Source organism: Camponotus vicinus, unplaced genomic scaffold, assembly GCF_025532165.1.
Source record: "Camponotus vicinus isolate PSW18456_S1 unplaced genomic scaffold, iyCamVici1.0 SCAF_4, whole genome shotgun sequence".
Classification (NCBI taxonomy): Eukaryota; Metazoa; Arthropoda; class Insecta; order Hymenoptera; family Formicidae; genus Camponotus; species Camponotus vicinus.
The window spans coordinates 17,755,800-17,873,923 of NW_028141976.1; the positions used below are offsets into that span (position 1 = coordinate 17,755,800).

A 118,124-nucleotide genomic window follows, 5' to 3' on the forward strand; every position below is an offset into this window, starting at 1 on the left:
ACGCAAAGGTAAGTGAGTGATAGCGATGAGCATATGAATGAGAGAGAACGATAATATCGCGAAGAGAACGCATACGAAAGAGAACTATAATATCGCGAGAACAACGTATGCGAGAGAGAACGATAATAGCTAAGATAACGCGTGCGAGCGAGAACGAAGATATCGCGAGACTTACAACTAACGCGAGACTTATTGTTAGAACGATAGCGCGTACGAAAGAGAGAGAGAGAACGATAAATTCTTACAATTAGCGCAAGAGAGACGCAAAGGATGGGAGCGCAAGGAGAGGCGCGTAAATAAATACATTTCTTTTTTTTTTTAAATTAAAATATAAAATTTATTTAAATGTGTGCGTGTACTATACAATTTTGTGTGTGTGTGTGTGTGTGTGTGTGTGCGCGCTTAATATATAATAATATATAATAATATATAATAATATATGATATAAAATTTAAAAATAATAATAATAATAATATAAGAAATAAAATTAAAAAAAAAATATATATATATATATATATACAGGGCGATCCTGAAAAACGATCCGTCTATAAAATGACATATTCCTGACACCATTCTAAGACAATTTTTCCTTTACCAAAATTTGATTTGAAGCGTAGTTTTTGAATTATGAGCAAAAATAGTTAGTAAATCACGCGTGGGGTACAGAAGGCAGGCAGGAGCGGCGCGGCGTGCCGCGAGCGCGGGCGCAGCTGACCGCCCGACGGGTGATTATCACCGCATGAGTCGCTAACTATTTTATCTTATAACATAAAATTATGCTTTAAATAAAATTTTGGTAAAGAAGAAAATGTCTTAGAATTACGTCAGAAATACGTGTTGCTTAAAATAACGTTATTTTAATAATGAAAAGTTGTTCCGGATCGCCGGCCGTCCGACGTTGCAATCAGCTGATTGCTACACGCGATGTGTGTATGGCGGAGTGTGTGCGTAAGAGAGAGAGAGAAAGAGAGAGAAAGAGGGAGAGAGGGAGGGTAGGAGGGACAGACATTCATACACACGCACGCACTTTTTTTCTCGCTCTCTTTCTCTCTTTTACGCAACACTCATACACTCTCTCATTCAGTCTCTCACTCACACTCTCTCGATCACTCACTCACTCACTCACCTGCTTACTCACTTGCTCATTCACCTTGTAGCAGCGTAGCGAATCTTCATGCTATGTATTGTTGTATCTGCTGCACGGTTATGATTGCTAGAGATGCGCGACACATTGAAATTTTTTCGATTATTAGTCTCACACTCGATTGACACAATACAGATTACGCGATAACGAGTTTACTGTTTATTCACTCACTATTGATTTATCGATACCAAAAATTACTTTCAAAGAAACGCGAATGCAAACAGCACATGACTCGACGCGAAGCGACGGACCGCGGAGACTGCGCGACCACAAGAGTTATGTTGCCAGAAACGCGACACGCGACATCTAACAAACGACTTGCGCGTGGCGCGTGATTGACGCGAGATAAGACGAACGATCGGCTAAAACCTTCGCATTGCGAATGCGGTAGAAAACATGAAACGTATAATGACATACTTAAAAAATTAATTATTTATTATAATAATTATTTATTATAAATAATTAATTTTTTAAGTATGTCATTATACGTTTCATGTTTTCTACCGCATTCGCAATGCGAAGGTTTTAGCCGATCGTTCGTCTTATCTCGCGTCAATCACGCGCCACGCGCAAGTCGTTTGTTAGATGTCGCGTGTCGCGTTTCTGGCAACATAACTCTTGTGGTCGCGCAGTCTCCGCGGTCCGTCGCTTCGCGTCGAGTCATGTGCTGTTTGCATTCGCGTTTCTTTGAAAGTAATTTTTGGTATCGATAAATCAATAGTGAGTGAATAAACAGTAAACTCGTTATCGCGTAATCTGTATTGTGTCAATCGAGTGTGAGACTAATAATCGAAAAAATTTCAATGTGTCGCGCATCTCTAGCAATCATAACCGTGCAGCAGATACAACAATACATAGCATGAAGATTCGCTACGCTGCTACAAGGTGAATGAGCAAGTGAGTAAGCAGGTGAGTGAGTGAGTGAGTGATCGAGAGAGTGTGAGTGAGAGACTGAATGAGAGAGTGTATGAGTGTTGCGTAAAAGAGAGAAAGAGAGCGAGAAAAAAAGTGCGTGCGTGTGTATGAATGTCTGTCCCTCCTACCCTCCCTCTCTCCCTCTTTCTCTCTCTTTCTCTCTCTCTCTTACGCACACACTCCGCCATACACACATCGCGTGTAGCAATCAGCTGATTGCAACGTCGGACGGCCGGCGATCCGGAACAACTTTTCATTATTAAAATAACGTTATTTTAAGCAACACGTATTTCTGACGTAATTCTAAGACATTTTCTTCTTTACCAAAATTTTATTTAAAGCATAATTTTATGTTATAAGATAAAATAGTTAGCGACTCATGCGGTGATAATCACCCGTCGGGCGGTCAGCTGCGCCCGCGCTCGCGGCACGCCGCGCCGCTCCTGCCTGCCTTCTGTACCCGACGCGTGATTTACTAACTATTTTTGCTCATAATTCAAAAACTACGCTTCAAATCAAATTTTGGTAAAGGAAAAATTGTCTTAGAATGCTGTCAGGAATATGTCATTTTATAGACGGATCGTTTTTCAGGATCGCCCTGTATATATATATACAGGGTGTTTCATTTTAATCCGACCAGTCGAATATCTCGAAAACCAAGCCCGGGAGAGAAAAATATTTCAGACAAAAGTTGTTTGGTTTCGAGGGGGCCATAAGATGGTGACAATGATTTGACCTTGAACAGTCATTTGAAGGTCACATAAAGGTCACCTTAAATTTCTTAAATGGAATACCCTATATATTTTTGCACATTCTTGTAGCTGACATCGAGAGCTTTCCAAAACACTATAATTAAGTACCTTTTCGTTAAGTACTTTTTGAGTTATGAGGCTTGAAATAATTTCTTAATTCTACATAAACCGTAAAATATCTAGTAAAATATTCATTTTTCGATTATCTTACCTTAATACTTTTACGTACAAAATAATGAGAGGAATCAATTGGTGTAAAGAAAACACATAGTTGTTTTGAAGAAAAAATATGTAATTTGCAATTAACAATTCCATATTTTTTCTTAAAAACAACTATGTGTTTTTTTTACACCAATTGATTCCTCTCATTATTTTGTACATAAAAGTATTAAGGTAAGATAATCGAAAAGTGAATATTTTACAAGATATTTTACGGTTTATGTAAAATTAAGAAATTATTTCAACCCTCATAACTCAAAAAGTACTTAACGAAAAGGTACTTAATGATAGTGTTTTGGAAAGCTCTCGAGATAAGCTACAAGAGTGTGCAAAAATATATAGGGTGTTCCATTTAAAAAAATTGAAGTGACCTTCACGTGATCTTCAAATGACTCTTCAAGGTCAAACCAATGATACCATCTTATGGCCCCCTCGAAACCAAACAACTTTTGTCTGAAATATTTTTCTCTCCCGGGCTTGGTTTTCGAGATATTCGACTGGTCGGATTAAAATGAAACACCCTGTATATATAAGGGGGAGGGGGCGATGCGCCGGACTAAGGGGAGACCGCACCTGGAATGCTAAGGGGTCGATGTGCCGGGCTGAGTGGAGCCGCTCCTGGAACAGAAAAAGACATTTGAATAGTTTTTAATAATTTATTTTAGAACTTTTGATATATTATAAATTGAAAGTTACTTACAAATTATGTTTCTTGAAAGAAGAGTTCGTTACGCGTCGCCGAATTTTCGCTCTGAGTAGGCAGCATGTAATAAGGTTCCAGCAACTCCTCTCGTTGCTCTTCTATACTAGGAGGTTCAGATGGTAAAAAATGTATCTTCCATATTTCCATTCGGTCAGTATTATATACTATGATGGACATATTATCTACATCATATCCTTGTCTCTTGAGGGTACGGAACGTATGACAATATTCCTGGTAACAATCCTTGCAGTCTAGGACAGATCTTATCACCGTTACCTCCGTGCCGCAGTGACAGCACCTAAACGGTGTAAACGGTCCCTCGAAGAACCCGTGGAAATAATTATGTTTTAATGCATAATTTCGATAAAATCCATACCGACAATCCTTGCAGTAGTGTCGGTTTCGACGTTGGTAGGATTCGGTCCAGAAACATTTTGCAATGTGTATTCTCGGGAGATCAGAGTAAAAGCGAGGATCGGACCTCGGTTTGTATGGTTTAGGAATACACATAATTTTGTTCACTTTTCTTCCTCACACACTCTCCACAACTTTGTGACAAGCACAGAACAACGAAAGAAATAATATTCTAATGTCGCAGGCTCCTCTTCATTATATATCTTTTAATATCTTTTGTCTCATTCCAACTAGAGCATCACGTCTCATCTACCTCAGCATTTCTCTACATCTTTAGCGGAGCGTGTTGAGAAAAGTATAACTATTCTTATTCGTATGGAAGGAAAGAATTAAAATCATAGATGGAATAAAAATAATTATTTATTGCACGCATCGTAAAGAATATCATTTACAGCACATGTTAATAATTCGCAATCGATTATTGATTCGCTGTTAAAGACGTCACTATCACGTATCGTTTTTACAGCATCGCATACAGTAGTAATATTGTTACGTCGTAAAACAGTTTCAAATTGTTTAAATTTTTCATTTACGAGATACGTATTTTCACATAACCAATTGTGCATATGATCGATACAATTTTCAAAATTAAATAAATGTAATAATGTCAGTGGTTTCATGTACAAAGAATTGTCACATAATGTGAGTTTTACAATTTTCGATTGATACATTTCAATCGATAAATCTCCAATCCTTAATGGGAGAGCAGTCGATTGTAGAAATTGTTCAATGTCTGCTTGCTTCTGCATCAACAAATTCCATGTTGAAAAAGGCAACACTATTTGATTGCCTCGATTATCACCGAGAATCAGTTCCACGTACGACACAGCTCCAACGCTTATTCCAATGTCCAAATACTTGTACGACGTTGGGGTTAGAGCGTATCTTCTTCCAAGTATGCGAGTCGCACGACGAGGCTGAATGCTATAAAAATATATATAAATTAGATCAATATTTAAAAAATTAAATAATTAAATAATAAATAAAATTTTTAAACAATCGAAACTTACGTGTCACATTTTTGCTTTTTACACGGTGGAGTTTCACCGTTTCGAATCGGAACGTAAAAATTCATGTTGATTTCTTCAGTGAACCTTTCACACGCGCGATTGATGCAATACTGATCGTATTAGAATTAATATCAATTCAAATAGTATCGCAAATTGCGATGTAGAGGGGATTATTGCTGACACGACATTTTAATTTCCTCTAAAATTTTGTCGCGCCGATGTACGGCTGCGATGACATCATCATCCCCAGAACAAAGATTTAGCTGAATTCGCTAAAATCGTGCCGATGTACGGCTGCTCCTGATGCAATCACGTCAGATTTTTCAAATGTACGTGACAAAACGTAAAATTTTCAAGGTTAAATTGCGCATCAGAACAAAGATTTAGCTGAATGCGCTAAAATCGAGCGCCGATGTACGGCTGCTCCTGATGCAATCACGTCAGATTTTTCAAATGTACGTGACAAAACGCGAAATTTTCAAGGTTAAGATGTGCATCGGAACAAAGATTAACCGCCAAGGTTAAAACGCACATCACCCCTAGACAAAGATTTAGCTGAATGTGCTAAAATCAAGCGCCGATGTACGGCTGCTCCCGGTGCAACCACATCAGATTTTTCAAATGTACGTGACAAAACGTGAAATTATCAAGGTTAAATTGCACACGCTATTCCGGGGAATTTTTTAAGATGAAATCATTCTAGAATGTTCGATGATATGCATGAGACAGTATATAAATCATGATCAAGAAGCACACCCCACCAGTATTTTTGCTAAAGTACATCCAGAACTATCATTGGGAAGCGCATTTCGCAAGTCTGATACAATATGGAGGAACAAAATTTGCGAGAGCAATCCACTTTGGTGAATTCATTGGAAGACTACATTGTGTGGGAGCAACGATGTGATACGTATATCGAGTCGTTGGAAGAGCAAAGTCGCATCAAGCGACCGCGATTATCGATCGGATATCGACAATCGCTGATTGCTCGGATCGCGCGCCTCGAAGGGTTGAAAAATTCGGTACGTGGACGTTTCATACACGCGGGTGCCGGATGTAGCACGCGTCAAAATAGACTTGCGTGGCGCGAGATTGATGCGGCGTTCGAGAGTCGTATATTGACTGGTGCAGTGATAAATTATAATCACATTGAACCGCGCCAATTTCTCGATGACGCCAAAGACATTGTGTTGGAACATGTGCAGGACGTTATGAAAAAACATTATAATGTGAAAGTGAACACTATATTTAACGGTGAATTCGTGGCTGGGGATAAACATGCCAACAAAAGTATCAATACGCGAAACTATGAACTCTTTCGCACATCCGATTTACGCGAGTGGTACGAACGGCGCGTTATCGAACCCACCCTAGCGTCTCTGGAAGAGTTTCAGGAACGCGACAGCGGGTGGGCTTTGTCGCGAATATTAAATTTAACTGTAAATATAAATAAGTATAATCCTTTGCGTGCGGGATGTCACATCAAATTACTGCGGAACATTATGATGAAAAGAGCGGTGATTAATGTACAATCAAAGGACAATGCATGTTTCGCGTGGGCAGTGGTCGCCGCACTATACCCCGCCGAAAGAAAGGCGGAACGGGAATCATCGTACCCGCATTACACGACAGTGCTGAATCTTCAGAACATTGAGTTTCCAGTGACTGTGAACCAAATAAAAAATTTTGAACTTGCCAATGACATTTCTATAAATGTGTACAGCATCGAAGACAAGAACAGCATTGTCCCGATGCGTCTTACGGAGCAGAAGCGGGATAAGCATATCAACTTGCTGTACATTGAAGACGACAACAGCGTCGGACATTTCACTTGGATTAAGAATTTATCCCGGCTTGTGAGCTCACAATTGAGCAAACACAAGAATCCAAAATATATCTGCGATCGGTAAGTTTAATTTGAATAATTATAAGTTATGTAGCAAATTGTATATAAATCTAAAAAATTTTTCTTTTACAGATGCCTGCATTATTTTAATTCGGACACCAAGTTGCAGTCGCATACGGTCGACTGTGGAAAGATGAATGATTGCGCTGTCCGATTGCCGAGCGATAAGGACAAGTGGTTATCGTTCAACAACTTTAATCGGAAGGAGCGGCTTCCATTTGTGGTCTACGCCGACCTGGAATGCGTTCTGACCAAGACGGAAGAAGAGAAAAACGCATATCAACATCACCAAGTATTTAGTTTAGCTTATTATGTACATTGTTCATACGACGAATCTTTATCGGCGTACCATTCGCGTCGTAGCGCCGATTGTATAGCTTGGTTCGCCGAAGACCTCAAAAATTTAGCGTTACGTGTAAAAAATATTTTAAAGACAAATGTCCCCATGGTAAATTTAACACCCGAAGAGTGGGAGAAATTCCATAGCGCCACTCAATGTCATATATGCGAAAAACCGTTCGTGCAAGACGATACACACGTTCGCGATCATTGCCATCTGACCGGGCGGTACAGAGGTCCGGCACACTCAAATTGCAATTCAAATTATAAAGAATCTTTTTGTATTCCAATAGTTTTTCATAATTTATCAGGTTATGATTCACACTTTATTATCGAGGAAATAGCCACATCGTTCGAAGGGAGAATCGAGTTACTTCCGATAACAAAAGAGAAATATATTTCATTCACAAAAGATGTTTGTATGGATGAAGAATCAAAAAATCATGTAAAATTACGTTTCATCGATTCTTACAAATTTCTCGCATCGAGTCTCGACAAATTGGCATCGTTTTTGGATAAAGACAAACTCAAAATTTTAAAATCAGAATATCAAAATTTATCTATCGAACATTTCAATTTGTTAACGCGGAAAGGTGTATTTCCGTATGAATACATCGACTCGGTAGATAGGTTGCAAGATACGTGTTTACCACCGCGCGAATCGTTTTACAGTTCTTTGACCGGTGACACTGTATCCGAGAGCGATTACGCGCACGCCGAGAACATCTGGACGCGATTCTCCATTCGGACGCTAGGCGAATATAGCGACTTGTACCTTAAAATTGATGTCTTGTTATTAGCCGACATTTTCGAAAACTTTCGAGATAAATGTATCGAAAGTTACGGACTCGACCCCGCGTATTACTATACTCTCCCCGGATACACGTGGGACGCCATGTTGAAGCATACGAAAATTACGTTCGAGTTGCTTACTGACATCGACATGGTTATGTTCATCGAACGTGGTATACGAGGCGGTCTGAGTCAATGTTCGGGTAGATATGCTCGCGCTAATAACAAGTACATGGAGTCGTACGATCCATCGAAACCAGCATCGTACTTGATGTACTTTGATGTAAATAATTTGTACGGATGGGCAATGTGTCAACCGTTACCTTACGCCGATTTTCAATGGGTCGACGACGTGACCAATTTTGACGTATCATCCATCACGCAAGATTCGCCTACAGGCTATGTCCTCGAAGTGGACCTCGAGTATCCGCAACATCTTCACGATGCGCACACTGACCTACCGTTTTGCCCGACACGCGACAAACCACCTGGCAAGCGGGAATTCAAACTGCTTGCAACGTTATATGATAAGAAGCGTTACGTGATACACTACCGCAACCTGCAGCAGTGTACGCGTCACGGTCTTCGCGTTACAAAAATACATCGAATTTTACAGTTTTCACAATCTCCCTGGCTTCGAAATTACATAGAATTAAATACACATTTTAGAACATTGGCTAAAAATGATTTCGAAAAAAATTTATATAAATTAATGAACAATGCGGTGTTTGGTAAAACGATGGAAAATGTACGCAATCGTGTCGATGTTAAATTATTAACAAAGTGGGATGGTCGGTATGGCGCAGAGGCAATGATCGCGAAACCAAATTTCCACAGCAGAAGCGTTTTTTCAGAAAACTTAATCGCTGTGGAATTGCGCAAACTCGAGGTGAAATTCTACAAACCGATTTACGTGGGTATGTGCATACTCGACATATCCAAGACATGTTTGTACGAGTTTCATCACGAGTATATGACGCCAATGTATCGCGACAAATGCCAGGTAATGTACACCGATACGGATAGTCTCATATATCACATTGAGTGCGCGGATGTGTATGAGAATATGAAGCGCGATATCATCAGATTTGACACGAGCGATTATGCGGTGGATAATGCGTACGGTATACCGCTTGTAAATAAAAAGGTACCGGGCCTGATGAAGGACGAAAACAACGGTACCATAATGACCGAATTCGTCGGGCTCAGAGCAAAGCTGTACGCGTTACGAGTGAATGGAAAAAAGGACACGAAGAAAGTTAAAGGTGTCAAGAGTAACGTTGTTGCGAGAACGATAACGTTTGACGACTACACGCGGTGTTTGAAAGAAGAAATTGAAATGACGCGTCAGCAGTCGTGTATACGATCTAAACTGCACCAAGTATACACGATCTGCGAGACGAAAATTGCTCTGAGTCCGTATGACGATAAGCGGTATATCGTACCCGAAACCACCGATACGTTACCGTGGGGACATTATAGAATACCATTGTAAATAAATGTATATTTTATTTATTATTAATTGTATATTTTGTACATAACCATGTATATATTTTTATATTTAATACACTTTATATATTTTTATATTATTATTAAATATTTATATATTAAATTATTTATATAGTTTATATGTATATTATTTTAATAAATATTTATAATACACTATTTTTATGTATCCAAGAGTTGTATGATTTATCCATTCCCAACCATTTCACGTATACGTCATCACCCTTTTCCCGCAAAATTTTTTCCACGAGATATACGTCGGGATTAGCGACGCGTTGTAATTCGTATTCGTAGAATCCTCCAGCGGGATCTCCACGCGAATCTTGGAGTATGAATGTCGCGGGATTAGTTTTCTGCACCTCGACAATCTTAAAAACTTCGGTCGTCCAATTAGGTGTGAAACCTTTTTCAAAGATGGTCTTGTATTTGCTTACGCGTACCGAATCGCCTACTTTAAATTTTGTCGGAGCCGCAATTTTTACGTTGCTATACACCGTATTTAAAAGTTTTTCGGCGATCGCTGGAGTGACGTCGGCAGGTCTCATACCGATGGTGCGATGTTTTCGCGTATTGTACTCTGCAACGAGTCGAGATAGCTCGTCGATCCATTTGTAATTTCCGTTGAGCGTAAACATTTTCCACATATTGTTTTTCAAAGTACGGTTGAATCGTTCCACGACCGAGGCTTTCATAATGGAATACGTCGAGTAATGATTAATGTTGTGTTTCTTCATGAGTTTCTGCACACTCGCGTTGTAAAATTCTTTTCCTCTGTCGGTTTGAAAATTTTTCGGACACCTTTTATCGTCTCCAATAATCTTTGCGATCGTTTCGGACATTTCGTTTCCGCTCTTGCTCTTGAGCGGTACGGCCCACGCATACTTGCTCAACACATCGATAACTGTGAGTATGTATTTATGACCCTTGTTGAGTCGAGAATACGAACGCATGTCGACCACGTCCGCCTGCCACAGATCGTCGTATCCGCGTACAATGACGCGTCTTCGTGGAAAATTTCTTCTCGCCGGAGCATGTAGTTCCTCGACAAGTTGTCGCTTTTCGGAGGTGTTTATCTTCTTTCGCACGTTTGATCGAGGCATAATTAATATTGCGATATTAGTATGTCTCGTTTACTGTGTCGAGTCAGATGTTGCATATCTCAGCACATTCTTTATCTCGTCCATCATTATTCGTAGCGCCTGCACGTGTGTTTCAAGCGTGATAATTTTTTGCTCAATTTCTCCCTGTCGATCTCTCAAAAGTTTATCCACGTATCGTTTGTTGACGGCGTCAGTATCAGTTTCCGGTTGCGCTACACGTTGAATCTTGCGCGACCTTGCGTCAAAGCCGGTAGTAGTCTGGCAGAGAGCGTTATCGCGAACGTAATTTCTCAATAATCCATTCCATTGATAGTACAAATTATTCGACGTTCCGAGCGATAATCCAAATTTATTAATCGACATTTCGGTACCGAGAACTTTGACCGAATGACATGTATCGTTGACGCATAGTTTAATTTATAATAATGCCAGCCTCGCGAAGTTCTTCGATAATTGACAAGATTTCATTGTCGTGAGCATTGTTGCCGGCTCGACGCGAGGCGTCCAGCAATCGCAAACGATCTACCAATTCGTTGGGATCGTTCCAATGCACGTAATCGATCATGTTGTCGCTTAGCGTCATGGTATGCGGCGCGTCTATACCTCTTCCCACCTTTCTATCGGGGAATAATGGTGCAATTATATATTTGTACTTGTATCCTTTGTTACTTTTAATAGGATTATTAACTTTGTTGTCACGTTTATGCGCATTTGTTGCTTTTAATATACTTTGATATTTATACAAATCGTCTTGAGTGTATTTTTTATGATTGGGAAATTTTCTAAAAATCAAATCGTAGATACCTTCGGATCCCGTATATTTTATTCCATCGATAATTATATTATCTTCCATGTCCACATCGAAACGTTTATCACCGAGCATCATTCCTTCGCTGGTAAATTTAACACCGTAGACGTAATCCATACTCTTATTTTTATCAACACTCATGATAGCTCCTATATATTTTTGCGCTAGTGGACCAAAATGATCTCGGAACGTTTTCTGACCTTCGGACGTTTCTAATTCATGTCGGACCGATGTTACAAACGAATCGGGCGTAGTCTCATAAATTTCTTCGACGGACGGGGATGGTATTGTTTGACGCGGTTGTACTTTTATCGGAGTAGAAACAGTAGCCATATTAGAAAATTGTTTCCTTCGTTTCGATCGATTCGGTGTCGAATATATCGGCGAATCGTTTATCGGCATATTTATCCGTGCTCGCTTTATTCCTTGCTTCGACTCTTTTATTTTTTCCTCGTGCTTCTCTCCAAACGTTAAACTCAATGGTTCAATTTTCGGCGCATCAGATTCCACAGTATTTTCGATAAGCTGTTTTAAAGGTTCGGTAATTGGCTTAAATTGTCTTTCCAATGCAACGTCTTCCTCCAATTTACCAGTTTTCAAAGCGCGATATTTTTTGCGAATTGATTCGCTCATTTTTGCAATCTCTATCGCAATCTTTTCACGATCGTCGTTCATGATGCTTGATCGATGTGTCGATGACGACTGATCGCTTTACGGTATCGCGAAATCATTAAATCCTCTTCTATATCGTCCATTGATCAACGTGCTGTCTTTATCAATGACTACGAAGCCATATTTGCATTGCCAACATTTCTGACACAATGCGCGGAAATCGTCGTAAGACATGTCGGTATTTACATGATCGTTGTATACATGTTTCAAGTTTGTGCCGTCTTGTTTAAATAAAATCAAAAGATTCGCATTGTCGCGTATAAGATGCTTAGGTATCTTGGCATACGTTTGACAAAGATAGAAACAGTCGACGCTCGAGTGTCGACCCATTGCAAAGTATTCTCTTATCGTATCTTGCTTGTCACATGCTACGTCATCAAAGATAAAGATGGAATTCGGAAGCGCCTCGCTCGGTGGAATGACATCGCTGTTATTAGAGAATGTGAAATAACCAATTTCGTCTATAGGTGCTAATAAATTTTCCAAGTATCTATATTTCGGTTGTTGAAGCGATTTCGAGTATACGTACGCGTTCTCGAAACGTACACCGTACGGACTTTCTATCAAACTAATCAACACGTTTGTCTTACCGCAGTTTGAAGGGCCGCAAACGATACCGCGTATAGTAGTCGGTAGCATGTTTCCATGCTTGCGTACTTTTTTCTCCGATATTAGTCTATCGTCGAAATTTGATACTTTGATTATCCGCGCTTGTCGCACGAACCGCATGTTTTCTCTTTCGAATCAATTTTGCGAATGATCACGAGGGGGAGACCTATTTATAGAGGTGTCTCAACTCGAAACCGTTCAGTATCAAAATGTTTCTCCTTCTGTCGGATGAAAGAGACATTTTCCGGCTTACCGCCGAACAACTGCAGTATATCCCAAAGATTGTTTTACTACAAAATTTTGGTGATTACGTGGAACGATTGTGGGACAAGCTTCCAGAATATATAAAGGCTGATTCGGAGGTTCGACAATATCGTTCGTGCATGCGACATTACAATCAGCCGTGGATGCGAACACACATCGACGGTCCACCACCGTTAATAAAAAATTGCTACGAATGTCAGCGAGAATCGTAAGAGGTAGCGGTCTCTTAAATCGTGCGATAAACGCTCTTCCCATCGAATTACATATTCCCGGTTATCAGTTTTGCGGCCCGGGAACTCGATTAGAGAAACGATTGGCTAGAGGCGATCGAGGCATCAATCCATTGGACACCGCTTGTCGCGAGCACGACATTGCTTACTCGCGAAGCAACGACCTCGGTCAACGACACGTCGCGGATCGCATACTAGCTGCAAGAGCGCGAGAACGCATTACCGCGAGGGATTCGACTCTTGGTGAAAGAGCAGCCGCTACGACTGTTTGGGCGGCAATGAAGGTAAAGACAAAACTCGGCATGGGGATGAAAAAGCCATCGACGACAAAGAGGAGGAAAAAACGAATACTTCCAGTAGCGAAACGCGGTGGTATTTTACCACTTTTACCGTTGTTGGGAGTTGTCGGTTCTTTGGCCGGCGGTGCGGCGGGAATCGCAAAGGCGGTAAACGATAGCAAGGCGGCGCAACGTCAGCTGGAAGAGTTGCAGCGTCACAATCACGCTATGGAAGGTCGCGGACTTTATCTCGCTCCGTACAAGCGTGGACAGGGATTCTCAACAAAGTCTAAGAGAAAAAAAAAAACGTCGAAAAAACATTAAAAATGCCTACGGGTGCGACAACTAACGTGCAATTGGAACAATTGGCGAAACGTATGCACATACCGTTCTTTAGAGGTGTTTTCATGCGCAATAATTTACCAATAAGCGGTGTACGACGAAACGAGAGCGGTATCGTCAATTTGGATGACGTTGATGGTCCCGGTACTCATTGGGTAGCATACGCAAAGAGGGGAGATCGTGTCGTATATTTCGACAGTTTTGGAAACCTTCGACCACCCAAGGAACTTGTGCGATATTTCGGACGAGTGAAAATTGAATACAATTATGCATCTTATCAAAGTTACAATCAGAGCATCTGTGGACAGTTGTGTTTAAAATTTCTTCAAACAGTCGACGATCAATTTAAAGCCTGACAATCCATCGTCACGACTCAGTATTCGTTCGACATGTCACTGACACTTACGTTGACTGGCAGAAGCAGCGTTCTCGCTGTAAGCTATTTTCCCGCTATAGATTTGACTGATGCCGATTACGAGCTTGGATTAACGGATTTTGAAACTTATCATACGATTCCAAACGTAAATTTTTTGAATAATAAATTTTACTTTGGCAACGACGACAAAGAAATTACGATTCCCGAAGGATCGTACGAATTGCACGCTATAAATGATTATCTCAAACGTGCAATTTTGCAAGATGAACACCTTTCCAGAGATGTTGAAAACGATTATGATGAGGAATATCCAATAGCGCTTCGCGCCAATCATAGCACGCTAAAGAGCGAAATCAAATGTGCCTACAGAATAAACTTTACCAAACCCGACAATGTAGGATCCTTGCTTGGATTCTCATCGAATCGTATATTGCAACCTCGCGAGTGGTACGAATCGGACGAACCAGTTAATATTATAAACGTAAATATTATTCGTATAGAATGTAACGTGACTACTGGTGCGTACAGCAATGGCATGCGCGTACACACAATACATGAATTTTCACCGAGCGTACCACCAGGATATAAGATATCGGAAACGCCGGCACAGATCATTTACCTGCCGATCATCGTACGGAGCATTACGGATTTAACGATACGTATTGTGGATCAAAGAGGTCGATTGCTCGATTTTCGAGGAGAGGAAATTACCGTAAGATTGCATATACGGCGGCGACAAACATAGTATGCTCGTGCTGAACGAAACGGAGCACGCGAGAGACAATACTTTTACGAGGGACAATACTATTGCGGTATCGGGTGACAATAATAAGATAGCCATTAAGAAGAAGCTGAGCGCGTTGAATCGTGAATTTTTAAAATCATTGGGATTCATCGTACGAAAAGAATGATTGATATTTTGAATATCGGAGGTGAGCCAGTCTTTGACGATCGCATCGTCAAGATTGAGACTCATACATACAATCCGTACGCCAATACGACGCTTGGATACAGCGACGAGATACGAATACCTATACAACATCAGGATTTGTACACGTTACCGTGTGAAAGCTTTCTTTACATCGAGGGAAGGTTTAATGTGCGTAAAGCGAATGACGAAATGAAGGTTGTATTGGGAAACAATTGCGTCGCATTCATGTTTGATGAGCTTCGATACGAACTCGACGGAGTAGAGATTGATCGCAACAGAAATGTTGGAATAACTTCGACGCTCAAAAATTATGTCTCTCTAACGCACCAGAAAAGTATAAACTTGAAGAACGCTGCGTGGGATTTGACGTACAATGGTGATAAAAATTATTTCAACTATTGCGTACCGCTCAACATGCTGCTGGGATTTTGCGAAGATTATAAACGCGTTGTGATTAACGCTCGTCACGAATTGATTTTGATACGTTCGCGCAACGATAATAATTGTCTATTCGGACACCCATCGTCGGAAGCAGAGATTGAATTACTCAAGATACAGTGGCGTATGCCTCATGTAATATTGAACGAGATTAATAAATTGTCGATGTTGCGAATGTTGGAAAGCGGACGATACTTGAACATGAGTTTCAGATCTTGGGATCTATACGAATTTCCTCTGCTGCATAGCACGACTAAGCATTCATGGACCGTGAAAGCCGCCTCCCAGCTAGAGAAACCACGGTACGTGATCTTTGCATTGCAAACTGGTAAAAAGAATTCAGTGCCACAAGATGTTACATTGTTCGATGACTGCAAATTGACCAACGTTAAACTCTATTTAAACTCGGAATTTTATCCCTATGATGATTTAAATTTAGATTTTGAAAAAAATAGATTCGCCGTTCTATTCAACATGTACTCTCGTTTTCGCAAATCTTATTACGGATGCGATAACAGCACCACGCTATTAACCATTTCAAAGTTTCTACATTGCGGTCCTCTCGCGGTCATTGATTGCTCACGACAAAACGAGTCTGTCAAAACTGCTACCGTGGACGTGAGAATAGAGTTTGAATGCAGGGAAAATATACCGGCGAATACTACCGCCTACTGTCTGATCTTGCACGATCGGGTTGTCGAATATAATCCATTGACCAATGTAGTCCGCAAAATTACATAAGTCAGCAAATACCCCCTCCATTGCATATGAAAAATATAAAAGATTGAGATGTTTGACGATCGACATCAGTCTGCGATCAGATCTTGTCATCATGGCTGTGCCAACGTTTGTGGATCTACAAGGATTTATCGTTGACAAAAATTTTGTCGTGAAGGAAGCTGCTGTTCTGAGAATGGGATCCGTACTTTCTCATTACATTTTTACATGTCCCGAACCATGGCACATGCTCACAAAATCTGAGAGATGTCAGATTTTATGGTTGATGAAAAATCATCATGGATTATCGTGGAATGATGGACACGTTTCATATTGGAAATCGAAACGTTTAATTACGACGGCGGTGATGGGTGCAACGGGGGAGGATGATGATGCGTCACCTCCCGTGTACGTTAAAGGGCACGAAAAACGACAATGGTTAGCTGATGTACTGGACAATGATGCGAGAAACGATGTGATTATCGAAACTTTGGATGCAGACTATGAGGATGTAGCTTCTTTAAATAAGTTAGATATTAAGAATACTGTACGTTGTGAAAATCATGTAAAAAATTGCGCTTTACAAAATGTATTTAAGATTTATAATTGGTGGTTGAAACATCATGATAATGATTCATCGAATCCATATTTATAATAAAATGATGATGCAATATATTTTTATCGTCTTTCTTATTCTCTCCTTTCTTTCCTCATCTCTATCTATGTATGTGTGCAGTATCGTGTTTCCGTACGTGACACAGCTGCCGATGATATTGTATTTCGATACTACATTGTGGTATATGATAAAACATTTAAATATTTGATAATATAGTTTTTACATTTGACAAGCGTCCGTTTCCGTTCGATGACCGTTTGATAGCCGTTGATTTCTGTTCGACGAGCGTTCGTTTCCGTTCGATGATCGTTCGTTTCCGTTCAACGGGCGTTTGATAGCCGTTCGTTTCCGTTCGATGAGCGTTCATTTCCGTTCGATGACCGTTCGATAGCCGTTCGACGGGCGTTTGATAGCCGTTCGTTTCCGTTCGATGAGCGTTCATTTCCGTTCGATGACCGTTCGATAGCCGTTCAATTGTCATTCGACGGGCGTTCGTTTCCGTTCGATGAGCGTTCATTTCCGTTCGACAGCCGTTCATTTCCGTTCGACGAGCGTTCGTTTCCGTTCGATGACCGTTCATTTCCGTTCAACGGGCGTTCGATGACCGTTCAATTACCGTTCGACGGGCGTTCGTTCCCGTTCAATGACCGTTCAATTACCGTTCGATAGCCGTTCGATGAGCGTTCGTTTGCGTTCGACGGGTGTTCGTTTGCGTTCGACAATCATTCGTTTCCGTTCGATGACCGTTCGAGCAGGGTTGACGCATTATAGCGTTATATCATGCTAATTTGCGTGGGAACATGCATACTTTTGTCTTACGACGCATTTTTGGTAAAGCGATAATGATACGTTCCTATTCTAAAGTTTCGTACCGAGACGTTTGTCTCCTCGCAAAGTCGCAATATGATAATATTATATTATATTATACCATGCTGAGTTGTATGGGACCACGTGTACTTTTGTCTTACGACGCGTTTATGATATGGTGATAATGCCACATCTCTACTATAAAATCCCGTGCCGGGAACTCGTTGCCTCATCATAAAGTTTCCGAGAGCAGTTGAGTCGAGAAGTTGAGTCGAGAAGAGTTAAAAAAAAAAAAAAAATGGATAGCATTTTGGAAAATTGCCCAGGGTGGAAGCAGTACTTCTTCGACCTGCTCTGTATCTTACTTGTTAAGCTGGCCTTCCATTGGGAGGTAAGTATTACATTTGCGAATATTTAAAAAAAAAAAAAAAAAACAATGTGTGTGTGTATTTATACTAATTATATTTTTTAATGTAGTCCCAGGTTGATATAGAAATCCCCGGGTTTATGAATATCCGGCGCCGGCAGTGGGTGCGGGCGGAGCGTCGGGCAAGGAGACATGAACTCTCCTATATGTGGGGCGACACCCCGGAGAGTCCCCAGGACGAGGAGGATATTTTTGACTTGTGGCGGCTCTTTGGGGAGGAGTCCTACGCGGAAGAGGAGATTTGGGTGTCCGGGGAGATTCGGGCGCCCAATGGCATATACATATAATGGATACAGATGTAAGTACATATTTTTCCTTCTATAAGTTTTATTGTGACTAGGTTTTTTATTAATACATCTTTCCTCTTTTTCTGTTCCAGGTGCGGTCTCCCCTTAGTCCGGCGCATCGCCCCCTCCCCCTTATATATATATATATATATATTTTTTTTTTAATTTTATTTCTTATATTATTATTATTATTATTTTTAAATTTTATATCATATATTATTATATATTATTATATATTATTATATATTAAGCGCACACACACACACACACACACACACACACACACACACACACACACACACAAAATTGTATAGTACACGCACACATTTAAATAAATTTTATATTTTAATTTAAAAAAAAAAAGAAATGTATTTATTTACGCGCCTCTCCTTGCGCTCCCATCCTTTGCGTCTCTCTTGCGCTAATTGTAAGAATTTATCGTTTTCTCTCTCTCTTTCGTACGCGCTATCGTTCTAACAATAAGTCTCGCGTTAGTTGTAAGTCTCGCGATATCTTCGTTCTCGCTCGCACGCGTTATCTTAGCTATTATCGTTCTCTCTCGCATACGTTGTTCTCGCGATATTATAGTTCTCTTTCGTATGCGTTCTCTTCGCGATATTATCGTTCTCTCTCATTCATATGCTCATCGCTATCACTCACTTACCTTTGCGTCGTCCTTCTCCCACCTATGCAGCATCTTACAATGCGTCGTCCTTGTCTAACGTTGACGCCATCCTTGTCACACGTTGATGATGTCACGTGTCATCCTTGTCGCACTGTCCTCTTCACACACTTTACGCTATCCTTTTCAAACCAGTGCACCGTCCTTCTCACACGTGGACACATCGCGGGCCCGCCGCGGATCCCCCCTTCTCCTCGCGGACCCCCTCGTCCATCGGTCGCACCGCGGATCCCCCCTACCCGCGCGGACCCCCTCGTCCATCGCTCGCGCCGCGGATCCCCCTACCCGCGCGGACCCCCTCGTCCATCGGTCGCGCCGCGGATCCCCCCTACCCGCGCGGACCCCCTCGTCCATCGCTCACACCGCGGATCCCCCCTACCCGCGCGGCCCCCATCGTCCACCGGTCGCGCCGCGGATCCCCCCTACCCGCGCGTGACGTCACTCCCGGCACGTGACGTCATCATCCCTCGCACGTGACGTCATCATCCCTCGCACGTGACGTCATCATCCCCCGCGTGACGTCATCCCCGCGTGACGTCACACCCCGCGTGACGTCATCCCCCCCGCGTGACGTCACCCCCCGCGTGACGTCACCCCCCGCGTGACGCCCCCCCCCCCGCGTGACGTCACCCCCCGCGTGACGTCACCCCCCGATTCCCCTCGCCCCTCACCCCCCCTCGGAGCCCCTGGGTTAGAAACCTCATAGTATTACTACTAATAATTTATTTTAATGTGGAATATACTTTATTTTTTCAAAGTATTTATTATTTTTAATATATATATATATTAAAGTATATTCCACATTAAAATAAATTATTAATTAATTTTTACTTTTAAAGGAGTGACTGAAGGGTCAAAAAACTTTTCAAAAACCGATCTACGAATAAAAGAAATAGGACTACCTGAGTCAACCGACGCAAATATTTTACAAGGAATTCCATTAAGTTCATTCACATTAAGAACTTGTTTGTCGCGAACAATAATCCGACGGTCTTGCGACACCGAAGCTACAGTTGAAGAGAGATTTTCCTCGGCCTCCTCAGCAGCTTCCTCCACAGCAGCAACCGTTGGGAAAGAAGGTTGAACCTTAGAAGACGCTTCTTTTTTCTTCAATTTGAAGCAGTCGGACTTGATATGCCCCTTATTGTGGCAATAAGCGCAAAAGACTTCTTTCTTCTGAGAACTGGGGCTTCCTGAAGGCTCCTTGTTGTCATTGGATTTGTCGTACTTGGATGAAGCAGCATCCTTAGATTTGATAATCTTCGTAGAGGTAGAGAATTTTTTGAGATGCGAAGCACACGTAGAGGTCATACGTTGCATTCTCTCCAAGAAGACATCCAGAGATTCAGTATCGATTGAGAAAGCGGCGGCTTGAATGGAAATATGAGTGATTCCATCAATAAGAGTGTGGATAGTGTCGAAATCCGAGTAATTCAGCTTCTGAGTTAAAGCCATTTTGTCCGTGGCATAATCCTGGAAGGACTCGGATAAATAATTCCATTTTCGAGCTTCTAATTTTTTGACAAGAACACTATGAGGGATTCTTGTTCTAAAACGGCTAGTAATTGATTCTTTGAAAGTTGACCAAGATCTAGTGGACTCACCAGAGCCCAAGTCGAACCAACGACGAGCATTACCAGATAATCTGCTCGTAGCCGCTGTAAGCCTCACAGACGTAGCCAGGTTATGAAGGTCTGCTACGTTTTCGATTTTCTTCAGCCAAATATTTACATCATCCTCTTCAGATCCGGAGAATTGAGGAATTTGAGTAGAAAGAAATTTGACAGCATGTCCTGGAGGCAAAGAAGAAAATTCACCGGAGGGATGTATTCTTGAATCTGGAAGTACATCATCCTGAGAGGACCGTTTTGGGAGAGGATCAGCATGAGAGAGCCGTCCTGGATCCGAGTTAATGCTCATAAATGAAGAAAACATTTGCTGCAACATGTTCATCTGCTCATTCTGCTTAGAAATTTGTTGGACAAGGAGAGAGCAGAGTTGCGGTAAACAATCTGGAGAAGTTTCCTTACTAGAGCAGTCAGAAAGTGGAATTTTGTCTGAGGTTTTAGGTATCGTACCTGAAGCAGATTTGGGAAAATCAGGCTCTCCATGAGCGTCCAAAAAGGTAGCTTGCGCTTCTTCAAGAGGACCGTGAATTTCAAGGTGCGAGAGCAGAGCATCGATGCAGCCTTCACGGCTTTTAGGAATATTCGAAATTCCATATCTGGATACTTCTTTTCTTAAATCCTGGTAAGACATTCCTTCGAGGCGGTTACGGAACATCTTGAAGAACTAAAAGAACTGGAGAAAAATCTTGAACGGGGAACAAAGTACGTGCACTACAAATTCACCGAAACGAGTAAAGTCAAACTGTCTTTACGACGGCACTGATGAGAGCACACACTAGAAAAAGTTTAAACCGGGAAGAGACAAAAAAAAGTCGACCGGACGAACCCGAAGAACTTTCTTGACTCGACGAACCCGAAGAACTTTCTCGACTGATCGCGAACGATGCACCCGAACAAAAACACACCGAAAACAAAAGTGCACCAAAAAGTCAGCGTTCAATTAATAAATTCAATGTACTTTTGTTCACTACAAGCGGGACCAATATGGCGGAAAAACCACCCGAAATGGCCCGACATAGAACCAATATGGCGGCCTGGTCCTTTGTTCTCCACGCGAGGGACCAATATGGCGGGAAAGCCGCTTTTTATTTACAGCTTGTAAAGCGCAATAAAGCGCGGAGATCACCACACATAGATGATCGGAAAAAGAAAAAACCGCACAAAACCACGAAAAACCAGTCACTATCCCACTTCTGAGGCTGTAAGAGTGTTAGATTTAGATCGCGGTTATCGGCACGATCACGTGATCAGGAGCTGAACGAGCCGGAGAGGGTTTTTGGTTTGACTCGCGGAAGCGGAATGAGAAAAGACTAGGAGTTGCAAGGGCAAAAGAAATATATTCTTGTAACGAATATACAGAGAGCGAACACAAATGCCGCGGAACCGAGGCCGTTAATATTAAGCACGAACGCCCGAAGATAACGTTGAAACGCGCAGCGGATTAATCACTGCCCGAGGGAAACGATCACGACGAAAAGGCGTTAACGAAACGCGCCGATACTGAAAACGGTCTCACCGCACAAAAGCTGTTACTCTGTTCGGCGCCGGTTTGCAACTGTTACTCTCGCCGGTCGTGATCGTCAACCTTGAAACGCGCGCAGCGCCGCAGCCAATCACAATGCGCGAACATAGCGCACTAGCGCCAAACGCTAGCGCCAAAACATGGCGACGGACATGCACTAGCGCCAAGACTTGGCGACGGACGCGCCATGACATGGCGACGGTCTTACAGTAGAAAAACATATTTCAATTATCTACGCACCACGATCCATGATATATTATGCGATTATGCGGAATTAATAATAAATTAGTCATGGATTAAAAGTTACAAAAGAGATAAATTTTCTCGTTTTGCTTACACTTAAAGTCAATACACATGAGAAAATTTTAGTATTTACCATAAGCAAATCGAAAAATCACAGGACGGCGTCCATTTTATATAGCTTCCGGCTAACTTCACAATATAAAAAAATTTAATTAAAATTAAACGAATGACTCACAAACCTTTTTAATTATACTTCAAAACTCTTCATACGATATACAAAGGATTCATAAGGAGAATTTTTAATATTTAGTTATGTTGGCTAACTACATACTGTAAAAATGATTAATTTTTTATAATTATTCTAATTACTCACAAACGTTTTTAATCACACTTCAAACATCTTCATACGAAATACAAACGATTCCATAAGGAGATTTTTGGTTGGCTGAAAAATTTCCGGCTAACTTAATACGAATCTAAATATCAGAGAGACGCCAAACTACCCCCACCATGCCGCCGCGCCGCCATCTTAGATCCTACACGCACGTGATGTTATAGTGGTAGTGACGGTGTTTCAGCATTAGTCCATGTAAATAGCAGGTTAGTTTACCTTAGTATTCCCTAGGTTTACTCCCACTTTGTTACCGTAGCCGCCATCTTAAGAAAGGATAGCTCACCACCAATCAGAAGGAGGCACGAGTTGGCGCCTCTCTGATATTTAGACCTCTAGTAAACTGGCAGCAATTTCGGAACACTGCCGAGCACATTTCGGACCGCAGCCCTAGTGACTTTAACGGTGAGTGACGTGCGCAAAACGATTGGCTGTGAGAGTTTTTGGCGCGACCCGAGGTGAGCGACCACGACTACCGGCGAGAGCGGTAGTCGTGGTCGCTCACCTCTTTTTCCGGCCGTCGTACAGTGAGCGCGAGGTCGTTACTTTGCACGAAGGTGGCTATTGCGCATTTTGCCCGGTCTATGTTCTCGTCGTGAGTTTGTCCTGTAGCCATCGGTAAACTGGCCGAGCGTTCTTGGCCTTTATTCCGCGGTGCTATCGTGGAACTGGCAAATACACAATCTTTATCTCGGTACTCTCCGGGTCATTTATTGTACATTATTCAACCCGAAATCTCTATCATCAGGCATTCTCCTCCCGACTCGCCCATTACCTGACGGCGCGGTTTCTATCTCGGAAACCGCAGCCATCTTTCATCCCCTTACAATATGCTTATTATATGTATTAATCCAATAAAATTCGCTATAGTGCCATTAATGTTTATTAATTTATTTATTCATTGGTAATATTTCTATTGTAGACAATTTATGGATGAACCAGACAAAAAGGACGAAGAATGAATACGGCGGATGGATCTGTCAACAGGAATGATGACAAACCTGAAACTAACGATGCCAAAATTGGAAGTGTTACTGTATCTGAATTCTCTATCAATTGTGGTGTCGATCATACAAAATACGGAACAAAGAATAAGCCAGGGAACTTCGACGAGGTAAGAATTAGTTAAATTTATTAACCGACATATGCTAAAGGAACTTGTTTTTCACCTTCTTTGCATGATTTCTGGTATGGCTGCATCTGTACTCGCTTGCGCTTTCGCACGTTCTGTTGGTATTGCGACCTTCTTCTCTTTACTGCTGGTATATATTTCATGCGTATCTTGAGTGTGATTAGCAAAATTAATGGGGCCTATCTGATTTTGTTTACAGTTACCGAAGGAATCAGATATAGTTGATCTCTCTACAATGGATTTTAAGATCGTCAAAACAAAACTTACATTTGTGGATAAGAGCAAGTATATAAAAAGTTTCTTTAAATGTGGAGCATCTGTGATTCGGATAACAGCCCCGAGCCGTTTCGGAAAATCTACATTTATGGATATGCTCGAGAACTTTTTGAAGATAACAGTAAATGAAGATGCAAAGCCAATTTCAAATCCAGAAGATGGTGATAATTACAAGCTGTTTATGAATTTGCAGCTAGGTTTTGAGCATCCAGAGTTCGTTAAGGAACATTGTGGTCAGTACCCTGTGATATTTATGAGTCTTAAAGATGTAGGAGGTAGAACAGAGGGAGACATTTTAGAATCGCTGAAGAAAGCTCTTTGTCGGGCATTCCAGCAGCATTCTTACCTTCTTGATATAGTTGCTGATGGTTCTTGCAGTTTTAAAGATAAGAAAATACAAGCTATCGAAATATTTCTGAACTATTATAACCTTAATAGGCTGAAAAAACTATCCCAATCTGATGTAGAGGACGGATTGCAATTCTTGTCTGAAATCTTGTATTCTCACTTCAACAAAAAAGTTGTTATTCTGATAGATGAGACCGACGCGCCCATTATGAAAGCTATTATGAAGAACATGGATGATAAACTCCTGCGATACCTGATGAATTGTATTAGCAATCTGATGTCGGCAAGCTTAAAGGATCAAAAAATTGTGGCGCGTGCATTACTTAATTCCTGTGTTCGTTTATCTGGAGTATTTTCCTGGGAATTACGCAATCATTGTAATGTTCTATTCTTGCAAAAACATAATTTTTCTGGAGTATATGGATTTACAGCACAGGAAGTAGATAGTCTATTTGAGAAAAGTGAATTTCAAGCAGTGAAAGATTCTGATGGTGTCAAAGAGTGGTATGATGGATACCAAATATTAAATAGTGAAGAAACAAGAATTTACAGTAGCTGGTCTGTCATAAATTATTTGCAAAATAGTGTTAACGAAAAGAAAAGAATGTTCGATAGCTATTGGGCCAGGTCAGGCTTTGTGGATATTTTGGGAAACTTGTTTGTGAAATCTGAGATACAAAAGCCAATCGAGAAACTTCTTGAAGATGAGAACATTGAAATAGAACTAGCTGAGCAAACAGTTGATAATATTTTGGAACTGAAAAAGACAATCTCTGATTCACAGAATAAATTAGATACCTCGCAAGTGAATTTCTTCTTACAGCTTCTGTGGGATGATGGTTTGTTGAATGCAGTTGAAAAGAATGCGAACATTGTAAGTCTGAAGATACCAAATTGGGAGATAAAGAGCGTAATCGAACGTAAATGTTACAGTCAAAGGATGTTTTGTAAGAAGTATAAACTCGAGCCTGAAAATATAGAAAAATACATACAATCACTGAGGAATTTGCTATTAATGGCAAATGATGAAGAGAAAACTGAAAAAAGTAAAGAAAAACCATTTCGTGAACTCGTTAATGCAGTTTCAGGCCTCTTTTCAGACAGTGCAACAATTCCATATAATGAGTCAGAGTTACATCACATTCTTTTTTATTTGGCATATAATAGTACAATTTTCACTGCACAAGCTAACAGAGCGGTCTGTCAAAAAATCTCCAAGGAAAAGCGAGGAAGAAAACACGAATTTGACATGCTTGTTATTCTTGGAACAGTTGGAGCCATATTTGAATGGAAATATTGCAAGGCAAATGAAACAGAAAGATCACAAGATGCTCTTAAACAAATTATTGATAAACAGTATTTCAAGGTTTTTGACAAGGAGGAGTATAAACATGTTAAAACAAAAATTTATGTTGGTTTGTGTTTTAAAATAAAGTCAAATGTGACTATGCGATACTTAGTGAACACTACTGATGTAAAGAAAGCAAAATTTCTGGAAAATACTTCTACAGAGGCTACTAAAGCTGATACCGCTACTGTTGTCAAATGATATCGTGCATTGGCTTTGTTCGTGTTTAATAAGTAACAAATAAGTATTGTCGCATTCTTCTCTGACAGAGTCACGTGTAAACAAATAAGTTTTTATTTTTTTCTTGTAATTTCTTAGTTATATTTCATTACAGTTAGTTGATAAAATAAAGAGGACTTTGTATATTTTTATTGATAATAAAATATTTTGCTAGAAAATTGGAAATAAGGTCTTGTAAGAAGTAATTGCTGCGGCATTAAAAGAAAATAAATCGTTGTAAATAATACATATGTATAATCGTAATAATATATATTAGACAACCAATGAAATGTGCTGTACTGAGGAGGTCAAATGAGGGTGCAGTTTACAGCTTTTCATTGAGTTGCCTAGCTTTCAAATAAATTTTTTTAAAGTTATATAATAATATATAAAAGTAAAAAGAAAATAATGTTATCAAAGATGATGATGCAGAGAATTATGAATTTAATATACATTTAATACACATTAAATTTAATATACATTAAAAGCCTCTCCTGTTAAATGCTACGTCCCGATCTACAACAGGTAATTTAAGCCTTAAGAAATTGACCAATCACAGTCGAGTATTCTCTTAATACTTGACTGTGATTGGTCAATTTCTTAAGTCTTACGCCTTAAATCTCCTTAAAATCTCATTGTAGACGATGCTTGAGATTTTAAGGCGTAAGACTTAAGAAATTGACCAATCACAGTCAAGTATGAAGAGAATACTCTACTGTGATTGGTCAATTTCTTAAGGCTTAGGGATTAAATTACCTGTTGTAGATCGGGACGTAGCATTTAACAGGAGAGGCTTTTAATGTATATTAAATTTAATGTGTATTAAATGTATATTAAATTCATAATTCTCTGCACCATCATCCTTGATAACATTATTTTCTTTTTACTTTTATATATTATTATATAACTTTAGAAAAATTTATTTGAAAGCTAGGCAACTCAATGAAAAGCTGTAAACTGCACCCTCATTTGACCTCATCAATACAGCACATTTCATTGGTTGTCTAATATATATTATTACAACGATTATACATATACATTATTTACAACGATTTATTTTGTTTTAATGCCGCAGCAATTACTTCTTAGGAGACTTTATTTTCAATTTTCTAGCAAAATATTTTATTATTAATAAAAATATACAAAGACCTCTTTATATTATCAACTAACTGTAATGAAATATAACTAAGAAATTACAAGAAAAAAATAAAAACTTATTTGTTTACACGTGACTCTGTCAGAGAAGAATGCGATAATACTTATTTGTTACTTATTAAACACAAACAAAGCCAATGCACGATATCATTTGACAACAGTAGCGGTATCAGCTTTAGTAGCCTCTGTAGAAGTACTTTCGAGAAATTTTGCTTTATTTACATCAGTAGTGTTCACTAAGTATCGTATAGTCACATTTGACTTTATTTTATAACACAAACCAACATAAATTTTTGTTTTAACATGTTTATACTCCTCCTTGTCAAAAACTTTGAAATACTGTTTATCAATAATTTGTTTAAGAGCATCTTGTGATCTTTCTGTTTCATTTTCTTTGCAATATTTCCATTCAAATATGGCTCCAACTGTTCTAAGAATTACAAGCATGTCAAATTCATGTTTTCTTCCTCGCTTTTCCTTGGAGATCTTTTGACAGACCGCTCTGTTAGCTTGTGCACTGAAAATTGTACTATTATATGCCAAATAATAGTAATAACGTACAACACATGCTTTTTAAAATAATAATTATTTATTATAATTAAAAATAGTTATTATTTATAATAAATAATTAATTTTTTAAGTATGTCATTATACGTTTCATGTTTTCTACCGCATTCGCAATGCGAAGGTTTTAGCCGATCGTTCGTCTTATCTCGCGTCAATCACGCGCCACGCGCAAGTCGTTTGTTAGATGTCGCGTGTCGCGTTTCTGGCAACATAACTCTTGTGGTCGCGCAGTTTCCGCGGTCCGTCGCTTCGCGTCGAGTCATGTGCTGTTTGCATTCGCGTTTCTTTGAAAGTAATTTTTGGTATCGATAAATCAATAGTGAGTGAATAAACAGTAAACTCGTTATCGTGTAATCTGTATTGTGTCAATCGAGTGTGAGACTAATAATCGAAAAAATTTCGATGTGTCGCGCATCTCTAGCAATCATAACCGTGCAGCAGATAACAACAATACATAGCATGAAGATTCGCTACGCTGCTACAAGGTGAGTGAGCAAGTGAGTAAGCAGGTGAGTGAGTGAGTGAGTGACCGAGAGAGTGTGAGTGAGAGACTGAATGAGAGAGTGTATGAGTGTTGCGTAAAAGAGAGAAAGAGAGCGAGAAAAAAAGTGCGTGCGTGTGTATGAATGTCTGTCCCTCCTACCCTCCCTCTCTCTCTCTTACGCACACACTCCGCCATACACACATCGCGTGTAGCAATCAGCTGATTGCAACGTCGGACGGCCGGCGATCCGGAACAACTTTTCATTATTAAAATAACGTTATTTTAAGGAACACGTATTTCTGACGTAATTCTAAGACATTTTCTTCTTTACCAAAATTTTATTTAAAGCATAATTTTATGTTATAAGATAAAATAGTTAGCGACTCATGCGGTGATAATCACCCGTCGGGCGGTCAGCTGCGCCCGCGCTCGCGGCACGCCGCGCCGCTCCTGCCTGCCTTCTGTACCCGACGCGTGATTTACTAACTATTTTTGCTCATAATTCAAAAACTACGCTTCAAATCAAATTTTGGTAAAGGAAAAATTGTCTTAGAATGGTGTCAGGAATATGTCATTTTATAGACGGATCGTTTTTCAGGATCGCCCTGTATATATATATATATATATATATATATATATATATATAAAATATATATTATATATTTATATATTTATTATATAATATATATTAATATTTTTATTTCATGTACATGTTAGTATTTATTTCATATACGTGTTAAACATATGTTATTAAAAAAAAATTTATACAATAAAAAAAAGTTCGTGCAATAAAAAAAGTTTGTATAATAAAATACCTAAGTATTGTACTTATATTAATGTTATATTTATTTCATGTACGTGTTAAACATGTTATTAAAAAAAAATTCATACAAAAAAAAATTCGTACAATAAAAAAAAATTGTATAATAAAATACCTAAGTATTGCACTTATATTAATATTTCATAATACTCTATTATAATAATGTTATAATAAATACTAATGTTATAATAATAATTATTATAGTAACAGTGTTATATATACAGGGTGTTGAAAAAGAAGGGTCACATATTTTGATAGCAGGTAGTATTGATCAAAACAAGAAGAAAAGGTCTAATTAACATGGGTCCTAAGACTAATATCTTCAAAGATACAAGCTATTTTGTTATTTGAGCTCTTTGTCATTTTCTTATTAGTCGTCTTTAGAATGTCATCTTTAGAATGTAATGAACAAAGGAATAGGGGAGAGTGGGGTACAATGGGGATATCTTTTTTCTAGGTGCCTTAAAAAATAAAAAATAAACAAAGAGAGATAAAGAAACAATTTTTATTTTAATATGAAATGTAATCATTTATCTTCCATAAAAAAACTGAAGTAAAGAAACTGAATGTATGATAACAAAATAAAAACTCTTTTTTTACAAAAAACAAAAAATTTTAATGCTGACTCAGCATTAGAGGAGGTGCTCTATGTGATTGCCATTCACTCTCACGCATCTTTCAGCCCTACGTCTTAGAGAATCACGCACTCTTTCAAATCACGCACTCTAACTTCATCCCCTACTCCTTTGTTCATTACATTCTAAAGATGACACGACTAATAAGAAAATGACAAAGAGCTCAAATAACAAAATAGCTTGTATCTTTGAAGATATTAGTCTTAGGACCCATGTTAATTAGACCTTTTCTTCTTGTTTTGATCAATACTACCTGCTATCAAAATATGTGACTCTTTTTTTTCAACACCCTGTATATAATACTGTTATAACAAAATTCTATATTGCACTTAATATATAGCGCTTACCCATTATACAAAGAAATATATCAGATAGTTTTCGGAAACATTACTTTGTAACATGAAATGTTTCGGAGATGCATGCAGAAACGTTTTAGAAACATTGCATAAACAGTTAATGTCCGCATTCAGACACCTTGATATAAAATGTTTACGACACTATCCTAAAAAATGTTACAAAAACATTTTTCAAGATAGTGTCGTAAACATACTTGAGAAATGATATTTAAATGTTGCTATGTTATATTTCTGTAATAATTTATATATAGCGGTATCATGCCCGGGAAAAAAAAGTCCATATAAAATTGACCATATATGGATTTTGTCAATATCTAATTATGTTTTGCCAAATATAGTCATATATGATACCATATATGAATAAATATTATCAGATCTGAAAATTAAGTACCACTAAGAGTACACCGAAAAAATTGTATTCTTAACTTAAGAATATGCCACTTATCTTTAGAATATATACCATTAAAATAGGCGCCAAGAGGATCCTCTTAAGTTAAGAGGAAAATCTTCTAAAGAGATATTCTTAATATACAGAGAAAAATATTTCTTTGGATTTAATAAATTTTGTTGAAGTCAAATAAATTTAATTATTGGTCTAAAAGTTTTTTTCCGCCTAACTTCAAATAATCTGTTTAATATTCTGAATCCCAACAAGGAATCCAGATTATTAAATAAATTATTTTAAATTCAGTTTGAAATTAAACTGATAAACAGTGATGTCAGAAAGAGGATGCGGCTCACGTGACACAGAGAACCTGTGTGTGAGCCGCGTCCTCTCTTTCGCACCACTGCTAAGGGAAAAAAATATACTTTAGATCTTACGTTAATACAAGTCCTTTATATACATTTCATGATAAATATTGAATACGAGAAAAATCAAGAGTGGTGTCGCCGCGTAGCGGCAAATGAAGAAACATGTCGCGCACACGAAAATCGAGTTGCGGCGTAGAAGTCGCAAATTAATAATATATTCTTATTCATTAAGAATATATTCTTATATATTAAGAATATTTATTAAGAGGACTTATAAAGAGGACTTTTAATTAATTAAATATATAATGCAAGATATAATTTTTAGGAAAAATTATATTTGTCTACAAAAAAAGGTAAAATCATATATAATATTAAATGATTATATATAATATCATATATGATTTATATCAAAGCATACATGAAACTAACCTTTGCTTTGGTTTTGTAGATGCTTAGATATGATATCAATATCTGACTATGTCTGATTGTACAAAATGACGTGAGTTATCTAATATCATTTCTTATGATCAGAAATGGTCAGAGATGGACATCATATCTAAGCATATACAAAAACGTATGCTCTGATAAAATCATGTGTGATATTATATTTAATTATATAAGACTGTATATAATTTTACTTTTTTTTATATAAATAGACATGGACTTTTTTTTCCCGGGATAAGCAATAATAAAATGTTTCAATTGTAGCACTCATGAGATATATCATTTGTAAAGATACATGAAACATAATTTTGGAATATTTCCGAAACGTATCAATTGAAATATCTTATTTGAAATATTTCTGAAATAAGCAAAAATAAAATGTTTCAATTGTAACACTTATGAATTACATCATTTGTAAATATACATGAAATATAATTTTGGAATATTTCAGATACATATCAACTGCGATATTTCATTTGAAATATTTCTGACTATGAAACATTTTAGTTGTGACACTTATGAATTATACTATAAACATAGACATGAAACGTCTCATTTGAAATCTATATGAAGCATTTTGAAACATTGCATATATATTTCATGTTTAGTGGGTATTGTTTTCTTGCCTGTTTAGCATTTCTAAATTTTGCTTTTACAAGCCATGCCTTCATAACTGTTTCAATATCGCTTAATGTTATTGTATTGTGTGTTTTTTGCACTGCTTCTGTAAATTAAATTTTATGATATTATAGTATTACATATATGTATACAGGGTGATCCAGAACAAACGTTTGTCTTTAAAAAAATAAATTGTCGAGTCTATTCTAAGACGATTTTCCCTTTACCAAAATTGTCTACGAGGCTTAGTTTTTAAATTATTAAATAAAATAGTTTGCGAATTACGGAACGAGTACAAGAGGTAGACAGGGACGGCGCAACTCACCGTCCGATACAGGCGATCATGTGGGGCGCTCGACGCGATCAGCTGATTGTTGCACACGATGAGTGTAACAATCAGTGTGTGTGTGTGTGTATGTGTGTGGTGTATTTATGCACGCGTATCCACACATGCACCGTACTCTCTCTCTTTCTCTCTCTCTCTCTCTCCCTCTTTCTCTCTCACTCTCTCACTCTCTCATTCACTCACTCACTCGCTTATTCTTACCTTAATTATGAGATTCTTCATACTGCTGATAAATAGCAGTGCCCAGTGTTGTACGATAATAATCGTCGTCGACGAGACGTTGTTTCTTTAACACGCAGTCTGACACATCGTCAAATAAGCGAAGTTTTTTCTTTCATCACTTTCGACACTTTTACAAATTTACTCGCCCACTTAATCACTTACGATTGATAAAAGGAGAAATTTACCAACGGTTACGGTACGAATTTAATAAACGGTTAACGCATTTAATTATTAATTACACACTCGATTAAAGAAACGCGTTAACAGAACGCGATACTTGATGCAAAGCGCGCGACGCGACGACCGACGACAAGCAGGTCAGATTAGTACTAGCGCCTCTAGCGCTGCCAAACATAAACGTGTAGCATTACGCGCTAGTATTAACCTGACCTGCTTGTCGTCGGTCGTCGCGTCGCGCGCTTTGCATCGAGTATCGCGTTCTGTTAACGCGTTTCTTTAATCGAGTGTGTAATTAATAATTAAATGCGTTAACCGTTTATTAAATTCGTACCGTAACCGTTGGTAAATTCCTCCTTTTATCAATCGTGAGTGATTAAGTGCGCGAGTAAATTTGTAAAAGTGTCGAAAGTGATGAAAGAAAAAACTTCGCTTATTTGACGATGTGTCAGACTACGTGTTGAAAAAACGACGTCTCGTCGACGACGATTAATTATCGTGCAACACACTGGGCACTGCTATTTATCAGCAGTATGAAGAATCTCATTATTAAGGTAAGAATAAGTGAGTGAGTGAGTGAGTGAGTGAGTGAGTGAGTGAGTGAGTGAGAGAGTGAGAGAGAGAGAGAGAGAGAAAGAGAGAGAGTACGGTGCATGTGTGGATACGCGTGCATAAATACACCACACACACACACACTGATCGTTACACTCATCGTGTGCAACAATCAGCTGATCGCGTCGAGCGCCCCACATGATCGCCTGTATCGGACGGTGAGTTGCGCCGTCCCTGTCTACCTCTTGTACTCGTTCCGTAATTCGCAAACTATTTTATTTAATAATTTAAAAACTAAGCCTCGTAGACAATTTTGGTAAAGGGAAAATCGTCTTAGAATAGACTCGACAATTTATTTTTTTAAAGACAAACGTTTGTTCTGGATCACCCTGTATATGCATGTGTATATTAAAATAATATGTATAAATTAATACTCACTTATTATAGCAGCAGAAATACGTAGTAAGTAAAATTTATTTTTTCCTTTAAATCCTATCCAACTATATTGTTCTGCCACTTCATTAGAAAATAATTGAATCATTATTCTTGTAATAGTATGTTTATACGTAGCTCCACCAATTTTTGATAATTCAATCACCTATTAATGTAAAATAATATATTTATAAAAATATTTGTAAAAATGTTATCTTTTTTTATATAAATTCTATTTACAAGCATATTAGTATTATTTTCGTCCATCAAATACTCTTCTATAGCATTTAATTCGCTAATGTTTTTCAAAGAAAAATCAAATTTTAAAAAAATACTATTTTCATCATCTCTTATTAATATTCTATCCTCTTTCGTTCCAATCTTTCTTAAAGTTATTTGCAGATCTTCACATATTTGCGATTGTTTTAAATTAATAATATTTAATTGACGTAAGACTTGTCGTTTGAATGCAATATCTAAAAGAATATTAAAAAATTTAAAGTACATATTATAGAAAATGTTGAATTAATAATAGCATTTCAGTTAATGTATTTTGTGTGTGTGTGTGTATGTGTGTGTGTGTGTGTAAGTACAACAAAAGTTACTACAAATACTTTATCATTATCAGGTTCATCAATATAACGAATGTTTTCCTTAATTGTATCATCCTTAGAATACTGAGTTATATTTTTTTGCATGTTACTTGTAATGTTTATAGATTTTATTGCATTTTTTTTATTGCTATCGCGAATAATTTTTTTTGCATTTGTTCCAAGTGGTTTTGCAGATATGCACATATTCGCATCTATTTTTAAAATAATATTTAAAAATTTTTATTCTTAAAGATTATATATATTTATTTTTAAAATTATATTTACTTATTTTTAAAGATTATATATATATTAATTTATTTATTTATAAAATGTTTTTTTAAATTCAGAATTGAAAAAGTATACCTGTACGATCAGATATAACAGGAAAGTGTGTAGAACATCCATCTTCATTGTTCAATGAAATTTCAGTAAATGATACATTTCGTGCTTCACTTGTACTGATAAAAGATTTTTTTTGTGTCTTATTTATTTGTTCCTCGCGATTACTATCAAAATCCTTTTCTTGTACTTTATTTATAATTTTACATGAAGGTCCTGGATACATGCGTTTATTGACGTCCTTTTCTAAAACAAAATTATTTTTTTATTTTATTTTTTAAAAATATTTGAGTGTCTCATAATTCACGCATTACACCTTTCATGAGCAGATAGAAAGGACTAAATTTAATCAAAAAGTTATGTAACATTTTGTAATGTTTGTAATAATTAATGTATGCATTCATTCGCAGATCTGTACGTAAATTAATCTTGTTAATTATTGCAAAAATTGCAAATATTTTTCTAGTCAATTTAATCCATGTTTTTTACTGCATAAATGGTGTGTTAGGTTTCCTTTATCAAACACTCTGTGTGTATGCGTGTGTACATTGCATTGTTGTGCCCGCGCCGTGGGGGACGGGACTTCAGGGTTATTCGCCCAAAGGATTAGGACCCAGGCAACAAATGTGGACACTCCGTACTTGATAGTAAAGGAATATATTTCGGTCGTTCTTCTTACACTGGCCTTACACTACTCTTGTGTTTGTCTTATACGCTAGGGTTAAACGTAACGAGCCTACTTTAATCAACGCGGCGGCTTATATTGTGGATGACTTCAGATTTCTTTCTGCCACCCCGTCGGTTTATATATCGTTGGGTACAGGAAGGATGAGGTGTCCCTGGGCCGGAGCGCGGTTCGTGCTCCGTTTTGTTATGCTTATTCAGCTTTGGCCGTGACTTGCTTTTCTTTTCGTCACGTTTTATTTTTATTTCTTAATATCTTAATATCTTATTTCCTAATCTCTTTCTTTTAATTTAATTAAATTATTATTTCGTCGGGTTACGACATCCTTCCCTCCTTGGGGAAAGAAAATTTACTGGCGGTAAATTTTCTTTACCTGTTTTCAATTATATCTATTTTGTTTAGTATAATATTGCTGTGTTGTTTGTCGGTGAGTCTGGTTGGTAGGGTCTGTCGTAGATATGTTCTCTTGATATTCGCGGTATGCTTGTTGGGTTTAATATTGCGTTGACTGGTGCTTTCTTTTTCGCTTGGTTCTTTTTTATCGCATAAGTTATCGCTACAAGGCTGACTATTATTACCGTCCCTGTGATACTTGAGATCGCCGGGTATAGTATGTGTTCTCGAATCTGTATGTTGTCTTCGTTTATTTGTTCGTCTATGTCGGTCAGTGTTTTGCTGAGTTCCATTAATTCTGATGGGTTTTTTATTATTTTTCGTAACTTAATTGTCTCGATTCTATTTAATAGTCTGTCTGTTTGTTTTTTGGGCGTTAGTGTTAAATTATAATCTGGTATGTGTGTTTTGATGTACGTTACTAGTGTAGATTTTTTCGTTCTTATTATTACGTCGGGTGTTACGATTTTACATTTCCCTCTAATCGTTAACTGTCCCGTTCTATCGATCTCGACTTTCCGTGTCGTCTCGTTCTCGCACGTTATCTCTACCAGCTGTTTCGCTCGCGTGGAATATATCCATGTGTTCGCGTTACTTAACGTTGTCCATATCGTTGTGTTCGTGTGTACGTATTTTATGTTACAGTTGTCTGTGTGTTTTTCTAGTTGTACATATGTCTGTATTTCACACAACGCTTGGTCATCTACATGATGTATCGGATAGTTTTGTTCGCATACATATTCGTTGTTATTTCGCATACATTTTTCTAATTCGTTTTCCGTGGTTGTAAAATATGTTCGGCTGTCCATGTCTACCGCTATTATGGGTTGGTTTACCTCTATGCATATAAAGGTGTTGTTTTGTTTGTGGGTGGGTAGGGGTGTTGCCTTTATTATATCATATGTGGGGTACATAATTAGTGGGAGTTTTATTACCGTAATTATGCCTTCGTTATCGTAGTATGCGCTAATCGCTATAAATTTTTCGATTGTTCCCCAATTTTCCTGTGTTATTTGAAAGGGGAAGTGCGTTCCTTGTGGTACTTGTGTCGCGATTTCCTTAAGGTTATCAACAATTGTTTCGATCGGTATTAATCTTATGTTTATTATTCCACTTTTTGTGCTGGTTAGGTGGTCAATAATGTCTGTAGTATCGATTATTAGATCTCTAATGATTGCATTTAATACGATGAAGTGTTCGTCCATCTCTTCTCTATCTCCAAAACTTACTGTCGTTCGTAGCCAACTTTGTCGCATTTTTTCTGTTATATTTAGAAATCTTTCTTCGTTTTCTTGTATAATTTTTTCTGATTCGTCCACATGTGCGATAGTTGCGTTTAATACTCTTACTTGATTTTTTAATGCGTGCTGCAGCGTTTGTTGTTTTCCCTTTATTAATTTTAATTGTTCAGTGATGATCTTTTCATCGTCGGCGTCCATTGTGCCGAATAGCGTTTTTGCTATTGTTCCGAGACCGTTTATTAGTCCTCTTCGTGTTTTCTTCGTTAATTGGTAAGTTTTCCTTAATCGTGTCAATAAGGTTTCTGCTTTTTTATATTCCTTCTCTGTTACTTGTAGTAATATGCTGCATGTTTCTTTCATTTTTTGTTCTAATGGCTTGTCGTAGCATAATGCTCTTGTTTGTGCCATATATCCTGTTACTTGTTCTTGTCGGTGGTCCATTGTTGTGATGTCTGTTCTGATCACCATTTTCCATGTGGACTCGACTTGATTAATTTTTCCTATTTTTTCAAAATATATGCCTGGTTCGTGCCGGAATTTTTTTATTTGCCAGGTCTTATAGGTGTCAGGTTCTTCTGTCCTGCCTCCGCTCAGGGCAGTGAGACTCCTGCAATACATGGGTATCATATTACGTCGTTGCGTTTTCCTAAAGAGTTTTATGCTCTCGCTGTCTTTTATCTAATTCTTAGGTTTGTTAACGTTTTCCTTTTTGTGTGTTTAATGTTCGATAAAGGCTTTTAATCGGTTCACGTGTACGCGTGTTGTTCTTCTTCCCATTTTTATCGTGTAGTTCACGTCGGAATTTTTCCCGGTGATTACGTAAGGCCCTATCCATAGAGAATCTAGTTTTTTCGATCGTCCTCGGCGAACTGTTTCGTCGTGTAATAGGACTTTTTCTCCTACTTCGAATTTCGTTTCACGTGTCTTCCTGTCGTAGTTTCCTTTAGCCTTCATCTTTTCGTTGCGTATATGCTCTTTCGCAACTTGTTGCGTCGCGCGCAATTTTTCTTTGAGTTCGTTCGCGTAGTCTTCGTACGTATATGTGGGTCTTGGAGGTTGTGATAGCGTTGTCGGTAGAATCGCAGTATGCCCGTAAATCAGTTCGAATGGGGTGAATCCTGTTGCTGTGTGTGGGGTTGTATTATATGTAAACATTGCGTATGGAATCCACTCGTCCCAGTCGGTCTGATCTGCATTTATATAATGTCGTAGGTATTCAGCTAGTGTCCGGTGTGATCGTTCCAGTGCTCCGTTGCTTTCCGGATGATACGCTGTCGTCTGTATTTTCTCGATTTTCAATAGTTTGCAAGTATTCTTGAATATCTCGCTTAGGAAATTTGTTCCTTGGTTGGTTAGAATTTTTTCTGGTATACCGTGCTCGAATATGATTTTAGTTGTGAATTCCCTCGCGATTGTCGCGGCTTCTTGGTTCGCTATCGGTATCGCCTTGCTAAATTTCGTCAGATTGTCTTGGAAGGTTAATATATATTTGTTTCCCTTATTTGTAATTGTTAATGGTCCTACTATATCTAATGCGCATTTCTCAAATGGTTTGTCGGCGGTATCTGTTAATATTAATGGCGCTTTGTTTTTTCTTGACAGTTTATTTTTCTGACAGAGTTCGCATTTCGTTATATAGTTTTCGACGTCCTTCGTCAGCCCTTTCCAATTGTGGGTCCTTCGAATCCGGTTTATCGTGCGTTCAATTCCCTGATGTCCTCCTAAGGGTGCGTCGTGATATTCATATAGTATTCTTTGCTTTTCGTCCTCTATATATTCTTTCTTTGTCGTAACGTCGTCTGTCTCTTTCTCTTCGACCGCGTTGATGTCCGCCACATGCCGACTTAACGCGTCAGCATTTCTGTTTGCTGTCCCGGGCTTGTGTATTATTACATAATCGTATTCTTCTAGTTTAAGCCTCCATCTGATTAATCGGGATCCGGGGTCGGTGACATTGAATAGCCATACAAGCGATTTGTGATCCGTGACAATGGTGAACTTTGTTCCATATAAATACGGTCGGAAATGCTTAACGGCCCATACTATAGCGAGTAATTCTTTCTCGGTTGTGTTATAGTTTAATTCGGCCTTTGACAGTACACGGCTTGCATATGCTATTGGCCGGTCTTGCCCTATCTGGCCTTGTGATAATATGGCTCCGATTGCATAGTCGGAGGCATCCGTTGTTACTATAAATTCTTCCGTAAACTCTGGATACTTTAATACCGGCGCTGTCGTCAGCTTTTCTTTTAATGTCTCGAAAGCGTTTTGTTGTTCCTGCGTCCACTCGAAATTTTTTCCTTTCTTCGTTAGTTTCGTGAGCGGTTTCGCTATCTTGGAAAATCCTTCGATAAATTTTCGATAATATCCGGCTAGTCCTATAAATGCTTGTATGTCCTTAACCTTCTTTGGTATAGGAAAATGTTTTACAGCTTCTAATTTAGCTGGATCCGGTGATATTCCGTTTTCCGTTATTTTATGTCCAAGGTACGTAACTTCTTTCCTCAGAAATTCGCATTTGTCAGGTTGCAATTTTAGTCGATTTTCCCGCAATCTTCTCAATACTTCTCTCAATCTTTTGTTATGTTCCGCTAGGCTGACTCCAAAAATTACGATATCATCTAAATATACTAGACATTTTATTCCTTGTAGTCCGCTTAGCACCGCGTTCATTAAACGTTGGAATGTGGCGGGCGCGTTTTTTAATCCAAACGGCATTCTATTAAATTCGTAATGCCCGTATGGCGTGGAAAACGCTGTCTTGCATTTGTCGCTCTCTTCCATTTCAATTTGATGGTACCCTGATGCCAAATCGAGGGTTGTGAAGTATTTTGCATTTCCTAGTTGGTCTAGTATGTCGGTGATATTCGGTAGAGGGAATGAATCGCCTACCGTTAGGTCGTTCAATTTTCGAAAGTCTACTACCACTCTCAATTTTTGTTTTCCAGACGCATCTGGTTTTTTCGGGACAACCAATAAGGGTGCGTTCCATTGGCTTACGCTTTTTCGAATTATTCCATTTCTTAGCATCTCTTGCACTTGTTTATTCACTTCGGTTTTTTGTTTCTCTGGTAGCCGGTACGGTCGTATGTTGACCGCTGCGCTATCCGCTTGCGTTGCAATTCGATGTGTCACTGTGTCTGTACATGTGAGCGACTCTCCCTCTGTGTGGAATACGTCGCTATATTCTCCGCAGATTTCCTTTACTGACCTTTCCTCTTCTTTGTTTAGATGTCCAGTGCGGAGATCCTGCAATATTTTCTCAGTGCGCCGGGGGATTTTCCCCTCCGCTTTTGTGCAAGTTTTATTTACTTCTGCTGTTTCTTCGGTTTTAATTTCCTCTAGTGATATTTGAGGCATTAGTATTTCGACCTCGTTTTCATTCGTGTTTATTACGCTCGCGGGGCATAAAAAATTTTCGGGCTCTACTAGGCAGTTTCCTATAAATACTCCTGGTATTATTTCTTCTGCTCTGGTTATCCCCATCATGTTGATTGTAGTTGCTACTTGCATTATCGTCTCGCTCCGTGGTTGTAACGTGATCTTCCGATAAGGATACAGTCTTAGTATATTCCGTCCGATTCTTAGCTGTTTTGTGGCGTAATTACATATCGCCTTTTGTTCTTTAAGGAAGTCTATTCCCAATATTCCTTCATATTCCGAAGGGAAATCGTCTTTCACGACATACAGTCTGTGTTTTATTTTCCCATCTCGTAGGTTTATGGTGGCGTTTATCCGCCCAATTGGGTGGATCTTGTGTCCGGTCACACCTGTGAGGACTATTTTCCTACTTTAATAAGTGAAATGGCCGCTCCTGTATCGCATAATAGGTTTGTTTTTCCTCCTTTTGCCTCCTGCATGGGTAATGCAACTAAATCCAGGCCTGTGTGTGTGTGAGGTGTTCGTCTTATGTTCGATACATGATACTCGCTGGCGGGCCTCTGTTTTTCCTCTACCTTGTTTTCTTCGTCACTCTCTTGAGCGTAGTAGGTCTTCTTTTCCTTTCTGTCGCGATTATATCGATGTTTGTTGTCTCGTGCCGTTTGATTCGGCTTTTGGCGGTTAGGTCGATCTCTGTTAGGTCGTCCGTGTAGCAGCCAACATTCTTCGCGATTGTGACCAGTTTTCTTGCAATGGTTGCAGTATCTGTCAACGGTATTTACGCGCGAGTGTCGCTCTGGTTTCGGTAATGAAAACCGTGTAGCGTAACGGCTCGTACGGCATTCTCGCCCATGATGCCCTACTTTTCCGCATTTTTGGCATTGTATGACATTTCTAGTGTCACGGTAATATGTCGGCGTCGCAGCGCTCTTTGGTCGTGTGCTGACTATCGCCGGTCCCTTGATCTTCTCTTCTGCGCTCGCAGCCGATATTGCTTCTTGCAGTGTCGTATAACCTCGGGATCGCACTACTGTTTTTATATCATCGTTTAATCCGATCTGGAAATTCTCTAAGGCTTGTTGTTGGATAATATTGAGTATTACGCGTTTTTGATCGGTCGTATACTGTTGTCCGTCTAGCATTGATTCGTATAGTTCCATCGCTAACTTGTCTGTTCGAAGTCCGTATGTTCTCGCGTTTTCGCCGGTTTTCTGTTTTAACGTATTGAAATCTATTTGTAGATGTGTCGTATTCCTTTTACTGGCGTAACAGGCTTCTAATTCTTGTTTCAATTGTGCAAAATTTTGAATCTTTCGCGTTTGAAAATCTAGCATCGCTCTGCCTTTTAGTTTCGTGCATAATACTGCGCCTAATAATGTGACTTCATCTAACGGGTTAATATTTTCAACCGCGTACGTGGTTGCACTCACGAATTCCTGTAGTTTGTTTGCTGATCCGTCGAATTCTGGTATTAAACCGCGTGCTTCTTTCAACGATAGATGTCCGCGTCCCCGATGATGTCGTACATCGTCGAACGAAAGATCGTATGTTGGTTCGCGTCTATCTTCTAATGGCGTGAGGCGCCCAGTACTCTGTCTTCCTTGCCTCTCTCTGACATCATTTATTTCGACGTGCAGGTTTCTAATCTCCTGCATCATTGCTTGCATCATATCTCTGAATTCGTCGGGTGGATTATTTATTTCTTGTTGCGATCGAGCATTCGTGGTATTGTTATCCAATTCTTCTCGTAACCGATTGATTTCTCTATTTACTTCTACGGAAGTGATGTCTCGCGATGTACCCTGTGGTGCGTGTGTCATGTCTCCACGTTCGCGATATATTATTTCGGGGTTGAAAATACTCGAATCGTATGATGTTAATGAAAATTCGCGCCTATGTGTTATTCTACTGGGCGAGCTAACCGCTGACTCCGCGTCGTCGGTGTTCGCGATTAAACTCGGATCTATTTCGCCGAATGAATATTCGCGTTCAATTATTACGTTCGCTCCGTATTCGTTTTCGGACGAGCTGTCGCTTGAGTAGTATGCTTCTAAATTTTTACGCACATTACTACTGATATCTTGAAGCGCGGTCTCTGCTATTCTTTGCGAGCTTAATAGACTACGTGTTATCGCTCTTTCCGCAGAATCGCTATGTAGCCAGGATGCGTTCGTTCTATTGTTTGATCGTTTGTTTTGTCCTTCCGACATTCACGCGTTATAATAATTGCTTCGTTCGACTTACATTAGTGCGATGAGCAGCATTCTCCTTTGGTCGCAGTTCTCGCGTTGTCCTCCGTGGTTGAGGTAGGTCATCTCCTCCTTGGGTTGCAGTCCGGTCGTTACCTCGTTAAATCGGGTGTCCGGGAAGTTCCTAGTTGACTTCTCTGCTTTTCGTTGTAGTAGCGGGTGTGTGCAGTCACGACGTTTTTTATTTCCTTTGTCTCACTTGATGCAGGCGAATCCCACCGCTGCCACCAATTTATGTTGTGCCCGCGCCGTGGGGGACGGGACTTCAGGGTTATTCGCCCAAAGGATTAGGACCCAGGCAACAAATGTGGACACTCCGTACTTGATAGTAAAGGAATATATTTCGGTCGTTCTTCTTACACTGGCCTTACACTACTCTTGTGTTTGTCTTATACGCTAGGGTTAAACGTAACGAGCCTACTTTAATCAACGCGGCGGCTTATATTGTGGATGACTTCAGATTTCTTTCTGCCACCCCGTCGTGGTGATCGGTTTATATATCGTTGGGTACAGGAAGGATGAGGTGTCCCTGGGCCGGAGCGCGGTTCGTGCTCCGTTTTGTTATGCTTATTCAGCTTTGGCCGTGACTTGCTTTTCTTTTCGTCACGTTTTATTTTTATTTCTTAATATCTTAATATCTTATTTCCTAATCTCTTTCTTTTAATTTAATTAAATTATTATTTCGTCGGGTTACGACAGCATGCACACAGGATGTCTAATGAGATGTGTGTGTAAAATATTTTTTACATGGATTTTGAAAACTTACTTGTGTTATCAAAATCAGGTAGAGTAGGAAAATCTGCTGAATTTGAGATTTCATCATCCGATGAACTTTCATTAGTTAACGAACTTTGTGATTCGTCTGTATCATAAAGATATTTTTTCTTTCTCCGAATTCTTTTTCCTTCAGGATCTGATGTCTTTGATGTGTCTTCTGCTGTACACGTCTTTGCTCTTGCTTTTACTAAATCAGCTATAACGAAAGAATGCAATATATAATATGTAATAATTACTTACAAAACAAAAATAAATATGACAAAAACTAAATGTTTTATAACAAATTAATTCTTTAAATATAACTTACTGTAGATACGTCCATTCCCCACTTTTCGAATTTTAAATAATGGCCATACACCTAATACTGGTTTTTCACATACTGCGACAGAATGAATTAATTTTTTGTCAGTGTATGGTGGCCAATAACACCAATATCATCATTCACCCATGCGACCGGTACAGCTTCGACTAAATTTTCTTTTATAAAATGTACTACTATCCACTCCATTGGGCAACTATATATCTTATATTCTTATTGTTAGTCTGAAGTCGAAATAATTACAAAACTCTTTTCATTCTCATTTGGTTAACAAAGGTAAACATGCAACACACTTAATAATACTAAATATACTATAACTATATATAATATTTAATATAGGTTTCTTCTCAATATCGTATTTATATAAGATATATACATATATATATATATATATATATATATATATATATATATATATATACATTTATACATTTATATTATTAACACAATGTATGAAGGAGAGGAAACACAACATAAGTATTATTATATGGGAAAATTATCATGTTTTTTGTTGGAAATATCTTCCACTAGTGACATAGATAATTCTCCGAGTTCATGTACTGAAAATATATCAAAATTTGAAAATTGAAATGGTTCAGAAATAAAACTTGTTATATTAATAAATTTTTTTCCAATTAAGTAGTACTTATTATCTTTTATAGCAAAATTTTCTATCAACATAATACTCTTATCTTTTAAATAACAGCAATTATCTCCTAAACGTGTACTAAACGACATATTATTTACAATCAATTTTTTAAATTGAGCAGAAAAATGTGTCATAGGTAAAGGACCTTCATGATGTTCTTGTACCATTTGCAATTTTATTTTTTTTGACGGTTTAGTTATCATATTTTATGACTCATGAATACGCTTTACAAGTTGTGCTAATGGATAATGAGATTTTCTAACTAATCGTTTTAGATATTGCATATAATTTTCAAAAGGAAATGCACTGTAAAGATCTAAAGGTCCAAAAACTCTGCAATCATCAACAACATGAATTAATCCATGCACATTGTGTGAAATGTATTCTGCTCCATAAATGACTTTAAATTGTTTCACAAAAAATATTAATAATGAGCATGCGTATTCTAAATACTTTTTATATGAATTAGCATTAATTAAAATTCTAACAGCAATATGTAAAGATATAAAATGTAAGTATTTGTCAGATGAAAGGATATTTTTTAAAACAACTGGACCACAATACAATAAAAAAAATCTAAATTCAGTTGCTTTCCAGCGTGCAACTTCATTTAAAGACCGGGTTTTTCTTACAAAATCAGGAGGAATACAAGATTTTATTTCAATGAGATAACTTGAAATAGATTGTATGTTGATTTTTGATAATCTGTGAAATAGGTCCAAAAAGCCATATATTTATTAGTTTTTTCACTACGCCAAGGCATACTAAATGCATGTATTCAAGAGGAAAACTTTTTACCATGTTAATCGAAGGTATTGTTTCTAAAATTGATGTTCCTGTATGATGTTCAGGTTGAACTCTATTACGGAAATTTTCATCCGTTCTTTCAACATAATTTATTTCAGGATAACATACTCTGGCTTTTATATATTTTCCTCTTTGCATACATTTAGTACATGCAAAAAATCCAGTGTGACCTTTGCAAGAAGTAATGAGTGATTTTGCTGGAGCATCACATATAAATGCTTTAATTGCAAATGGTATAGCATGATTATTATAAATAAAACCATCTTCCGATAACTTTATAGCTTCATCTGTAAAATCTTGTAAAAACAAATTAACATTATTAGGTTTTTCATAACCATGATAGATACCTATTACAGATACATATTGCGGATATTCAGATATTGAGCATAATATTGGATATATCTGACTACTGGAACTTTTGCTTAAAGGCAAACCATCAATATTAATAAATAAATTAATTTTTTCTGGCTGTTTCTCTAACAAATTAATTAAATTTTGAACTGCAAATTGAATTCCCATGTGTACATAAGTGCCTGAACCTACAGATTTGTAGGGTACATGTCGAGGAATACAAAGTAAAGTTCTGGGATCTTGAGGCAAAGAAATATTTGTTTCTAATTTTAATAAACTTAATAAACTTCGTAAGGCGTTATGTGAAATATTATATGATATTGCCCATGATCGTAATTCATTAATAAAATTATTACTTTAATTATATAAATTTTGATTTTCTATATTTTGTTGTGATATTGGAGTATCACTTTCAATAACATTATCAGAGTTATCAGAAGATTGGCTATATAAGTCATGTGAAACATTAAAGCAATCTGTATTAAAACAGTCCTCTGTTTTATTAGAAGTACTATTACATTGGAAATCTGTATTATTTTTTGTAATTAAAACATTATCATTTATACAATCATATTTAGAATTATTACAATTCTCCTGTGATAATGTAAAACATGTTGCGCTTTCTCTTTTAACATTTCTATAAAAAGTCGCTTTACTACGACGTTTCATTATATTATTGTTCTTGGAAAAATTGATGTGGGGTTCTTAATGATAAATTAATTGTTGAAAGAGCTTGTAAGAATAAATGAAAGGTTAGAAAATCTATCACTGTAAAAATAATACAATATGATAATAATATTTATTGTATTTGATAATAATATATATTTACCTTCTCAATAAGAGCTTCTTTTTCTGTACAAGCTTACACACTTTTTATTTATCGTACACTATTTAATAAAAAAGGAAAAGAGATTGAATTATGGATAATAAATGATTGCTTCATCCTTCTGTGCTTTCTGAACGCCATCTATGTACATCTTCAATACATTTGAATATTCTGTGAACATTTATGGAATATATAAACAATATATTCCTATAGTTCATTTTAACATGTTCTAGGTAGATTTATAGATTATTCTTTATAAACAAGGATATTCTATAAAGATGTATAGATGATTTCTTTGATAATATTCTCAAAAAATATTTTTGATGCTACATAGAATATTCATGCAATATTGTGTGTTATCTGGGAACATATATAACACATATATAACACTATTATTCAAATAAATGCATACATTTTGATCATTTAAATATATTTCCCTTTTGTTTCTTATTTCGAAGAATTTCCTTATAAATTCTTTTTGCAAAGTTTTTTTCTCATAATTATTAATATAACTCACAATATGTGTATTATAATGTAACTTAAAAAAAATAATATATAATGATAACACAAATTTAGAATTTATTGAAATATAAAAATACCTTTACAATATTTTTATGAATACTATATGCTCCTAATAAATAATTTGATTTTTTAAATTATCTTATATGATATAGACAGAAAATTACAAGAGAATTATGCATTAAATAAAATACGAATTTAAATGAAGTATAAAGAATAATAAAGAATATGAATGTAAATACATCGTAATAAAGAAACACATTAAAATATACTTTAATTTCTAATAGAAATAAACTACTTTAATATTTTTCAAAATGTTTCTTGTGATAAATAAAAAATGATTTTTGTTCTATTCATTTATAATACCTTATTACTTACCACGATAGTCTACTTGATATAATGGATTTAAAATAGCTCTGCATGTAGATCTTGTACATAAAACTGGATCATATTGAATTGGCGGAAGATCTTGTTCCTTAATTGGTTGATACAAAGTTTTCAATAGTACAACTAGTCTAGTAGTATCAATACGCGATGATGGCCAAGCATTCCATTTATGGAACGCACACCGTCACAATCTTGTTGAATAAAATCTTCATATGTTGTCATAATGCTGCAAAAAAAATATACAAAAGATAATTAATATATTTTTTTACAATATAGAGTTTAATTTTTTTACACATACATACATATACATATATACAGGGCGATCCTGAAAAACGTTATGTCTTTAAAATGACGTATTCCTGACACCATTCTAAGACAATTTTTCCTTTACCAAAATTTGATTTGAAGCGTAGTTTTTGAATTATGAGCAAAAATAGTTAGTAAATCACGCGTCGGGTACAGAAGGCAGGCAGGAGCGGCGCGGCGTGCCGCGAGCGCGGGCGCAGCTGACCGCCCGACGGGTGATTATCACCGCATGAGTCGCTAACTATTTTATCTTATAACATAAAATTATGCTTTAAATAAAATTTTGGTAAAGAAGAAAATGTCTTAGAATTACGTCAGAAATACGTGTTCCTTAAAATAACGTTATTATAATAATGAAAAGTTGTTCCGGATCGCCGGCCGTCCGACGTTGCAATCAGCTGATTGCTACACGCGATGTGTGTATGGCGGAGTGTGTGCGTAAGAGAGAGAGAGAGAGAGAGAGAGAGAGAGAGAGAGAGAAAGACAGAGAGAGGGAGGGTAGGAGGGACAGACATTCATACACACGCACGCACTTTTTTTCTCGCTCTCTTTCTCTCTTTTACGCAACACTCATACACTCTCTTATTCAGTCCCTCACTCACACTCTCTCGGTCACTCACTCACTCACTCACCTGCTTACTCACTTGCTCACTCACCTTGTAGCAGCGTAGCGAATCTTCATGCTATGTATTGTTATCTGCTGCACGGTTATGATTGCTAGAGATGCGCGACACATCGAAATTTTTTCGATTATTAGTCTCACACTCGATTGACACAATACAGATTACACGATAACGAGTTTACTGTTTATTCACTCACTATTGATTTATCGATACCAAAAATTACTTTCAAAGAAACGCGAATGCAAACAGCACATGACTCAACGCGAAGCGACGGACCGCGGAGACTGCGCGTCCACAAGAATTATGTTGCCAGAAACGCGACATCTAACAAACGACTTGCGCGTGGCGCGTGATTGACGCGAGATAAGACGAATGTAATTAAAATTACATTATTCTTGCGATTGACTTAAATCTTCGCATCGTGAATGCAATAATTTCGAAAACGTAATAACGTACAACACATGCTTTTTAAAATAATAATTATTTATTATAATTAGAAATAGTTATTATTTATAATAAATAATTAATTTTTTAAGTATGTTATTATACGTTTCATGTTTTCTACCGCATTCGCAATGCGAAGGTTTTAGCCGATCGTTCGTCTTATCTCGCGTCAATCACGCGCCACGCGCAAGTCGTTTGTTAGATGTCGCGTGTCGCGTTTCTCATCAACGCAACATAACTCTTGTGGTCGCGCAGTCTCCGCGGTCCGTCGCTTCGCGTCGAGTCATGTGTTGTTTGCATTCGCGTTTCTTTGAAAGTAATTTTTGGTATCGATAAATCAATAGTGAGTGAATAAACAGTAAACTCGTTATCGTGTAATCTGTATTGTGTCAATCGAGTGTGAGACTAATAATCGAAAAAATTTCGATGTGTCGCGCATCTCTAGCAATCATAATCGTGCAGCAGATAACAACAATACATAGCATGAAGATTCGCTACGCTGCTACAAGGTGAGTAAGCAAGTGAGTAAGCAGGTGAGTGAGTGAGTGAGTGACCGAGAGAGTGTGAGTGAGAGCCTGAATGAGAGAGTGTATGAGTGTTGCGTAAAAGAGAGAAAGAGAGCGAGAAAAAAAGTGCGTGCGTGTGTATGAATGGCTGTCCCTCCTACCCTCCCTCTCTCTCTCTCTTTCTTTCTCTCTCTCTCTCTCTCTCTCTTACGCACACACTCCGCCATACACACATCGCGTGTAGCAATCAGCTGATTGCAACGTCGGACGGCCGGCGATCCGGAACAACTTTTCATTATTATAATAACGTTATTTTAAGGAACACGTATTTCTGACGTAATTCTAAGACATTTTCTTCTTTACCAAAATTTTATTTAAAGCATAATTTTATGTTATAAGATAAAATAGTTAGCGACTCATGCGGTGATAATCACCCGTCGGGCGGTCAGCTGCGCCCGCGCTCGCGGCACGCCGCGCCGCTCCTGCCTGCCTTCTGTACCCGACGCGTGATTTACTAACTATTTTTGCTCATAATTCAAAAACTACGCTTCAAATCAAATTTTGGTAAAGGAAAAATTGTCTTAGAATGGTGTCAGGAATACGTCATTTTAAAGACATAACGTTTTTCAGGATCGCCCTGTATATGTATATAACGTAGCATAAAGTTGTAAGCGAAATGAACCAAATCCATTTCCTACTATGGCCATGTTCCAAAATTCACTGCCAGCGCTGAAAATATATAATATACGTAACGTGAACTAAAGATTTTCAGCGCTGGCAGTGAATTTTGGAACACGCCCTAAGCCCATTCTACAATGGCAATAACAAGGCTGTAGGAGTAAAGAATAAACTGTTTCTAATGAAGTAAAGACAAGAAGTAACGAAATAGAAATTCTCATTAGTACTCTAAGGTAATAGTAGTACAAAATGAGAATTGTCTATTTCATTACTTCTTCTTCTTTACTTCACTAAAAACGATTTAATCTCTACTCCTACAGTCTTGTTACTGCCATTGTAGAATGGGCTCTATGTATGTTCTACGGCGGACGCGCAATAAGAATTAAGAACGCAGAATTCTTCCGTGACTGCGTATGCGAGACCACCGTAGAACGCACGAAATCCATAGGAAATGGATTTGGTTATTTCGCTTACATCTTACAACCTTATGCTATGGCCATTGCAGACCCGGCTTTCTTCTTCTTCTTCTTCTTCTTCTACAATTTGGTTGGCCTCGTCCCTTTAAGGGTGTAATCCGGCCATCAACTGGTAAATTGGATGGAGGTTGAGAACTTATTTGGTTTATGATTGAATGATTATTGTCCTTGAAGTGATCTGGTCGTAGCTGTCTGAGAAAGTTGTTGAGTTAAGTTAAGCTAGGATGTAGATGTCGGGCAAGAGAGTGATGATGTTTCAAATTTTATATGAAAGGGAAGTGTGCGAAAAGAAAGGAAAGTGTACATTTATCAGTGTGGAAACTATTGTGATTAGATATAGAGTTCATTTTTCTTGATAAATGAGAATACGGTATTGACAACTCCGAGGGTAGGTTTCCTCAAGATTTCCTGCATTTGGAACGGAGGGTGTACTTTATTCTTGAGAAGTTGCTTTATGAAGACCTCTCTAGTGGCGGTGAGTAAAGGGCATTGCCAGAATATGTGGTCAGCGTCTTGAAATGGATGGCCACAGTGACACGATAGATCCTGTACGATATTACATCTGAATAAACTTGCGTTGAGAGAATAATGGTTACTTCTAATCCTATTGCAGGTGACTATAGCTTCACGATCCGCTTCGATGTAGTAGAACCATGGCTTGGATTGTAGTTCGGCGAAGTGTTGGAAATACTTCTTGCCCTTGTGCTGAGCTTGATTTTTCAAGATTCTGGTGGAGTTATCCTGATAAGTAATTCTAGCAACTGAATAGAAGTCCGAGTAAGGAACCGGATCGTTAATAATCGTGCCATTCGTGATCGCGTTTTTTGCCAGGCAGTCTACTGTCTCGTTGCCGAGAATGCCACTATGAGAAGGTATCCAAATAAGGGATACAGTGTAATCGAGTCTCTTCATTTCTAACAATTATTTTCTGATAATGTATATGATGTAGTTGCATGAGTGTCCAAAGTTGTAAGAAGTAAGGGTGTCTAAAACACTTTTAGAATCTGAAAAGATCACCGCCTTAAGGATATGATTATCGAGGATATAGTTTAGGGTATATAGGATGGCTAGGGCCTCGGCAGAGTAAATTGAAAATTGAGAAAGAGCTCTAAACATGAGCTGGATGTTTCTTGAAGGAGAGTAAACAGCAAAACCAGCCAGAGAACCCGTATCCAGCTTAGAGGCATCAGTGTAAAAGACAATTTTATCGACTGTGAGACAATGATATATGTATGTTCAAAAAAGTGAGGGTAGGAAACGCAGAGTTTTTTATATCCTCAGTTTGTTTAGAGGAAGTAAAGAGTATATCCGGAATATACGTAAGCGCTTCAAATGAGACTGAATAGGGAGAGGGATAATCAAAGTCTGCTATATTTCTTTTATGTTTTAGCATTTGTATGAATGAGTGAAATAGGAGGAAGGATTGCTCGGGATCTTTTTTCCTTTTTCTCCTAGTGGAGTACCAGTGCAGTTCAGAAAGCTTGTTGAGAGCGGTGTGAGAATAAAGAGAGAAGATTTTGAGAATGTATCTAGTCGTCAGAAATTTAAATCTTTCTGTCAAGGGGCCCTCTGCGGCTTCAGCCAAGATTACATTGGTAGGAGTGGTTCTGCGGAGACCCAGGCAGAATCTTAAAGCTTTAAATTGAATACTGTTGAGTTTAGACATAAGGGAAGAATTATTATATGGAAAGAAGACGCATCCATATTCGATGGATCCCCTGATTAAGCCTTTGTATATGCATAATAGAGTGCGGGGTTCACCTCCCCACCAGGTGCCTCTCAGAGATGAGATAGCGTTAAGAAGATTGGAGCAGCGTTTGTGAATATATGACACATGTTCTTTACCAGAGAGTTTATAATCGAGGATGATCCCCAAAAATCGACAGTAGACAGAGGAATGAATGATCGAATTATTAATTAAGATAGAATAAGCAGACGGATTTATGTGCTTCCTCGTAAAGAGGATGAGGGAGGATTTGGAGGGAGAAACAGAGAGTCCCTTAGACGAAAGATACTTAAACACTTTGTTAGCTGAAAGTTCAAGATTAGATAGAGACTTGGCTATGTTGACAGAACTAGAAAAAATTGCTATATCATCAGCAAATTGAATAATCTCGCAGTCTTCACCTATATAGTTTTTAAGTTTAGCAACATAAATGTTGAATAAAGTGGGACTAAGGATAGAACCTTGTGGAACTCCTTTACAGGTATAGTGGTCCTTTGAAAGTTCTCCGTTAATTGAGAATTGTATAGTCCTTAGGTGAATAAGGTTATATATAAATTTGCTTAGATTAATAGGAAGACCCATTTGGATGAGATCTTCGAAAAGAATATTAGGTATGACATCATCAAAGGCGTTAGTCAAGTCAAGAAATAGGCAAGCCGTGGCACCTCCTCTCAAAAAACTGATATGAATTTCAGAGGTAAGTATAGAAAGGTTATCCAGGCATGACCGCGATTTTCTGAAACCGTACTGAGAGTTTGGAAGTTTATTATATCTTTCTAGCCACCAATCCAGTCTCATGAGTATGAGTCTTTCCAGAGTTTTAAGTACACAGGATGTAAGAGAAATTGGTCTGTATTTGCCAGGAACCGGTTTGGGGATTAAGAAAACTAAAGAGCGTTTCCATGAGTCTGGAAAATTTCCAGTGGAGAAGATCTCGTTTAATATATCAAGGAACGCAGGGAGATAAATTGCAGGAGTGTGACAGATTATAGAGTACGTAATTTGGTCCAGGCCTGGAGAGGTCTTCTTTTTTTCCATTAAATTAAGTACATAGCGAAGCTCTGTGATAGAAAACGGAGCTTCAAAGACAGAGGCTTGCGGGCGGAGATTGTAGTAAAGCGAAAATTCTGGAGGAGGAGCAACACAAGAGGACGGACATAAGGCAGAAATGGAGTTGTGCATGCCATTAGGCATCTCATAATTAGTGGAAGGAGGGGGAGAGGAGGTAGAACTGAGATATCTATTCTTATAAGATTTGATTAGTCTCCAAAGTGTATTTAAGTTGGTAAAAGAGGAAATATCTTTGCAAAAGGATCTCCAACTCTTACGTTTTTCTGTACGTAGAATTTTTCTAGTAGAGGCTTCCTGCCTCTTGAGATTAAAGTAATTATCTTGGGAAGGAAACTTTTTAAAAAGACGAAAAGCTTGTTTCCTAAGAAGAACTGCCTCTGAGCAAGTGTCGTTCCACCAGGGAGCAGGAGGGGGCGAACATTTCTGTGAAGAGAGGTTTTGATTCGAGCAGAAATTTTTTTGAGTTTGATTCAATTGTTTCGGAGGAATAAGGGATAATACAGTGTTTTTAAAAGAGTTGATAAGGGTTTCATATTTGTCTAGGTGAGAAATATTAGGGTCTTGTAGTTGAGGTAGGAGATCAGGAGCTAAGGAGATCAATGTGGATTGATATGTTTTCCAGTCAAGCCCGGATAGGCTCAGTTTGTGGGAGTAGGTGGAAACCTTTTTTACTGATAGATTAATACGGATAATGGAAGGAATGTGGTCACTGCCCAGGGCGTCCTCAAATGATTCCCAAGTTGCAAAAAGAGTTGTCATTGAGGAAACAAAAGTAAGATCGATAATAGATGGGAGGTTGCGAGGATGAGCGAGACGAGTAGGGGTGCCATCGTTTATAGGAAAGAAGTGGTGTTCTTGTGTGGACTCAAGTAAAAGTTTACCTGTGCTATCCGAGTGATGACTACCCCACGCCGTGTGATGGGCATTAAAGTTTCCAGTAATAGTAATGTGAGCCGAGGAAAAACAATTTAAAGAAGAGAAAAAGTTCTCCCAAAGAAGTGGGTCCGTATGACCTGGATGTTTATAGACAGATACGATGATGAGAGGTTTAGGAACGGCTAGAACTTCAACGCCGATTGTTTCTAGGATGCCTGGAAAAGAGGGGATGGATTCAACTTTACGAAATGCTATATTTCTGCTGACAGCTAATAAAACCCCACCAGAATGGTTAGAGGTACCGTCTCGTCTAATAATGTGGTGATTTTTAAAGAACAATTTACGTTCTGGGGTGAGCCTTAAGCAATTGAGGATTCATCAACTTGAAGAGATGGAGTAGAAGAGTCTAGTGATTTTAGAAAGCCTTCAATAATCAAGGTTGCTTTTTCTATGAATTCAACCGGTATGTCTGGAGTCATGATAGACTTAGAAAACTTTTTAATGAGATTATAAAAATTGGCGTCGAAAGAAGTTCTGACGGAGTTCGCGTTATTTAGAGGAGATTGAGAGAGGTTTTCCATATTATTATTATTATTGTTATTGGAGTTAGTTGACTTGATATGACTAGTACCGCTATGGGATTTGTGTAACGGTAAGGAGAAGGAGACAGAGGGAGAAGATGAGGAGGTTCCTGAACCAGGTCGTGAGAAAGATGATTGGGAGGTTAGGTTATTGTGACAGAACTTTTGATGCTTGTAGGTAAGTATCGGTAGGGAGTTAGATTTAATTAGCACAGGGGCGAAGTGATTGTCTGAGGAAGCGCGAGAAGCTGCTTGAGCATATGTACGAGTAGAAAGTCGTGAGGAGGGCAAGTTATCTGCAATCTTATTGTAGGAAAAGGAATGTGAAGAACGAGAGGGAAGAGATGGGAACTCATCTGAGGAGGAAGAGAAGGGGGGCGGTGATCTTTTACCTCTAACAATATAGTTGGCGTCTGCGATGGAAATGTTCCTGTATGCGGCGTATTCCCTGATGTCTTTCTGTATTTGGAGTTCCGGGCAGTTAGGGTCAGTGACACGATGATCTCCTTTGCAGTTAGCACATATAGGAGGTTTTTGCCAATGAGGGCAGTCGTCTTTGTTGGCTGCATGGCCTTTCTCACCACAGTGAAAACATCTTGAGGATCCTTTGCAGGATGCCTTGATGTGTCCGAATCTATAACAAGCGTGGCACATTGATACTCTGGAAACGTATGGTGTAATAGGATGATTTACATAGTATAGAGTAGCGTATATGGGTAATTTCTGGCCTTCAAATGTGATTTCTACGGAATAAGAAGGAGTAAGAATATCCTCAAAGGAAGAATGAGCGTTGGTTGTTTGCTGATCCGTGGCAGGTCTGGGGTGGTTGATGATTCTACGGTTCAGCCTTCTAATTGCGAGGATTTTGATAGGGCTCTTGATGCCTTCCATAATTTGTTCTTCAGTTAATTCTAAAGGGACGTTCCTGATGATGCCCTTTCTGGAAATTCGAAATGGAGGAATGAAGGCGACTAAGTCATTCTCATTGAGACGTGAATCCTCAGTAAGAGAATTCGCAAATTTTCCTGTTTGTAAGAATACGGAGACTTTAGAATAACCAGCTTTTTTAATCTCTATAATTCCTTCAATTTTAAGTTTGTTGAAAAGTCTGCCAATCATGATGGGATGCAAAGGCGCAGAAGGGTTGCTGATCCGTTGAACATGGATGTCAAACGGGCCATGGTTATTATCAGAGTATCTATTTTTCAGGATAGAATCGTTGATAGTAATTAATGAGCCTGATATAGATGGAGAATGTGTCGTGGGAGTAGAATTAGCTTCCTTAATATGAATTTTGTTAGAGGTTAGAGAATCATTTAGATTCGCCTTTCCTATATCTAAGAATCGTTTGCGTTGATTTATTGTGGGCGAGTCATTGCTCGAAACAGAGTTTTTTGCATTAGAATTCTTGAGACTTACTTGGTCGTTCAATCCGGATTCTTTAATGAGTGAGCTGAGAGATTGAGTAAGGAGTGAGTCTTCCTCGTAATCCATCTGTGTATCCTTAGATGGGTGATTGCTACCCTCGGAGGTCATGATGAGTGAGGTGAATTACTAGGGTGGAAGATATCAAGGAGAGATGCTGCGGAGAACAAAGGATAAGGGGGAGAACAAAGGCCCAAGATGGCCGTTCTCGAAAGAACCGTACTAACGGTCGTGTATCCGATGTACTTTAGCGGATTTCTGACTAAGGATCGGTTGGCGCCCAAAACCCACAGTAACCGCGATAGCACTCAAAAAAAGGATAACTTTCTGCCGAAAATCACAATTGATTAGCCCAGAGATGGGCTGTTTGATACGAAATACGCGAGGCTCGCACAAAATCACGTGTAGTTAACTTTGATGCAAAGATGGCGCTCCACCCGGCTTTAAATATCATTAATTCTTACCTGTGCAAAGCACTGCTCAACTTTGGTAAATGGAATAATTTATTTTCCAACTCGATATGCCTGGCTGGCCTGGCACCGCGGCCATCTTAAAAATGGCGTCTTAAATTGAATGTCTAAGGGCCTGAGCAGAATGGCTGCCTTAAGATTTTAAGACTATGTTTTATGCCTTAGGTCTTTGTCTTAGGTAACGCACAATACTGTGTGCTATGTCTCGAGTCTTATGTATACGCGAACGTTTATTTCTTACAAACGTTCGCGTATACATAAGACTCGAGACATAACACACAATATTGTGCGTTACCCACGGAGGTAAAGGAGTGAACATTAGGGCCAGCTTGATTGCGCGGGGGTGAAGCACTGGTGGGGAGGGGGATTAGGTCGTCGGCCATGTTTTTATGGGCCATCTATCGATACTTAGCTGTATTATCTGCGTAATATTGGTAATGAAGACATTTACAAATAAATAGAGAATAATATGTACACATAATTTACTGTCTTCTAAATAATATTAATTTATTGAATATATATATATATATATATATATATATATATATATATATATATATATATATATATATCTTTGAGTAACTTACTGTCCTCTAAATAATATTAATTTATTGAATATATGTCTCTGAGTAACAACAGTATTTGTCTGTTTTGCAATGTAAAAATAACGAATGTTAATATATTTTATAATTATGTTTTTTGTTAAATGCGTTTTATGACACGTTAAAAAACCTTGATCATTACAATGATTTCTTAAATCTTCAAATATGTTTTGTGTGCGTAAATTTAAAAGCACACTTTGGGTAACATTGTGCAAAGTATACTTTGAGTTAAGTATGACATCAGGTTTTTCTTTCATGGTAAATTTTATAATTTTTTCTGTTTCGAGACATATTTTTATAACGCTTGGAGATGGATATATTAAACTGCCACGATCTTTAATTTGTATGAGTCTTCCTATTTTTGAATTACTAATCAAGGCATTTGAATATAGTTCACACATAATACTTTTACTTAAACGTCGAACAATAAATCCAGCGATATAAGTTACAACTTCCGTAGCATATTCAGTTAAATAAGTAGTATGTGACAAAGCAATAACATATGGGTGATCATGATCAAAAGCAAAATTATTTATATAGTTTTCATTATTAATTTCATAATCATCTATCATACGCACAATTGTGGAAGTTCTATTTATTACTTCGTCTGGTTTAAAGGCAGAAGTTGCACTTAATATCAGTATATAATCAAGGGCTATACAATTTCCCGTTGTGACACCTTTAATTTCTACTCTAATTAATAATCTTTTAAAAGTTGCTTTGAATTGGGTAACAGTGGGATTATTATTTTGACGTCCAAAAGCTCGAATACATCCAAAGAATATTTCCAGATGGTCTTGACTAATTTGATATAATGGTATATATGGTACAGTTTGTTCCTTTTGGCATATATCTTGGTACATTTTCAAACTTTCGATATTAATTAAGAAACCGAGAAATCCCGTTTTACGCTTAGAATGAATTAATAATTGCTCATTTTCAAGTCTTAAGTTCAACAAATATTCTTTGCATTCCTCGAGTTTGCATAAAATCAATTCGTAATTATCCGGATTTATTAGACGTTTATAAAACTTTTGTCGTAAATTTCGAGAATTGAAGATATCAAATAAATCGTTGATCATCTGCAAAAATTCTTCTATTGCTTCAGATTGCGCAAATTTATCTATATGCAACACACTTCTGCATGTTTTAAGTGCACTCGCAACAGATAAACTAAATATTTGGGCTGCTAAGCGAACATTCATCTTTTTTTTGTGGTATGCTATATGCCCGGTTCGCACTTTGTTAGCCATATGTAAACCTTCGTTTTCTTGAATTTCATGCAGAGATACGATATATTTCCATGATATATTCCCGTTATTCTTATTTATAATATTTTTATAATCTCCAAAAGTGTTCCGTATCAATTTTAACATGTGACACGGATCGAGGAATACATATATTTTCGTCTTGGAGATAGAATGTTCAAACCATGTCTGTAAATTGTTAGGATTTAAGTTACATTGTAAGATACGTATCATACTTAAATTACATGCTGCACCATCACATGTTAAAGTCTTTATATGTATTCCGCAATCATGCAACATTGATAAGCATTGATTAACTAAATTAGCTTTTTGTTCACCGTTCATGCCATTAATCAAAAAATAACCAACTGGTATTTTCCATAACTCATTAATGCCGACAACTAAAAATACTAGCGCTTCTTTTGCAATACTACACTCCTCACTCGCAATGTTATTGCCTACATCACAATAACCGGAAAACTTTTTTCCATCATATTCAATATGCTGTCTTATTGCCATTTCGTCTAACATAAGAGCTCCAAATAACATATGATTCGAATTTTTTACACGTTCTTTAATATATGCTAAGGCTTCCTTATTAAAACCGGGTTCACCATCTACACAACAATACCATTTGCTTAAAGTTCTTGGATGCGGAAGGCATGAATCGAAAGTTTCTCTAACATACGAATATGCTCGTGGTGAGTAGTAATGCAACGTTATCGCAAAAGTTCGTAATGCAGGTGAAAACTTGCGAGTGAGTGGCATTCCTTTTGATTTATAAATTATTCGTTTAAGTAAATTTGCATTTCCTGCTGCAATACCTTTTAAATTATAAAATTGTTCTTTTTGGAGAAAATTTTTTTCCTTTAAATGTGCAAATACTTTTGTCATATTTGCTATCTTTTTTTCCATACGTCTTGTTCTCTATTTTAGAACTTTTATTTTCGATTGATAGTGTTTCTTCGTTCTGTTTAAGTCTTCTCTTAATTTCACCTTTTCCGGTGAATTATGAATCCTGCGAGGAGATACTGCAGTACCTTTACAAACTTTGAAATATGATGGTGCTACAAAAGGTAGAAAGAAAAATTTATTGTGTGTATTGTATAACGCATGTAACAAAAAATATTCTTTTCTATTGCATGTCATATCTAGAAAATACTTACATGTTTGGGTACCTTTTTCTTCCATATTTGTGGTAGCTATTTTGTTATGTATAGGTAATTTAGACTGTAAATAATACATTTTAAAGCTTTAAAAGCCGTTTATCTTACAAGCAAGCAAAGTTTATATATGTTTCATATGTTTACCTGTGTAACACCAATGTCCTGTTCTATGTTTATCTGATCAACATCCATAAGTACAGGTGTCATAGAACTTTTACTTTTCTTAAGTGGTCTATTATCATCGTCTCTAATTTTCTGGTGTATTGTTTCTTGCACGATGTTGATGTTGATGTTGATGGTTCAGCTAACTAAAAATATTAACATGCAACGTTTTTATAATACATTTTCTGCACATTTAATAATTAGTTGATATAATTTTTAAAAGCCTTACAAAAGGAATTGCATCTTCTTTTAAACATATGCGTGTTTCAAAAGATCCATAGAAATCTTCATTTGGAAATGTAAAGAACATAATGTTGAATTTTGTGTTATGCAAGTTATATTCATAGCTGTGCACCACGCTTTTCTTTTTATTTCATTTTTGGGAAAACTACAACATAATGTAATATGATATAATATAATATAATATTATGTCTTTATATACACATACGTAAAAAATGATATTTTTTGTATCTTTTCTATTTCCTCCTGCTTCTTCGATTTTCTCGATGACCTATTGTTGCATCCATTCGCTATACAATGCACCATTTTTACAATATCTTTTGTGAGATCTGGAATTGTGTCACACGTGCTATAACGGACTTTCCGTGACTGCTTACACGGACTTTCCGTTACCTTAAAGGTACCTTTTCATGCGTCGCTCATCGCTCGTTTTCAGCGATAAAAAAGTCTGCATTACCAAATTACGCAGATAATACAGCTAAGTATCGATAGATGGCATTACGAGTGGCCCATAAAAACATGGCCGACGACCTGAGCCCCCTCCCCACCAGTGCTTCACCCCCGCAACCTTATGTTCACTCCTTTACCTCCGTGTGCGTTACCTAAGACAAAGACCTAAGGCATAAAACATAGTCTTAAAATTATAAGGCAGCCATTCTGCTCAGGCCCTTACAGACGTTAGAAAGACGTCTATTGGTCAGGTCTTAAAGGCGTCATAAGAAAGGGCCTGAGCAGAATGGCTGCCTTAAGATTTTAAGACTATGTTTTATGCCTTAGGTTTTTGTCTTAGGTAACGCACAATACTGTGTGTTATGTCCCGAGTCTTATGTATACGCGAACGTTTGTAAGAAATAAACGTTCGCGTATACATAATACTCAAGACATAACACACAGTATTGTGCGTTAGGGCCTGAGCAGAATGGCTGCCTTATAATTTTAAGACTATGTTTTATGCCTTAAGTCTTTGTCTTAGGTAACGCACAATACTGTGCGTTATGTCTCGAGTCTTATGTATACGCAAACGTTTATTTCTTACAAATGTTCGCGTATACATAAGACTCGAGACATAACACACAGTATTGTGCGTTACCTAAGACAAAGACCTAAGGCATAAAACATAGTCTTAAAATTATAAGGCAGCCATTCTGCTCAGGCCTTTACCTAAGACAAAGACTTAAGGCATAAAACATAGTCTTAAAATTATAAGGCAGCCATTCTGCTCAGGCCCAAAGGCATATTTAAGACGTTTAAAAAAATACGTCTTAAATTGAATGTCTTACAGACGTTAGAAAGACGTCTATTGGTCAGGTCTTAAAGGCGTCATAAGAAAGGCATGTTTAAGACGTTTAAAAAAATATGTCTTAAATTGAATGTCTTAAAAACATAAGAAAGGCATCTTTAAGACGTTTAAAAAAATACGTCTTAAATTGAATGTCTTACAGACGTTAGAAAGACGTCTATTGGTCAGGTCTTAAAGGCGTCATAAGAAAGACATGTTTAAAGCCTACGGCACACGGTACAATTTTTCGTACTGGATTTGATAAGATTTAGTAAAATATTAGAAATGCTGCATTCTGATTGGTGCATTTTTAGTATTTTACTAAATCTTATCAAATCCAGTACGAAAAATCGTACCGTGTGCCGTCGGCTTAAGACGTCTTCAAGACATGCATGTTGTGTGGGGTGTGCCGTAGGCTTAAGACGTTTAAAAAAATACGTCTTAAATTGAATGTCTTACAGACGTTAGAAAGACGTCTATCGGTCAAGTCTTAAAGGCGTCATAAGAAAGGCATCTTTAAGACGTTTAAAAAAATACGTCTTAAATTGAATGTCTTAAAAACATCAGAAAGACGTCAATTGGTCAAGTCTTAAAGGCGTCATAATAAAGACATGTTTAAGGCCCATATTCTGAATCCTCTTTTATCGATAAAAGTGCCTCTAAAAGTGGCATATAAGCCTTCTGATTGGCTACAGGTCGCTTTTAGGAGCACTTTTATCGATAAAAGAGGATTCAGAATATGGGCCTATGACGTCTTCAAGACATGCATGTTGTGTGGGAACCCACACAACATTATGTCGTCTTAAAGATGTCTTAAAGACGTCATGAAATTTCTAAAGACGTCTTAAGAAGTTATCAGAATTACATCTTTATGACGTCTTTAAGACGTCTTATGTCCCGATTTAAGATATCTATCGGGCATTGTTTTAAGACGTCTCACTCAAGACGTCCCAATCAAGATATAATTAAATGTCTCACTCAGGATGTCATAAAGACGTCTCAGACATTTCAATTAAGACGACTTTTAGACGTGCGTAATTCGGTCGGTAAAATAGCTATTGATTTATTCTATAATAAATAAGACAACTCATCATTTTAAGTTCATTTCTTTATTATATTTTGGTTGATACAAAGTTTTCAATGGTACAACTAGTCTAGTAGCATCAATACGCGATGATGACCAAGCATTCCATTGCGCACATCGTCACAATCTTCATTTTGTTGAATAAAATCTTCATATGTTGTCATAGTGCTGTAAAAAAATATACAAAAGATAATTAATATATTTTTTTTTACAATATAGAATTTAATTTTTTACACACACACACACACACAAAATTAAATATATAAGTGAAATATGATATAAGATGATATACATTTACATATATTAAAAAACATATTAATTTCAATGTTTTCTCATTTTCAACACTAAAAATGTTATGCAGCAACATTATACAGCCCTATTGTTTTTTAAATAATATCGTATGGAATTTTCAATAATTTACCAACCTTTTTCTCCTTATTTCTTAAATAGTTGAGGCGATCTCCCGCATGTCGTAACCATTCTTGGATGGTCTTTTTAATATCGTGCATATTACTTTTTTCGTCGTCCGAAACGTATGCTGAAAAACGATTTGTTTCATAATTATTAAAATATTTTGTGCTTTAATTCCAATAGTTAGAATAGGGTAGTCATGAAGTAAAGTATAGCTATAAACGTTTGTAACTTTTGGAAAGAATATAAAAATTTTGATCCGTAAAAAATTGGAAAGAGTATAAAGTGTAGAAGAATATTTGAACGAAATTTGAAGTAAGATCTTATTAATAATTCTGAAGAAAAATTTAAAGTTAAAAGTGCACGTTACATCTAAGCATATGTTAGATACTATCTCGAATACTGATGTTCGAATACATTAAAGGTGCAACTATTTTTAAGCAATATTACATAAAAAGGAGAAATAAAAATATATCTTAAAGAAATAATAATTACCCATAATAACTGTGACAAAACTTGTGTCCTTAATTGCCGTTGATCCTTTTTGGCCTGTCCATGATAATTTGCGGCACAATTCATCCGATAATGTGTATTTTATAATATTCCTTGTCTTGTGAACGAAAGTGTTTCCTCCAATTTTCGCAATTTTCCTTTTCTATAACAGAATGTTACAAAAATGTTTAATAATATTTTCAATTTAAGCCGCTTGAATTGAAGAAAAAGGAAACATGAATTTAATATATTTTAAGAGCTTCTTTCAAAATTACTAAGCGACAAAAGGCAGCAAAAATTGTAATAAAATTTAAAAGAATGTTATATATTACCCAGATAGCACGAATGTCAAAAAGACCTCAATTAGAAATCTTATCAGAGATTGCTCTCCGAGCTCTCAATATGATATCTAATGGATTTCAATTTTAAGAAGTCTATTATAAGATTTCTTTAAGATATCTTGTTTAAGAAATTAATTTTACGAGATCAATAAGAAATCTTTTTTCAACTGGTCAAATAGATTTCTTAATTAAGACAACAGAACGTGTTCTTGTATCTGATGTCTTTTAGATTTGTTCGCGCGCTTGCGCATTATAAAATATACATGTGCTCCAGACAGTGGCTGCGGTCGGGAAGACGCTCTGAATGCTTTGAAATATCATTCTATCTTTGTTCTGAAACCGGCCCCGCATATCAACACTGACTCCGCGGTGTACTTTATTCTTTGTGCAGCTATAGAAGAATGCATCGTGTTGTCATGTGTGATTGATTTATGATTTATAGGTAAGAGGTTTATGATATAAATATTAATTAAACAATAAATGCTATCAAAGATAAGTACAAAAAATGCACGATGTAATTAAAGTAATGAATATAAATGTTAAACATAATCAAATCCAAAATAATCTATAACCTAACCAAATTTATAATTTTTAATATATTTTTATTATATTTATAGTATCGACAAATGAAACAAAATACCTATAATAATATATATGTAATGTATTTATGCACATATGTAGGACATATATAGGACTGGATATTTTCTCAAGAAGAGACTGTTTCACTGGGAATCTTCAACTGTATAGGGAACATATATCTCTTTTATTATAATATAAACTTGAAGAAAATCTATTGATCTAATTAAAACTTTCGAGACTAACGTCACCACATCTTCTGATAATACACATATACAGATGAGAATTTGATAATTTAATTTTTTCTGCAGATTAATTTTAATATTACTTTGCAATAAATTTTTTAAGTAAAATTGCTGTAATGTAAAAATAAGCAACACAAAAAGTAACAGTAACATATATAACATCAATATTATATAATTTCCTACTTATAACAATGTAACTGTTACGTACAAGGCATTTTTATTATTGCATGTTACATTGTTAAATGAGAAATAATATTATATACTGTTATGTTTTGTTTATTGGGAATAATCATTCTCTTCATTTTTTCGTTCCATTATAATCTTTTTAATAATTTTTTAATAATAAAGGATAAAGTAATAATTAAATATTCTTACATATAAAAAAATATATACAAAAAGTTGAATATTCTTATTGGAACGTTAAAATTTATAGTAATTTGTGTACGTCGCTAATTCTAACTAAAAATCCTAAATAACATTCATTTTATAAAATTTTAAAAGGAGAAACTTTATTTAACATTATATTTAAAAGAATCAAAACCATATCAATTCCAAAACCTTTTTTAAAAATTAAATATAAAAGTATGACAATTGGGTTTACAGTTAAAAAAACATGTACTCGTTAAAGATTGAATTTATTTAACAAAAGTTTTAAATAACAAAAATATAAAGAGGAACTAAATAATTTTATTAAATTTTTTTGTTACCATTTTTTAAAAATATTAATTATGTTTTTCAGAATGTTGTTTTAAGAACATTAGAAATTGATTCTAATTTTGATTAATAGGACTTATGGTCAGTTTCTTCAACGTTGGATAACTTCCAGATAAATTATATCTTTGTCTCTTTTCAGATAGACGTTCTTAAAAAGAAACAAAGATATAGTTTAACCGGAGGATAAAATTATCCGATGGTTAAAAAACTGACTGTATTAGATTAATTAAATTAATAAGTCTCATTTATTAGGTTAATTATAAAAATAAAATATTTAGACGTCAAAACCCAGTAAGCAAAAAATCATTAACCTAACGTTATTACAATGATATTTTCTAATGTCTAACGTTTTCAAATATGTAGTTTTTAATGTTGTATACAACGTCACTCTGAACAAACTTTGACCCAGATTTCGAAATATCGACAATGTTTCTATAATATGTTTTTGTAACATTCTAATAATACTAAATAAATGCTGATTTAAATTTAATTTGTAACTATATTTTATCATTATATTAACATTAAATAATATTAATTCTAATATTTATGTGAAAGTGTTAATTACATTTTTCTATAACAATATTAATATTAACAAAATGTTTTCTATGATATATATACATATATATTCTAACATTTATTTAAAATTGTCATTAATATTTTACTTCTATTATAATTAACATTTCATTAACTTTTCATTTTTAGGAAGAAAATGAAAACATCAACATTATTATTATTAATACATTTTATTTCTATTATAAGTAATATATTTCTTCCACCAATTTACAATTTTTGTACACTTTTTTATTTTTCAAGAAGAAAATGTAAACGTTACAATTTTAGAAATTTCAAATATAAAAAATTGTTTATATTTGAAACTTCTAAAATTATAACGTTTCTATTTTCTTATTGGAAAATAAAAAAATGTGAAATTGTAAATTATTGGAAGAAATATATTACTTACAATAGAAATAAAATATATTAATAATAATAATGTTGATGTTTCCATTTCCTTCCTAAAAATGGTAAGTATATATATTACATACTTCATATATTATTGTTTATTTATTTTTTATATATAATACAATATATTTATATTATGTATATGTATGTAGGGAGAGAGAAAAATATGAATGATGATAAGAAAATATCTGTAGAAAAACCTGTATTTATTTATTTCTATATATTTATCTATTTTCATATATAAATATAAAATTAAATTATATAAAAATATAAAAAGAAACAAACATCATTTTATGATATCACATAAATATTACACATTTATGTACCTAAGAATAATGAAAATAAAAACATCTTAAAGAACAGATATTATATTCATTTGAAATATTTTACACCATGACAAAATTGTTGCATATAATGTCGCATATAATATCACAATCAGCAGAGAGAATAAAGTAAAAAAAATTTGGTTTGAAACAATGGAATGACACTTTCTGCGTTTTTTTCGAAAATATATATATGTATAACCCTCTGTTATATACTATATAACATTTCTAATAATATAAAATAAAATTCTCTACTTTCTAAAATTCTAATAAAATAAAATGCTCTACTTTGTATTTAATATCAAAGTTCTACCTTGTTTTTACACATTCAAGTAATCTCTCATTTTCTTTTAAAACATATATTATTGAAAAAGGGAAATTGCCTATGTTTCCGGCGAACGAGCCTGAATTCAAGAGCTGTGCGAAAAAGAATGGAAGAGACAAACTATCATCCGCAATGCACGTATTGATATCATCGTTGCCATGGGATGGTATGCTTTCCTTGAATTAAAAAAAAAAACAAAAGCAAACAAACAAATTCAAACAAACCAATTCCCTATCCATTGATATATGTTCTAAGCGTTTTCTCGGGAACAAAAGAAAAAAAGAAAAAAGAAAAGATCAATATATCTAACAGATTTTAAATCACAATGTCTAGCGATCTTTATAACGCGAGATCTATTTGCTCACTTTTAAGTCATACTGTCTTTGGTTTCAATAATTAAAAAAATACATATATCTCTAGTTATATATCATAAGCTAATAACTATATCACAGAGCTTGGTCATGGGTGCAAGCATGTATTTTTTTGTCTCAACTTCCCTCGACAGTAGTATATACCACCTGAAACATTTTAACACAAGTTGATATGAGCGAAGCAAAATCTAAAAGAATATTACAAAATAGTTGGTATGTATGTATATATGTAAATATGTATGCATATTATTTTCTCTGTATGCATAATATTTTTTACTCACTTACATAACTAAAGGCATGTTCCGATAAATACTACCAGTGTACTAAAAATCTATAATTCATTTAACGCATAATATATAATTATTCATCTACACTGGTAGTGTATATCGGAACATATCCCAAATATTGACATGATCTAATAATTACCTTTTTCACACACAATGATAAAGATGATGGAAGCTTTTCTCCCTTGTTCCTTTCTTGCGTTATATCTGAAACATTTTGTCACAGAGATTAGTAGAGCACAATCTGTAATTGTAATTTGCTTCATACATTGGCCGTGTTTCGAATTTACTGCCAGTACTAAAAATCTATAGTTTACATCACGTGGATTGCGTTACGAAAAATGGACGGAACACGACTATGCGTTATAAAAAATGGACGGAACAATGGACTACAATTACACGTTACTTTGAACTAACGTTAACTAATTTTATTTTTGGACTGCGATCTAATTAATACTCTAGAATTATTAGAAAAGATCGTACCTTACGACTTAGCAGTCCTTTGTCCGTGTAATCCGGAAGATAAAACTTTTTCTTTGTTGACACTGGACGGCCTCAAACGAGAGAGATGTACGGAAGATAAAGCTCGACTAATGTCGATGTGTACCGGTGCCGGCAGTCCCACTTCCCAGCATGCCCTGAGCCAATCAGGACATGATATTGCAGTGTATTCGCTTACGTAAGCGCAAGTATCACTCGCTAACCAATTATCGACGTAGTAGCCGCTGCGCGCGCAACTACAAATGTTGTACATCGGCTAGCGGCCGATTCACAAAAAATTTTTATCAAACATGTATTATAAAACATATATTATTTAAATAATTTTATTGTTGAAGAATTTGGCATTGTTTATGCATTTGTTGGATTTTTTATCACACTAATAAAAACATTATTTTACTCTCACTTTATGTATAATAAAACTCACGTTATAAAATGTATATTTATATATATATTTCTTTTTTGTAAGTTATAAATACATTAGAATAATATTAAAAAAGAAACATTTATAACAACACAAAATTCTTTATTGCAATTACGTTATTCTTAATATAAAATTTGTAATAAATTAAAATTATTGCAACTATATTGAATTTAATATTAATAAATATATTACAATAATACTGATAAATATTTAAAATAATCTTTTTGGGATGTTTCTTTAATATTCAAAAATACTATATTATAAAATAATATGTTTAAAATATTTATAAAACATCATGTCAAAACGTTACAAAAATTTACATAAAATTAATGTTTCAAAAGATTGATTTAATGTTTCTTGCTTACTGGGAATGCCCAAATTGAAAAAATTGCGGGACCTTTCGCGAAGTCAACAAAATCGCCGTCTCAAAAATTTTTTAATTTTGAATAAAGATTGCGGAGATTTGAAAATATCAACTCGATTAAAAAATGATGTAAATTTATCTACAATTATGAATCGGAAAGAAGTTTTACATCAAGTTGTAGATATAAATGAAGATTATGAAGAAATTTTACATGATGAAAAGAGTGAGTCTATAAAAAATGAATCATTACAAAATGTTTTAGAACAATATAATTCAACAAATAATTATAGAAAATTTATCAATAATAACGTTTATGATGATTGTGAAAAATGTAACAAAATGTGGCACGCAATGAATATTTTACGTGAAAAAATTTCCATATGGGCAATCACATATAATTTGCCACATAATTCAGTCAATGCCTTATTACATTTATTCAGAGAAGCAGGTGTAAATGGATTTCCATTAGATGCACGTACACTTTTACGTACACCAAAAATAACTGAATTAACAAAAACACATTCAGGAGAATATTTGCACTATGGTCTTGAGCATGCATTAAAACAACAGCTTCAACTTCTATCTAATACTGATATTGAACAAAATTTACAATTAAATCTTCATGTGGATGGTCTACCAATCTCAAAAAGTTCTCAAAGCGTATTATGGACGCTTTTAGGACAGATTGCTCATTCAAATTGTCTACAACCATTTGTAATTGGAATATTTCATGGTTACTGTAAACCTTCACAACCCGAAGAAATACTTAATGAATTTTGTGCCGAATATTTACATCTAAAACAGAATGGTTTTATGTATCAACAAAAAAAATACATGATATCTATTAGAGCTGTATTATGTGATGCACCTGCGAGAGCTTTTGTTACTGGCATTGTTGGGCATAATGGATTTTGTGCATGTACCAAATGCGAAGTAGAAGGTGATTATGGTAATAATAAAATGGCTTTTCTGAAAGAAGATGCACAATTAAGAACAGATGAAAGCTTTAAAAATCGAACCAATACTGAATATCATAAACGTCAAGACAAAACACCTTTTGAACTTATATCTTTATCAATGGTGTCTCATTTCCCATTGGACTATATGCACCTCGTATGTCTAGGAATAGCAAAAAAGATATTAGCACTTTGTATTAATGGTTGTAAGACTGTAAAGTTTTCAACTGCAGTTAAAAATAAATTATCAGAAGATTTGATATCTGTAGCAAAATGGATTCCACTAGAATTTGCAAGAAAAGTGAGAAGTTTGGATGAGTTTTGCAGGTGGAAAGCTACTGAACATCGTACGTTTTTATTATATGTAGGTCCGATTGTTTTACAACGATATTTACCAGAAGCAAATATGAAACATTATAATTCTTTGCATTGTGCAATACGTATTTTATGCGATCCAATTGATTATAAATATAACAATGAATATGCGTATAACTTATTGCTACATTTTGTTCAAGTTTTTAAAATACTTTATGGACCGTATAATGTATCCTATAATATTCATAATGCCATTCATCTTCCAAGTGATGCAATGAAGTTTGGACCATTAGACACATTCAGTTGTTTTCCTTTTGAAAATTATCTAAAGAATATTAAACATTTATTACGAAAAAGTGATAAACCATTGTCACAATTACGTAAACGATTAGATGAAATGGCAAATTTTAATGTCACAAAAGTAGAAATTAATTCAAATGATTTATTTCCGTTACTATTAAATTCAAATAAAAAACAGCTACCTATGGGTGTTTCTGCGTCCCATGATGAAATAAAATTTAAAAATTTTACATTATCATGTAAACGAAACTCAGATTGCTGTTGTTACTTAAGCGATGGATCCATTTGTAGTGTTTGTTATATCGGTAAAAAAAATAATCATCCTGTAATCCTCGGAATTACTTTGAAAGATCCACAGTTTTTATCTAATTATCCCTGTAATTCATTAGACCTAAAAATCTGTTGTGGTAATAAATGGTCAAAATTAAAAGAATTTAAAGCCACTGAAATTACTAACAAAGCTGTTAGATTATTTTTTGGAGATACTAACTATTTTTTCCCTATGCTTCATACAAGTAAATGACGTCAGTTTACAAGTAATCACATTTTTTCTTATTGAAAATTGTAATAAAAGTAGTATTTGTATATAATATTATATATAATCTAATTAAACATTATTTTACATTCAGATATGTATTTCGTTGCTTTTTCAAACGACTGGTGTGCTACTGTACCAGCATGTTGGTTAAATATAAAGATCAAGAAATTAAGATGGCCACCGAAAAATAATAATGTCACCATTGAATGTAAAAAAGCATCAGAACCAAAAGAAAATTGGAACACAATAAAGTACAACAGACTATTAGGACCGTTTGGTAAATTCAATTAATGATAAGTAACTGGTTATTTTAAACATTTTTTACTGTGATTATTATTAAAATTATTTTATTCAAGGTACTTATAATGAAGCCAGAGCTGTAGAAATTTCAGTGGTAGATATTTCTACTAACGATGAAGAGGCACTGGTAGACATTATTAGTAACTCTCAGAAACTTCCAAAGAAACGTATTATTAAAAAACCGGCATATTTACATTCATCTACTGACGAGAAAGATAATGATGACGAATCGATACGTAAGTATTAGTTTATATTTTCTCCAATAACACAATACTAATAAAATTAAAGTTTATAATGTTTATATAACAGTCAAAAATAGTATTAAGACGAATGCTGCGCCTGTAATAGCGGATCCACCAAAAACCTATAAATCGCATGTTAATAACAAAAAAATAGAAACTTCAACAGGAACAAAAAAAAAGGTACAAATAATTCTTTATATTTAATATAACTTCATTATACTTAAAAATGTATATAAATTAAAAGATAATTCCCTAATTAAAAAGAATTCTTAATATTAATTCTTAATATTTATAAAAAAAGTTTCAATTTACATATAAATTTAATAAGTTTTTAAGATAATAGTTTCGTTTTGATTTAGTTTCTTGTACGATTTTTGATTGAGACGCTACATTAATATTAATATTATACAGAAAATACAAAATAATTGTCTTGTTGTATTAATTTATCTTAATCTTTTAGTATTAATTTTTTATATCAAAATTGATCATTTCTTTGTGTATTCCCTAAATTGTGAAGCTTTTTATTGATGTCTTTAACATTTTTGTTCTAATTATTTTAATAGATTTAACAAAGTCTTGCAGCTATGAAAATGCTCAAAAAGATAAGCAAAATAATGATAACAACAATAATGATTTTTCTAATGAATCATTTGAAAATGATGAATCATTACCCTTGGATTATGGAGATTATTTGGCAGATTATTCTTTCAAACCAATAAAAGAAATAAAAACAACTGTTAATCCTGTTCATGAACATATTGACAAAAATTTGAAATTTCAAGAACATGTAAACATGAAAGAAAATTTACAATTGAAAAATGTTGGTAAGTTTCGAAAAAAAAACATAAAACATAAATTTACTCTATTATTATGTAACATTTGTTCAGAATATCCAATTTTTTTCTTTAGATTCACATCGCTCACATAATCAAGATCTGTCAATTTTACATAATAAGCCTAAAATTCTCAGTGTAATTAATACAAGTAAGTTTTGTTGTGCATTCACAGCATGTACTGCATAAAAAAGTTTTAATTACAAATATTAATTTTTAATTTATTTTAAATATGCTTTATAAAAGCATTATTTCAATATTATTTCAAGAATGTTGATTAAGATCTAATTAAAAAATTGTAAAAATAGTTGAGTACAGAAATTTTTTATTTACTACGCTGTTTGAAGTTGATTTGAAAAAATTCAAACATTAGTTCTTTTTAAATTTAATTTTTATTTTATTAACAATAAACTGAACTTTTCATTAAACCATTATTTTATAAAAGATTTAATCGAATTCTAAATTATAAATGTGATATTATATGTATGTATAAGCGAAATTATATTATTTATCTTAAGTTAATGAATCTTATTGTTTTGGTTTAAATAGATATACCAATAGGAATTGTAACATCTGCACAAAAAGAACAGGAAGAAACTCATTTTCAAGATTCTAATTTTTCTGACAATGAGCAAATATGTACTAATGCTTTAATTAATGATGATACAAAGGAGTCCTCTACGCATCAACATCATACGTACTGTTGTAGTAAGTACAGTACAGTAAATAAGCTTGCTATACTGAATAAATACATTTTTAAATACATTTTTTAAATAAATACATTTATAGAGCTAAATACATTTTTTACTCAATTTTTTGGTAACTTTTTGAGAGAAGGAAAAATGGTTTAAATTTAATTGAGTTGTATAAATTCAATTAAAATATAATAATGTCAACTGACTAACATTACGTTTCTTTTTGCAGAAGCATGTCGTCATAATCTACAAGTTATTTTGCATAAGATAAATACAATTGATATGCATTTAGTAGATTTTTATGATAATGAATCCCAGCGAAATAATGAAAATAATCTATTACCACAGTTTCCGATTGTTACAGTTCAAGAATTAGAAAATTTTAATAAATTATTAAGGGAAGATGCAATAGCTCGTACACAATATGTAAGTATTTTATGTATTACACTTTCTAAATTTTTTAAAAACTTGATTTTAATTTTACAATATAACAATAATGCTCATAATTATGAATAATTTCTAATTACATTGATTATTTGTCTTATCTATCTAATTATCTATTTATCTACCCACATAAGAAATATATAATTTGTTATTTTTCATTTTAATCTTATAAATAAACGTACAAGCTTTTTTATTACAATTTAACTAACGATATCGATTAAATTTAAGGTCTGTAATTTTAACTGTTTTTGATTATATTATAATACTAACATATTGTATTATTTTTTAGAAAAAAATAATTAAAAATATTGGCGGTAAAGATGTTAAAAAACATGTTCGACAAGCCTTGACATTAATATTAAATGATGAATTTTCATGTAAATTATCATGGACAGGACAGAAAAAAACTATCAAAGTAAAAGATATGAAGTTCGTGGACATAATAATAGATACATGATTTTTATCTTCAGTCACATCTCATCACATCTTTTTTATATTCCTTTGAATCACTATTATTATTATTATTTTTATTATTATTTTATTTTAGTAATAAAAGTAATAATAAAAATAAAATTAGTATACATTAGTAATAAAAAATTAGTGATGTAATGACTTATGTTGTAAAAAATAATAACCATAGTTGTTTTACTAATATGAAAATGGTAACAGTAATTACTATTTTTAAACATTATCATTAAAGTTTTACATCAAAAAATTTATTTTTAAATTTTGTTTTTATTGTAATTTGTTCATTGATACTTGTTCAAAAGTCTTTATTTTTAAATTAAAATTATTACAAGTCTATATTCAACAATATTTAAATGTAACATCCTTCATCCATGAATTACAATAACAAATGTCCTCATGAGTCTCATAAAAATTGCCAATCATAAAGTAATATGAGTATTTTTGTTGCAGTAAACTTTATTTCCTAATTATATAACTTTTGATTTCAGAGACTATAATTAATTCTGAGCGTAATTGTACAATCTTTGATGTACAAGAAACCATTCAAAAATGGCTACAACATGCAAGTGATAGAGTGCGTTACGTTGAAAAAAAACACGCTGAACATAATTGAAAACTTTTGGCATAAAATTTGTTTTTTTTATTCATAATATTTTATCTTCATAGTTTATTGTTTATTTTATAATGATTTGTTTTCTTTTTTCATAATAATTCATTTTATTTCTATTAAAAAATTTTTCACAATTTTTTTATTTTATATTAATATTATATTAGTCTATAAATAATATGTATTAAAAATGTTAAGTTCCGATTAATATTCTAAATATAACAGGTCTGCATGGTTTTGATGTTTGGGTGAAATGAAATAGTTTCATACGTAATTTTGTGCGCTGAATCCGAATCTGACCTCGGAATTTGCCCATCACATCAGGTTTCTAAGACAAATAAAGTTAAAGATGTAAAAAATGACTTTATCAACTTCATGTATTTATTTTAGAGACTAAACTTTTTAAAATATTTTCAATAATGCCATTATATATTATAGTACTAGTCTTCCCCTTCAAAATCCTTTTCTAATCATCTTCGTACGATATTTTGTTCCCAAGATACACTTCAAAAATATTAAAAGAATAAATAGATACATGTATAAATTTTTAAATTTTGTATAACTTAACTAATATATACATAGTATATACAGTACAGTACAAATTAAAATGCTGAAAAACAGCTAAATGATCTTATTTGAATGAAAGTTAAAGAAAGTTAAGTTATAGAAAGTTAAAGAACTGATATATATTTTGCACATGTATTCATTTGTAATTTTAATATCTTTAAAGTTGTGTATATCGAAAACAAAATATTGTAAGAAGATGATTAAAAAAGATTTTGAAGGGGAAGACTAGTATCATGCAATGGCATTATCAAAAATATTTAAAAAAATTTTGTGCCTCTAAAATAAATATATGAAATTGATTAAAGTTAAAGATGTAAAAAACGTCATTTTTTACATCTTTAACTTCATTTATCTTCGAAATCTGACGTGATGGGCAAATTCCGAGGCCGGATTCTGATTCAGCGCACAAAATTAAGTAGGAAACTACTTCGTTTGTTCAAATATATGTCTCAAGACTGTCTATTTTTGTGGCTTGTGTAATCAAACCGTCCAAAGTTCAATAAGTTTAATTTATTAAAAGTCAAAAAATGTATTTTACATTATAAATATATTATATTATAAAATATATGTCTTGGAAATCATTCATTCTCTCTCTCTTTAAAGCTTCAATTTACTCTGAACACTAAAGAAACACGAAGCCTCTGATGAAATATTTAGCAATAAGCTCTCCAAAGGAAAAGATGTGAATGACAATGTAAAGGATGAATATAATGAAGAAAAATATCGTCCTTTATTATCAAAAACCTCTCTTGGAGAGCTTGTTAAATATATCACCAAAGACTTTGTGTTTTCTTAGTATTTTGAATGTTTTAGAATATAAGTCTTATTAACTTCATAAACATGAACTCCTACAGATATCTAGTTTAAGATATCTTTGTGATTTCTATTACAAGATATCTAAAAAAAAGTAATCTTTTTGATGACTATCAGAAGAAATCTTTTTTCTCTCTCAATACGACGCATAAGAGCTCTTTCTGAACTCATTATGTTGTCTTTCTAAAGAAATTTTTGGATGTCCAAATCTTGCATGAGAGAACATTAAGAATTCTTTCTGTTATCAACTTGCTATCTGGGTACGCTTTAAGTAAATTTAAGTAAATATTTTATACTATATATCTAAATTTGCGCACTAATAACCGCGTGTCTTTTGATTTTTATTTGCCTTTTTACCCCTTAGTAATTTATTATTATGTTGAGCCTATTATTTTCATTATTTTATTTTTCAAAATTGTTTTTATTATATGAATAAATAAATAAATAAATAAATAAATAAATAAATAAATAAATAAATAAATATATATATATATATACAGGGTGTGTCAGACCACCCGTATCAGCCGAATATCTCGAAAACCGAGAACGGCAGACAAAAATGTTTCCTATAAAAGTTATAGGGTTTCAAATAATGCACAGTAATATTAGTACGACCTTGAATAGCGTTGTCAAGATCATGTGAAGGTCACCTTCAATTTCTTAAATGGAACCATTTATTTTTCATTGCGTTATTATTCTTGTAGCTTATCTCGAGAGCTTTCCAAAACACTATAATTAAGTTAGTTTTAAGTACTTGTAGAGTTATGAGGCTTGAAATCGTTTCTTAATTTTATATAAACCGTAAAATATCTTATTTTGTACATAAAAGTATTAAGGTGAGGTAATCGTAAAATATTCATTTTTCGATTACCTCACCTTAATACTTTTATGTACAAAATAATGAGAGGAATCAATTGGTGTAAAGAAAACATAGTTATTTTTAAGAAAAAATTGTAATTGTTAATTGCAAATTACATATTTTTTTTTCGAAACAACTATGTGTTTTTTTTACACCAATTATCTTATCTTAATACTTTTATGTGCAAAATAATGAGAGGAATTAATTAGTGTGACACCCAGTATATTCAATATCTAGATTTTGTCTTCTACTTTTATCTCTACAAAAGAATTTTTGTTGTTGATTGAATTATAGAAATATACATTTATTTCACATTTAAAAATAGAGAGAAGAAGAAAAAAGAAATGGACGCAAAAACAGAAAAGTACTCACTAATTGTTTCCGAATCTCTCTGTCCTTTTGGAGATCCGTGTCAAATTTGAAAAATTCGTCAACTGTTGATAACGGAAATTCCGGCAATAATTGGACTTCGTCATTATTATATATTGTATTAGCTGGTCCTGCGTTATTTATTAAATTTATTATTATCTCCAACTGTCTCGTATTCTTTTGTGAGATTTTTAATAATTCTTTTGTGAAATTTTTAATAATTTTTTGTTCGGTACGACACGCATCTGTATAAGATAAAAAAGAAAAATATTTATTTCTCTTTATAAGTATCATTAAAATTATCTGTTTAGTTATTTTACACAAGTACATACATACGAAATTAAGTACATATAACATATTGCTATTATAAGTACAATATAACGATATAATTAAGAAGGAAGAATAAAGAATAAAGTTTAATACATACCACAGCATTTTTCCAAACGATTGCCGTTGGCATTGAAAGTTGTCATGTCATCACCGTCAAGCACATTATCGGGGCTAATCATATTGTCACCAATATCATCATCATCATCATTATTATCATCAGGCACATTGTCATTATTAAGCCCATTACCATCATCACGCACATTAGCATTATCGCAAGACACGTAATCACCTACTAAACTTTCGTTCAACCATTCCTCATCAGTAATGTCAACATCTGTAAATATAAAGTCTGTGAGTTCATTTTGTTAGTTATACTGTTCATCACAGTGTTATTAAATTTCATTCATTGTAAACTATTTTATATAATTTTCATTTAACGCAATTTTTTATATTATTTTTTCTAGAATATACACTCACCAGCAAAAAAAGCGGTACACCTAAAATTTGAGAAAATTTCATCAAATTTTAAATGATCATAACTTGGTAAATAATGATGATAAAAATATGTTTAAAAAAACAAAATGAAGGCTGTAATGTCCACTTTAAGAATATTTAAGTGGCAATTATGCTCAGCCATTGTTTTCAAAATGGCGGATAAGGAAGTGAAAGGATGTAAAATTGATTATTAAAGGATCGAGTTTGGGACGGTGCACGGCGTAAATCAGGTAACGCAGCCCAATGAGACCAAATGCTCGTGAAAGTGTGGAGTGTTATCTTTAAAATGTTTTTTTACCGAGCTCGATACGATGATTTTTCGCTGAGTTATTCCGAATTTAATTAAAAACGCTCTTTTTTCTTCTTCAATTTGCAGCTCAGCGAATAATTATCGTATCGAGCTCGGTAAAAAAGCATTGTAAAGGTGATACTCCACACTTTCACATGCATTTCATCCCATTGGGCTGCGATACCTGATTCACGCCACGCACTGGAGCAAAGCGGGAACCTTTATTTATCGGTTTTGTATGCTTTCATTTATCCGCTATTTTGAAAAAAAATGGTTGCACATAATTTCAATTTAATTTAGGTGTGTGTGTGTGTGTGCTCGTTTGTATACCACAAGGATAAGGACCCCGTGGTTCGTCAGCTCCACAGTATTTAAAGACTCCAAACCCTCCTTGTGGCGTGTGTGTGTGTGTGTGTGTGTGTGTGTGTGCTCGTTTGTATACCACAAGGATAAGGATCCCGTGGTTCGTCAGCTCCACAGTATTTAAAGACTCCAAACCCTCCTTGTGGCGTGTGTGTGTGTGTGTGTGTGTGTGTGTACGGGCGCACGCATGTGTGTATTAATAGTGGGTATGACCTCCTCGTGCGCGTATTACCTCATTCATACGATCAGGCATACTCTGTATTAGTCTTTTTATTTCATCCTGCGTAATTGCATCCCATGCATTTTGAAGAACTCTTTGAAGTTCTTGCAGTGACTGAGGTGCAGGTACGTGATTTCGTACTTTCTTGCCGAGATTGTCCCACAAATGCTCAATGGGATTTAAATCCGGACTACTTGCTGGCCAAACAAGTCGATTTATGCCAACTTCATCGAGGAAATCAAACACTCTTCTCGCAGTGTGTGGTCGAGCATTGTCTTGCATAAACAAGAAGTTCTCTCCGATAAAGGGTGCATACGGAACAACATACGGAAGGAGTATGTCTTCCACGTATACATCTGCGTTCATGTTCCTGTCAAAAAAGTGCAAATCTGTATGAGCGTCCGCTGAAATACCTGCCCAAACCATCACAGAGCCTCCATTGTAGCTGTACCTTTCACTTACAGTACAATCTGCAAATCGTTCTCCACGACGACGATAAACTCGTTCTCGTCCATCTGGAGAATAGAGACAAAAACGAGATTCATCGCTAAAGAGTACTTTGCCCCAGTCTGCGTAATTCCAGTCTCTATGCGCAACTGCAAAATTGAGTCGAGCTACGCGATGACGACCTGTAAGAAAAGGTACAGCCGCTGGCCTGCGCGAAAACAGATTTTGTTCCGCTAATCTTCTCCGAACGGTGTCAACGGATACATTGCAATTGTGGACATCCCTTAAATTGTTTCGAATTTGAACAGCTGTTCGATGTCTGTCTCTTAATGAATTTAAAACAATAAATCGGTCATCGTTTTCATTGGTACGTCGAGGGCGCCCAGAACCAGGCCTCCTCTTGAAAGAATTGGTGTCTAAGTACCTGGCATAAGCACGTTGCACAGTTGACACTGACAGATCAAGTGCCTCAGCAACGTATCTTCGACTTCTGCCATCTTCAATTAAAGCAACAACTTGAGCAGCTTTTTCTGGAGTTATCGTTGCCATAATCGAGAAGTAATTTCGAGAAGAAGTAATTAATTATGGTTTCAATAGATGAAGTCGCAAGGAGCAACGCGTCTAGAGAGCTAGCAAATCAATCGCATAACTTGTACTATAGTCTTTCAATGTTTTTTCCGTTTGAGACGTGCTTATGCCAGGTACATTGAAAGACTATAGTACAAGTTATGCGATTGATTTGCTAGCTCTCTAGACGCGTTGCTCCTTGCGACTTCATCTATTGAAACCATAATTAATTACTTCTTCTCGAAATTACTTCTCGATTATGGCAACGATAACTCCAGAAAAAGCTGCTCAAGTTGTTGCTTTAATTGAAGATGGCAGAAGTCGAAGATACGTTGCTGAGGCACTTGATCTGTCAGTGTCAACTGTGCAACGTGCTTATGCCAGGTACTTAGACACCAATTCTTTCAAGAGGAGGCCTGGTTCTGGGCGCCCTCGACGTACCAATGAAAACGATGACCGATTTATTGTTTTAAATTCATTAAGAGACAGACATCGAACAGCTGTTCAAATTCGAAACAATTTAAGGGATGTCCACAATTGCAATGTATCCGTTGACACCGTTCGGAGAAGATTAGCGGAACAAAATCTGTTTTCGCGCAGGCCAGCGGCTGTACCTTTTCTTACAGGTCGTCATCGCGTAGCTCGACTCAATTTTGCAGTTGCGCATAGAGACTGGAATTACGCAGACTGGGGCAAAGTACTCTTTAGCGATGAATCTCGTTTTTGTCTCTATTCTCCAGATGGACGAGAACGAGTTTATCGTCGTCGTGGAGAACGATTTGCAGATTGTACTGTAAGTGAAAGGTTCAGCTACAATGGAGGCTCTGTGATGGTTTGGGCAGGTATTTCAGCGGACGCTCATACAGATTTGCACTTTTTTGACAGGAACATGAACGCAGATGTATACGTGGAAGACATACTCCTTCCGTATGTTGTTCCGTATGCACCCTTTATCGGAGAGAACTTCTTGTTTATGCAAGACAATGCTCGACCACACACTGCGAGAAGAGTGTTTGATTTCCTCGATGAAGTTGGCATAAATCGACTTGTTTGGCCAGCAAGTAGTCCGGATTTAAATCCCATTGAGCATTTGTGGGACAATCTCGGCAAGAAAGTACGAAATCACGTACCTGCACCTCAGTCACTGCAAGAACTTCAAAGAGTTCTTCAAAATGCATGGGATGCAATTACGCAGGATGAAATAAAAAGACTAATACAGAGTATGCCTGATCGTATGAATGAGGTAATACGCGCACGAGGAGGTCATACCCACTATTAATACACACATGCGTGCGCCCGTACACACACACACACACACACACACACGCCACAAGGAGGGTTTGGAGTCTTTAAATACTGTGGAGCTGACGAACCACGGGATCCTTATCCTTGTGGTATACAAACGAGCACACACACACACACACACACACACGCCACAAGGAGGGTTTGGAGTCTTTAAATACTGTGGAGCTGACGAACCACGGGGTCCTTATCCTTGTGGTATACAAACGAGCACACACACACACACACACACACACACACACACACACACACGCCACAAGGAGGGTTTGGAGTCTTTAAATACTGTGGAGCTGACGAACCACGGGGTCCTTATCCTTGTGGTATACAAACGAGCACACACACACACACACACACACACACACACACACGCCACAAGGAGGGTTTGGAGTCTTTAAATACTGTGGAGCTGACGAACCACGGGGTCCTTATCCTTGTGGTATACAAACGAGCACACACACACACACACACACACACACACACACGCCACAAGGAGGGTTTGGAGTCTTTAAATACTGTGGAGCTGACGAACCACGGGGTCCTTATCCTTGTGGTATACAAACGAGCACACACACACACACACACACACACACACACACGCCACAAGGAGGGTTTGGAGTCTTTAAATACTGTGGAGCTGACGAACCACGGGGTCCTTTCCTTGTGGTATACAAACGAGCACACACACACACACACCTAAATTAAATTGAAATTATGTGCAACCATTTTTTTTCAAAATAGCGGATAAATGAAAGCATACAAAACCGATAAATAAAGGTTCCCGCTTTGCTCCAGTGCGTGGCGTGAATCAGGTATCGCAGCCCAATGGGACGAAATGCATGTGAAAGTGTGGAGTATCACCTTTACAATGCTTTTTTACCGAGCTCGATACGATAATTATTCGCTGAGCTGCAAATTGAAGAAGAAAAAAGAGCGTTTTTAATTAAATTCGGAATAACTCAGCGAAAAATCATCGTATCGAGCTCGGTAAAAAAACATTTTAAAGATAACACTCCACACTTTCACGAGCATTTGGTCTCATTGGGCTGCGTTACCTGATTTACGCCGTGCACCGTCCCAAACTCGATCCTTTAATAATCAATTTTACATCCTTTCACTTCCTTATCCGCCATTTTGAAAACAATGGCTGAGCATAATTGCCACTTAAATATTCTTAAAGTGGACATTACAGCCTTCATTTTGTTTTTTTAAACATATTTTTATCATCATTATTTACCAAGTTATGATCATTTAAAATTTGATGAAATTTTCTCAAATTTTAGGTGTACCGCTTTTTTTGCGGGTGAGTGTATTTTACACAAAATTAAAATAATTTGAAAATTTTTTAAGTATATGTAACAGTTTTTGATGTGGACTTAGCACCCTTTTTTAAAAAGATAATTTTTTAATAAACATAATCTAATTTAAATATTGCTATAAGAGTTTGCTTATAAACAAGTGGCTATATACTTGAATGAATAGTTTAATTAGATAAGAAATAAATAAATACAATTTATTAACAACAAATCATTAATTGAACTTCACAAAGTATTTAATCACTTCTTTATATAAGCTTCTTCTTTTCCTGAAAAGTAAAAAAACATACCATTATTTTGCTTGCCTTTATTAAATTAGCTGCTATTTCTGGGTACTTGCACACAAGAAGTAAGACGCACACTTTTCTTCCTCATATATTCTGCAAAATATAAAATATAATTTATATAGGATTTCATTTTAGCTTTAAGTAATACTTCGCAGCAAGTGTCATCACATAAAGTTCATTGTTATCGTTGCAGTAAGTTTGGAAATGTGTGTGTGTGTGTGTGTGTGATATATATATATATACACACACATTTCCCAACTTATACACACACACACAGATAATCCATATATATCCTATAATTATGCGTACCATTCAAGTTACTAAGACTGGTAACATTTCCGGATACTTGTGCGCCACTGCAAGAAGGCGTTTGCACGAGGTTCGTTTCTTCTGTAGATCCTACAAAATATTATTAATGTTATTAAACTTTGACTGCGGTCGGGGAAACGTTAGATATGCTTCGGAACATTATTCTATTTTTGTTCTACATTCCACGAAAATAAAGATATATGAATGATTTTTCGAAGCATTCATAACATCTTCCTGACCATAGCCATAGAATACAATTAACTTAACTTTACTACTTTCGGGAAAAAAAAATTCGTCATATATGGATTTTGTCAATATCTGATCATGTCTTGCCAAATATAGTCGTATATATGATATATATTATCAAATACAGTCATATATGATAACCATATATCATATATGACTCTATTTGGCAAGACATGATCAGATATTGACAAAATCCATTTAGGACAAATTTTTTTCCCGTGAAGAAAAACTGAAACCATAAATACCATTAAATCCTTTGTTTCGAAGATTGCTGACATTATTAGATGGTACGTAATTACAAGGAGGCGCTAACGCATTCTTCTTTTTCTTGCTTAGATGTTCTATCAAAGTTAAATACTATTACTTAATTTACTGTTCTTATTAACGATAAAATAATTACAATTAAATAAGTAGAATTATTATTAGAATTATTATCACTATCCAAGAAAAAAATGGGTATAATATAGTCAGATGTAAATATACATAATTATTAGATATGAAGATTTGATAACATATATAATTTTATATAATCATATCCAAAGAATGGCGTGACATAATCACATCTTTATATAATAATATTTGATCATCTATTTTCATATATAAATAGATCTAGTCGAATATGATAATAAAGATATGATCATATCACATCATTTTTCGAGTATTATTATGTATGATTATATAAAATTATATATATGTCAAATCTTTTCATATCTAATTATGTATATTTACATCTGACCATATTATACGCATTTTTTTCTTGGGTAACGATTAAATGAATAGAATTAATTACCGGTTTTGCTGTAATTTTCAAGTTCATCATGAAACGGTGGTCTTTTAATTGTTCTTTTTTGTGGTTCCTGTATAATTGAATATCCTTGACTTAGTGCTTGCATTGGTCCTTCATCGGATGTGGATACAGTTTCTGCTCGTTTCTCGGCTTGTATGGCTGTTTCATAAGAATCTATGCAAAATAATTTTGATGTAATTACAAAATTCTTCCAAAATAAAATTACATAGTTTCAGTTTCATTACCATATGGCCCTACAATGCGTCTATACTGTTGAACATCCCAGTCGTCACAGGGAAAAATATTTTTCTGAACAGCTCTTCTGACGTTTATTTCTTTTGGTGGCCATTTGAAGGTTCTTGCCTTAACATTTACCCAAACGTCAGGTACTATGGAGCACCAATCGTCAAAAAATATTACATAATACATCTGAAATTGTTAAATTTTAGAACTGATTAAATGTTGAATATCATTTTCCTCAGTAATGCTAAAAAATATATTACACATATACAAATAAGAGCTCCTGCCCACAGAACGCGGAAGCGCTTGCCGCGCGGGAAAAAGTTACGCGGTAGCTAATAAACGCTAGGACAACAATACGTTGATTGATTACTGCGTCACTTTTTGCCGCGTGGCAAGCGTTTCCGCGTCCTGTGGGCAGAAGCTCTAAGTGTATCAAAAAGTGATGGCAATAAAATTGGCGTTATTTTTGGCATATAAGAGAAAATATCCAAAAAAAATATTTTTCACGTTACAGTCGTTAGAAAAAGGAAGATTAAAATCGAAGATTTTTGATAACTTTTAACATTTATCTGCATAAAAATAAATGTAGTACTATATGCATATAAATAAAGGTAACACTACTCACTGTTTTTACAAATGTAAAAGAGGCATTATATAATACATGTGATTGAAAAATATTTTTACAGCTTTAGCATCAATTTGCGTTGCTGATACTACTTCCACACTTGTTTGCCGCGTTGCTGTATGAATATTCATGTCTTGGGAATTACAAGAATACATTGCAATGGACTGAAGATCACAAAATTTTTTTCCAATAACAATAAGTATGTTATCTTTATAGCCGATATATTCGATGCAAAACACTGATCCATCCTTTAAATAACAGCAATTATTTGCAGAATTCGTCGTCAGCAAATATTTTTCAAATTTCATACTTTTGTGTGAATTTACACATCCTAAGGGCATATTTCTTCCATCTGGATGTAGAAGTAGCGGTATATTTATTACGTTGCTATTATTAAAATTACTTTCACATTTAGTTATTGCGCGTTCATTAATTCTGTTGTTCAATTGTGACAATGGTTTTTCTGATTTGCGTAACATTTTCTTGAGTTCTTTCATAAAATTCTCGAAAGGAAAAGCGCAGAATGTATTTAAAGATCCATATCTCTTTACATCTTCACACAAATGTATTAAATTATGTATATTATAAACAATAGTGTCTTTTCCGTATAATACTTTAAATGTTCTGACAAAATATTTCAACAAATCAGTAGCATATTCATTGTTACGTAAACAATCTTCAGGATGGCATAATATACGTATAGCAATATGTAGAGCACAGAAATGTTTGTAATAATCAGCGTCCAAATATTTCTGTAAAACAATAGGTCCCAAATAAAGAAGGAATAATCGAAATTCTGTTGCCTTCCACCTATCTAATTCGTTAGGTCCTCGTGGGCGACGAGCAAATTCAATTGGTATAAATTTACGCAAATTTAAAATGTCTTTGGATAATGCTTCTATCTGTGCCGCACGTAATCGCGATTTATGGGGCCCCTTCATCAATAGAAGCAGCATCTTCTTCATTACTCCTAAGCAAATTACATGCATATAATCCAAGGGGAAACTGTTAATTATGTCTATAGGCAAGTATTCGAATGGTGATACTGTAACGTGATGTTCTTCATTTTCTCTATTGCGGAAATTATTGTTTATACGTAATCGTGCATTTTCTTGCAGAAAAACCATCTTATGGTTATAATATTCTCCTTCACAAAAACATTTAGTGCAACCAAAATAACCATTATGTCCTTTAACACCCGTTACAAAGGATTTGGCAGGAGCATCGCAAATAATAGCTCTGATTATTACTTGATACTTTTTTTCTTTGAATGAAAATCCTTCATTGTGCAGATGTAGATATTCTTCACAAAATTCTTCTAACAACTCGTGCGCATTCGTAGGCTTCTTATAACCGTGATATGCTCCAATTAAAAAGGGTTCTGTAGATTGATTGTTATTATATATTTGCCCAAGTATGGGCCATAATTGACTTGCTGAGCTTTTAGCAAGAGGTAAGCCATCAATGTTAACGTTAATTTTTATCAAATCATTGGTACTTTCATAATGTTCTAAGCGCTCCCGTAATGCTCTTTCCAGACCATAGTGGAAATAATGACCACTCGCGCATTCACGAATAATCGTTTCTGTGGGTGTATGTAAAAAGGTTCTCGCATCGCTAGGCAAATTTTGGAGACCTTCTTCTCGAAGAATCCGCAATAAACTTGTTACAGATGTGTGTGGAACATTATATTCTATAGCCCAAGTACGTAAGCGTTGTTGTAAAGTGTTTTTTTCTTTGTCTGTTGCAATACATGTTGAAAAAAATCATGCATATTTTCAATGTTCTCGGAATCATGTAATTGCTCGTGTACTACATCTACTGATTGCAAAGGAGATTTATTTGTATCAAAATTCTCATTTTCGAAGCATTCTATATGAACAGAATTGTGTTTAGCAATAACATTGTCTTGCCAATTTTTCGTTATCGAAATGGCAGTAACATTTCTCTTTCGTTCTTGTGATAACAATCGTCTGTTTTGTTGTCTTCGAGATAAATCTCTGAATTTCTTATACTTCGGCATTACCTTCAATTTCTTAAATGGAACCAAAAAGGGGGTGCAATTTAAAAAAATTGAAGTGACCTTCAAATGACTGTCCAAGGTCAAACCAATGGTAACATCTTATGGCCCCCTCGAAACTATATAACTTTTGTCTGAAACATTTTTCTGTAAAACGTATTATTTGAGAAATATTTGAGGTTATTTAAAATGGGACACCTTGTATATAGAACGACTACCATTTTCAATTTTCATACACCGATTGTTTCGAAACTTTATCAATACTAAAATCTATCTATTCGTAGTTTACGTTACCTTTATTTCTTCGAATCGAAAGATTTTCTTCAGCTTGCACAACCACAATCACACTCGATGAAAGATGGGAAGAAAAGAGCATCTCAGATAAAGTTTTCATTTATCTTATGATAGCAGTCATTTGTCATAAGTTGCTAGTGTATTCGCAATATATACTGTGTCCATTTTGTGTGCAACATTCAATTTAATTTCAAATAACTGCATTATTGCATATTTGCAATACATGCACTAGCAACTTATGACAAATGCTGCTATCATAAGATAAATGAAAACTTTATCTGAGATGCTCCTTTCTTCTTTCAGTTAAAAAGAATGTCAAAAAATATATATTGATATATGAAATATGAGACCTAAAAGAATCAATAAATTTTAAATATATCATGTGTTTTATACAAATAACAACTTACTTATAAAAACTAGTTTTATTTGGGGAATTATTGAATACTTGAAGAATTGTGATCTGCGTAAATGATACATAAATTGTGGATACAAGGAAAAATTTTCTGCCAATCTAAAGCTAGTTGGATCATCTTTTGCATATTCTCCGAATTTTTGATACTGCAATAATAAGATTTTACACCTCAAAATAGATACAATATATATTTATGTGTAAATCTATATGTATAAATATATAAAGTTTAAGCTTTATATTAAGTGTAATTGGGCACAATTTTAATGATAGAAACTACTAACAAGTCTAATCAGAATATGATCAACCCATCTTCAAACATTTGGACCATCATCACTTTCTGCTCGAAATACAGTTAAACGTGACATAAAAACAGCTGTTGCTTCCTCAAATTCTATGCTTACATGATGCAAAGATGATGATTCATCTGCCCAACTAATAATTAAAGATATCCCTATAACATCATAAATATTTATGATATATTATTATTTATGATATTATAAATATTTATGATATACATATAATGTATAATAAAAAATATATTTACTTTCTTGCAATAGTAGTAACTCTAATTCGCCTTTGTCCATTACTATGTTAATATTGGATAATGAATTGAATACAGCCTCTTCCACTTTGCGGAATTGGGGCTGTATGTTAATTTGCAACTTCAAAGAATAATGCTGTTGTTGTAGATAGTGTCAATGAACAAAATTTCCACTGACAAGTAAGCCTACTTCTTGTAGTACTCCAACACTTGATCCTTTCTCCCACTGACATACAAAAGATCCAATTGCTCCAGGAACTTTAATTTTCTGAGATGTTTTTACTTTTAAGATTGCATTGAATGCTATTTTCAAATCACCCTTGGCATCTGTAGCAAATATTCGTTGAAAAGTTTGTTTGAATAATGAAGAATTAAATGAATCCCCCATCATCATATGACCACCAGTAGAGTTGCAATATTGTCGCCTTTCTAATAAACCAGTTTGGTCAAGAGCACAAAAATAAATATCTATTATAAATATCTATTATGGCCATTAGTTGCAGCACGTGATGCAAGTGTATCATAATGCTTAATTGCCTTTTTATGCTTAGCATTATCTTTTTGAATATCATCATGTGATCTGATTGGTTGTCATAAATCATCAGTTACAACTTGGCCAGGTCCTTGAGAACATGGTCCGCCAACAAATAGCATAATCCTTAAATACATTGATAGCATTATATGTAGGATTACAATGAAAAACATAACATATATACATCATATTACAACATATAAATACCTAGCATCAGTATTTGCATAACTAGCTTCTAAGAGACCCGTGGCGACTGCTAATGCCACACTTGTAGATCGCAATGAACGTTTCTCTGGCCCAACAGACCATGGATTACATTGCAGTTCTCCTAAAAGATCTGTCGAACTGTCTCATATTACACTTATGTACTGGTTACAAAAAGCGATTAGCAGCTGGCAATAGTTACGCACCAGGTCCTCTTGGTTGATTTGGATTTTGTCCAGGAATTAGTCTACCTATACCTATCAAAATGTATTGTGAATAAAATGCAATAAAGTAATCATGAAGAACAATGACTAATATAGTAAATATAACTTGGGACTTATTCTATTCGTACCTAACATATCTTGAACTTGTTTTGGTTGAAGATCCTTTGTGCTTCTAATTCATGAACTTGAATCATTTTGCCAAATGTGATAAGACCAATAAGAGCATTGAGTGAAAGCATAGACAATGACATTTGTAATGAATCTTTAAGTGCCTCTAATTCTTCATCATCCAGACATATGTATCCGCAAAAAGTAAAAATATTGATGGCAAACATTGGGCACGCTAAATAATACATATAAATACATACAATTGGACTGAGATAGAATAATATTTAAAGTAATATATAAGTAACATATATATATATATATATATATCATAAATTTATATATAATAAAAACTATAATAAATCATGTAATGTCAATAAATGATAATAAAAAAAATGTTCGAAAAGAATCAAATCTTAAAAAAAGTAAAATCAAAAATATTTGTTTCATAATATAACTATTCAACATATATAACACATATATAACACTATTATTCAAATAAATGCATACATTTTGATCATTTAAATATATTTCCCTTTTGTTTCTTATTTCGAAGAATTTCCTCATAAATTCTTTTTGCAAAGTTTTTTTCTCATAATTATTAATATAACTTACAATATGTGTATTATAATGTAACTTAAAAAAAATAATATATAATGATAACACAAATTTAGAATTTATTGAAATATAAAAATACCTTTACAATATTTTTATGAATACTATATGCTCCTAATAAATAATTTGATTTTTTAAATTATCTTATATGATATAGACAGAAAATTACAAGAGAATTATGCATTAAATAAAATACGAATTTAAATGAAGTATAAAGAATAATAAAGAATATGAATGTAAATACATCGTAATAAAGAAACACATTAAAATATACTTTAATTTCTATTAGAAATAAACTACTTTAATATTTTTCAAAATGTTTCTTGTGATAAATAAAAAATGATTTTTGTTCTATTCATTTATAATACCTTATTACTTACCACGATAGTCTACTTGATATAATGGATTTAAAATAGCTCTGCATGTAGATCTTGTACATAAAACTGGATCATATTGAATTGGCGGAAGATCTACTTGTTCCTTAATTGATTGATACAAAGTTTTCAATAGTACAACTAGTCTAGTAGTATCAATACGCGATGATGGCCAAGCATTCCATTTATGGAACGCACACCGTCACAATCTTGTTGAATAAAATCTTCATATGTTGTCATAATGCTGCAAAAAAAATATACAAAAGATAATTAATATATTTTTTTACAATATAGAGTTTAATTTTTTTACACATACATACATATACATATATATATATATATATAACGTAGCATAAAGTTGCAAGCGAAATGAACCAAATCCATTTCCTACTGTGGCCATGTTCCAAAATTCACTGCCAGCGCTGAAAATATATAATATACGTAACGTGAACTAAAGATTTTCAGCGCTGGCAGTGAATTTTGGAACACACCCTAAGCCCATTCTACAATGGCAATAACAAGGCTGTAGGAGTAAAGAATAAACTGTTTCTAATGAAGTAAAGACAAGAAGTAACGAAATAGAAATTCTCATTAGTACTCTAAGGTAATAGTAGTACAAAATGAGAATTGTCTATTTCATTACTTCTTCTTCTTTACTTCACTAAAAACGATTTAATCTCTACTCCTACAGTCTTGTTACTGCCATTGTAGAATGGGCTCTATGTATGTTCTACGGCGGACGCGCAATAAGAGGTTTGTTCTTTTTAGCTGAACTGGCTGCACTAGTTCAGAAAGTGTACACTGAAACGTTCTTTTTAGCAGAAGTGACGTCAGATACTGCTATTCTTTTTAGCAGTGCAGTGCTGTTCAGTGCAACAGTTCATTGCACTGCCTGCCCTAGGTCTTGAGGTAGTGCAGCGATGCAGTTCAATATGGCGATTTATTTAAACACAAACAGCAGTTTAAGATATAATTAATAACGCATTAATTGCGAAAAAAAGACATAATAGTCATGTAAATAACATTAATATAAAGAATATAGATAAAAACAATTATTAATTAATAGAAAAATTTTAAAAATTAAAAAAAAATTTGAAATAAATTTTTAATTATAATTAATAAATTTAAAGTTAATTTATCTACAATTAATTTTTCTACAAATTTGTAATAAAATAAATTTTATTACAAATAAGTCTCTCTTCATCGGATAATTCTGTTATTTATAGGACATTTATGTTTCTCATATTTTGATGTGCCATGTTAGTACTGCACTAAACCGTTCTTTTTATTCCTCATTGTGCTTGTGCACTGGCAGAATTTTCTGTGAACTCGCTGGTTCTAGTGCAGTCCCAGTGCAGCACTAGTTCAACTAAAAAGAACAAACCTAAGAATTAAGAACGCAGAATTCTTCCGTGACTGCGTATGCGAGACCACCGTAGAACGCACGAAATCCATAGGAAATGGATTTGGTTATTTCGCTTACATCTTACAACCTTATGCTATGGCCATTGCAGACCCGGCTTTAAATATCATTAATTCTTACCTGTGCAAAGCACTGCTCAACTTTGGTAAATGGAATAATTTATTTTCCAACTCGATCCCGTCTAATGCCTGGCTGGCCTGGCACCGCGGCCATCTTAAAAATGGCGTCTTAAAGTAAATGTTCTTAAAAACATCAGAAAGACGTCAATTGGACAAGTCTTAAAGGCGTCATAAGAAAGACATGTTTAAGACGTCTTCAAGACATGCATGTTGTGTGGGAAGCTAAAGCCGACGGCACACGGTACGATTTTTCGTACTGGATTTGATAAGATTTAGTAAAATACTAAAAATGCACCAATCAGAATGCAGCATTTCTAATATTTTACTAAATCTTATCAAATCCAGTACGAAAAATTGTACCGTGTGCCGTAGGCTTAAGTTAAGTTCTTGACTATTGCCTGTTTCTACCAACGTCGTTTAACTTTAATCTTAGCTTAACTCACTCTTTGTCTCCTTCTAACTGTTCTTTTAGAAAGAGACAAAGAATGAGTTAAGCTAAGATTAAGGCCGGTATTCATAGTCCGTTCTTATATTTAAGATCGTCTTAAGAATCCATTCAACCAATCAAATAGCTGCAATGCGGTCATTGATTGGTTGAATGGGTTCTTAAGAGGATCTTAAATATAAGAACGGACTATGAATACCGGCCTAAGTTAAACGACGTTGGTAGAAACAGGTATATGTGCCTTAGGGCATCCGCACAAGGTGTTCCGTATCGCATTACGTTACGTTAAGTATAGATCGTAAATTTAACTCCGTACGTAAAATTAAACTTCAGTCAACTCAGGGCCAGTGTTCCGATTAGGGATTCCATGCGCGCGCATGTGCGGTTCTGCGCATGAGCAATCGTGACGTCACAGTTGACTACAGTAACGTAATAAGCAATATAAGCATATGTGATGTCCTATTTATGCTTTTCCTCTTTCCTTTTATCCTTTATAATAATTAATATGTATAAAGTAATTAAATTATATATATATAACGTATCTTTATACACACATACATATTTTTATCTATAATTTTTTCATACGTTTTTATATAGCTGGGTAACGGTGCCCTTTTTTATTAGTATAAGGTACTTCACTAACAGCGTATTGCCGCACATGCGCGTAAAGGGAATCCCTAATCGGAACACTGCTCAGGGCCTGAGCAGAATGGCTGCCTCATAATTTTAAGACTATGTTTTATGCCTTAGGTCTTTGTCTTAGGTAACGCACAATACTGTGTGTTATGTCTCGAGTCTTATGTATACGTGAACGTTTGTAAGAAATTAGTCATCCATGAGATTTGTATTTAGCGCGCAACTCTGTGCTGTGACACTGTGATATAAATACTCCCCTCCATTGCTGTATGGTCATGTGACCAGGGTGCCTATTACGGTTCTTGAAGCGAGGTGAAAATTACAAAAGTGAACAGATTTACTAGATTTCGACAAATGAAATTGTAGATACTCTAGTAAATTTCCTCACTTTTGTTATTTTCACTTCGTTTCAAAAACCGTAATAGGCCCCCAGGGCTGGCTTTTGCTCAATAAAAAAAAAAAAAAAGTCTATAAAGCGAAATCGAACAGAACCCACCAGCGTCAGCTTATCAAAGCGATGATAGGGACTCTGTGACATTCGCTCGATCGCACGGCAATTACACGTTTGACGTTTAGTCCACATTTGGGAATTTGACCTGAAAAAAAGAAAAAAGCATTCACCTGTTGAGATCGTGACCCACTTCCGCTCTACGTCACCACTGGCGAAAGCCAAGTGCCTTTGCTTCGCAACAAACTATAGAGTTCACCGGGCACCGCCTGCTGATACGTAGATCCGCGTGTGACGTGTGTATCTGTCATTCTTCGTTGCTGCTGCCCGTTACCGAAACAACGTTCGACGATGGTGAGTATCGTCAAAAATTATAGAAGCACGTCGACGACGAGTCGTGCCAAGCACGATAAGCTTATGTCTAAACGAATCGTTACGTGTATGTTCGCAGGCGTCTTACTCCGAGGATCAGCTGGCCGGTAAGTCTAAAGGCGACTGTGACTGTGTGCAACAGTCAATGCAGAACGAGATCAAGAGAGGCGAGCGATCAAGGGGGGTCCATGCTATATCGCACTCTTTTCCCCCGGGCTTTTAATTCAGGTCAAGAGTATCATCGCCTTTTTAGACTCTGGTGCGCGCGCGCCTATCGAGGACTGCCTTTTATGGTTCAGTATTTGAAAGCGAGTCGTCGACGATTCAGTCGCGATCCCGCCTCTTCTGATCGAGATTTGCCGATTATTCTGGTTTTGTACTCTCGCGAGTCATGTGCTTCGTCGATGCAAAACGTGATTAGGAACGGATTGATCGATATAAAATAAATTTCTAGTATTCTGGTTGTCACGTATAGTGGTTGCTTCAAGTATAATAGAGATCTTGTCTTTCACAAAAGTGCAGAATGTATGGCTACAGCTATCAAGAACTGGCTAATAGAATGATGTCATCTATGGAGGGTAAACGCTGCTATATTTATTGGTTTAGAATACTGGTGAAGACTCGCACACAATCTCTTAAATTGAATGATTTAATAGCGCACACTAAAATGGATTTAAAAGATGACGAAATAAAATTTTTACCCTATTTTCTATATCTTTAATTTAAAATAAATCTGCTTCAACAATTTTAATATTTTCTAAAATTATTTTGTTACATGTGTATCCACAAAATATAAATTAAGCATTGAGTGTGATGAAAAGTAAGTGTAGAATTGCGCTATAGAATTCCAGGAGGCGTTTCAATTGTTTGATAGCCGCGGGGATGGAAAAATTCATGTGTCCCAGATTGGTGATGCATTACGCGCTCTTGGTCAGAATCCGACTGAATCGGATGTGAAGAAGTTTACTCATCAACATAAACCGGACGAGCGTATCAGTTTCGAAGTATTCTTGCCGATCTACCAGGCGATCAGTAAGTCCCGTACGTCCGACACAGCGGATGATTTTATTGAGGGTCTACGTCATTTCGATAAAGATGGAAACGGTTTTATATCCTCCGCGGAATTGCGACATCTTCTGACGACGCTTGGTATGTATCGCAAATGCTTTAAAAAAAAAAGTATGTAAAGAGTTTTTATTATTTACATTATTACAGGTGAAAAACTCAGCGATGAAGAAGTAGAAACATTATTGGCAGGTCACGAAGATTCACAGGGTAATATCAATTACGAAGATTTTGTTCGCCAGGTGATGTGCGGCTAAGTAGCTACTTAATTACATGTAAGAGAGTATTATTATCATTATTCTCAATTATTTTGCCATCAAATCTGTTGAAGCATTTTCATTTTGAAGTATCATATCATAGTATGTGTACCTCTATGGCGATTTATCTCGATAGATCGTAACGAAACACTATTTTATTATGTACACTATGGGAGAGAAGGAAGTTATCCCTTTTTATATAAGAGTCTAAATTAGTTAAACAATGGTAGATAAAGAACAATCTAGCGCATTGTGCCTTGACGTATACTCCGATTTACGAGCATTTAGTGATATTGATAGTAAGACACACGCCTGTCGTGCGATCTTTAGCGAGATATCTGGATTCCGCGGACATTCCAAATTTTTGTAAGATAGACTTGAAAGAATTTGAAGATATCTGATTTTAAGAGCGAAGGCTGAGCATTTTAATTTACGCCGACATGGACCATATATGTACTTCTCCCTCTTTTCCTTTTTCGAGTTCGATATCCTCTATGGCTAGAAAATGCACGTTGGAAAGAATCTTCCACATTTCCTGTTATATATCCTAGAAAAAGAACGCGGAGAGTATTTACTTTATTTATTTATGCATAAGCGCGTATCAGTGTCTCCGAAATGCGCAAGAAAAGATATTGTATATTGCAATGAATAAAAAGTTGCTCTGAGACATTCTGGAACTACATTGACTGTGTTTGTAAATAAAAAATACAATATATAATTTATAATAACTCACGATTTAGATTACATATATTATGATATTTAAAAATCTAGAATATTTGGAATTTTATCATAAATATTTTCTTTGCTAATTTATGTATATAATAGATGAATATTTTTTTAGAAGTAAAGTTCTCGGCAATCTCGGAATTAAAGAACCGCCTGATTCTCGATTATCCGCATTCGAAAGTCCGCGCTCAACGCATGTGCGGGCATCCGGAGATCTATCGCGCGTTTGATTCGTGGAGGATCCCTTTCCCGACATCACGTGGCGCCGCGCTTCACCCTTCACACGGAACTCGTCGATCTCGATCTGCGCTCCAGCAGTGTCACTTGAAACGCTGTAACGAGCACTTCTGACCTTGCGCGTTCCAGTTGTAGCCCGTTGTAATCAGTACCCGGACTCGTCGATCGCTACTCCAGCGGACATTTTCACGGTGGACCCAGTGCATTTAAAGCCGCCAAAATTTTACGAAGAAAGAAGTATGAGTATTAACTCCAGTCTGGCGTTAAGTAATAGTGAAAGTAGTAAAAAGCCGATAATGCCGAGTTTAATTTCCAGTAATTGGTGAGTATATATAGCAACGCGACTAGTATACGTAACTACGCCATTTTTGTCTCTCGCCTTCTCTGCGAGTCGCCATTTTGCATCCTTTCCGATCAACGATTTCATTTTTGTCTTATTCTTTCCACTGATGCCTCTGATCTTCTTTCTCTCCCTGTCCGAACCCGATTGCGAGCACAAAGATTGTTCACGAATCGTTGCCGACAGAGTCGTAAATGAAAATCGGAGGTGTAAGTTGACGTACAATGTAATTGATGTAAATGTTCAACATGCAATGGATACGGCCTAAACGTTGACTTATATCTCCAATTTATGTTTACTATATATAACGGTTATAACAACTTTTGTTCGGGTCTCTTTGTTTATAAACTACCGGATCTTATTTCAATTATTGTCGTGCAGCATTCTTTTGTAATATAAAACATATTTGTGTAGCGAGAGATGCATATACGATAGTCATTGTCATCAAATTATGCTTACGAAAGAATGTCACTGGATGACTCGAGTTTGTTATTTGATCCTATCTAACGTGAAAAAATTTGCAAGCGAGACACCTTTCAAGGATCATTCGTAAAGATAGAGATGACGGGATATGTATATGATATATAGTCAGTACTCTCATCAGCTGTTCCGTTAGACAATCCGCATTAGCGGGATCCGTTATTTTTACGTCTTTATTAGAACTATCGGAGCGAGCGTGTATCGTGTCTAAACATCTATATGTGTATTGCAATTGTTTGCATAAGTGAAAAAAATAGATAATGTTATCTTGCAGTGGGAGTAGCTGATAAGATATGATATCTGATGAATAATAATCAGTAAAATCTAAGTATAAATAAATCAGTAAGATCTAAGTATAAATTTCTATTGACGGATATATTAAATGCGTAATCATAAAATATTTCTTGTGTAGTAGCAGCTGATAAGATATATCTGATGAAAGATAATAATCAGTGAGATCTAAGTATAAATAGTTTTATTGATAGATATGCTAAACGCGTAATTATCAAACATTTTTTTAACGTCTTCAATTATTATAAAGTATGTATATTTAGAAATAATGTAATTTTTCCGAATAAGACTTATCTAGATAAAAGTATTTGTGAATATACTATATATCTCCTTCGGCGCAGCTATACAACTTTCTATACCTCGAATGCGTAAGATAATTTTTCTCTCTATGATCTCTCTTGATTAAATCCAACTTAAAAATAGCTAATTGTGTAATCAGCGTAAAAGCGTAAGATTTTTTTTATTTAAAAACGTCTCTCGCTTAATTTTCCTCCTTATCTCCGCTATTTGATGATATAAAACTCGAAGTCACGAAGCTGGAAAGTCACGTAACCAAGTTTCATGTATTAATCCTTAAAAGTATTGAAATCTGACATTAAAATCTAAATGAGATAAAGAATTAATAATCATTACTACACATTATATTATCAGCTGACTAATCAGCGCTCTGTGCTTCAAGAAAAATTAAAATCTCGATAAAATGGTTAATATTATATATACTTGTAGTTTTATTATTTTCAATTTTTCTAATTCATTTATATTTTATATTTATTAATTTAGTTACTAAATTTCTTAATAATTTTTTTTTTAATTTGCTTTAATTGCTTAATAATTATCATAAAAAATTGGAAAAATATACTGAAAAAATACACTAAAATTTTTTAAGAAAATACAAATCTTTTGTTATTCTGTGTCAAGTTGTTCTACGTCAAATTATTTAGATTTATATCATTCTTAACCCCTTCACTGTCAGGGACCCCTATAGGGGCCAAAAAAATTCGTGCCACTTTTGCTTCATGGCTCCTATAGGGGCATCTTGAAAAAAACATGTTATTACTGTTACGATTTGATTGTCCTTGAGTATTTTAAGGTTTCTGAGGTCGCTGAATTCGAATTTGAAATCAGAATTTCGAACTTCAAAATGGCGGATCAAAATTCAAAATAATTTTGGGTTTGAATAAAAATAGGTTTCTTATCGTTTTTGGGGTCGCCGAATTCGAATCTAATATCAGATTTTCCAAATTAAAAATTGCAAATTTAACGGAGTCAATAACCGCCACGTCCTCGATTCGTGACTCTGGGTTCGGTAGAGAGCGGGATTTAAAAATAATTGAAGAGAAATATACAACCTTTATGTATGTCAACTATTTGTTCGAACTCTGGTCCGCCATATTGGATTTGCCATTTTCAATTTGGAAAATTTGATATTAGGTTTGGATTTTGCAATCCCAAAAATGATACACATTTTTATTGAAATCCAAAATTATTTTGAATTTTGATCCGCCATATTGGATTCACCATTTTGAATTTTGTAATTCTGGCTTCAGATTCGGATTCGGCGATCTCAATAATATTTATACTGACGTATTCATGCAATTTTAAAAACTTTTTTCTTTAACACACTTTTGGCACGGAAAGTTTCTTTTCGCTGGACTGTGAAGGGGTTAATGATGAAAATAATGTATGTGATTTATATAGCTCACACTAGTAATATACGATCGTGCTCATTCGTGTGAAACATGAACGGTAGGCCGTTAGAACAGCGACATTGGCTTTGTGCTTTCTTTTGCACATCAGGTTGCCTCGTGTCTCGGTCAATCGATATACAGTCAGCAATATCGCTTTATATCTTATGGTTACATCTACGAACAAAACACGACTTTTAAAAGCTGCGATCGAATTCATTATCAATTATTTATATCCGATGATTATAATGATTGAAACGAATAGAGAGAAAAATGCGCAATAAGCTGTCATTTCATTCAATTGCATATTTTCCTCAAAGGCGATAACACACGTGATAACGCATACATGATACGAAATCAAGCTCGTCATATCGCAATGATATGCAAACAATAAATGGAATTCTGTCTCGCATCTCAGTTAGTTTGCTGTGAACAAATTATATTATATTATTTCATCACATTATGTATTGTGTAAAGATCACTTATGATTTTTAAAAAAATTCATTAATTTTCTTATAATCTTATATATCTTTAATAAAAATTAATTCAATAAATTGTATAATAAAATCTACATTCTTAATACAAAAGTGCCTAATCTTATATACTCAATTATTATATATTTAAATATTATATATTATGATCTACTTTTATATATTATGCTCTACTTTTGTGGCGTATTACTTTGACGTCACTTACAATTTTATGTGATAAGGAACGTGTTTTATTTTTGATAATTCTACAGTGTCTTTTTAAAAAGTTTTTCGTTATCGCGTAAATGTTTCTTATATAATTTCTACCAATTGAGTTATATTTCGTGAGTCATCTTATTATGGTCAATGATTATATGAACAATAAGTGGGGTGAGTCATCTTTTTGCTCGTGCAATAACAAATACATTAGACAAGCAATGAATGTAATGAATATAAGTTTTGGAATATTCGCATTTACGTTTGTTTTTTCTTCTTTTTTTACAATTCGGTTTTTATTGTAATCTATACAAAATAACGTGTATATATATATGTGTGTATATATATATATGTGTGTGTGTGTGTATATATATATATATATATAATATATGCAAACGTTCGTATAGCTCGTTCGATATATTTAGTTTAAGGCGAGTCATATTACGTCAAACGGCTGATCATGAACAATAATATTATTGCGTCAAAACACTTTGTCCCGTGGAAAAATACAATTGATGGATATATTAGAAGCTTGAGAGCGCCTTTCTGATCAAATTTGCCAATCGACTCCGAGAAGCTTCCAGAATGATTAATAAAACGTGAGCTCGGAGCAGAAACACGCAAGGTCATTGCGCGAAGTATCACGAAACAAAAACAATAGATTTATCTTGGTTAAATTTTGCCTTTTGTAAGATATACGTGTAAATATATATTCTTCTTATATTAAAGTAAATATTCTCTTTTTAAATTAAATATATATTCTTGTAAGTCTAAGTATATATTTTTATTAAATTAAATATATTAAACAATGCCGGATTTTATCCCGTTCTGATGTATCACAGCGGATGATGAATATTATTGTACTATATTAAACATTTGAACGTAAATAGAGATGACCTATTGTTAAGTATCGATAATACTTGAACTTGGAAACCATTTCTAATCATATTTTCGAGTTTTATTGAAGACTTTTGACATTTCATAGTCGTTTAGTACTAATTATAACAAAAGTCTTTCTATAAAATTTATTTTATATATATTGCATCAATCAGATTTAAATCAGAGAACTAATGTAGGATCTCAAATAAAATATTTAACTTCATTTATACGTTTTTATAACCACAGAAAATATTGAAATATATTTTATTATATATTAATAAAATCTTATCGCATAACTGATATTGCCAGTAAGATTATCATCAATCATTGATTTTTCATAATCTCACATCAGTCTAAAATTGCAATCTCTCACATGATACTGATTAGTAATCAGAATGTGTTTTAAATAAAAAACATAATATACACTTGGAGGAAAATATAAATATTGATAATGTATCGATACTCGTTTCCTCTCTCTTTCTTTTTATCTCTGTATCAGATAATGTATCGATACTCGCTTTCTCTCTCTTTCTCTTTATCTCTGTATCAGATCCACGCATTGATAAATTCAGACGAATTGTTAATCGTCAAATTGTTAATAACACGGGACGGTAATTATATACATTAGCGATTCCTCACCGATTTCAATGACCTTGAAATATGTTGTCGGGAGCAAGATTCTGAACAACTTTTCCTTATACATGTTACTGCCGCTCGGCCTTAGTTTCCGAGATATTTATAAAAATATTTTATGGTTTTGCAATATTGTCACCATTATGAAATAACTTTTTTGCACCATGTATTCAGTTTTTGACAAAGTAATAATGTTTACCAAAAAGAGTTGTAAAGCGAGATCCTACCGGCGGGGTAGTTGCGGGAGGGGGGGCCGAAGGCCCCCCTTGCACCCCCCGCGCGCGCGTGTGTGTGTGTGTGTACACATACATTTCTGATATTTTTAAATTGTATTAAATTCTATACAAATTAAAAAATATCAGAAATGTATGTATATTACACACACACACACACACGCGGGGGGTACAAGGGGGGCCTTTGGCCCCCCCTCCCGCAACTACCCCGCCGGTAGGATCTCGCTTTACAACTCTTTTTGGTAAACATTATTACTTTGTCAAAAACTGAATACATGGTGCAAAAAAGTTATTTCATAATGGTGACAATATTGCAAAACCATAAAATATTTTTATAAATATCTCGGAAACTAAGGCCGAGCGGCGGTAACATGTATAAGGAAAAGTTGTTCAGAATCATGCTCCCGACAACATATTTCAAGGTCATTGAAATCGGTGAGGAATCGCTAATGTATATAATTATCCACGGGACTATTTATCATGTAAAATTTGTGACTATAAATTTTTACAATACGTTAATTCAAAGAATGTCCATTATTTGACGTATACGAAGCGGGAATACAATATTAATGACATTAAGATATATTCTTATTAATTGTGATTTTAAAATTAGCTTCGCGTTATCTATTGAATAGTGTAACCGAGAATATTTATAAATTGTTGGGCGATGCACAATTAAACTGCTCTTTTATAGAAAATGTTGCAAGTGCACGCTCGCTTCTTACGTAAGCATCGACATTTCCCAATGTCAATAGGCAAAACACCGTTACATTTAGCACGCGTCGCGAAGTATTCGGCCAGAAATGTAAAAGTTGTAAGCAAAAGCAATTGGTTTCTCTCGGTGGCAATGCGCAAAATACGCGCATTATTTGTTTTGGCGAGATGCCCGTTTTAATGACGCCGATACGCGACCGACAATAATGGCCCGGTAACGCGGTCCATCCGTGTTGTACACATCTTATAAATCGCATACGTCGGCCGCGCGGTACGGCAGTCGCTCATTTTTCCCTTAACCGCGTGTGAATGTCACTCTAGTCTCTTTTCAAAACAATCTGGTTGCTCAACCGGTCGTATCATTACCACGTATTATCTCAGTGAATTTCCCGTTGATTTTTTACACATCACGTGGCAGAAATTTCCACTCAAAATGCCAAGGTAGACGCCTACGTTTCTTTATTTTGTGTCCCAACTTCCTTGAGATGATCTCGAGAAAATGATATAACGTTTAACAGTATTGATCATTTTTGTTATTCTTGTAGTCGTGCATTTTGATCGTCAGGTTGTTAATAGAAAAATCTAATACAAAACAAAATTCCACGCGGTTATCTAATTCTCATAATAAGCCGATTGTATTAGCTGGAGGAGAGATAAACATATATATATATCCTAAACTTACATAAGTATTCCATCAAGATTCTTGGCAGTACGTCTATGTACTGCTTATGCTTCATGTCATTCTCTCTTTAAAGAATAACGCCCGTTATCCTGTCATGTTGACCGAACATTTATTTGCGGAAAAAATAAGCACATTTACCTATCACTTATTATCTTTCCTCTTTTTCCATAATCCTCAACCTATTTGCATGCATTCTTACATACACTTTACATCTTACATTCTTATACATATTCTGTATGTTAATTATATTATGTTAGATTTTTGAACTTTTGTTCAAAATTTATGATTACATAATGTGAAACTTTTTTAAGATTCATATTCCTAATTGCTAAAAATGTTTCAGTGAAATGTCTAGTAAATGCATGGATGAGAGCCTAGAAGAAGGTTCTAGACTGCAACAGCATTATTGTATAACGCTGGGCGTGGGGCCTCTGTGGTGGTCCTGATGTGCCCCATGCCGCATTGTCTGTATCTACAGTCAACACAGAGAGCCGCGGCGTGGGGATCAAGCAGAGTCAGCTCTCTGTGAGCTCCCACATTGTGCAAGTACGTATCTCTAGGAGGGGATATAAATTACTTTTAAAAGCCAGGAGTAATTTTTTATGACTGTGCATTCATAAAAAACAAAATGTATCTCCGATGGACGAACAAGATTCTAATTTCCTTTGTCATGACACACAGGAGGATGAATTGTTGAAAGCTGTAAGAAGTAACGAACCATTGCGTCTAACGTTCACTCTCCACTTGACTGAGAGTACATCTGTCGAATGGGAGACCGTAGCATGGCGCCGCTGTCTATACATTCGTGTACCGAGCTGCCTTCTGCCCGAAGGATCAAAGGAGGGCTTTGTTTCGCTCCTAGAATACGCCGAAGAAACACTGCGCTGCACCAATATCATTGTCTGCCTTCGTAAAGATAGATCAGATCGAGGTACTTGTCGCTTGCCATTCTTTGACACAAACGTCGAAGATTTTTGCGTCGACGAGAAAGATTCACCGTCTAAATCGTTCTGTTGTTATGGTCTAGCAATGCTGGTTCGTACCTTCATGTTCTTGGGTTTCACGGTCCTGCCACCAACTCATGCCTTGGTACCGCCAGGCAGTGATGCTGGCAATCTCTACATGCTCTATGCCATCGAGTAATTGGCAAAGCAGTTCGGCCTCTCTCAAATTTAACGCACAGGTATTGAATCAAGAGAAGAGATATCGAAAAGTTTCTCAGCTCTCTGCAACTTCACTTATATTCTCATTATTTAACTACTTTTCATTTATTAGTTCTTTTATACTTTTTCATGCATTTATTATATGATTTCAGGTATAATTATTTGAATTTTGTTATATTTTATATTACAGGTACCGCCACATAGTTCGAGTCTGAAATCCTGAAAAGGAGACAATTGGAAAACTCTGAAAAATGTTTCAATGTTTATCTTACATATTTTTAAGTTTTGCTATTATGAACAGTATAATTTGCATTTTATAGTTTTATTAGTTTCAAATTCGGAAATTTATAAGTTTCGACAAAAATCATTGTAGAAATCACAAAAGGAATTTACATTAGGTTATCACAGAGAACAAACTTGGCGTTAAATTTAGGAGGCTTGATGGAGAAACAAAAAAATATAGTCGGGAATACGTAGAACGCGTACATAAAAGGCTTTCGATGGGTATATCGATTCATTCTCTTGAACACAATGTTAATAATTATTGTAAGAGCATATAAGTTGCTGACAAAGCTTCCCACGTGACGAAATTTGACGGAATTTGGAGTCGCACATTAACAACTGAACGCGACGACAAACTGTTAAATTTTAGAGAAAATTTATTATCGATATATCTCAATGTTAATTGTGGCAGATTGGGTATCACCACAATATTTTTCGTTAATATAAGTACATTTCCTTATCTGTAAGTATTATCGATCATGTATAATCTAGATTTAATACCCGCGTTGTTTGAGTGTCGATAAAATTTATTCAATAGTTTATTTTTCATTTTTTTAAAAGATGCATAAATTAAATACTGATTTTTTTATAAGAAATTAATTGACATTTTTTATAACAGATATATAACTGCAAGATGTAATTATTTCCTTCTCTGTAATTTCGCGAATAATTCAGTTTTTGTTTAGTAGAAAAAATATGAAGTAAAAAATCTTTTTGCAAAAGTATGAAGTAAAAAAAATTTTGTCCACTGAAACTTAATTTTTCATAGGAATCTAAAATCTTTGAAAGATTTTTATGAAGTATGTTCAATTAAGTTAAGTACTCTCCAATTTAAGGCAATGCTACGATAGATAACATAGCACATTGCAAAAAAGTTAACTAGATAATAAAGCACTGTTATATTATTAAAATTTTAAATTTTAAACATCATGTTATATCCATAATCGAAAAAAATACATTTTGTGTATTTTTTCAATTTACTTAAAAATATATATTTATATAACAAATATGGTTTCTAATAATTTTATATCTGCGAATTTTAAAAATAAAAGATGCATAAATTATATAAACATCTGTTATAAAGAATGTCAATTAATTTCTTACAAGAAATCACAATCTAATCTATGCATCTTTGATTTAAAAATGGGAAATACAAGATTATTAGAAATCATTTATCGTTATATGTACATATTTTTAAGTAGATTGAAAAAAATATTAATGCAAAATGTATTTTTTTCGATATTGATATAACATAATGTTATTAATTTAAAATTTTAATAACATAAGAGAGCCTTATTATCTTATTAATTTTTTTTGTATCTTTGGTATAGACTTAAGTATAAGTAATAGTATATCTGGTAATCCCCAATCAGTTAACATTGAAGAGATTTTGCTAATAAATGCGTTCTTTAGTGTTGACTTGATAACGGACATAACATGAAAAATATAAAAATACAAAAAAATTGAAAAAATGTAAAAAGAATAAAAAAAAGTGTTAATAGCTTATTAGGAATGTAGGTAAAGATAAGTACAGAATGACGGACTATTGTATGTTAACTTCACATAAATAATTATCGAAAATTTTGCCTCAAGTTTTTAAATTAAACAATTCCGTGCATCTTATCCTGTCAGTTAGTATTATATATTCGTATTTCTGACATAAATTACACACACAAAAATAAATATGTATGCGTTTCTTATTCATGAAGACGTAATTGCTAAATAAACATTTAATAAAATTATATTCTTACTTCTTGTTTATCAAATATATTTACTTGAAATGATTTTTTGGCTTCCATATTATGCAAGTGCTTTTATTTAATGTGATAACATTTATGTGCAAAATGTGTAATTAAAATATACCATTAATTAAGTAAAATAAATATAATAACATACTATATAAATATAACGTAAATCATTTAATTATGTAATTAAATACATTTTACTACTATATAAAGTAAATTTTTATAATGAAAAAATATTAGTTGCGTAAATTATAAAGTATACTTGTCTTTGCTTTATATATGATTCTTATGTGCGTAAAAAGTATTTTTTGACATAATATACAATTCTCTATTAGTATTAATATACAAAACAACATACAATAATTATTGTATGTCTTTTCTAGTTATCAATATATAACAACTAAATATTTAGCTTATGTATTTCAATACAAAAGCAAAAATTCAGAATTAAACTATATTAACTATATTTATTATTATGCCTTCCGCACTTGTTTTTCATTAATCAACTACACAAGATAAAAAAAACACAAATTTAAGAGATGACATTGTATAATATTGTACAATAATGATGTGACGAAATAAGTCTCGATAACAAAATAATTTTGAATATTTCTTTTCGATTTTATAACACAATTTATAAAAATTTTCTTTCAATCTTTTTGGATGCTATAAAATCGAAAAAGAAAATTCAAAATCGTGAAAAGATTCAATAGTAATAGTAGTCTTGGTCAATAATAGAGTCTTAGCATCTAGATAAAGTCATGTTTTACATATTTCTTTTTCACAGAAGAATATCATATCTGTTTATATACTTCATTCATTCTAATACAGCAATTACCTCATTCATATTGATAGCAATTATATTTTTGTTTTTGTCATTTAATTGCGTGAATTGGATTTTTCATAGTCAGCTTCCTATAATCAATTAAAAAAATGAGAATCAGATAGGTAAGAATAAAAAATTATTATAGATAAAAATGTCATACTTCAGAAGAGGTTCTCGGAACTAATCCTAAACTGTCAAGCATACCAGATGGTGCTGATTCTTCAATAGGACGTGCCAATACTTTTTTACATTTTGTTAAGTGTTTTGCTGCAATATAATGCCAATTTAAATTAATTCGTATATCAATAATACGTTGTTGCATTCATCTATATCATTATTATACCTAATTGATTGCCATCAGTCGACATATAACCGCATGGACATTGTAATTTCTTTTCTAATGGGATATTAATTAAAGGAGATGGCACGATCAAACTGGTCTTCGGCCTTTCATTATGGATTTGTTGTTGATGTTCTTGGAATGCGCGCCAACAACATGTGACATAACGGCACTGTTGACATCGTTGTTCGCCTCTGTTCATTAAATGATTTATGTATGTAATATAGTTTGCAGGATTATTGATTTTAGAATAATATGCTTACGGATAATGATCTTCTTCATCAATATCTTCTTCGCACTCCTGACATGCTAAATATCTGGTGGAAGTATTCACTGTTATTGGACCAGTGCTCCATTTTTGTATTTTTTCGTCCGGTGGTAATTCAGGCGGTGGACTATCTACAGCAAATCGTATCATTTCTGGTCGTTCTTTTGAGACCATTATTCCACTTTTACCAGCAGAATATGGTATCGCTTCTGTAAATATTTGTTATGCTCTATTAAATGTAAGAACAATAGAAACAATAATATCCTCACATAATAAATAAGAAAAGTATATTAAAAGAAATAAAAATGATGAACCAATAAGAAATAGTTATTAGCATAAGTTGTAAATTAACTTTACATTTCAATTTTCATTAAAATTTCAATTAGATTATTAACAGACACATTGTAAGCATATCCGTTTTGTTCTTATAATATCCTATAAATTTCCAATATCAAAGCATAATAATAATACATAATAATATGCATCAATGAAATATGCGCAATTTTAATTTTACATATATTCTCAAGAAGTACAGTAAAATAATAAATTCAATATAGTTTATATATTCATCTATACAATTTTTTTAAATTAGTATAAATAAAAAATAATATAATTTATAATATATAATAATGTAATTTATAATAGATTGGTCAAATTTTTTTACTAGCCCTACAAAAAAAACTTTTCTAATATGAATTACATGTAATGGTGAAACAACAAATTATATTATAATATATTATTGTTATAATATATTATATATTATAATTATCTTATAATATATAGTATACACGTACACAAATACATACTTGGATTAGAAACACAGTCGTGTAATTCTCGCTGATGTATTGTCAACGCACTCTTTTGATTGAACCAGAGACAACATCTTGAACACTTGTTACCTTTTCCTTGATCTCTTCTTACAATGTGCCTTTGCATGTGCGACAAATAAGCGTGAACATTGGACGCGCTCGGGTTACCCTCATTCACAAATTGTATTACCTTTTTTCAATAATAAATTTGTTTAATCTATAGTTGACAGGATAAAGAGAAACATATTTACAGTACATAAACAGTCTTCCATTCTTACCTTGAGGCAGAAAGGACATTGCAATCCTTCGCCTTTTTCATGAACTTCATAATAATGGTCTATGACATTTTTATGACTAGACGTGCGATAACCGCAACTTTCGCAACGATATGGCATTTCCGAAGGATAATGCATTGATGACAGATGCTCGATTAATGATTTGCTTTTTCCTAAACAAGAAACAAAAATGCAATTCTCTCAATTTCCCTTTCATAATATATTTTATTTATTTTAGGCCCGGTTGCACCAACGTTATTTTAGCTTTAAGCGGAACTTAAATATATGTCTATCTTTGTCTTTCTTTCTAAATAAATAAAGACCGGGCCTTAATCACTTAATTTTTCAAATTTTCTTAATTTTCTTGTGAATAACTATGAAACAAATATGCAAAATATCAGCATGTTAGCTTACCAAATTTCTCTTCACAAATGGCACAAACTACCATGAGGCCGTCAGAATGACCGAAATTGCTGTGTGTTTCTGCCACATGCGTAAGCATTTGATGCTGCGATGAAAGCGCGGTGCAACAGTAACGGCATACCGACAATTCCGATTGACCGGGCACTTGTGGAGGTACATGACTAACCATATGCTCCATTACTTCGGTATTAGATCTCATCAACGTCGTGCAGAGGAAACACTAAGCCAAAAAGATATATATATATTAGGTGTTATACAAAATATGCCGATAAAATAAAACAGCTTCAAGCGAACCTTGAAATATAATGGAGATCTGTGTTCTTTTAAGATCAGATTCTTATCACCTTCCATTGTAGCATAATACAATTCTTGGAGCTGAATTTGTTCTCTCGATTCTTTTTCGTCTTTATCATCTTTTTCTTTTTCTTTATTATTCTTGAAATCAATTGCACTTCTTTGTGACTCGTGTTGATCCAAAGTTGTTACAGGATGAATTCGCTTTCTTCCCCGTTTTACATTAGGTTTTATAGGAATAGAATCAGGGATTTTAATATTCTGAGACGATGTTACATCAGTTATTGGAGTTGAATCTTGTGTGGATATCACTGATGTATCCATTGATGATGGATTATTTGAATAAGACCAATCGTGAAATGGATTAGCAGCGATTTTTGCTAAACGATCTAACAGATTGTCACCTGAAAAGATATATAATCTTTATATTTAAGGATGTAATGATATTGAATATGTGGATAATAAAAAATTATTACTTTGCCAAAAACGCGATTATTTTATTACTTACTAGTATCGAGTTTAGTTTGTTCCGCAATATGTCGAATAATATTGTCAAATGCACGTTCCGATGTACCTCCATACATCTCTCTCCATATTAATTCATCCAAGAACTGCTGTATCATCTGTCTGCTGAGCAAGCTCAATGTATTTTGAAACATTCTCGGCACAATTTTTCTGAGATATTCCATGATATGGTAATTACTCAAGAGGTTTCTAGATGTCTGTTCTGCAAACGCAGATTGCATGACATGATTGTAGCCCATATCATGCAAGGTGCTTTTGTCAACGGTAAAGTCAGTCATTATTTTCGAGTCTGTATGAACCCATTCTTTCAATGGATGTAAGATATTATTAAACCGTCTTTTGAATGATCTATCTCCGTTTTGCATCGGTTCGCAAGCGCGCAATCTTATGTCTAACGTGGTTGGATCCAGAACACCAAGAACTTCAACTTTAACCTAAATAGGAGCCGAATTAACAAACAATCTCTTTTCTATTAAGACATTAAGATATCAAAATTTCACCTGTCGCAAATGTCCATCTTGTGATGTAGTACCGAGACTAATTACACCAATCTGTATCACCGAATTTTTACCGCCCATTTTGCGATTCTTGTCCCATACTGCTGCTGTACAAATGCTACGTAGATTTGTATAAAAGTTTTTCAAATATATATTAGATACTTTTACCCAGGAGATTACATTTTGCACATTAGTCTGACATGCCCAATGATAAATCAACTTTAACAGGACTGTAGGTGTGTAAGGAGCTCCTTGAAAGAGAGAACCAGAAAAAACAGAAACAAATTTGTCAGGACAACAACTAGATATCCAAACATAACCCCCAGAATAAGGGAAAGTCCCTTGATCACTATACATTCCTAATTTGAGTTTAGCCTTTTGATAACTTGAGCTATGTTGCAAACAGTATTGTTCTGATCTTACTAGACCTTGCTGAATTAACCATTCGGCGAACTTTGTAGCAGAAAACATGAGCACACTTTTAACTTTAGCATCTGAAAAATTTTGTTAATTACCACAAATATGTTTAATATAATATCGTTATATAAATATATTAAGTAAAGATAAAGATAAAAAAATTGTATACCTAATGCTTGTCTTTCTTTTTGTGCAATTTGTGATCCGATATCTTTGCTATGTAAATTTGGTCTTGCTACTACTACTAGAGATGGAAAAGTTCGACCGCCGGTTGTTTTGTTAAATGTAAATTCTCTGCCATCAGGTTGGTTCTTCTTGGCTTCATCAATATGTTCATTGACTACAATATATTTAATAATAAATAAAATTAATTAGCTAATGTATTAACATTGTAAAATGTTTGGTTTTAACCTGTATTATAACCAACAGATATTCCTCCTATACTAGTGTGTTCAGTAGGTTTGACAGTTGGTTGATTTACTGTCTGTTGCTTATTGACAGCTTTTATTCTGAGATTTGTCACATTTTGTGGAATAGTAGCAGCTGAGGAATCAATATTAGTATTTTATTATTATTATTATAATCCTTTGTCTTAATTATCTTCATGCAATACATTAATTTAAAAAATATCTTTATATTCTTACTTGATGTAACAACATGCGTTGCTGATCCAGTCTTTGGTCTCGAACGAGTAACTGTGGATGCAGGCTATAAGAAAATATAATACTCATATACTCATTGATTACAGAATAGAAAGACGACTCTTTCTTCAATAAATACCTCCTCAATAATATCAGGTGGTTGTACTTGAACTTTAGTCCTTCGTCCAGATCTAGTATACTTGTACTGAAGAAAATTAGTATGTAATTAGTGCTTTAAGGAAAGTTGATAAAAAAAAATATATACAAATTGAATTGATAATACATTTTCTTGTTGAGGCTGTGTAGTAGTTGAAACCACAGATGTAGTTGTACTAGTTGTTCCTGAAAAAAATCTTTTTTATTTTATATAATTTTCACCAATCTTAATCTTAATTAGCATAATTAGCATTGTAAGCATTTGCTACCTTGAGTTTGTGTAACAGATCCTACAATAACCCCCATGCGTGGGTCAACTACTAACTGAATGTTCCCTTGAGGTCCAGTTGGATTACTAATATTTAATTTAATTGGTGTTGAATTTTTGTTTTGCTGAGTCTAAAAATAAAAAGAAAAATATTTCTGTATATGTATATGAAGAATGTATACATATATTTTCTATTATATTTCATAATATAAATGAAATACTTACAACATTTAAAATCTGAGGATTATTCTGAATTACTGCTGATGTTGCTGTTGGATTTGTAGGTCTACAAATATTAATATAAAATATTGTTACAAGTTTAATACTGAATTTTCATTTTTCTATAATTATATATACTTACAATGTATACTGATAACCACTGACAACACCTGCTTGACATACCAATTTACCGCCATGATCTTTGACTAGTTCTTCTAAAATAGCTGTAACCTGATATAAAAGATCAACACATATATATTTCTAAATAATATATATATTTATAAAGAAAGATATTTTTTTGTAGATGTATTTACCCTATCACAATCCTCTTTGAGTTTTGTCCTTGACATCAACTGTGCTTCACTCAGAGGTTCCTCCGTACACTCCAAGTTTAATGTCATATTAATTGGACGTTTGTTTAAAACAGAGCGTGTAAATAGCTTTTGTCTTGGCATCTTGCCTGTAACTATTGATATAAAAAAATCAAATGCAAAAATATAATTAAAATTAGCTTAACAGATTTGTTCCAAATATAACGTATATACAATGTGTGGAATATATAAACAGTGTTAAAAGACACATTTTATAGAAACTTCCTTTTGCATATTTTCTACATAATAAATTTATAATTATAAAAATATATATATAAATCACAAAAATCAAGAATAATAAAGGTTCTCTAAACAGAAACAGGTTCTCTAATGCATTTATTATAATTTTAATTATTATTCTACATTTTGTAGAGCAGTTTGCTTAGTACATGGTTAAATTAGTACATTGGTCTACATTACTACTGTCTGTTCCAAAAAGAACCGTTCGGCGTCAATTAAAGAGCAAAGACTCGAGCCGATTCCCGATTGTCGTATATCCCCAAGAGGGCTGATCTTACCTGATTGCAAATAAGAGCAATATGATCTTGAAGCATCGACAGACAGATTCACCGAAAATTAATTAAATAACACGATATATGATAATAACAGATGATAACCTAATCGGAAAACCAGGCGGCAAATCTCACCACGCACGATTTTTAGCAACGCAAACTCTCGCACGGTGATCAGACCAGATGGCAGCATTGATCAGTTACTTTTTGACCGATTCAGGCACACAATATCGTTGATCGGTCACGAAAAATAATAAAGTATCATGTATATTAATCTTAATAGTAGGATACATTTTTTTTCTATCGGAAAAAAGTTTCCTATAATCCAAAAATTATTTATAAATGAATAATTTATATTTAATAAAATTTGGTGTACATTATTATTATGCAATCTTATGTAACCACTTATTAAGTTCCTCGATATTGGCCGATGTTTGAGCATCTTTATTAAATGCATATGACTCTGCGAAATCAATGTGCGAGTCCAAATGAGAAAATTCGAAATCTTTTCCCTGCTTTCCAAGGAAGACATTGGTTGAAGATGCGTCAGTGGCTTCTAACTGGCTAGACTTTGTCATTCGCAGCAAATTCATCTCCTTTTCTAACAATGTTCTTATCACCATGCATCCCTTGGCCATAGTTTGATCCTGCTTATTACATAATATAAGGATGGGAACTTTTTGTATATTAGAATCTGATAACACATTATATAAATATCTAGAAAGAAGAAAAATATAAATTATTAGACATTAAGATTTATTATTTCAAGTTGATACTAAATATCAAATTAATCACTTAATCAAATATTTAGTCATTTTTGTCAAATTTATACTTACTCAGCCACATCTCTGATCTCCTTCTGAATAGTCACTGAATCAATCACATAAACCAAACCTCTGGCAGATGATTTATACTTATCAAAATACTTATTGCGCAATCGTTCGTCTCCAGGAATATCTACAATTCTCAGGAAACTCTAAAACAAATATTTTTATAAGAATAATTATAATAAATATATAATCAGACTTAATATCTTATAGAATGTCATTTAAAATTTACATTATTGATTGCAATGTCGCCTAAATTTTCCTTAACAGATGTATATGTCTTGACAAATTTAGAACATAATAATCTTGCATAGATCAATGTTTTTCCACTGTCACTAAGACCTGTTAAAAGGACATTATGGCCTATACTCCTTCTTTTGCGCCAAAGTGCAAACAAAACTGTAAAAATTATGTGTTAATTGACATATAATATTTTAATCAATATATATTAAATGCAAGAAAATAGTTTAGATAGAAATACAAAATTGTTTTTTCTGTATTAATTCAATCACAATACTTTTCTTAAAATAAAGTGTACATAATTTGAATACAAAAAAAAAATAAAATAAAATTTTAAATAGAGAAATAAAAAATTACATAAAAAGAAAAGTAACATATTTTTCATAAATTAGAAAAATTCGTAGTAATTCTAAAGATACTTTGTAAATATATCAGAAATATATAAAACAATCATATATGTTTAAACCTTTAATGTAAATATTATGAAAAATATATTAAATATAAGTGTTATGACAACCTGATTAATATATATTACCTAACGTTATAATAATAGCAAACACAGCGACCAATACACCCAGCAACTGTGAATTGCCATTTTCTTCCAACAATGGCTTTATATATTTCTCCATAATCTCGTAATTTGCAATTTTCTCCAGTTTCAAACTCTCTCACGACCATATGCCAAATACAAATAATTATAAAAGGTATACACCATAATATCAGAGAGAAGACTGAGAGATGTCATGGCCTGTTTTTAGGTGATCCCTGAAAGCGATACTCCCTCTATGGACATTGAAAACGTGGACATGAACTACAAAGCCAATGTCCATGAATGTTCTCAGAGGGTAATATATAATGTGCACAATTTCTGGTTTTGTTCCGTGCTATGTGCACGAAATGCCGGTAGCACCAGAGTATAACAATCATTATTTTGAAAATAATATATAAATATGATAAATAATAATTTTTATAAAAATAATGTTTATAAATTACTTACCTATATGTGTATGTATGTGTGCCCATACGTTGTCCAAATGATTTTAAATATAAGAATAGACTATATGAATATCGGCGTATGTTACCGCCGGCATAGCTCTCAGGTTCATGAGAGTACTGAAACCTCCTCACCTAACAAATGCCTTCGTTAAGGCGGAGATACAGGGGAGGAAAAATTGAGGAGGAAAAATTTTTTTATTTACTTTTATTTTTTTAATAGAGTTTTTAAACACAGAATATAATACATATAAAAAATATATATTACATAATTATAATATATACAACGTAAATTATAATTAATTTGCAATTACATAAAAAACACATTACAAAATATTAAATTATGTAATATAAAAATAATTACATTACAAATATATATATTACAAAATTTAATGCAGAATATATAAAATACAATGCATTAGAAATATGTATTACAAAATATAATACAAATTTAATATAAACTATAATTTTAAACTTAATACAAAATAAAATTTATTACACGAAAGTGTCCAAAGTATACGTATAATATAAAATTTATTAAAAATTTTTACATAGACCAGACAAGACTGATTAGTGATGATTAATTACGCGATATTTATTATTAATAATCGACATAGAATAATAGAATTTAATTAGTTTTATATAAATAACGTATAAACGTAAATAATCATGATCAAAAGAGTCATTAATAAAATTATTGATCATTTCTTCGATTGTAAAACAAAGTATTTGCATTATTGATGCATTTCGTGCAGACCATGAAAAGAAATATTTAAAACGTGTAAAGATAGAACAAGCTTTGATGTAAATCAAAGATTAAATTACAAAATAAATTGCGATTTAAAATTCGCGAGAAAACGCGACGAATAAATAAATCGACAATAATCGAATATTCAATTGCGAGATACGCATAATTTTTATAATATAATAATCAAATCAATAGACACGCGTGCGATATAATTATTATCACACAAATGTTGACAGACGAAGATATTTTAACAAACATTTATGATCCGTATTGTTTATGAACATAAAATTTACTATCCGATTTATTTGCGATTAATATATACGCGACTTTATACGAATTTCACGATTGAGAATAAAATACATATCCTATTTCTCCCATGATTAGCTGAATAAGAAGAAATGAGCTCTATAAGTTTTAAAATATAATTAAAAATCGCGTTGTGGCCACGTTTAATAGAAAATAACGGAACGAATGATTTTCATTAATATAGTTATCGATCGTCTTTTAAATTATAGAAGAAAATATTTACACTACCAGCATTTTGCACGAACTATTAAAAACAATATTCAAAGACGTGGAAAGACAAACAAAGCTTCAATGTATAAGTCAACGATTAAATTATAAGATAAATCGCGATTTAAAATTCACGAGAAAACGTGACGAATAAATAAGTCGATAATATGCGGAATATTTGATCGCGATACGTATAATTTTTATAATATAATAATCGAAGCTCTCAATAGACACGTGCGCGATATAATTATTATCACGTAAATATAGAAAATCGAAAATATTTCAACAATCATTTAAAGTCTGTAATGTTTGTGAATATGCAATTCAGCGACCGAATTACTGCGAATTTTTATAAGATATATCGCGATTTAAAATTCGCGATAAAACGCGACGATAAATAAAACGATAATATTCAAAATATTCAATTGTAGATACGCGAGTGACATACCGGTAATCCGATAAAAACAGGAGCAACCTTAAAAATGGAGAACGATTAACATCTTGTTTCTACATCAGATTTCGCAAGATCAATCTGCGAAGAAAAGTTAAGTGATCCATTGAACGTCGGGAATTCCACTGTAGGAGGGAACGAATCCTGGATCTTCCGGACTATTTCCGATAGCAATGATTTCAGTATTAAATCAAAGACAATTATCCTTCGTCATTATTTTCAATTCAAATTGATATTCACGTCAGAAAACATGTTCTCACATTATTAAGAAATATATTTCTTTATTGACAAATAAATGGATATAACAATTTTTTTATAGAAATGTGATTACGAACGATTATATTTATAAATAATAAAATACATGCATCATTGGAGTTTGTGTTAAATGGGGAACACATAATTTGGGGTACCGTTTGCGCGCGCGAGACGAATCGAACCCGATAACAGCAAGATTTAAAAAATTTCATTTCGAATAGTGTGCAAAATAAAATAAATGAAATAGTTTTAAATATATAATTAATTCTAGATTAATTCTCTAGATTCTTATTCTTATAACGTTTAAATTAATAATTTTTTTTCTTTTAGTCAATATCTTACTGATATAGGGGTACCCATTCGATTCGTCTCTAAATTTTTAAGTATTCGCACATTTTATGTAACATTCATATATAATTTCGCGTATATATAATATATCATATTAATAAAAATTATAAAAATATTTTGGATACGTTAATTTGTGCATGTATTTTATTATACATATATATAAAATAGTATATATCTAAAAACTAATATTCTAAAATGGCGATGGATGTCCAATACCTGCAAATAGTTTCTTAAAAGAAACTAAAAACTAATATTAATATCCCCAGTACCTAGAAATAATTTTTCAAATAAGATAATTAATTAATAATTACTAAAATATATTCGTTCGTAATCATTTTTATCCAAAAAGTTAATAAAAACTAATTATAATATGAAATTACTTGAAAAATAGAAATTTATACACAACGCTATATCCATATTTAATCTACTATTAAAGATTTCTGGCATTAGGCAATAATAATACCAATCCTAATAATGACAGAACATTTTTAACGAAGAAAAGAATAGATGCATTTCTCTCACATCTATATATATATATATTATTTAAATTAATTCGACTTTAAAGAAGCGTATGGCGTTCGTCGTTGAATGACTACCGAAATCATTGCTGTCGGAAATTGCCAGGAAAACCTGGGATTAGTTCCATTCCTACAATAAAAATCCTCAATTTTCAACAGGGCACCGAACTAGACGTCGCGAATGGATCTTACAAAAACCGATGAGAAATAATTCTCCATAATGAAAATCGTTTCGACTCCTCGGCGGTACGAGTCACGCAACTTTCATTAACGTTTATCTAACGAAAGAAACAACGATAACTCTTTCATTAATCTCGTATAAGAACACGAAAAGAACGCGGGAAAAACACGACAGCTTTAATTTTAATATTAAAGCTTTAACATAGCGCGCTACTGTTTATTTTTTGTATTGCCAAAGTCGAACACCGTGTTATCGATAATTCGTTGCCGAAATATTTTATATATTATAAAATATACGCTAACGCGGAATATTAAATTATAGAAGTATTTTTATTAAAATTGATTATTTATTAAATAACTTATCACAGAACCTTTCGTTATGCTAATTATTTGAATTTATTCGATTATTTTATTTTCAAAGTCAAATTCTATAATATTTAGTTTTGCATTTTAGAAGACTG

General features: G+C 34.4%; 10 protein-coding genes, 2 long non-coding RNA genes and 2 pseudogenes across 35 annotated transcripts; 4 read left to right on the forward strand and 10 right to left on the reverse strand.

The window, feature by feature from the left end:
- Positions 1-20,094: 20,094 nt before the first annotated feature.
- On the reverse strand, positions 20,095-22,656 carry LOC145970888 (uncharacterized). Its single transcript, XM_083097945.1, has 2 exons — positions 21,363-22,656; positions 20,095-21,077 (listed from the first exon to the last, which is right to left on the reverse strand). The coding sequence occupies exons 1-2, from the start codon at positions 21,565-21,567 to the stop codon at positions 20,101-20,103; spliced, it is 1,182 nt and encodes a 393-aa protein (XP_082954071.1). The 5' UTR covers positions 21,568-22,656; the 3' UTR covers positions 20,095-20,100.
- A 512-nt stretch (positions 22,657-23,168) lies between these two features.
- Positions 23,169-75,604, forward strand: LOC145970881 (uncharacterized). 12 transcript variants are annotated; one of them, XM_083097940.1, is made up of 10 exons: positions 23,553-23,762; positions 23,991-24,182; positions 24,400-24,709; positions 70,959-71,144; positions 71,224-71,403; positions 71,973-72,233; positions 72,319-72,393; positions 72,792-72,950; positions 73,167-73,363; positions 73,671-75,604. In XM_083097940.1, the coding sequence occupies exons 2-10, from the start codon at positions 24,027-24,029 to the stop codon at positions 73,836-73,838; spliced, it is 1,692 nt and encodes a 563-aa protein (XP_082954066.1). In that variant the 5' UTR covers positions 23,553-23,762; positions 23,991-24,026; the 3' UTR covers positions 73,839-75,604. The 12 variants fall into 12 exon arrangements, with proteins under 12 accessions (XP_082954061.1, XP_082954066.1, XP_082954064.1 ...); XM_083097930.1 differs by lacking the exons at positions 23,553-23,762; positions 23,991-24,182; positions 24,400-24,709 and adding an exon at positions 66,478-70,061 and having other exon boundaries at positions 73,671-73,796; positions 74,338-75,604; XM_083097929.1 differs by lacking the exons at positions 23,553-23,762; positions 23,991-24,182; positions 24,400-24,709 and adding an exon at positions 66,479-70,061 and having other exon boundaries at positions 73,671-73,810; positions 74,338-75,604.
- On the reverse strand, positions 29,418-44,291 carry LOC145970887 (uncharacterized; annotated as a pseudogene). The gene is made up of 6 exons (XR_014438656.1): positions 43,918-44,291; positions 43,600-43,806; positions 34,909-35,130; positions 34,193-34,428; positions 33,959-34,118; positions 29,418-32,329 (listed from the first exon to the last, which is right to left on the reverse strand). The product of XR_014438656.1 is annotated as an uncharacterized LOC145970887 (transcript).
- Positions 35,409-43,579, reverse strand: LOC145970884 (uncharacterized). Its single transcript, XM_083097942.1, has 2 exons — positions 42,829-43,579; positions 35,409-37,810 (listed from the first exon to the last, which is right to left on the reverse strand). Exons 1-2 carry the CDS (start codon positions 42,897-42,899, stop codon positions 35,968-35,970), a joined length of 1,914 nt encoding a protein of 637 aa, XP_082954068.1. The 5' UTR covers positions 42,900-43,579; the 3' UTR covers positions 35,409-35,967.
- On the reverse strand, positions 40,963-42,839 carry LOC145970885 (uncharacterized). The gene has a single exon (XM_083097944.1). The coding sequence runs from the start codon at positions 42,792-42,794 to the stop codon at positions 40,983-40,985; it is 1,812 nt and encodes a 603-aa protein (XP_082954070.1). The 5' UTR covers positions 42,795-42,839; the 3' UTR covers positions 40,963-40,982.
- LOC145970893 (uncharacterized) lies at positions 55,313-60,585 on the reverse strand. 4 transcript variants are annotated; one of them, XR_014438659.1, is made up of 5 exons: positions 60,057-60,584; positions 59,810-59,973; positions 59,666-59,729; positions 59,324-59,566; positions 55,313-55,389 (listed from the first exon to the last, which is right to left on the reverse strand). It is a non-coding gene; the product is annotated as an uncharacterized LOC145970893 (long non-coding RNA). The 4 variants fall into 4 exon arrangements; XR_014438660.1 differs by lacking the exon at positions 55,313-55,389 and having other exon boundaries at positions 57,245-59,566; positions 60,057-60,215; positions 60,276-60,585; XR_014438658.1 differs by lacking the exon at positions 55,313-55,389 and adding an exon at positions 57,245-58,688 and having other exon boundaries at positions 60,057-60,582.
- LOC145970667 (uncharacterized) lies at positions 74,132-77,776 on the reverse strand. Its single transcript, XM_083097536.1, has 4 exons — positions 77,770-77,776; positions 77,492-77,728; positions 77,068-77,309; positions 74,132-74,784 (listed from the first exon to the last, which is right to left on the reverse strand). Exons 1-4 carry the CDS (start codon positions 77,774-77,776, stop codon positions 74,650-74,652), a joined length of 621 nt encoding a protein of 206 aa, XP_082953662.1. The 3' UTR covers positions 74,132-74,649.
- On the reverse strand, positions 77,594-85,027 carry LOC145970890 (uncharacterized). The gene is made up of 7 exons (XM_083097947.1): positions 84,888-85,027; positions 84,265-84,448; positions 84,023-84,193; positions 83,478-83,573; positions 82,987-83,076; positions 82,681-82,770; positions 77,594-77,728 (listed from the first exon to the last, which is right to left on the reverse strand). The coding sequence occupies exons 2-6, from the start codon at positions 84,446-84,448 to the stop codon at positions 82,706-82,708; spliced, it is 606 nt and encodes a 201-aa protein (XP_082954073.1). The 5' UTR covers positions 84,888-85,027; the 3' UTR covers positions 77,594-77,728; positions 82,681-82,705.
- A 2,577-nt stretch (positions 85,028-87,604) lies between these two features.
- LOC145970886 (protein transport protein Sec23A-like) lies at positions 87,605-91,905 on the reverse strand (annotated as a pseudogene). Its single transcript, XR_014438655.1, has 7 exons — positions 91,752-91,905; positions 90,215-90,452; positions 89,243-89,457; positions 88,894-89,147; positions 88,158-88,812; positions 87,895-88,045; positions 87,605-87,759 (listed from the first exon to the last, which is right to left on the reverse strand). The product of XR_014438655.1 is annotated as a protein transport protein Sec23A-like (transcript).
- On the forward strand, positions 90,591-91,852 carry LOC145970895 (uncharacterized). The gene is made up of 2 exons (XR_014438662.1): positions 90,591-91,222; positions 91,435-91,852. It is a non-coding gene; the product is annotated as an uncharacterized LOC145970895 (long non-coding RNA).
- Positions 91,906-94,099: 2,194 nt separating the features above from the next.
- On the forward strand, positions 94,100-95,655 carry Mlc-c (Myosin light chain cytoplasmic). Its single transcript, XM_083097949.1, has 3 exons — positions 94,100-94,229; positions 94,495-94,800; positions 94,867-95,655. Exons 1-3 carry the CDS (start codon positions 94,175-94,177, stop codon positions 94,971-94,973), a joined length of 468 nt encoding a protein of 155 aa, XP_082954075.1. The 5' UTR covers positions 94,100-94,174; the 3' UTR covers positions 94,974-95,655.
- A 7,247-nt stretch (positions 95,656-102,902) lies between these two features.
- Oda (Ornithine decarboxylase antizyme) lies at positions 102,903-105,746 on the forward strand. Its single transcript, XM_083097948.1, is given in 5 exon segments — positions 102,903-103,002; positions 103,004-103,105; positions 103,241-103,490; positions 103,587-103,742; positions 103,913-105,746. Coding segments are annotated over 4 exon segments (564 nt in total). The 5' UTR covers positions 102,903-102,906; the 3' UTR covers positions 103,703-103,742; positions 103,913-105,746.
- Positions 105,747-106,010: 264 nt separating this feature from the next.
- Row (relative of woc) lies at positions 106,011-112,909 on the reverse strand. 8 transcript variants are annotated; one of them, XM_083097926.1, is made up of 21 exons: positions 112,696-112,711; positions 112,499-112,596; positions 112,022-112,173; positions 111,850-111,938; positions 111,714-111,774; positions 111,490-111,619; positions 111,348-111,406; positions 111,204-111,269; positions 111,068-111,131; positions 110,835-110,966; positions 110,593-110,763; positions 110,010-110,500; positions 109,493-109,943; positions 108,985-109,388; positions 108,682-108,910; positions 108,271-108,440; positions 107,990-108,182; positions 107,179-107,392; positions 106,919-107,109; positions 106,736-106,842; positions 106,012-106,664 (listed from the first exon to the last, which is right to left on the reverse strand). In XM_083097926.1, exons 3-21 carry the CDS (start codon positions 112,160-112,162, stop codon positions 106,629-106,631), a joined length of 3,399 nt encoding a protein of 1,132 aa, XP_082954052.1. In that variant the 5' UTR covers positions 112,163-112,173; positions 112,499-112,596; positions 112,696-112,711; the 3' UTR covers positions 106,012-106,628. The 8 variants fall into 8 exon arrangements, with proteins under 8 accessions (XP_082954046.1, XP_082954052.1, XP_082954053.1 ...); XM_083097927.1 differs by having other exon boundaries at positions 112,022-112,167; positions 112,696-112,710; XM_083097925.1 differs by having other exon boundaries at positions 112,484-112,596; positions 112,696-112,710.
- Positions 112,910-112,922: 13 nt separating this feature from the next.
- Srprbeta (signal recognition particle receptor beta) lies at positions 112,923-114,392 on the reverse strand. Its single transcript, XM_083097946.1, has 4 exons — positions 114,193-114,392; positions 113,650-113,816; positions 113,427-113,566; positions 112,923-113,307 (listed from the first exon to the last, which is right to left on the reverse strand). Exons 1-4 carry the CDS (start codon positions 114,284-114,286, stop codon positions 112,974-112,976), a joined length of 735 nt encoding a protein of 244 aa, XP_082954072.1. The 5' UTR covers positions 114,287-114,392; the 3' UTR covers positions 112,923-112,973.
- Between the last annotated feature and the right edge of the window lie 3,732 nt (positions 114,393-118,124).

Bases quoted from the DNA above. Each gene is read 5' to 3' on its own strand.
- LOC145970888 (XM_083097945.1), bottom strand. From the start codon at position 21,567: ATGTTCCGTAACCGCCTCGAAGGAATGTCTTACCAGGATTTAAGAAAA. The intron at 21,078-21,362 runs GTACGATACCTA...CTTTGCCTCCAG, and splicing joins TTTTCCCAAATCTGCTTCAG to GACATGCTGTCAAATTTCTT.
- LOC145970885 (XM_083097944.1), bottom strand. From the start codon at position 42,794: ATGTCGGAAGGACAAAACAAACGATCAAACAATAGAACGAACGCATCC.
- LOC145970884 (XM_083097942.1), bottom strand. From the start codon at position 42,899: ATGACCTACCTCAACCACGGAGGACAACGCGAGAACTGCGACCAAAGG. The intron at 37,811-42,828 runs GTAAGTCGAACG...CATGTATTGCAG, and splicing joins ATGCTGCTCATCGCACTAAT to GAGTCTCACTGCCCTGAGCG.
- LOC145970881 (XM_083097928.1), top strand. From the start codon at position 68,765: ATGCCCAAATTGAAAAAATTGCGGGACCTTTCGCGAAGTCAACAAAAT. The intron at 71,404-71,972 runs GTAAGTATTAGT...TTATTTTAATAG, and splicing joins TAATGATGACGAATCGATAC to ATTTAACAAAGTCTTGCAGC. The intron at 72,234-72,318 runs GTAAGTTTCGAA...TTTTTTCTTTAG, and splicing joins TTTACAATTGAAAAATGTTG to ATTCACATCGCTCACATAAT.
- LOC145970667 (XM_083097536.1), bottom strand. The intron at 77,310-77,491 runs GTATGTATTAAA...TATCTTATACAG, and splicing joins TCGTTTGGAAAAATGCTGTG to ATGCGTGTCGTACCGAACAA. The intron at 74,785-77,067 runs GTGAGTACTTTT...TATTTGTCTTAG, and splicing joins GAGAGATTCGGAAACAATTA to AAACCTGATGTGATGGGCAA.
- LOC145970890 (XM_083097947.1), bottom strand. From the start codon at position 84,448: ATGTATTATGTAATATTTTTTGACGATTGGTGCTCCATAGTACCTGAC. The intron at 84,194-84,264 runs GTAATGAAACTG...TATTTTGCATAG, and splicing joins ACGCATTGTAGGGCCATATG to ATTCTTATGAAACAGCCATA. The intron at 83,574-84,022 runs GTAATTAATTCT...TAACTTTGATAG, and splicing joins TGAAAATTACAGCAAAACCG to AACATCTAAGCAAGAAAAAG.
- Mlc-c (XM_083097949.1), top strand. From the start codon at position 94,175: ATGTATGGCTACAGCTATCAAGAACTGGCTAATAGAATGATGTCATCT. The intron at 94,230-94,494 runs GTAAACGCTGCT...ATTGCGCTATAG, and splicing joins AATGATGTCATCTATGGAGG to AATTCCAGGAGGCGTTTCAA. The intron at 94,801-94,866 runs GTATGTATCGCA...ACATTATTACAG, and splicing joins ACATCTTCTGACGACGCTTG to GTGAAAAACTCAGCGATGAA.
- Row (XM_083097920.1), bottom strand. From the start codon at position 112,783: ATGCTGCCATCTGGTCTGATCACCGTGCGAGAGTTTGCGTTGCTAAAA. The intron at 110,967-111,067 runs GTAAGAATATAA...TTGATTCCTCAG, and splicing joins AACGCATGTTGTTACATCAA to CTGCTACTATTCCACAAAAT. The intron at 109,389-109,492 runs GTAAGTAATAAA...ATATCTTTTCAG, and splicing joins ACAAACTAAACTCGATACTA to GTGACAATCTGTTAGATCGT.
- Srprbeta (XM_083097946.1), bottom strand. From the start codon at position 114,286: ATGGAGAAATATATAAAGCCATTGTTGGAAGAAAATGGCAATTCACAG. The intron at 113,567-113,649 runs GTAAATTTTAAA...TATTTGTTTTAG, and splicing joins GCGACATTGCAATCAATAAT to AGTTTCCTGAGAATTGTAGA. The intron at 113,308-113,426 runs GTAAGTATAAAT...TCTTCTTTCTAG, and splicing joins GAGATCAGAGATGTGGCTGA to ATATTTATATAATGTGTTAT.